The sequence below is a fragment of the Narcine bancroftii genome, chromosome 9 (genome assembly GCF_036971445.1).
Source record: "Narcine bancroftii isolate sNarBan1 chromosome 9, sNarBan1.hap1, whole genome shotgun sequence".
NCBI lineage: Eukaryota > Metazoa > Chordata > Chondrichthyes > Torpediniformes > Narcinidae > Narcine > Narcine bancroftii.
The window spans coordinates 32,237,120-32,381,298 of record NC_091477.1 but is presented as its reverse complement, the minus strand read 5'-3'; the positions used below and the strand labels follow the sequence as shown (position 1 = coordinate 32,381,298).

The 144,179-nt window shown below is 39.6% G+C and overlaps 4 protein-coding genes across 8 annotated transcripts; 1 reads left to right on the top strand and 3 right to left on the bottom strand.

Moving 5' to 3' along the window:
* Positions 1-37,795: 37,795 nt before the first annotated feature.
* Positions 37,796-40,245, bottom strand: adirf (adipogenesis regulatory factor). The gene is made up of 3 exons (XM_069897781.1): positions 40,167-40,245; positions 39,995-40,057; positions 37,796-37,996 (listed from the first exon to the last, which is right to left on the bottom strand). Exons 1-3 carry the CDS (start codon positions 40,243-40,245, stop codon positions 37,893-37,895), a joined length of 246 nt encoding a protein of 81 aa, XP_069753882.1. The 3' UTR covers positions 37,796-37,892.
* Positions 40,246-43,219: 2,974 nt separating this feature from the next.
* LOC138743388 (neurofilament medium polypeptide-like) lies at positions 43,220-83,099 on the bottom strand. Of its 5 annotated transcripts, none has more exons than XM_069898701.1 (7): positions 82,869-83,099; positions 73,674-73,811; positions 65,882-65,923; positions 64,283-64,366; positions 62,855-62,929; positions 60,558-60,662; positions 43,220-43,553 (listed from the first exon to the last, which is right to left on the bottom strand). In XM_069898701.1, the coding sequence occupies exons 1-7, from the start codon at positions 82,893-82,895 to the stop codon at positions 43,530-43,532; spliced, it is 495 nt and encodes a 164-aa protein (XP_069754802.1). In that variant the 5' UTR covers positions 82,896-83,099; the 3' UTR covers positions 43,220-43,529. The 5 variants fall into 5 exon arrangements, with proteins under 5 accessions (XP_069754802.1, XP_069754800.1, XP_069754803.1 ...); XM_069898699.1 differs by having other exon boundaries at positions 62,855-62,932; positions 82,869-83,096; XM_069898702.1 differs by lacking the exons at positions 73,674-73,811; positions 82,869-83,099 and adding exons at positions 68,986-69,115; positions 71,513-71,709 and having other exon boundaries at positions 62,855-62,932.
* Positions 83,100-83,543: 444 nt separating this feature from the next.
* On the bottom strand, positions 83,544-109,711 carry sncb (synuclein, beta). The gene is made up of 7 exons (XM_069899025.1): positions 109,679-109,711; positions 109,316-109,443; positions 108,792-108,821; positions 101,609-101,760; positions 87,564-87,668; positions 85,366-85,479; positions 83,544-83,552 (listed from the first exon to the last, which is right to left on the bottom strand). The coding sequence occupies exons 2-7, from the start codon at positions 109,434-109,436 to the stop codon at positions 83,544-83,546; spliced, it is 531 nt and encodes a 176-aa protein (XP_069755126.1). The 5' UTR covers positions 109,437-109,443; positions 109,679-109,711.
* Positions 109,712-119,133: 9,422 nt separating this feature from the next.
* On the top strand, positions 119,134-138,503 carry LOC138743532 (eukaryotic translation initiation factor 4E-1A-like). Its single transcript, XM_069899024.1, has 7 exons — positions 119,134-119,151; positions 129,201-129,295; positions 130,279-130,374; positions 133,373-133,436; positions 134,060-134,173; positions 135,257-135,396; positions 138,349-138,503. The coding sequence occupies exons 1-7, from the start codon at positions 119,134-119,136 to the stop codon at positions 138,461-138,463; spliced, it is 642 nt and encodes a 213-aa protein (XP_069755125.1). The 3' UTR covers positions 138,464-138,503.
* Positions 138,504-144,179: the final 5,676 nt, after the last annotated feature.

The window sequence follows — 144,179 nt, the reverse complement described above, 5'->3', positions numbered from 1 at the left end:
ATAACGTGGTTGAAGTTAGGATGCTTAACTCTCATGCATGCACCAACTGAACTCCAATGTGTGAACTCACTGTACATGTGGCTACAGAAGACTCGCACATGAATCAAGATGGTTGCTCCCAGCCTATGGAACCCGGGACGCCGATTAACAAGGTAAGTCCACAATTCAGCTAATTCTGATATACAATTGATCTTTCAGAATGAATTACGATTGTAAGTCAGGGAGTACCTGCATATACATTTTTCAACTGGTTTGGTCTGTTTCCATTCACTTTAAAATTGCCAATTGTCAGTCTACCATATCAGGTTGCAATCTTCAGCTGCTTCAGATGGTGTGGTTATCACAACACTCCAGCAACCTGGGTTTAAATCTGACCTCTGATATTTTTATGAACTTTTCACATTCTCCCTCTTACCATATGGCTTTTGCAGGATTCTCCAGTTTTTCAAAGCATCTCAAAGACAGGCAACTGAATGTATTACCGTATTTGATGGCATTGAAGACCCACTTTTTTCCCCAAAAAATTGGTTCAAATATATCCCCCAGGTCTTGTATGCAAAGTTGAAATTAGGGTGATAATGAGTAATGCCAACAGTGATCGTCGTCACTGCGTGGCTCAGTATCGGGGATGGAGGGATCCCCTGCTGTCCACCCGGTATTGCGGCCTGGCCCAGTAGGAGGGAGGAAGGGATTGTCTGCTGTGTGCCCACTAGTTCACCCCCTCCTTGGTATCAGGGAGGGAGGTATCCCTCGCTGTTCACCTGGTATGCCATCTGGTCCCAGTATCAGGGATGGATCCTTTGTGGTCCACCCAGTATTGGTACCTGACCCTGGTATCAAGGAGGGAGGAATCCCCTGCTGTCCACTCAACATTGCTGTGATGGCCGCTAAGCAGGTTGCTGGCTGCTCACCTTGCTTCAAGAAGTGCATGGAGGTGCTGTGGCTGTCCAGGAAGCAGGCCCACACAAGAGGTGCAGGAAGAATCCATTCGCCAGCACCCATGGGTTGCCGGTGCGTTCCCCGGCTCCTGGAGCTGGACAGCCTGCTGAGAAGCCGCACAGCAAAGTGATTGAGGACTGAATTAAAAACATTCTGCTTACCTGTAAATACACTAAAAATAATTTTCTTAATATTCCCTGCTAAAATGGGGGTGGGGTCTTGTATGCCATCAAATATGGTAGTTACAGTAATTAACTGTTAATGTAAGTGTTATATGTGGATTGTGGAGGAAAATGTGGCCTCCCTGCCAGCCTGGAATGTTATGGGTGGTCATGTGTCCTCCCTGTCTGAAACTTATTTGGAAGTCAGATCACCTGTCATTCAAGGTTGGACTCTGGCCACCCTTTAGTGCACACCTTGCTGTTGGCTAATTTAAATCACCTAGGATAATGGCTAGACACTCAGATCAGAACTGTATAAAATATCGATGCTTAGCAAATTCTTTCTCTCTGCCTTGTAGTCCAAAACGCAGACATTGCTCCATGCCAGGTCGCTACTGTGGACATCACTGGAAGTGTTGCAGGTAAGGTGTGCACTCCCCTGATGCTGAGCCATGGTACTGCGATAGGTTAGTAGTTGTAAAAAAACCGCACCTCCATGGGGGAACCAGGTGTGTGTGTGTGTGTGTGTGAAAGTCCCTGTTTGTCAAGTGTGTGAGAGCATTTAGAATATAGGTGGCCACTGGTAACAGAATCCAACCTAGGTCCGCTGTGAATGTTTACATCTTTGTTCAAGTTATATAGTAATCAAGTATCTTTTGAGATTCTTCCTGTTTATCTTCTGTACGTTAATTAAAGTTGAATGTGATTGCAACACTTGAGTCCAGACTCGTCTCTGTAAACCCGCTGAACCTGATACTCTTCGCAAAATGGCAATTGGCCACACTGCGAGCAGGGTTCAAAGAGTTTTGGCTGAATGGACATGGAGTACTAACCACGTGGGAGATTGTGCTAATGAGTGTATGTGTGGGTGTCCTGTCAGGTGCAGATGTTATGTACCTGCTCACCAATGGGGACACCAGGAGGTGACCCAGAGCTAGTGGGGTCAGAATATAAAATCCACGGATGGATCGTGGATTCAGGGTTCAGTCATTTAGTGGCATGGCTGGACAGTCACACCATGCTGGTCGACTGGATCAACAGATTGGACTCCCATGGAGAGGAGATAAAGCACTATCTGGTCTCCTTCATTGAGGAACTGGGGTTTCCTGAGGCCAGGGGAGTTGTGGGGGAGCCCTCTGGTTACTGATATCCCTATTTAGGCAACAGTAGGGTATCAAGTCTGATTTAAGTAATCAGGGAACCCAGAAAGATGAGGAGGTAGATTTCCTGCAACTTCACTGTTGTGATTTACAGGAGGCAGTGCAGACACCCAAGTGCCTAACCCAGAAATTAAAGTAATGGAGACAACTTCCAAGCTGATTGACATTCAGCAGCTTCAAGCAGCTTGCTGGTCTGGCTCGCAGTTTGACCCAGGAAAGTTCTGAGCCATTGTTCAGAAGGGGCAGGGAATCCACTCATGGTTGGGGGATGGGTATGTGTGGATGGATGGTGAGGACCATGAGGAAACTTGAGTCCTGTGACACTCGTCCTCCTCCATGCATGCCCAAGCCTTTGCAAGCCCAACCAGTGACCATGCGGTCCCAGAACTGCCATGAGGGCACCCCGCCGACCTTCCAAAATGGCGAGGTAGCTGACAATGGGGGAGGTCCTCAGATGGGCATACATATGGTCACTGTGAGATACTGGAGACCTGAGACTACTCCATTAAAGGGTTAACTGGGCTAAGAGACCAATACCACCAGTGACCAGGCAAATACCTAGCCATGCTGCTGAATGGCTGTAGGAAGAAGGGGTCTCCAATGTCTGCCTCTCTCATTGGGAAGCACCCTGGGTGGTCTGTCTGAATGATAGACAATTGGCAATGCCTTGAGTGCTGCCAGAAGGGGTCAATGATGACACCACCCAATAGGAACAGGTGGTCACTGCTGTCTGGGCCAGGTTCCCTGTCTTCCGTGAATGGGATCTTAACCATTGGCATGGGGTCATGGGTTGTTCGGGAATGGGCCCTGATTGTGGGTACCTATGGGGCACCTGCCAGCACCACATCCCAGGGAGCACAAAGGTGACTGGTGCCTTGGCAGGCTACTCAGTCACCACCATGTGCCCCGACCTTGGAGAGGTGGTCTTGCCCCTCATGGGGCTTGTGATTGGGAGAAATGTACAAGAGGCCATGACCTTCCTGAAAGGATCAGAGTATATGGAGCGTGGAGCACCCACTCAGGTTTACAGGGCTGAGGGGAGGTTTGGCGACATCACCCTGCCAGTGAAACACACAGACATATGCTCTCTGGAGAGAGCATTGCGGGGAGAAACCTATGGGGATTGAGCTTCCCGTAACTCTGACCTGGACCAAGCCATCTGGTCCACCCCCACTGGATGGTGGCCCCTGACTAATCTATCTTTTGAGCTTTCTCAAACTTCCATCCCAACAGGAGAAGACTACTCTTCAATCTGTTTCTCTTCTCTATGTGAGGGTCTATGAAATGCTCATAAAAACAGACTGCTGCGATGCCATCACTAATTCCAGTCCACACCATCCTGTTTAACCAGCAAAGAACAGTTGTCACATATTGTGCATGGAACATTCAAGCAGAAATGTGAAAGCTGTTGCCATGGAAACATAACCATTTGACATTCCACCACATCTTTTGTTATGCACATTCCGAGTGCAGCTTTCGTAATGGACCCTTTGGATTTTTTCCCCTCTTTTTAAATTCACCCTGAGCTGTGATGATGTCTTTAAGCACACTCAGGGAATTGGAGTTACAGTTCACTGGTTCAAAAGGCCCTTTCAGGTGGACCAAACACTCTTGTGTAAAGGCGTAGATTATACCACCTTGTGGCTAAATACTTACCTACCTGAATGCGCTGATAGTGCCTCCGAGGTGCTGATGCCAACTCTCTTCGGGGAGAGATAATCTCCGCTGACTCACCTGAATGTACAGCCCCGCTAAGCGGCTGTTTAGGGATGAACTAATAGCTCCATCAGCTCCTCTGTCCTGCTACCTGACAGCCCCCACCCTACTGGGGAGGGGAGGTCTGCGGGGGTTGTCAGGGCAGCTCGTGTGGGCTGTGACAGCCCGATGGCCACTCTGGCGCCTCACTGGGTGTTTTGATCTTCTGGGCTGCTCTTTGTGGCTCAAAATCTGGCATAGTAATGGTGGTCTTCCCTACCCATAATCCCCCATGCAGCTGGATCTGTTCTGGGAAACACAGCGGTTTCACCTGTGTGGGGGGGATTAAGGGTAGGGGAGATTAAGGGTAGGGGAGACGGCCATTGCTGTACTGCATATTTATGATGGGTGGCGCACCCTGGCTGTATGCCTGCTGGCCTGCTCCTTTCATCATCACATGATAGCACAACGATGGGCATCTGGGCTCTGTGCCTATGGAACACCAAGTGTGAAGCCAAGGGATGGGATGTGCAAACCAAGAAAGGGCTCTGGCACCTCATGGATGACTCTGCACTGTGTGCTTGCAGATGTTAGTGGAAAAAAGCACACATTTGCCATGCAAGCCGGAGAAACCGGGCATGTGAGTTAGTGACAAGACAAATTTCTTTCTCTTCCCTCCCCTCTGAACACTGAGGAGCAGCTCCTACAGCACCCTGCTCCATTGAAAACACACAAACCCTGTTTGGTTGGGGGTGGGAGAGCTGGTGAGGCATTGTCACTGAATTCGATTATGTGGCTTGTCCAGTAGGCACCTGTGTATATATTGATCCATTTGATTTGCATAGTTTTTATTTAATTTTTTTCTCTTTTCCTTAAACATACCCCTATTATGAATGTAAAGCTGTTTATGTCTTTGTAGTGATTGCAGAACAATGTGACTTCAGAGGGGTGGATTGTGGAGGAAAACGTGGCCTCCTTGCCTGTCTGGAATATTGTGGATTGCGGGTGGTTACATGTCGTCTCTGTCTGAAACTTGTTCGGAATTCACATCTTCTGTCAATCTAGGTTACACTTTGGCCACCCATCTTGCCGTTGGCTAACTGATGGTCATTATTGGCTAGATGCCCAGATCAGAACTGTATAAAACATTTTTTTTCAAAAAATTCATTTATAAATCATACAATCAAAACACAAGCCAATACATAATATTTTATTCCATATATAACTCCCACCCCTTCCAACCCCCATCTAAACTATCCCAAAAGAAGGAAAAAGAGATCATCAACTAACATAATACCCTTCAATTATTTGTCATGGTTTGGGACAACACCATCAATGTATGGGAAAGAAAATATTAATGATTAAATCACATACATTCCATATACAGGCTCCAAGTTTTAACAAAAATGGTATAATTATTTCATAAATCATTTTTTCCAAGGGAATGCAGGATCTCATTTCCACATGCCATCTTTGAATACTCAAATTAGTCTAATTTTTCCAAGTAATTCCAAAATATTTCCTAACTCCAGCTAAAGCCAATCTCAAAAAAGCAATTTGAAAATTTATCGAATTTTAACTCCATACTCAATTTTTTAATATAACCAAAAAAAAAAATCGTAGGGTCAAAAACTGTATAAAACATTGATGCACATTCTTTCTGCCTCGTGGTCCAAGCCCCGGATATTGCTCCGTGCCAGGTCGCTACTGTGGACGATGCTGGAAGTATCACGGGTAAAGTGTGCACTACACTGAAGTTGAGCCGTGATAGATTTGTACTTGCAGAGAGCTGCAACCCTGTTGAAGGGAACTGAGCGTGTGTGAAAGTCCTGTCTGTAAAGTATGTACTCAGTATGACATTCTTCCCTGTTTGTCTCCTGTGTGCTAATTAAAGTTGTGTGATTGGAACACTTGTGTCCAAACTGAACCTGATACTCTTTGAACACGACAGTAAGTGAGTGAAGCTGATGGGCATGTGAGAGAGAACAGGTTACAGGGAAACTCAGTGGAAGAAAGAGGCTGATGAAAATATTGCAAGCACTCATTGGCGTAAAAAGCTTCCTTCTGTGTCAAAAGAAAATCTGAAAAATACTTCAATTTGCTCGTTTTAGTAATGTTAATAAAAGGAAATCGGCTTCTGAAAACTATCACAAGTTATTTACTTTCACACTCTTTAAGATCGATTCATTATGCACACTTCCTCCCCTGCAGGATAAGCTGACTGAGTTCTCAAGATTCGCATTAACTCTTTGTATTATCTTCTCCTTTTCAGGAACCCTCTGCAATCATCTCCCCAAGACAACAAAATAATATAGATTACATTTGGCAACCTATGGAAAGACTAGTTTTTCTCCTAAGGACCTTCCAGAGAAAAATTGCGATTTCCAAAGGCATGTATAAATTGTTTTCTCCACACATAGTTCACTCAGCATATTTGATGCAAGGAAATTTGCCTGTAAATTTGAGAATGAAGTTTGGTACATAATGATCTCCCTAAATATTCTTTGTTGGAATCTTACAATCATAATGTATTCTTCTATTACGAGTGATGGGAGTTCCCCACATTTCCCTGTAGATATCTGGGTTCCAGCTATAGTGGGTGAACCAGCAGAAGCTGTCCCTGTGCTGTACCAGCGGATTCAACATGAGATTCAAATGTGGCAACACAAACATTTGCAGGTCTCCCAGCTGTCTGGCTGGGAAGCTTGCCAACTGAGATGGCACAGGTTTAAAGTTGACACAAGCACAACAACCCCCATCCATATGAGAGTTATCATCTGCTGGGAAAATATAAGAAGTTTCTTTTTCTTTTAAATGTATCTCAACATTTTAAATGTTAGTGTGTGAGTTTGTTTTTATTGCAGTGTTTTTGGGGGAAAAAAAAATCAGACAGCCCCAAATATCAAAGACCTCTGAAAACATTCAGTGCCAATTTAGTGTTAAGGTATTGATAGAAATAGTATCTAGTGGAAAGTCTACAAATCAGACATCATCAAAGTTATGAGTGTGCCTTATGATTTCAAGTTTTAGCTGCTAAGGAAAACTTCATTTCTCAACTACACACAATTTCCCTTTCTTTCCCCTTGTTCTTGTGCCTAATTTCAGTGCTAAGCATTCTTGTATCATTATCTGAGAAAATGACTACCCTATTTGTTTGTTGGGGATGAGAGAGTGAAACCCAATGTGACTGATACCCAACATCCTTTTTCTGGATCTGTGTCTCTCTTAACTTCCACACACAATAAGTTGTCTGGAATAAGAGATTTACTATGTTGGAAAGTGTACCACTTCTTCAGTGGATTTATTTAACAAATATAATTTTCTCTTTCAAATATTTTAATAATACATTTAGAAACCAATATTGGATGCAAAGTTTTGATTTGATTTTACAAAAACTGGATTTCAGATAATTGATTTCTTTAACAATAAAACATTGTGCACTTGATTGATTTTTATCTTGCTAAAGGAGCATGTGAATGTGTTATCAACTATTACCCATCATGCATGATTATAATTAATGAATATAATTGCCAAAAATATGCTTTATCTCTTGGAAGCTCAATGTGTAACATGCAGGGAGGCTTTGCCGCCATCTAGTGGAACAGCAGATATTTGCACCCCCATCATATTTCCAAACAATACTTTTTTCCCCAATTTTTTTGCAGCCAACGACAAATGACAGCCTGATGAATGACCTTGACCTCTGAGGTTCAGTTCTTCCCTGCCTGCACAATATTCTACCTGTTGATTCACATATGTGGGTGAAACAAGTCAGGAAAGAGCTAGTGGATGAAACAAAGAATCCGAATACAATCAGATTGTAGTTCTGGAGTTGGAGCCAACTATAATTTGTGATTAATTCTAATTGACCACCACACTTAAATGATGTTTGATTTAGAGTTTAAAAGATACTGAAACCAAAAAGCTTACATGAGTTAACAGAAAGGATTATGCAGTTAGATTTGATAAAACACAGGTTTTACTATTTTTCAAGGGTTATGCAAGTTGCAACATTGGAAACAATCCAGTCAAAACAAACTAATAGTTTAGCAGTCCACACAAGGAATAATTCTACCCATCCTTTTGCCCACATCTGCTCAACTTCACTCATTCACTCATGTCACTGTTACAGAGTTCTGTGTTGTGTATTGGCCTATGTGTTGTGTGGTTTTTGTGTTTAAAAAGTGACAGTTAGCCTTAGAGAAACAAGGTGAAGAAGGACTGCTGAGAGAGTGGGAGACGGACTGAGCATGTGCAGAAAATTATCTAAAAATTTCTGGACTTGGATGATAAACCACCACTGGGGTGCTGTGGAGTGGAAGGAGGCCTAGAGTCATGGTCTGAAGGACAGTTTAGAATGTTGGCATTTCAAAAAGGCAGCCAGAAGGATCCGGACCAAGCCATTGTTCCTATTCCTGCAAGCAACACAAGACTTCGAATTTTGTTTTCTCCCTCGCTCCCTCGCTCGGTCTCTCTCTCTCTCACATACACACACAAAGATCTTTTGGCTTCAGTTTACCAAACAAACTGAATTTTGTTTATGATCTTTGCTTTGGTTGAGATCGAAGTTTTGTGAGTCTTGTGTGTTTTGTGTCTAAGTTTTTCTGAGGGGTGGTTGGAAGTGTAGCTTAGACTTTAATTACATACGTTATATTTAGACAGGGGAATTTATTAGTTTTACACTGTTATAGAGATTTGCATAGTAACCAGTGGGCATTATTATAAAAGGGGGATTTGAATTAAAGTTTGAAGGTGAATTTTTTGTTAATAAAGTAATTGTTTATCTTTGCCCCTGTGTGATATGCCTCCTTTGTGGTTGCTGGTTTGATCTTGTTACATTACCTAGCAGTTTGGAATGTTGGGACAATTTCTGAAACAATCGATTAATACTTGGAAATGAATTTAGCAGTATAACAGCCCCTGCCTGATGATATATTTCATTCTAAGGTTCAATTCATTGTATGTCTATGCCATTTTACCTCTGCTGTTCTGCTACTCACTTCCCTGTAACTTATTTATCATCCCCTGTTTCTCTTACTGCCCTCGTAAAATGGGGAAATTTACAATAGCCACATATCCAGCAGCTAGCATGTATGTGAGATGTAGGAAAAACTGGAACATCCAGAAGAATCCTATGTTATAAAAAGGAGTGTGGTGGTATACCACTGAGCTACTGTGGGGGCAACCTCTGTGCCTGCAGAAGAGCATGGCGACAAGATGACACCTGGCCGGCTGTCAATCAGCTGATCTGAATAGATCAAGCCCCACTCGGTCGGGTGTCAAACACCCTCCGGCATATAAGCCTGAGCTGGCCCTTCGAAGACACTGAGTTTACAGCAGCTCTCCTCACACCCGGCTCTGTGGAAGGCTATGCCAAATAAAACCTGTTGTACAGTCTTTTGGTTTGGTGTGTTTGCTTCTGACTGACAGCGCACCATAAGGAGACAGCATGCAGAGAGACCTTGAGTTCCGAGTTTGTCATGGCTGCATACTTGCCTGTGTTGGGAGAGATGCCTGTCGCTGCTGAAGATGTGAGTAAAGCGATGCTTGGGATTGATGGTCAGCATGCCAAGGTGTGTTAAGGATAAGTATATGGGTGATGGATCTTGGACACTGGGAGGGCAGTGAGAGCATCAGGATCACCCGTGTGGCTGTGAGCCAATGAGAATGTCAGAGGGGTTTGGTTGGGTGATGTTTGGGGAGTTGAGGAATGCAATGTTATATCTGCACAAAATAAAGAAAATTGACTTCATGGTGTGCTAAAAGAAACAAAAGAGTGTATTCTTTATTTGTTTGTAAACAGATAAATCAGTGCCATTACCAGTGGTGACTCCGTGAGTTCACAGTACCTTCTAGTTTAAAATGGATAGTGATGAGAATAAACCCCTACAGGAGCCATTGAGGAGGTCAAACTGGAGATTTCCCCCCTTTGTATCATGGTTTACTCTCCTCAAGGCACTCTTCTCTGCCCTTAGTGTGACGAGTCAGAAGACGAAGTGCAGTTTACTTGTGTTGCGTCTTCCAGGGCAGATTGCTTGTGATCTGGAAGATGTCTTAGTGGATCTAAATGGTAAGACCGCCTTTCTGCTGTGTACCCTGAACTCACTTTGCAGGGCCTCATCACCCTGCCTACCCACATCATTGGTTCCTACATGGACCACAATATCATCCTTCCAAGTGAGAATGGCATCAACTCAATCTGAGAAATCTCAGACCCTGGCATCAAGATTTCTGATCTCTTCCATCGAACCTTGCTTATCTGTTTCCCTAATTATGGAATCACCTATCACTGCAGCTCACCTCTTCTCCTCCCCCCTTCCCTTCTTAGCCACAGGACCAGACTCTGTGCCAGAGACTTGACCACTGTGGCTTGTTCCTGGTAGTCTTCCCCCCCCCAACCCCCCAAACAGAATCCAAGATTATATACTTGTTATGGAGGGGGGTGGCCACAGGAATGCACTGCACTAACTGTCTGTTCCTTTTCCCTCTCCTGATTGTCACCCAGCCACCTGCCTCCTAGATGTGATAGCTCCCTGTAACTCCTGTCTATCACCCCCTCGGCCCATTAATGGTCTGGAGTTCATCCAACTCCAACTCCAATTCCCTAATTTGGTTTGTGAGGAGCTGCAGTTGGATGCATTTCCCACAGATGAAGTCATCAGAAATAGTGTTGGCTTCCATGGGAATCAACATTCTGTAAGTGGAGCATATCCCATTCTCTAAGAAAGAGAAAAAAGTTAGAAAGACCTGTTCTTCTCTCGCCTCACTTCCGGCACCTTCTCCTCAGCCTCCACTCACTGAAGCGTCACAACCCAAAGACTCAAATTCCCACTCCTACACTGAGCTACTCACACACTGGCCTCTCCCACAATGGCCGCTCTGCTGTGTGCATGGTTTGCTTTAATTTGCTCCTCCTATGTAGCTTTCATGCTCTGTGACTTGATCGGTCCACTGCTAATGTGCCGACACGTGGAAAACTGCTTGTTTTAAACACTTCTCCCCAACCTGGGTGTAGTTTTCTTTCTCTGAGACTTGATTATTTTGCTGCCAATGAAGTTGTGCCCTCTTGTCCGAGACTCCCCTAACATGGGAAATATCCTTGCCACACCTACTCTGTCCAGGTCTTTCAGCATTTGAAATTGATTTTTAAGATCCCTCCTCATCCTTCTGTACAGTCCAAGAGCTGACAATCATCCTCGTATGTTAACCCTTTCATTCTTCGTATCATTCTTGTAAATTTTTTCGTAACCCTCTCCAAAGCCAGCACGTCTTTTCTTAAATAAGGCGCCCAAAACTGTACATAGTACTCCAAGTGAGGTCTCATCAGTGTTTTATAGAATCTCAACATTACTTCTTTGCTCTAATATGGTATTGATCTAAAATGAATGCTAATATTGCATTTGCCTACTTCACCATCGACTCAACCTGGAAGTCAGCCTTTTAGAGTATCCTGCGCGAGGACTCCCAAGTCCCGTTGCACCTCATCTAAATAATAGTCTGCCTGTCTATTTCTTTTAGAAATATGCATGACCTTACACTTTCCAACACTGGATTTCATCTGCCCATTATCCTAATCTATCCAAGTCTCTCTGCAGTCTTCTGGTATCCTCAGCACTATCTGTCTTGCAGCTGATAAATTTCTAGGAAAGCACAGGGTTTTCATATACATCTTATGAACATATTTACGTCTGTCTCAACGTGGCACAAAAAGAACCTATTGGATTGTAGAATTGGCAGTAACATGTTTCATGTCATTGTCTCGCCTACTAAGAAGCCCTCCTCATCAGTGTTTCTCTTTCGATATACTTGGGTTATTTCCAACTCTGTAAAGTGGTCTTAGCCAGTGTGTCTCTGGATTCTTGTCACTTGTCTATTAGCTCTGTTAAATCATCTAATTCTGTCAAATAAATAAATCTTTCCACTGTCGGTAGTATATTGTTTTTTCAAAAAATATCCTCCTTTGATAGTTCATTTATCCATATTACTGTTTTCAAAAATTCACCTTCCACTTCTTTCAATGTCAATATCAAGGGTTAATTTTCCATATCTGAATTCTATAATAATGTTATTTTTCAACTTGCACTTTTGATTGTGTCATCATGTTGCAATCAAGGATTACCTCTCTGTATCCACACTGCTGACATTGCTGCATTGTTTCCTTGGGATTAAGAATTGCTAACAAAGGGACAAGGCCTCCGATCAATTTTTGCCCAAGAGGTCTGCCCAATTTAATTTGATTAGACTTGTTTACTTGCTCACAAAATTATACCTAATGCCTCTTTCTCGGTTTCTCAAGTATTATTTCCCCCACTGTTCGTAACTTTACATGATGCAAACAAAATTGTTGTTTTCATTATCCAACAAACATTACGTGACTGAGTGCAGTTTCCAAACCAGAAATCAAACTTTCCATCTCCATTTCATCTTGAAGTGTGCAAGAATCATGTCCTTGACTTTCCTTGCATAACTTTTCCAGATTTTGTCCTTTATCCTAGTTCCATTTTCTTTTATCCATTGTATCAGATCTGACACAAACCTAACATTGTATTGGATCATGCCAAAGTTCTGTAATGTTTTCAGGGATTTCTTGTTTTCACAATTATTTAAAGGTTTGTTGACAAGTTGCAGTTTACTTGCATCCATTTTTAACTCAAGATAAACTACTTGTTTGTGTAAAAACATCCTGTTTCTTTTGCATTCACGTAGCCACATAAATACTTTCAGAATCAGAATTTATTGTCTGAACAAGTCACAATATTTGTTGTTTTGCAGCAACATCACAGAGCAAACATTCATATAAACCACCTTACATCAATGAATAAAAATGGACAAAAAGTCAAAGTAAAGCAGTGTCTTTGGTTCATTGATTATTCAGGGATCAGATGGTAGTGAGGAAGAAGCTGACCTTATGCCATTGAGTGCTCATCTTTAGGCTCCTGTACCTTTTTCCTAATAGTAGCCGAGTGATCTGTGATTGGGGTCCTTAAGGATAGAGGCTGCTTTCTTCAGACACTGCCTCTTGTAGATGTGCTCAATGGAGTGAAGTCTGGTGCCTGTGATGTCACAGGCCGAGTTAACAACCCTCTGGATTTTTTTTATTGTCCTGAGCATTGGCACCTCCGTACCAGACAGTGATACAACCAGCCAGAATACTCTCCACGGTAGAACTGTAGAAGTTTTTGAGGGTCTTCGGTGACATACTGAATCTCCTCCTCCACCTCTCAAAGCATAGCCGCTGGCGAGCCGCCTTGGTGATTGTATCGACATGGAGGCTCCAGGACAGGCTATTGGAGATGTTGACATCTAGGAATTTTAAGTTCTTGACCCTCTCCACATCTGAGCTCTCGATGAGGACTGGATCATATTCTCCTGATTTCCATAATCATCTCCCTGTTTTTTCTAGCATTGTGGGTAAGGTTGTTGGCTTGACACCACTCAATGAGCTTCCAGCATCTGGCAATTTTTTTCATCAGTACATGTGCATACTTGTGTATTGAAGTTCAAGCTTAATAAGTTCATTTATTGTCATGTGTTTCAAGGTTTAGAAGAAAAGATTTCCATGCATGCAGTATGGCTTGTCAACCAATATATAATATAATAGTTAAAAAAGTAGTACAACATGCAGAGAGAGATCAATTAGTACGGAGCAAAGGCAATTTAATTTTATTAATGAGCTTAATTCAGGAGTCTGATAATCTGGTGGTGTGTGAATTCACATTCATGAATCTTCTTGAGAGGATGGCAAAGAGTTGGCTGAGTTGGGATGAGTGTTTTGATATGTTGGCTGTTTTTCAAAGGCAGTGGGAAGTGTTGATAGAGGGTAAATGGATTTGTATGATGGTTTGAACTGCGTTTTCTTGCAGTCTTGTGCAGAGCAATTCCTGCACCATGAAGTGATGAACCCTGACAGAATATTTCTAATGCTCCTTCTGTCAAAGTTATTGAGGGAACTCTTCCAATCTTAGGAAAGATTGCATCTGTTCTCAATTCTATCGATGATCACAACCATTCAGATTCCATAAATTCACCCCCAGTTAATAAAACATTGTTGTTTAATCCTTTCTCGAACTTTAAAACAAGATACTGGAATTTCTCCAGTTGTGAGGAAAGAAATTTGCTTCATTGTAGAATGACCCTTTGAGAGATTTCAAATTCTACCATACCTGTGCCCAGTCAGGAACCAGCAAGTCCTGGCCTTGCATGTGAAGATGTGCAGACTGGCCTTCCCTGAATGATCTTCCAGATTTGATGTGGGGGAGTGAGGTAGGTGGAGATGAATGGTGGAAGAAGCCAGACCAGTAAGATCATGCATAATTGCTATAATTATAGACTAATGATATCTGATTAAAAAAACTTGCATCTGAACAATAGACTTGAACCTAAACAATGCAAAGTCATTTAAAAGTGAATTTAAAATATTTTATTCAACATTGCTCATAGATTTATTGACTGAGCTCGTGGTTTTTCCACAATTATTCTTGTAAGACGTTACAGTTTCAAGGCTCTGGAAATATAATAAAAATAATGGGAAGATAGGATTGAGGTAAAACTGTCATTGTCTTTTTTGGTTGTCGATCAGATTGATTCCTTTTTATGGAGTCCACTTTGAATTAATCTGAAAGTGGAATGTTACATAATTATGACTATAATATATACCAGAAGAAAATTACAGATACAATAGGCAAAATTGTTCAATAGGCAAAATTGTTCAATAGGCAAAATTGTTCAATAGGCAAACTTGTTCAATAGGCAAACTTGTTCAATAGGCAAACTAGTTCAATAGGCAAACTTGTTCAATAGGCAAACTAGTTCAATAGGCAAACTAGTTCAATAGGCAAACTTGTTCAATAGGCAAACTAGTTCAATAGGCAAACTTGTTCAATAGGCAAACTAGTTGAATAGGCAAACTAGTTCAATAGGCAAACTTGTTCAATAGGCAAACTTGTTCAATAGGCAAACTAGTTCAAAAGGCAAACTAGTTCAATAGGCAAACTAGTTGAATAGGCAAACTTGTTCAATAGGCAAACTAGTTCAATAGGCAAACTTGTTCAATAGGCAAACTTGTTCAATAGGCAAACTAGTTCAATAGGCAAACTAGTTCAATAGGCAAACTAGTTGAATAGGCAAACTTGTTCAATAGGCAAACTAGTTCAATAGGAAAACTAGTTCAATAGGCAAACTAGTTCAATAGGCAAACTAGTTCAATAGGCAAACTTGTTCAATAGGCAAACTAGTTCAATAGGCAAACTAGTTCAATAGGCAAACTAGTTCAATAGGCAAACTAGTTCAATAGGCAAACTTGTTCAATAGGCAAACTTGTTCAATAGGCAAACTAGTTCAAAAGGCAAACTAGTTCAATAGGCAAACTAGTTGAATAGGCAAACTTGTTCAATAGGCAAACTAGTTCAATAGGCAAACTTGTTCAATAGGCAAACTTGTTCAATAGGCAAACTAGTTCAATAGGCAAACTAGTTCAATAGGCAAACTAGTTGAATAGGCAAACTTGTTCAATAGGCAAACTAGTTCAATAGGAAAACTAGTTCAATAGGCAAACTAGTTCAATAGGCAAACTAGTTCAATAGGCAAACTAGTTCAATAGGCAAACTTGTTCAATAGGCAAACTAGTTCAATAGGCAAACTAGTTCAATAGGCAAACTTGTTCAATAGGCAAACTAGTTCAATAGGCAAACTAGTTCAATAGGCAAACTAGTTCAATAGGCAAACTTGTTCAATAGGCAAACTTGTTCAATAGGCAAACTAGTTCAACAGGCAAACTAGTTCAACAGGCAAACTAGTTGAATAGGCAAACTTGTTCAATAGGCAAACTAGTTCAATAGGCAAACTAGTTCAATAGGCAAACTAGTTCAATAGGCAAACTAGTTCAATAGGCAAACTTGTTCAATAGGCAAACTAGTTCAATAGGCAAACTTGTTCAATAGGCAAACTTGTTCAATAGGCAAACTTGTTCAATAGGCAAACTAGTTCAATAGGCAAACTAGTTCAATAGGCAAACTAGTTCAATAGGCAAACTAGTTCAATAGGCAAACTAGTTAATTGCCTAAAAGTGTGGTATGCTGCCCAGTACAGATACTGCCATCTTGGCACAGACCTTCATTGTTGCAGGTTTTTAGAAAACATAGCTTTAAAAGGCCATTAAGCCCTGTACTGAGCAATGAGAGTCAAGACTGGCAGTAGGACTGGCATTGCATCTCTGCTGCCTGCTCTCCTGGGTCCATATCAGAGGCGGTACTGCAATTTCACCAGCTCTGGCAGCATTGCCATTTTGCAAACTTACTGACATTGATCAATATCTCCAACATATGACTTAAGAACAGGAGACTCAATCAGGTATGCTTGAATTTAATGCATCACAGGAGAGATTTGTCCCTACTTAAAAGAATTCTTGAAACCAGGGTTAATAAATGGATAAAGATACAACAGACACTTCAATACCTACTTTGAGAATGAAAGTGATTCCATATAACTGGAAACTCCATGATCCTGGCATAATTCTCTGAGAAATTTATTTCAGAATTTTTCACTAAGATTTACCTGAATCTGCAAAGATATACACTTGTTCAGCAAACATTATTTAAGAACTAGCAATATGCCTCTTGCCAAGCAATCTTCTTGTTAAATTGATCCTGTCAATGTTTAAATGTAAAGTCAAATGTGACATGAATCATCCAGAACAATTTTCTGCCACAGTACTAGGTAGTTTTATGTGGGTATGATTAGAAACACTTGTCAAGGTGTTGCAACTGGTTTGAGATTAAGAAGGAAAATATCAGTTCTGATTCCTATCTTTATTTTACCTATTAATTTGCACAATAATCAATATGTTTTTGGAATAAATGTTGGATTTAATGCTTGCCCTGGATGCATCAAAATAAACGATCAGAGTTGGAAATTAACAACAAAATGGATTGCAAATCCTAATAAGATAAATTGTCTTGGAATTTGACATGGTGGCTAAATCATTCCTTTATATTAGCCAAGAAGGTATTTTACTTGTAGTGTGAAGCACGATGCAAGATATTTGAATAGTCTGTCTTCATTTTGTAAATGATTAAATGAGGGAAGTCAGATAATTATGAAACATTTGGATGAGGCCTTTACAAACATTTTAATATTTCTGTTTAACAATGGACAGCATTTATTTGGACAATCAACAAATGGTTTAAATACTGAATGACACACAGCAAAAGATGTTGGTCAGCCTCACCTACCAGCATAGGGAAGTAGGAGTTGCAATTAATACCAGTTTTGATCTGAATTGTTCACTTTTATGATGGTAATAATAGTTTATTGTCTTGTACCTAAAGACATTGTACAAATGCACTGAAATTCTTGTGTAGAATAAATTAATTTACCACAAGAAAAAAATAATAAACATAACAATATAAATAAATATTCACATATGCAGTTAATGCAACAAAAATGTGATCTTGTAGTAGTGCAGACAGATTTTGGTTCTGGAGTCTTGTGATGAGTGGAGTACATGAAGTTCAAGAGCCTGATAACTGTAGGGCAAAAAATACTCTTCTTGAAATTAGAGGTGCTAGACTTCAGTTTTCTGGACCTTCTGTCTGAAGATGGTAGCAAGAAGAGAGTACCACCATTTTCTGTAGCCTTCTGTGTTCCTGGGCCTTTGAATTTCCAAATCAGTCTATGAAACAACCAGTCAGTATAATGCTGAATCTCCTCCGATTCCTTGGAAAGTAAAAGTGTGGGGGTGCAGTCTTCACAGTTCACTCAATGGGCTACCTCCAGAAGAGGCCCTCTTCCATGTGGATGCCAAGGAATTTGATGCTACTAACTCTCTCCACTGCCATCTCATCAGAGAAAACAGGAACATGGTTCCTTGGCATCCCCTAAATAAAGCTCATTGGTCTTGCTTATGTTGAGAGCAAGATTATTTTTGTGGTACCACACTGCACATTCTCAACCTCCATCTTTTATGCTCATTATTACCCATTATTCAGCTAACATTGGTCCTGCTGTCAGCAAATTTCTAGCTGAACATGCTTCACAATCAAGGGTATGGAGACAACAGAGCAGAAAACTAAGCATGGAGTCTTGAGATGCCCTTGCACTGGCATGGAGGAGTTCAGTGAGGAGAGGTAATGTTGTCAGTCTGCCCAGACTTCTGATGAGGAAGTCAAGAATCCCTCTGTTTAATAGTTTTGCTGGCATGATGGTGTTATATGCTAAGCTTTAGTCAATGATCACCAGCATGACTTAAGTATTCTTGTAGTCCAAGTAATCTAACGTGGAGCTGAGGGCAAGTGAGATGACAAATTAGAAAACTGTTTCATGTTTGTGGCTGAAATAAAGTGAAGTGTCTTGGAAAAGGACAATGAATGAAATATTGATCTAGAATTAAATTTTGCTTTACATTTCTGGTACATTAAAAAAAACCCACAATATTTATGGATACCACTTAGTGGCACTTAATAATATTTATGGAGTCCCCTTAAGTAGTGACCTCTCCTAGACACACAGCATCTCCTCACTTGTCAGGAAGATGCAACAACAACTACAGTTCCTTGGAAGACTTAGGCAGGCGAGGCTACCAGCCACCATCCTGTCACCTTTCTTCAGGAGCTCTATCGAGAGTGACCTGGCTGGTTGAATCAGTGTGGTACAGATGTTGTTGAGCAGGGATGGCCAAACCACAGTTCGCAGCCATAAACACACTTTGACATGAAAATGTGGCTCACTGAAGTATGTTGATAGTATTAGTGGATGTGGATTGCGCTCACATGATTGTGATATGGGCGGGAGTGTTGCGGGCAGTGAAATTAGCAGAATGTAGGTGTAATCCAGACGATCCACCCATTTGAGCTCCCAACACTCCAGTCTTCCACCTATTCAAGCACTTGATGCTCCAGCCTCCTGCTTATCTGTGCTCCTGACCCCCTAGCCTCCCACCCATCTAAGCTCCCGATACTGCAAACAACACAGGTCAAAAGTAGTACAGTATGTTTGTAAAAATTGACCCACAAAATTTGTCTATTGCACGTGTATATCCAGGATGTGTACTTTTTGATTATTGAAACTAATACAAATTAGCAGTTTAAAAACTGCATACATGAATAAATATTACTATGTACACATATTTCTCAAATATTTATATAGTTTTTTGTAACAAAATGTGTATGTGAGAGTAAAAACATGTACGTAATATATATTTTCATGGCTTGTGGCTCTCAAACATCTGAAGTTGATTGTGTGCGGCTCTTATGTTAAGCAAGTTTGGCTACTCCTGCTGCAGAGCATTGGATTGGATGACAATCCACAGGACCGTAAAAGTGGTACCTCAAAAATAATCTGGGTTTCAACATTAGCAAGACCAATGAGCTTTATGTAGGGGAGGGCAAGGGACCATGTTCTCATTGGCGATGATACAGAAGTATCAAGCCAGAAACACCAGGCTGAAAAGAACTTCTTCCCACAGACAGTGAGATTGCTGAATGATCGATGAAGTGCTAATACAGGTCAAACAATCTCTCTGAGAATCTATTTAAAAATATTTATTTATTTTTCTATATCTACTGCATATAAACCACTTGTAAGTATGTGTGCTAATGTCTATATGTGTTTGCATGAGGACTGAAGAACACTGTTTCGTCTAGTTGTACTTTACAATTGTATGATAGTAATAAACTTGAGCTGAGGCATTTAAGGCCAGGGATCTAGATCTCTACAAGAAGACCTGGTACAACTTGTGGAAGGTCATTTCTAAAGCGAAGTGGAAATTCCAGAGGAAGCTAGAAACAGATACCCACCAGTGCGATAGTACAGATTCTATCCAGTTATAACCCACGCGGTAATGGACAAGTCGAAAGAGAGAATGCCACAGTCTGGAAAGCGGTTATGCTTGCCCTTCAGTCCAAAGGTCTCCCCACCTCTCGCTGGCAGGATCTGCTCACTAGTGCCCTACACTCCATCCGCTCCCTCCTATCCACTGCGACCAATGCCACCCCACATGAAAGGATGTTCTCTTTCTCGAGGAAATCCGAGTCGGGTACAACCATACTGGCATGGCTCATGGTTTCCGGTCTAGTCCTTTTACAACACCATGTCTGGTACATTAAGAACGACCCCTTGGTTGACCAAGTGACTGCTCCATGCAAACCCGCATTATGCCGACATTGAGTACCCAGACGGATGGGAGAACACAGTCTCGTTAAGGGTCCTAGCCCAAGCAGGATCAGGCGCAGCAGTGCCTTTAACCCAACCTCCCCCTATTCTTTCTCCCCCAGGTCATGTGCTTGAACAGAGGGACCAGCACCACCCCACCAGCTTAGGCCAGACTGTCGACGATGCCATTGGGGAATTGAGCGAAGCAGTGGCCGCACTCTACGGGCCTGCCAGCGACACAACTCCAGCGACTCCAATCCCAGCGTCACAGCGGTCGCACTGGATGGTCAGGCCCCCTGACCGGTACAACCCCTAACCTCCATCCACCCTGGGGTTGGTTCTCAATGAAGGGGTGAATGTAATAGTACAGATTCGATCACCAATGTGTATATGTACATTTGTACAGATGATAGTGTAGGATGACTGTTATTGGCTGAGAGTGTAGCCACACCTACTGGCAGGTCTTAAAGGATTGCTCCTAGCTAGACCAGGTCATTCTGGACTGGTCAACCTACTTGTGATATGCTCCAGTCTTTTAGTTAATAAAAGCCTTAGTTTGGATCAACAAGTCTTTGGTTCTTTCAACATGCTCTACAACCAGATATGGCAGGAAGTGCAGGACATTACAGCCTACAAAGCCAGGGCGAACACCATGGCTGTGATGCTTCATTACCCAATGAGCTGAACACCTTCTCTGCCTGCTTTGAGAGGAAGATCCAAACAGTGCCTACTAGAATCCCTACAAAGGCTGAGGACCCTGTGATATCTGTCTCTGAGGACAATGCTGGAGCGTCATTCAAGAAAGTGAAGCCTTGCAAGACATAAGGTCCTTACGGTGCACCTGGCAGGATATTGAAAATCTGCGCCAACCAACTAGCCAGAGGGTTCATGGATATTTTCAACCTCTCATTGCTGCAGTCAGATGTTCCAACCTGTTTCAAAAAGGCATCAATATCCCAGTAGCCAAGAAAAGCATTGTGAACTGCCTCAACGACGATCTCCCAGAAGCACTAACTTCTACTGTGATGAAATGTTTTGGGAGGCTGGTCATAGTCAGAATTAACATGTACCTAAGCAAAGATCTGGACCTGTTGCCATTCTGCCATCGTCACAATGGCTCCACAGCAGACCTAATATCACTGGCTCTCAACTCAGCTCTGGAACACCTCTTTAAAAAAAAACAGTTCATAAGTATGGCTGCTCTTCATCGACTATAACTCAGCCTTCAAATCCATTATTCCCTCAGTGCTGGCCAAGAAGCTAAAAACACTGGGTCTCTATACCCCACTCTGCAACTGGATCCTTGACTTTCTCATTGGAAGACCACAATCAGTAGGAATCGGAAGTAACGTCTCCTCCTCACTGATTATCCACACAGGCGCACCCCAAGGATTAATTCTTAGCCCACTGCTATACTCATTATACACCCGTGACTGTGTGACCAGGCACAATCCCAATGCTATCTACAAGTTTGCCAATGACACCACAGTTGTTGGCAGAATCACAAACAACAATGACCAAGTGTACAAGCGGGAGATAGATCAGCTGTTGGAGTAATGTCGCATTAACAACCCTGTGTTCAATATTAGCAAAACCAAGGAGATGATTCTGGCAGGGAGTCAAAGGAACACAATCCAGTCCTCATTGAGGGCTCAGTGGTGGAGAGGGTAAAGAACTTCAAATTCATGGGTATGAATATCTCCGAGGATCTGTCCTGAAGCCTCCATGTTGATGCAATATGAAGAAGGCTTGCCAGCTGCTATATTTTGTGAGGTGATTGAGGAGATTCAGTGTGTCACCAAAGACTCTCTAAAACCTCTGCAGGTGTACTGTGGAGCGTATTTGGCTGGTTGCATCACTCTCTGGTATAGAGATGCCAACTCTCAGGACAAGAAAAACTCCAGAGGGTTGTTAACTTGACCTGCAACACCACATGAGGCGGTGTCTTTTTTTTAAAAAAGCTTCTTTCCTCAAAAATCCCCACCACCACACTCTGGTACCATTAGGGAAAAGGTACAGGAACCTAAAGACAAGCACTCAGTGGCACATGGGGAGATTCTTCCCTGCTGCCATCAGATTCCTGAATGATCAATTAACTAAAGACACTGCCTTACTTTGCATGCCCCACTATTTATCTATATATATATATATATTAGTGTTGTAGAATGGTTCATACTATGAATGTTTGCTCTATGATGCCTGCCGCAAAGCACTGAGTCTCGTGACTTGTTCATGACAATAAATTCTGATTCTGGACTTGAATGCCTCAATAAATCATCAGAAGGAGGGATCTACAAATGGATATGTGGCTGTTTGTAAATTCATTCTGATAATTTCTTGATCCAGTTTTAAGACCATTTCTAATTGCTCTCTGGGTAAAAGCATTCCTAATCTATAATTAGCACAGTTGAGTAGCTTTATTTTTGGAACTGGCACATGAATCGTGAATTGTCTACTAGGCAATCATTCTCAAGAAGCAGTCAAATAAAACATTTGAACCATATGTACTTACCACTAGGGGGCAGTACTACACAGTTTAAGTGCACAATTGTCCTTTAGATTCCCTTTGGTGCAATCATGATGACAAAAATATGTCTCCATTTTGATAATGGCATTGGAGGCCACATTGGGTTTTATTGTGAACAAAGACTTAATTGAATAACTGATCTTTTACAGTCATTTTTATTTGCATATTATTTTGAGAACACTTACAAAAACGAACTCATAAATCTCAAAGAGAATAGTAAATAGTGGAAAATTTACATCAAGAAAACACCAAGCTAGAGTTGGCTTGTGTCAAGCTTAATAGCCCTTGTGGTTGCTTGCCCACAGAACATACATCAGTATATGGTGAAGAATTGATAGTCTGTGAATTATGCTCACTGGCCTGCTGGGAGATGTGTATTGCTTCCATGGAAACAAAGATTGTGAGAACATATTTAAAGGCTGGCAAGGTATTGATTCAGATTTATCCTATTGTTTTACCAAAACTATGCCAAAATCTAAAATGACAGATATTTTAAAGGAAATTATAAGAGCATTCAAAGTAAACATTTTTAATGAAGTAACAATACTGTTCATGTGTGACAAAAAATATTTAAAACTGTAAACTTGTAAGTGGTTAAAAAGGTATCCAACATGTACTGACTTACATTTTTACAAGACAGCACAGTGACCAGTTGGAGGCCATGGTAAACCAATTTCTGCTCTGCATTGACATGCAAATGGCAATATATCTTGGGAAACTGTCAATTAAATTACTTTCTCAGTGCACTAAACCACACAGACTAACAGAAATAGCTTGGATTTGATCTTGATGGAAAATAACCTGGTGGTATTAGAATTATTTTTAAACAAGTGACTGTGACTCTGGTCATAAGTATATGAATTTTGACATGCTATCGATGTTACAAACTTGCCCTTAAAATTCCCAGAAATATTTCACTATTTATTCTAACTATCAATATTTTTATTTATTTTATTGACCATCCCTAACTGTCTAATTCAGAAGGTGGTGATGCTTTAGTCCTTCTGGTTCAGCCTTTTCCGGTAAAGTTGTTGGGGAAAAAATTTAGATCTGATGAAGAAATGATGATCTAGTTGCAGTGGATAGTATTCGTGGAAGAGACGGTTCGTTAGCAGCAGAATTAATGAATAATTAAGGTGATTGATGAGTGTCAATGATGCAGATTGATTTATCTTGGATAATGTTGAACTTCTTAAGAGTTGTTGCTGCATTCATCGTGGAAAGTGTGGTAGCCTCTACTTTGAGAACGAACCACTCGACAACTTCAAGCTCGAAAGAACTACTTTATATGGAGCAGCAAAACCATATACATACACACCGAGGCTTGTCTTCTTCCTTTGTTATTTTTCCTCTGCATACAGCATGGCCTTTAAGGCAGACAGGAAGTAAGGAAAAGAAACAGGAAATAAAACCCTCCCAGCCTTGCTTTAAAAACAGCTCACATTACAACACTTCTCTCCCCCCCCACCCCAGAACCAAATATAATGGTATCGTTAGCTTGCGTACTCCTAAGACATTGTTCAAGTGTTGCTGAGATGTTATATGAAAACATCAACAAAATGTGGCAGATTCCCATTCAGTCTACTAAAAAAAACCTGTCCAATTATTGTAGATTTGGAGATTTGCGGGTGCTCTGTGATTTGCACACTACCCCCAATGACTCAGAAGGCACTGCTGAGGAACTGGTGTCCACGTAGGAATGATCATCCTCTTCAGCGGACCCAGGCCCTTCTGCCAATGTCTCTCTGGCAAAGTTAATGGGGAACATTCTTCCACAGTGGTCATCTCACCATTGAAAACTTCATGGTCTTGATGTCTGTGGAAAGCACGTCTGTCAGTCAGTTTATCAATGCAGGAGACAGACCCACTCTGCTTAAGAATAATGCCGGGTTTCCATTCCTGATTGTTCCTCACATAGACATTGTCATCTGGTTTTAACAGTCTTTCTCACACATGTTGATAATGTCCTTCCTTCTGCTTTTCCTGCTTTCTCTCCACTCTTGCCTTCAAGTCTGGGTACAGCAGTCCTTCGTCCTATCAGCATCTCCACTGGACTATGTGCAGTTGTAGTCTGCAGCACAAGGCATTATTTAAACAAGAAACGTGAAACCTTGGTGCTCAGAGAGCCCCCTGTCAACCTCTTCAAGCCGTCCTTCACTGTCTCAACAGCCCACTCAGCCAAACCGTTTGAGGCTGGGTGGAAAGGTCTGTCCAAATATGACAAATGTCGCTCTGCTGCATGAACTCACTGAACAGCTCACCGGTAAACATTGGGCCATGATCAGTGACCAGAGCATCAGGCAACCCCTGGACTCCAAACATTTGCCTGAGTTTGCCTCTGGTTGAATGGGCTATAATGTTGCCCAAGATGTGAGCTTCTATCCATTTGGAATGCACATCCACCATTACTAGAAATATCTACCCATAGAAGGACCAGCAAAGTCCAAACGTAGCCGAGACCAGGGATGGACTGGCCATTCCCATGGGTACACAGGAGCTGCTGGAGGTATTTTCTGATTGATCTGACAACCCTAACCCTAACCCTGTTTCTCCAGATCCTGATCCATTCTTGGTCACCAGACGTTGGAGACACCCCTGGATGAGTCTCATGGACTTCGTCCACAATCTCTGAACAACCAGGGGGAGGCACAATGGCCCTCACCACCACCCCCCCCCCCCGAAAATGCAGCTATCCTGCAAACTCAATTCTGTCTTGCGTTTGGCACAGGCTTTAGTTCCTTCTCTTCCAAGATACTAGGCCATCCTTGTAAAAGTGAAGTCTTGACTTGAGTCAGAATTGGGTCCCTCTCTGTCCACTTCTTTATCTAAGTCACCTTTATGGTGGTCTGACAGACTTTCCAATGAAAACACCATCTCTGGACGCACAAAGGTAGTCTCAAGTCAAGGTAGATGACTCAGCTCATCGTTGGCTTTTGCATTATCCCCACCTGCTCTGTAAGCAAATGTGTACTGGTAGACCAACAATGTGGGAGTCCAATGCTGAATCCTAGCTGAGGCTAGCAGTGGGACACATCTGGTCTCACTGAACAGGCTTATCAGTGGTTTATGAACCGTAAAAAATGGGGAATGCACGTCCATAGAGATACTGATGAAACCGCTTGAAGCAAAAATGGCCAGACATTCTTTGTCTTGCTGTGAATATCCCTTCAAAGCAGCCATTAAGGTACGTGAAGGCTTCTCTGAATGGTCCTCCATTACATGTGAGAGAACTGCCCCTACTCCATAGGGCAAGGCATCACATGAAAGGGTGATCATAGTGAACCAACATCTTCACTGAGTGGAGGGATTCTTCCACATCCTTGAAAGCTTCCTCCTGCTCTTCACTCCACTGCCCCTTGGTGCTATTGTGCAACAGCTGCACAGTGGGGCCAAAGCCTTTGAGGTCAGGAAGAAACTTCACATAATAATTAACCATGCCCAAAAATGATCTGAGTTTCATGATGCCCTTTGGGCTTGGAGCTTCCTTAATAGCTCTCACTTTGTCCTCCACCAGGCAGAGCCCCTCAGCTGTGATATTCTCTCCCACATAGGTCACACTTGATGTCAGGAATGCACATTTGTCACATTTCAAGTGCAGACCTGCATCTGAGAGCCTCTTCAAAACCTGTTCCAAGTTTGCCAGATGCTTCACTCCATGGCCCTGAGATTAGAATATCATCCAGTTACACCACTATGTGCGGAATCCCCTGCAGCAAAGTGTCCATTGATTTTTTTGGAAAATGGTGGGGCTGAACACCACTCCAAACACCAGGCGATTGTATTTAAATAATCCCTTATGCATGCTAATTATGATGTATTCCTTTGAATCCTCGTTGAGCAGCTGCTGTTGGTAAGTGTGGCTCATATCCAGCTTTGTAAATAGCTTACCCCTTGACAGGGTCGCAAACAGGTCAATTGCCCGTGGCAATGGGTACTCCACCAGCTCAGAGACCTGATTCACCATAAGTTTATTGTCCCCACATATTCTCACCATTTTGTCTGCCTTCAAAAGTGGAACAATGGGAGCTACCCACCTTGAAAACTGGACAGACTCAATGATGTCCAATAGGTGTAAACATTTCATCTCCTCGACCTTGTCTTTCATGGTGTAGGACACCACCTGGGCTTAAAACAAAATGTAGTGTGGCCTCAAGGTCAACATTGAGTTTCACTATCACACCCTTCAATGTGCCCAGCTCATCTCTGAAAACGTCACTGTACCGCTGCAGAATGTCCTCTGCCATGTGTACATATTTAGTTTCATGCCAGTTGAGCCAGATTTTACGAAGCCAATCATGGCCCAAAAGACAGGGCCCACTACCTTTAGCTATCACCAGCCTGGCTTCCACCTTCTGACCCTCGGCTGAAATGTCTACATATAAACCCATAAATGAGATATTGGCTACCTCATATAGATCCTAAGTTTGAGCTTTGATGGTCTGACAGGTGGTAGGTTATCCTTCTGTAGGTCTCCTCACTAATGACTGAGTACCCTAATGTGGCCCCTGAATCAATCTTAAATTTAATATCATTTCCTTTGACAGTGACTGTGGCAAAATAAGGATGAGGTGGTTCCTCATCTGCCTCCATTCCAAACATATCATAAGCACATACTGTCTCTTTATCTGCTTCTTCTATGTAGTGTGTGGCTGCCAGAGCCCGTTGAGCTTTCCTCTGCCCAGCCTGCACCTCTTAGTAAAATGTCCTTTTTTTGCCCCAACCATACAGACAGTGTATTTGAATTTGCACAGTGCGTCCCTCCGCACCAAAAACATTCCACCCACTTTGCCTGTTTGCCAGTCTCCCTTATGACTTGGTACACTGCCGCTAACTGTGGACCACCTTCCACCCCCCGTTCCCCCCCCCCCCCCCCACCATATCCAGAAAGGACATATCCTTGGCATTATTATTAGCCATGTCCATGCCTTGGGCAATCTCTAGGACTTTCTTGAAAGTCAGCGGTGGGGTTTCCCCGAACAAGCGGTGTTGTATGACATCATTATGTTGTATCACTGAGCACGTCATTCAATACTGCCTCGAAATCACAATACTCTGATAGCTGCTGAAGCTCGACCACAAACTTGGCCACAGACTGACCTGGCTTCCTGAAAAGGCTGTGAAACTTCAACCGTTGGACTACCACAGAAGGCTTTGGATTGTGATGGTTCCCCATGAGCTTGACCAGTTCACCCCACTTTCCGCGATGTGCCTAAATTCCTTATCAACTGGTATGTTTTTGCCTCACTCACATTCAGGAGAATAGAGCACTTCTTAGCCTCCTCAGTAATTCCACTAACACAGAAAAAGTGTACCAACCCTTCTTCATACTCCAGCCAATCCTCATTTCCTTCCACAAATTCACCAATAATCCCAAATGTAGCCATCGAAATGCATAGCTCTTGTTCGAAACAAGTCAACACTTCCACAAAACCAGTTCACCTCATCGCCAAAAATATGTGGCAACTTCTACTTTGAGAAAGAACCTCTTGACAACTTCAAGCTCAAAAGAATGACTTTATCTGAAGCAGCAAGACCATATATTCACACACAGAGAAGCTCTTCTTCTGTTGTTTCTCCTCTGCATGGCCTTCAAGCTATTCACGAGGCAGACAGGAAGTAAAGAAGACAGACAGGAAGTAAACCTTCCCAGCCTCACTTTAAAGACAGCTCATATTACAACAGAAAGCATTCCATCAGGCTCCTGATTTGTTCACTGTTGATGGTGGAAAGGCCTCGGGTGGCTGGAGGTGAGTCATTCATTCACTGTAGAATGCATAGCCTCTGACCTGTGGATGTAACCATAATATATATATATATATGGCTGACCAAATTGAGTTTCTGGTCTCAGGTGATACCCAGGATGCTGACAGTGAGGGAAATTGATGGAGGAAATGTTTGATGGAGATGAGTTTTTCTGAGATGATAAGTTTAGGAATGATGGTTTGGAGTCTCTCACCATTAACAGAGGCAAATATATCTTTTGAGGTCTTAAAGAGGGCCCCTTGCAGTGACAGTTGATGTGCCTTAATTTCTATAACAGTTGATGTTTGGTGATCATGCCTATTATGTCTCTCAAGGTAGGAAATAGCAGTATAATAATTTCTCAAAATAGTAGGCACAATTAAAATCATAAACTGATGAATGACTAATGTGGTAAACAACTGTATATACGTTTTGGCTGTGTTACTACCTATTATAGTTTGTCTGGACATGCCCCTTGCTGACTGTGCCTGTAACTCCTCCCACAGACCCCTGAATAAAGGTGACTGCGCCACAGCTCCCCTCTCAATCCAAGGCAATCAACCAGCATGGACATGCCTCCATTCTGTTGTTAATAAAAGCCTATCAGTTTTTATATAACGTCTACTCTTTTGAAGTAATTGATGGTGTATCAACTAGTTACTGAGTTGGAAATTGGAAGGACTCTGCATTTCTCATGGATTTTCAGAGGACTGATTTGCCTGCTGTTGACATCTGAACTGCCATAAGGCTTTGAACCATAAACCATGAATGGGAAAAGCTCCACATTGTACTGTTAAAAATTAAAATGAGTGATTTTTAAAGAATCTCTCTTCATCAGATACTGAGCCAATGTATTTAGACAAAGATTTATGTACAACATCTGATGAAGTGACATTATTTACATTAAGACCCCTGGTATCTGACAACTATGGAGATTGGTAGATACCGGATAAGGGAATTTTCCATTTGCTTGAGATTGTGTGGTTGGCAAAATTATTGCGAGGCATGCCAATTTTACCCTAATGTATTTTTTCCCTGTTTATGTTCCGCATTTTTTGCCGGTTGCTTGAGTTCCAGATAACATTGTATTTAATAAATGGAAATTAAACAAAATCCGTTTTCACTCCTTTTGCCAATGAATATATTCCATTTCTGCCTTTGTACGTTGAAGTGAAAGATTTTGACTCAGAAGGTGATATTCAAATATTGTCAAGTAAATGTAACGGTAATGAGAATCTAAATTAATCTCCTAATTCCATATTTGGTATCATCATTGTAATGTTACACACTGACACATTAAGGATTGTAGGTGGCTTATTACCATACAGAGAATTGATAGCAATGTAGATTAATAAAAACACAATATTGAAACAAAAGTAGCCCGATTGTAGCCTGAACTGCACAGTTGCTGTTTCTAGAATGCTTTCATTTGGAAATTTTGAGTCTTCCCTTCATGAAGACTTTTACTGTTTTCTTTTCTGAAAGTTACACCTGCAGACCTATGCACCGTGTTGGTCATGGCCTTGATGGAAATGATTACATTCTTGTCACAGTTACTATGTGATTTTAAAAGATCCTCTGACGTTAAGAATGGATTCCATCCTGTTCTACCTGTTTATCTTTCAATGCAGATCAAGGAAGCAAGCCCGAATTATTTCAATTTGTGCACAAATTTATTTATTTTTAAATTTGAACATCCTGCACATTTATAGGCCTTTCCAGTCCACGACCCAATGTCGCCCAAATACCCCAATTCACTTTCAATCCCCGTATTTTTTTAAAGGTAGGAGGAAACCCATGCAGACAGCGCCTGATTAGAATCCAGGTAGCTGATGCTGTAATGCTGTTGCATAACACAGAAATCAGAAAATAACTTAAAAATCAGAAAAATAATGATGACTGTATTTAGAGTTCAGCATATGTCATTTACGCTAGACGCCATGTGATTCACACTGCATGTGAGTGTGCTAGTTTGTGCGGATCCCTTCAAGTCCCGCAGCACTCCTTGTATGTTCCTTCCTGCTGTTGAATGTATGTCTTTAAGAGGGGACATTCTCTGGAATGTTAAGCTTTGCATGGCCGAGGAGGATCAAATCGAGAAATGCACTTTTGATTAATGCCCTCAATTAGTTAGTTTAAAAACATCTGGCACTTTAATCTGGTACTTCAATGGTGAAATGAAAAAAAACTATAACAGTTCACTGTCACATTGGCCTCACACACTAAGCAGCCTCGCGCACATATTAATTCTAATGAAAATTTAATGCAAAATGTCTGGAGGCATTCACAATAAATATGGTGAGATTTAAAATGGGAGTGATTTCTGAGAAATGTTCTTCATTGGTTTGAGAATATTTATATATTTTTCTTATCTATTTTTCCTTTTTCCTCTTGATTTTTTTTGGTTGAGCAGCAATTCTTTGGGGTTCATAAACCATTTTGATGCTTGAGGCTTTTAAAAAATACTTAGCTAAAACATAGAGATGTGGTTGATTGGGAAATTAAGGTTCTTTTTATTCTTTCTTGGAAAAGTGATTTTTTTTTAAATATGAGAGAACAATACTGAGATTTATTCTACTGAAAGGGTGAATTATTCGCCAGAAGATTGAGCTACTGTAATTTCCCTGATGTCTGCCTTTTTATATTGATGTAAATATATCAGAAGGTCTATAATAGTTTCAAAAAGTTATAGTTTATAATACAAACATCAAGGTGTTTGTTAAAGCTAATTATACCTAATTAAATGTGGAGGAAGGAAAATCAGATATAGGAAACTTGCAGGTTAACTAATTTGAAAGATATTTTCAACATTGGTTCAATGGTGATTTGGTAAGTGATGACAGGACTAAGTATTGTGATGCTGTGGAATTATGTTGTCAAAAGCATATAACTTGTAATAATATCACCTTCAGATTGGTTTGATCAAGTAATATGAAAAAAATGTTTTAGTTGTGGTGCAGTCACTTTAAGAGCACAGCCATGATGGAAGAATGTGGTTCACACTTGATTACTGAAACTCTGGTTTGCAAATGTGTGCAATCACACAAAAGAATGTGATTTGTGTACATCTCTATATGATACTTACACCATGCATGCATAAAAATCATTCCTTGGTTAAACCAAATGAAACTAAAAGGTTTACCATCTGGCACTATATAAATGTTTTCGTGGAAGTTAGACTTTTTTAATTGCTGCATATTGCATATTCTATAATCAAGTATCATAGTTTTGCATCTTATCTTTAAGGACATCAATTACAATATTTGGGACGTCGCGTGTTCGGACGGGCGGGCGGGTGGTCAGCCAGGGTCTAGGTGAGAATTCGCCGTTGAGGTGTTGGGAGTTCCCGAGGGCTGGTGGCTGGGGCTTGGGTGAGAGTCCGCAGTCAGGGTGTCGGGAGCTCAGGTGGACAGGTGTCTGGGGTCAAAAAAAGTACACATGGTAGACACCAAATATTTTCAATCGCAAGACACACCAACCAACACTACCATTGTGAACACTGGCTTGTATGATTCCTGTCTCTGCCAACATATTTCCATGAGTCACACATTCTATGTCAAAGAGCTACGTGTGGCTTGAGAGCCGTGGTTTGGCCACTCCTGTGATATTGACTGCTTTAGTGATTTAGTGATTTAGTGATTTAGTGATTTAGTGATTGCCTTTGGAAGACTACACAAAAGAGTCTGGAAAAACAACCAACTGAAAAACCTCACAAAGATAAGCGTATACAGAGCCGTTGTCATACCCACACTCCTGTTCGGCTCCGAATCATGGGTCCTCTACCGGCACCACCTATGGCTCCTAGAACGCTTCCACCAGCGTTGTCTCCGCTCCATCCTCAACATCCATTGGAGCGCTCACACCCCTAACGTCGAGGTACTCGAGATGGCAGAGGTCGACAGCATCGAGTCCACGCTGCTGAAGATCCAGCTGCGCTGGATGGGTCACGTCTCCAGAATGGAGGACCATCGCCTTCCCAAGATCGTATTATATGGCGAGCTCTCCACTGGCCACCGTGACAGAGGTGCACCAAAGAAAAGGTACAAGGACTGCCTAAAGAAATCTCTTGGTGCCTGCCACATTGACCACCGCCAGTGGGCTGATAACGCCTCAAACCGTGCATCTTGGCGCCTCACAGTTTGGCGGGCAGCAGCCTCCTTTGAAGAAGACCGCAGAGCCCACCTCACTGACAAAAGGCAAAGGAGGAAAAACCCAACACCCAACCCCAACCAACCAATTTTCCCTTGCAACCGCTGCAATCGTGTCTGCCTGTCCCGCATCGGACTGGCCAGCCACAAACGAGCCTGCAGCTGACGTGGACTTTTTACCCCCTCCATAAATCTTCGTCCGCGAAGTCAAGCCAAAGAAAAAAAAAGTGATTAAAAAAAAAAATTATCAATATCATATCTACCTACAACTATCTCTCTGTATCTACCTACGTCTATCTGTCTATATTTACCTACATCTATCTCTATATTGTGTGTGGAGGAACTGTATTATTGTAGCATATGGCTTTCTACCAAGCCTCCTGTTTGGATAATCTCCTGGCATTCTTAGTCAATGTTAACATGTGGTAAGCTGCAGGAGAGATTTTTAAAAATGTATTTTGCAAAGGATACATGCACTCTATCTGCAATAATATCTGGAGGAAACCCTATTATGAGAAGCATAGCTTGATGTTTTTGTTCAAAATATGATCACATTTTATGTCATGTACCATTCAATAAAATTAATTTCAGCCTCATCTCATGGATGGTATTCTCATGGACTAAGTACTGTACATTACAGAATGTTACCTTTTTTAAAAAAATTCTCAAAGGATCATTAACTAAAGTATAAATTTATCCCTACTTTTTAGCTCCTTGGAGTCACACAGGAAACTGCAGATGCTGGAATCTGAAGCTAAACACAATCTGCTGGAGAACAGATTAAGCAACAGTAGTGTGAGTCAAAAACCGGTACTGTATTGAGATTGGATGCACACAGGCAGTAGAAAAGTCAGAGTGTACGAATAGGATGGGGTTGGATCTCCATATGGGATTGGTGAAGTAGGCAGAGCTAAAGGATAATGGACAGAGGCGGAGGATTGGCAGATGAAAGACAGAGCCAACCAGAAGCAAGGGGTCAGGTGGAGCAATACAAGTCATGCAGAGTAGAGTGGGTGATTAAAACACAAAAGTCACAAGTGCTGGAACTTCAATGTGAATGCTGGTATGAAGAAAGACCAAAAAGAAGTGAAGGGGAGAGGGTTCATGAACAGGAGAGATCAGAAGAATCCAGCAGGGAGAATTGGGTGGAAGGGAATGGAACCAAAGAGGAGGGGGAGATGAGAAGGAATGGATTGAGCAGGGATGGAGGGAAAGGGGACAAAAAAGAGGGTAAAAAAAGAAGAGCAGAAGGGGTATACAAGCTAAAGGTAGGGGATTCATTAACTGAAATTAGAAACATTCTACATTTATATCTTTTGAGTTGCGGACTGCCCGGGGGGAATATGAGATGTCTGGAAGTGGAGAAGGCTTAGGACATATAGGATGAAGTGGGAATGGGTGTTGGAATAGCATGCAACCTTGAGCTATGAGCTGTTTTCTTCTGTGCCCATTCTGCTCTTCATTTTGCCTACCCCTCTTCTCAGAATGACCAATAAGGATGGAGCATAGATGTTCCCAAATCAACGTGGAAAATCCCCCAACTATTGGGTGTAGTATTTTAAATGCTACCATTGAGAATTTAACTGTAATACTTCTGTTCATTATTCAAATACACCCAGATAGGGAGTATTTCAACCAGACAAATCACCTGGTCCTGATGATATGCATCCAAGGGTTCTGAAGGAAATGGCAGAAGTTATAGTTGATCCATTGGTGGTCATATACCAAAATTCCTTGGATTCTGGGCAGGTCCCCACAGACTGGAAGACAGCAAATGTCACAACACTTTTTAAGAAGGGATGTAGGCAGAAGACTGGAAATTATCGGCCAATTAGCTTGACGTCTGTAGTTTGAAAAATGCTTGAAGCCGTCATTAAAGATGAAATAGTGAAACTTTTGGAATGTAAGGGTTCAATCAGGCAGACGCAGCATGGTTTTAGAAAGGGAAGATCTTGTTTGACAAACTTGTTAGGATTCTTTGAGGATATAATGGGAGCGGTGGATAGAGGAGAACAGGTTGATGTAAATTTGGATTTCCAGAAAGCGTTTGATAAGGTGCCGCACAAGAGACTTCTCAGTAAGTTACAGGAAAGTGGAGTCCGGGGAAGTATATTGGCATGGATTGAAAATTGGTTGTCTGACAGGAGGCAGAGAGTCAGAATAAATGGGAGTTTTTCAGGTTAGCAGAGAGTGGTAAGTGGGGTGCCACAGGGGTCAGTGTTAGGCCCACAACTGTTGATCATTTACATTGATGACTTGGAGGAGGGGACAAAATGTGGTGTAGCCAAGTTTGCGGATGACACCAAATTGAGTGGAAGAGCAAATTGTAATGAGGATGTGGAGAGTCTGCAGAGGGATATAGTTAAGCTGGATGAGTGGCAGCAAAGGTCTGGCAGATGGAGTACAATGTTCGTAAGTGTGAGGTTATCCACTTTGGCAAGAAAAATAAAAGAGCTGAATATTATTTAAAGGGTGAAAAACTACAGCATGCTGTTGTGCAGAGGGACTTGGGGGTGCTTGTGCATGAATCGCAAAAAGTTAGGTTGCAGGTCAGCAGGTTATTAAGAAGGCAAATGGAATGTTGGCCTTCATCGCTAGAGGAATTGAACTCAGGAGTAGGGAGATAATGTTGCAACTGTATAAGGTACTGGTGAGACCGCACCTGGAGTACTGTGTCCAGTTCTGGACTCCATATTTGAGGAAGGATATACTGGCTTTGGAGACGGTCCAGAGGAGGTTTACTAGGTTGATCCCTGGGTTGAAGGGGTTGACTTATGATGAAAGATTAAATCATCTAGGATTGTATTCGCTCGAGTTCAGAAGAATGAGAGGAGATCTTATAGAAACATATAGGATTATGAAGGGTATGGATAGGATAGATGTAGGAAGGTTTTTTGAGCTGGCCGGGGAAACTGAAATGAGAGGACACAGTCTCAAGATTCGGGGGAGTAGATTTAGGACAGAGATGAGGAAAAATAGTTTTTCCCAGAGAGTGGTGAATGTTTGGAATTCTCTAACCAGGGAAGTGGTTGAGGCTGCCTCATTAAACATATTTAAAATTCGGTTAGATAAATTTTTACATGATAGAGGAATTAGGGGATATGGGGAGAAGGCAAGTAGGTGGAGTTAGGTCATAAATTAGATCAACCATGATCGTATTGAATGGCAGAGCAGGCTCGATGGGCCATTTTTGGCCTACTCCTGTTCCTACTTCCTATGTTCCTATGTAACTACTTCCCGCTGTCAGTAAGGTTGTGTGGTTGTCATGGAAATCACTTCCATAATTAATTGTTATCAATATGGGTAAATATGTTTTCAAACAATTGGTAATAACATTTAATGTCATCAGAACACAAAGATGTGTAAATTCTTTTATAATGTTGACTTTTTTTTCTAATTAATAATCTTATATGAGCCTTCAGTCTAAGAATGTGAGTTTTTTTTAATCTGCAGAATTTACACAAGGTTTTAAGATAAAGCTTAACAGTAAATTCACCCAGCAATTTATATTCAACCATGGAATACAAACAGAGCCCAAATTACTTTGTTGACAGAACCAAAATATATTTGATCATATCAGATTTAGCATTTTTATAAAATGAGTCATTTTGTATTCTGGTTCAGGTTTACCTGGTTTTTTTTTCTTCTATTGTTTCTTATTTGGAAGAGATGGATTGTTCTGAAGTGGATGAATTGATAATTGATTGTTGGTACCTTGGGGTTGGAAAATGATTGTACTCCCCAGACTCAGTCACTCCAGTATCTTAATTCCCTTGTCTTTTCATCATACTAACAAATAATACATGCAGCATTGAATATTATACATAAATGTGCATGAAATAATATACAAAGAAAAGCCTTTTGTTAATTGTACATCTATTTTATTAATCTTAAATGCAATATGAATGACATCACATATCTGATATATTCATCAAGCATCTTACAAAAATATTACTTAGGAGCGCACACAATATTTTTGATTATAAAACCTCATTAAAATATGGATCAATATCTCAAATATATTTATCTAATTTCTAAATTAAATTGTATTAAAGAAATAAGTGAAATATTAATCATCTTTGAAAAGTTCTAGAATGTAGATCTCTTCATTTCATCAAGGCTTCTATCAGTATCCCTTGTTTTGGTATTCAGGTTCCAATTGTTAAGGTTTTATATTTAGAGTTAGAAACTCCTCTGGTACGAGTTTAAATGCTTATAATGGTAAACTCGTGCCAAGATCCACAGCTCTTATAATAAGGTTAGTTGTTGATCGTCGGAGAGTGGATTATTGCCAAAGACTTCGTATTGTTTTGTGTATAATCCCTGTCTTTTAAATAGAGGTATATTTGAGGTGGACAGAAACTAATTTGGGATAAAATCAGGTGCAAGATTCAAATCTCCAATATATTTATATTTCAACAAGTAAGAATGTGATTGATTATGAGAAATATGCAAAGGTCTTTTTCAAGAATGGAATGAAGGTTGTTCAGCCTTAAAGGTTGAATAGGTTTTTCCGATCCCATTTCTCCTCACAGTTAAGTGAACATTTCCTAGCATGTTATTTTCATCATCAGGATACATTATTCAAAATGGGATAAAAATGAGATGTTGGATTACTTTTAAAAAAAAAGATAATGAAAGTTTTTTTAAAAACTTGCATTTTTCCTTTTTTTTTAACTTTATATTCTTCCCCAAATTGATTTTGCCACATCATAGTAAAATATTAAAATAGTAAAATCTTCGTCCGCGAAGCCAAACCAAAGAAGAAAAGAATATCAAGTGTCAAATATTGAAATGATAGCATTTCAATCTTACTGAGGGCTGATTACAACACCAATTTCTATTCGGGTATTTTTGGACAGAATTGAACTTCAATAATTGTCAATAATTGTCTTCAATAACTAAAAATGAATGGCTTCTCTTTATTTAATTAAATGCCTTTTTTTTCCCCCTGACATTACAACATTGTATCTATAACTGCCTGCTGAATTGATTGGAAGGATCCAACTAATTAAGAAATGTTTTTCCTTTATTACCCACATTAAAGATGTTTTATTTAAATTTGCAACAATTCAATGCTGTTTTATCACGCTTCTGTTATTTTGGCATTACTGCTTTTTTTCAAATATTTGGCTTTGTCCTAGTTTTTATTATTTCAGAACCTGAAATACTACCCTTATTTTGCTTTATTTACAATTCAGTATAATGATACTGAAAATAAACAAGTTGTCTTCACATTTTAACTGTTAAATGGTATGAGGCATCAGTTAGGGCTTCTATAGTTCCAAGTATTATATCTAATGCAATCAAATGTGCAAAATTGAAAGGTAATATCTGTTAATATTCTCATTTTTGCAAAAGGAAAATCCAGAGTTCATTTCTGAACAAGCCTCTGGCCAAGACATTTGATGCTGTCTTGTGCTTTGGAAGCAACAGAGTTGATAGCCGTTTGTGTTTGTTTTGATGCTTCTTCAGTTGCTGCAGACATACATGAAAATAAATGTAAGTGAGCAGTATTCAGTATCTCTTCACAATCACTATCAGATTCTCCTATATTGGGTTACACTTTTGAAATAGTTCAATGTTCTCCAGAAACCAGCTGAGCCAAAAAGGACAATCAGAATTGTTAGATTAAATTATGATAAATTCTAAATTCATTGGCCAGAACCATGTTGGCCACTGCAGTTTCAAAATTGGCCTGCTGCAGCTGTGGTAACAGCAGAGTTGCTGCTGGTGAGGTCTTGGTAGGACCAGAGAGTGAGACGAGTCTTCCTCTGCTGGGTCCTACTGACCAGCATTATGCCAGTGGCCCTATACAGTTTAAATCACCTGTAGAACCTTCTGTCATTTAAGAAAAGGTTGGATGTGTACATGCAGGTGAGGGGGTTGGAGGGTTATTGGCAGAGAGCGGGAGGTTTGAGCTAGTGGAGCTGTTCTAGTGAACTGGTGCGGACTCGAAAGCCCAACAAGGCCTGTTTCTGCTCCGTAAATGCTTATATGGTTATATGGTTAATAGGGCCGGGTTTTTTTTAGACCTAAGAAAACCCATGGACGTCCATACCAAAGATGGCGAAGTCCATGCTTGGCAGCTCAGTCCATGAGAGTTATGGTCTTCCAGACTTCTCCTCAGTGGGGTGATATTCTACCACACTAGTGCCCTGCACTGATTCTTTAAAAATATTACATCAAAAATTTGTGTATACATAATGGTTAAAATTATAACCAAGAATTCATAAATGAAAGAGTGTTCCAAGAAGTTTAGTGATGTGTTAGGGCTAACTTGAGCAGTTGTATCTCTCTCTACCCATTGGCCTGCATACTTAAAATTAAGACATTACTGATGTACATTTATTAAAATTAAAAATTAATCCCTGGATTATAATCAGAATGATAAATATTACTATTCTGTGAGGTATCTGAATTATTAAAATTAAGAGACCAGGGGGAATAATAAAAGCTCATTTTTGAGAAGTATTTATCAATAAGATAAACCATTCAATTAAATTAAAATTTTCTACAATCATGTAATGTTGAAATTTTTAAATGAGATCACAAAGTGCTAGAAGTATACCAAAAAAAGTAATATCTATAAAGAGAGAAAATGGTCCAGCTGTTGTCATGGCGATGATGGTGAAACTTATAGAATTGGAGATTCACTCAGCACAAAATTAAGCCTGTTATCTTATCGTATTGGTCAACTATCAAGTACCCATCTATTCTAATCCCATTTACTAAGTAGGTCTTGGTGCATAGCATTCTCATCTTAACAATTCAAATACTTAGGGAGATGCATTTTAAAAGTTATGAGAATACCTTCTTTCCCCACCATTCTACACCCACCCCTCCCCCCACCCTTCCACCTCACCACACCCCTCCAGGCAGGGCACTTCAGATTCTAACAACTAGGACTAGTAGATGATATTTAATGTTAATTGTGAAATGTATCATTTTTGCTTCCTGGTTTTCAGTCCATGAGAATCTTTTAATGTAATTGGCTGTTCAGTCAACTTAACTTTACAACCACTGAACTATCACTTGACAGAAACAGGTTATTATATGGTTATTACATCTTTGTAGAAAATCTACTTTTGTGACTAACCGCTAATTCTGACTTTAGATGGATGAACTTTGATCATATGAAATACCTTTGATGTTAAACAAGCAATCCATTGTTTTCTCTCAACTGCTACTTAACCATTTTTATCTGCTTAAGTTCTGCAATGAACAGATTTGAACAGATAATACTGGAGTGCATCAACATATTTGTTCACACTACATTGCAACAGAATCCTATGGTCAGTATTTTATAATCTTGCAGTATTGAGGTAGGATTTCTAACTACCTTTTTCCATGACATTCATTTTATATTCCATTGTTTGTGGAGGCGCAGTGTACTTCAAAAAAAAAAATCCCTGCTATGTGACACGTTGATACTTGTAATAGACTGATTGTCAAGTGGTGAAAAGCTCAAGTCACCTGTTTTAGTCATATCCTTGGATGATTCAGCCACCAGTTGAACTGCTTCTTGACCTGCCTGAGCTAAAATATGAGGAAAAAGTTTAACTATTAAAAAAGTAATGCTATTATACTTCTTTGATATGCCAAATTAACCCCCCCCCCCCCCCAATCTGCTGGCTCAGTCACTAACCTGTCGTATCTGCCATTCCCTTTGCAGCTGTCTGCGTTGTGCTTTTCAGCTCTTCAAATGATTTTTTAATTGCTGCCATGTTATGCTGCTCTATCCTGTTCAAAGCCATAAGTGAATTTGCAGCAACTTCTCATTGGGTTTAATAGTTTTGCTTTTCAGGCCCTCAGGCAGAAGCTTGATAAATAATGATTAATGAAGCAGAAAGCTTTTTTTTTAAAAAAAAAGAGATTAGTGGAGTATTCAATAAAGACAGCTTAGGCAAGTGTTTTTCTTTTATCTCCCTTTGCAAACTAGTCCATTTTTAAATGGAATTGCAGTCTTGGCATTTTAAAATACGAAAAATTTCACGCGATACAGCCCAGTGCCTGATTTTTAAAAAAATCATTTGATCTGTAAAGGACAGCAGCTAAACGTGATTGAGTTCAATTTCAATGGGTTAGGCTAGATGCAAATCTTTTTTGCTTGCAAAAATGGTAGGTTGTGGTTTAACTTTATTTAAAAAAAGGATTTTGCTTTGTTATTTCCTTCACTGGCATTTGACATCTCAATGCAGCATTAGAAATGAGATATTAGTACAAATGTCTGTTCTTGAATATTTGTATGAGAGGGTGGTCAGATATAATAACAGTAGAATTGTTACTTCAATTGATTCCTCATTGTTCTCCCTCATGCTGCATGAAAAATCTTGGCCCATCACATCTCTGCAGCAGCCATCTACACTAATCCCATTTTGCCTCCGATTTACCTCGACCACCCCCATCCACTTTCTCTCTTCACCACCCCCCTACCCCCACCCACTTTGATTGTCCACCTTCTCACCCACCTACATCAAGGGCAATTCACAGTAACAAATGAACCTAAAAACCAGCAGGTATGTAGCAGGAAATGCCCTGGGGAAGGTCCACAAATAATCTAAAACTACATGCAACTGTTCATTAAGCATACTCGTACATTAGTTCGGAGGTTGTCCTTTATGGGCCTCTTCCTGGACATAATGCTCATCTGCATCTGGTAGATGACTTCTACCTTTCAGTGGAAGAGGACTCGATGGTTCTGGAGAATGAGCTGAGCAGCTTCAGGACTAGTAAACCCAGATTTAGATTTTACCTTCTCACCTTAAACATTGACAGTGGTCAGAATGCTTGACATACATATGCTAAGGCATTAATCCGATTGCAGTGCATGGAGTTCTGCAGAGCCATGTTCCACTGCCACTGCTGAACGTCTGTTGCAGGTCAGATTGCTGGGATGCAGTGACACCCTTAAGTCTAAGTTTGCTTGGCAGCAAGCTGATGTTGTATGACTGACAGGTCGGTTCTTTTTCTGCTGTACCCAGACGATGGACAGATTCTGATTCTTCTGCAATGGAAGCTGAGGCATCTGTCATCATAAACTGCATTATGATGGGATCTCCAAGCATCCCCAGATTTAAAGATAATTGATAAAAAAAGTTATCCCTTCAATTTCAGGGAAACATTACAGAATTGAACAAATTCTAGTTCTATTGTAATTTACAGGTATTCTTACAAGCATACAGTAAAAACACAAAGAAATGCTGGAGGAACTCAGCCGGTCTCACAGAGGTAAAGATAAATTACTGATGTTTAGGGCTGAGCCCTTCTTCAGGGTTTAAACAAAGAACAGGAAGGCATCAGAATAAAGGCCAAAGACTGGCAGGGAGAGGAGTCCAGGCCAACAAAAAGGTATTAATTGGAAATGATAAGAGGAGAGGTGAGAATTGATTTTGGCTCCGTGAAAGGAGATACAGGGAAGAGAAAGAATGTTTTTTTTTGAACACAAAAGCTGCATAATCACCTGCTCAAGTTTTTTTTTTAAAAGGCAAACTCACCTTGGATTGTGTGGTGCTTTTGTGGAGGGGTAAATTGCGAGCCAGCTCCTGAAGCTGAAGGAAGCGGAGTGAAAAGTGCAGTTGTGCACCCCACAACTGTGACATCAAATATACGCGCCGGGAAGGGACAGCGGCCTATACTCAAAATGGCAACTGAAGAGCAGGTACGAGTACTAGTGGAGATCTGTGGAATCAGTCTTAGGACTCAGGCAGATCTTCTGCACAATGTAATTGGCATTTTTGATAATATGGGTTCTTTGAATTTGTGCTGTTGGGTCGCGGGCTGACAGTGTCTTCGTGACATCATCAGCCCTCCTGTTTGGAGCTGTATTCAGCAACAATCCTTTTACAGAGGAGGTGGAGCGACTTCACTCCACCTCTGACACTACCCCCATAGGCAGATGGAAGATGGAGTGAGTTCAACCAATCAATGCTCCTTCGGATCTTTTATAGAGGTAAGTGAAGCAATTTAAAGACAGAGAATCTCTGTCTTTCCAACCATTTTTTTCCACTATAAAAGGGTAGAGAGAGTGCTAACTGAAGGAAAGGCAAGGCAACAGGGATAAGGAGAAGGTGGGGGATGGGAGGGTTAACAAAGACTTAGAGAAATCAATATTAATACCATCGAGTTGGAGGGTGCTTAGATGGAAGATGAGATGTTCTTCCAATATGTGAGTGGTCTCAGTCTGGCAGTGCATGGGACCTGTCAGCAAGGGAATGGGATGAGGAATTGAAATGGTTGCTACTGGGAGATCCATTCCATTGAGGTGATCAGAGACTCTCCTCTCCCCTCATATCCAATTAACACCTTTTATTGCTCTGGACTCTCCCTTCACCCCACCACCCCACCCTAAGCCAGTTTTCAGTCTTCATTCTGATATCTTCCTGTTCTTGAAGAAGGGCTCAGGCCTGAAACATTGGTTAAATATCTTTATCTCCTATGGACGCTGCAAGTTCAGCTGAGTTTCCCCAGCATTTCTGTTTGTTTTTTACTACAATCACAGTGTCTGCAGACTTCCGTGTTTCACTTACAAGCATATAGACCTATCACGTTCAATTTGCTTGTCTTGTGACTCACCTGGACACTTTTATACTGCAATTCAGTATCATATTCTCTTCAGCTCCCTATTTGGTGGTTACAATTAAAGAATAGTCATGTAAATCAATGTATAAAAAGTATGAAATACTTAGTCACAAACAAGCATTGTACAGCAAGATAACTATTTAATTTGGTTCAAACTTGAAGTTAGAAATAAGATGTTTCTACTGAAACACAAGAAATCATACAGTTCACAAACAGCATTATCTCTCCAAATCCAAGGTCTCACTTCAGAGGGAGGAAGTTAATGAAGTGAGCCATAGCAAATAAAATTTTATAACAATGGTATGACTAACAAAGGATCCTTGAACACTGTACAACAAAAAAGTTAAGGAATCGTTGGATCAGTAGAAGACAATGAGAGAAACCTTTTTATTCCACTTTTTTCTCTTTGTCTTCTTGGTCATTCTGAACTTCATGCCTCTTCTTCATATTCCTCCTAAGAATTAAAAGAAGACATTTTATCCATTGTTAAAAATAATTCATGATTTAATTTCCCAGTAAGAATTTACTTTCAGTCAAAGACTGAGAGGCCATCCCATTTCAACTTCTCTCTTTTTTTAATTATATGTCATGGCTATAGATTCACCAGTGTTGACTCTTTCTTTATTAAGTGTTGGATGGAGCCACTCAACAAGTTCAAAAGAAATGCCATGAACAGGATCAAGCACTAAATTTACCCTTTTGTTTGGCCACACAAAAAACCTTGGCTCTGACAATTGACAGAGATAAAGGAAACTTCCTGCTGTTTGTTGCCCACAAAAATTTGTCTTCCTTTTATATGTTACAAATTCCCAATTTAAGTTTGAAGTTTAAATTTACTGTCAAGAGTATTTGACATAACAGACAACCCTGAGATTTTTTTTCAGTTATAGGTGGTGTAAACTGTACTAAAAAAAAATATGTATACAAAAGAGAGGAGTGCCAACAAATAAAAAAATGTAAACAAACTGCAAACACATTAAAAAAAATGTTCAGTAATCAGTAATCTCAGGGCTATATGTGATGTCTTGTATGTTCTCTGAAAATAAATTTGAACTTGAAATTGAAAGGGTCCTGAACCATGAAGTTGACCTACCATTTCTACCCACAGATGCCGAAGGACCAACTAAATTCCTTCAGCAGCTCCTTGTTTGCACAAAATTCCAGGATCTGCAGTTCTTTGCTTCTCTAAACCATACAGTCTAAACCAGGGGTGGCCAAACTTTTTTGGTTCTGGGCCACAAACAGAAAAATATTAGGAGTCATGGCCTAGACAATATTAAGTCCAGCAGTTTAAAACCAGTAACACTGCAAGATAAATAGTATTTTTAGACCAGAAAACACCTGTGCCATTGAAAATTAATTTTCTATCAAAATAGCTATATGACACTACTGAACTGTTGATATTACTGCTGGGCTCACATATTACAGTGGGCATTTCTGCACATGGTGCACTTTAATTTAAATGGATCCAGTAAAACTCTTGAGCTCTTATTCAAAAATAAGCAGTCCAAATCAAAAAGTGGGGCAGAAAATAAGAAAAGGAGAACAGATCAAGAAAGGGACAAGGCTGGCCCCAACATTCCTCCACAACTCTCAATGAATACAGTTCATGGCCCAAGTGTCCACCTAATGATTATGATGCAATGTGTAAATCAGTAGAGAGGCTATTAAACATAGGCTAAGTTAACAGATTCCTCGCAAATCAAATTTCCACTTGATTTCTGTGGAAAAAGTATTAATTTCCCACCATGTCTGAAATTTTCAGCACTTCTCTTGCTATTTTCTGTCTTTTCAGTTCCACAATGTTTAATCAATTTTTAAAAAATTAACTGAAGAGAACATTTTCATCGATGAGAAACATTTCAATAGTCAGTCTAGTAGTTGTTCAAAATGGCTGCAACATTTAGTGTTGTAACTGAAAAGTACATGCAAGTATTGTTAGAGACTATGTTCTAATGAGCCATATTATATCATTTTCAAAATTAACCTGGGCCACTTAAAAATGGGAAATGGCCGCAAATGACCCGGGGCCAGACTTTGACCACCCCTGGTCTAAACTGTTCTGCCCCGCAACAGACTCCTTCTGACACCAAAGGATTGAATATGTGACAGCAGGTTGAGCACAGGCATAATAAAGTATGAAATTCCACTAGTTCAGTTATAAGTTGTGACCTGTTTGCCAACACTAATATCAGAAACATAACCCTAATCTTTAATGCAGTGCACAGTTTGATTTCCTCTGGTTGCTTCTATCTTTCATGAACTCTCAACTTGCCGCTGCAATGTGCCGCATAATAAATACCACCATGCTGTGCCACACGAGTCAAGATCCTTTATTTCATTATTTATTTATGCCAACATTCTACGATTTTTTTTCAGCAAACTTCCTGTGTCGCATTCATTGTTATAAATTCTTATAATATTTTAGTAATTGTATATAGAAAACAACTTGTTTGAAACTCTGCTTGAAACATCTTTTTAAGTATGAAACACGAGAATGTTTGAAGGATGACAACTTTGTGCATAACAAGATCCCATTAAATCCTAAACTGTTTTATGAGTGAGAAACAGGTAACTTAGACACTGGCAAAACTATTTTACTGAGAATATTACCTTGTGATTAATTCTGATGTGCTATCGAGCAGAAAAGCAGACACAAAATATAAAGCCTGTTCAACAGGCTTTATTCCACACAAACTTCCACAGAGCTGGTTGTGAGAGTAGCTGTGCTGGCTCTGAGACTGACCTTGAGGGGCCGGATGTAGCTTGTATCCCGGAGGGTGATTGGCAGCCGACCAGGTGGAGCTTGGTCCATTCAGGTCGGCTGATTGACAGCTGGCCAGATGTTGCCTTGTCCTCCAGTGCTTTTCCTGCAGGTACACAGGTTTCCCCCTGCAGTCGGCTAGTGGCATATCACCACATTAATATAACCACTGGAGGAACACCTTATTTTCAACACAGGCACTTTCCAGCCAGGTGGCATTAACATCAACTTCTCTGCTTTCTGCTAACCTGGTCACCCTTTATTCCCCCCCTCCCCTTTCCAGTTTTTCCAGTTCTCCCCCTCCCCCCACCTAGCTATCCCTCCTCCCCCGATCGCTGCTGCTCCCTCCCTCCTTTCTCCTGCTTTTGCCCGCCTCCCCTTCTCCCCCCCCCCCCCACAAATCCATCCTTTTGTTCGGATGCCCGCAGACATTCTTCCATACCTTGATGAAGGACTCAAGCCCGAAGCGTCGGTAATTTATTTTTACCTTTGCCTCATACAGGTCACTGTTTGACCATCTGAGTTTCTCCAGCATTTTGTGTTTTTACTACAAATACTGTGTCTACAGATTTTTGTGATTTACAACGTAACTCGGGAAACTGGTTTAAACTTTCATATGAAACATAGCACAATGCACTGCATTTCTGAAAGGTCAGATTTATGTGTTCATGTCCTAGAGTGGGGGTTAAATCGACAGACCTTTGACTCGGAGGCATTCATAATAGCCCTAAGACTATGACACATTAACTAAAATGAGAGGATAGGTTGGAAGCCTCGATAAGGTATTGCAAAATAAATGGTGGATATATGATAAAGAATATTAGTATATTCACTGAAAGAATATATCCAGAATGTTAAAAAGTTTAGAATTTGCAAAATTCTGTCAGAAGTATAGAAATATAAAAGGCACAGTGGCAGAATTTGGTAGCAGGGACTTTAAAAAAAGCTGAAAGGGGATGAAATGTTTCTTTATTGCCTTGAATTTTCCTTACGGTATAATTAATAAGTTTGATATACATTTCCTGTGATGTGGATATAAATGTAGATGTTTGTTCTTTTGTTTTCTTGTCGATCCTTACAATTCACTGCTCCATTGGGGTTAGACAAAATGCTGAATGGCTTTTAAATTCAATTTATAATACAGCACAGTAACAGACCATTTTGGCCCATGAGCTTGTGCCGCCCAATTACACCCAGTTAACCTACAATCCCTGATGCATTTCGAATGGTGGGAGGAAATTGGAGCTCCCAGGGAAAATCCTCACGGATATGGGGAGAACATATCAACTCCTAACAGACAACATGTAATTCAAATCATAGTCCCATTCACTGGCGCTGTAGCAGTGTTGCACTGACTGCCATATCCACCGTGGGCCTTGTTTCAAGTAATTAGCACAGAGATTTAAATGCCAGCAATAAAATTGGAAGTTAAATGCCCCCATTGGTACAAATAGAAGAAGGAGTGCTTCTTCTTAATCAGGTGAGCCTGATGTCAGTAACTATTAGAAGGTGTTCTAAAAGATTGGATATATAATTATTTAGTTTGGCAGAAACTGATTGGGGATACTCATCATGACTTTGTGCATGATAAGTTATATTTGATCAATCTTATACTTGATGAAAGAAAGGCTGTGGATGGTGTCTACATGGACTTTAGTAAGGCCTTTGACAAGGTCCAACATGGGAGACTGGACACTAGGTATTTATGGTGAAGTAATGAACTGGATTTGCCAATGGCTGGACGGCAGAAGCCAGAGAGTAGTGGTGGATGATTGCTTCTCAGAATGGAGGTTTGTAATTAGTGGTGTGCCTCAGGGATCAGTGCTGGGACCATTGTTGTTTGTCATCTATATTAATGATCTGGATGATAATGTGGTAAATTGGATCAGCAGTTTTGAAGATGATACTAGGATTAGAGGTATTGTGGACAATGAAGAAGGTTTTCAAAGCTTGCAGAGGGATCTGGACCAACTGGAAAAATGGACTAAAAAAGAAAGATGGAACTTAATGCAGACAGGTGTGAGATGTTGCATTTTGGAAGGACAAATCAAGAAAGGTCATACATAGTAAATGGTAGGGCTTTGAAGAATGCAGTAGAACAGAGGTACCTGGAAATACAGATACATAATTCCCTGAAAGTAGCATCACAGGTGGATTGGGTTGTAAAGAGAGGTTTTGACATATTGGCCTTCAAAAATTAAAGAATTGAGTGTAGGATTTGGGATGTTATGGTGAAATTGTATCAGACATTCGTAAGGCCAAATTTGGAGTATTGCGTGCAGTTTTGGTCACCTAACTACAGAAAAGATATCAATAAGATCAAAAGAGTGCAGAGAAGATTTAATAGGATGTTGCCCAGACTTCAAGAACTTAGTTACAGGGAAAGGTTAAACAGGTTAGACTTTATTCCCTGGAGCATAGAAAAATGAGGGGAGATTTGATAGAGGTATTTAAAATTATGAGGGGGATAGACAGAATAAATGTAGATAGGCTTTTTTCACTGCGGGTAGATGAGATACAAACCAGAAGACATGGGTTCAGAGTGAAAGGGGAAAAGTTTAGGGGGAACATGAAGGGAAAATTTTTCTTTCAGAGAGTGGAATGAACTGCCAGCTGAGGTGAATGTGAGCTCAATTTTAACACTTAAGAAGAATTTGGACAGGTACATAGATGGGAGATTTATGGATGGCTATAGACTTGGTGCAGGTCTGTGGGACTAGGCAAAAAAAATGGTTCAGCACAGACCCCAAAGGGGTCTGTTTCTGTGCTGTAGTGTTCTATGGCTCTAAAGATCTTTAATTGACATGACAATAGGAATTAATCTGAAAATGAGATAAAGATAATTTGGTCAAGTCCTCCATTTCTCTCTGGTGATTTTTATATAAAAGACATGTTATAGTATCTCCAAGTATTCAATGCTGCAATAACATAACCACATTTTAACAAGCAGGTAACACAACTACAATGGCAGTTTTATCTTAAATTCCAATTTTGTTCATAACAAATTCTGAACTGTAGTTTAATGATTTAAAAAGTATACTGAGCATAATCCTGAAAGCAAAAGAGAGTGCAGTGATTGGAATCTAGATGAAACAGTAGAGACGTGGAAGAATCCAATGAGCCAGCACATCGGTGGAGGCAAAATGCGTAAACTAACATTTCGGTTTGAGATCCTGAATCAGGGTTTAGAGCCAAAACATTGACTTACCCCTTTCCCATCATTGATGCTGCTTGATCCACTGAGTTCTTCCTGAATTTATTTAATTTTTTCTCTGGGAACATAATTCTCCTCTGAAAATAGGTCAGCTGCAATTAAGAAGGCTGGTCTTCTTTTAGCGTTTGATTTTGGCTAATGTCTCTCATCAAAATGTTATTAATCTCCAATGTACTGAAAAGCATGGAGTGTACCACTGTAATTTAAAACTGCACACCATGATTATAGATACCAGAAAATATATTTTGCAATGAAAAGGAGATGGCATCCACAAAGAAGATTATTGGCTGTCAGAACTTGTTTAATAGCAATGACATTTTATACCAGCATTAGTAATTGCAGTGCATGAAGAATAGAAGACTGATACAAATGTTCATGCTATTACTCATTTATTCTGTTCTGATTGATCATATTATTCCAGGCTGTATTCTCCTTGTGTTCAAATGGAAATGTGTACATGAGGTATGGGAGGTTGGAGAGGAGTTTGGGGAGTAGCATTACTGGTCAGGGATAGTATCACAGCTATAGAAAGGGAGGACGCTGCAGAGGAAGTGTCCACTGAGTCAGTGTGGGTGGAAGTCAGAAATAGTAAGGGAGCTATCACTGTGCTGGGTGTAGTCTATAAGCCCCCAAATCGCCCTCGGGACATGGAGGAGCAGATAAGCAGGCAGATTTTGGAATGGTGCAGGAAATACAGGAGTAGAGAAGTCGTGTTGCAATTCCACAAATCTCTGGTAAGACCACACTTAGAGTATTGTGTTCATTTCTGATCACCTCATTATAGGAAGGATGTGAAAGCCATGGGGACGGTGCAGAGAAGACAATAGAGGTCTACAAGATTGAGAGGCATAAATAGGGTGGACAGCCAGCATGTGTTTCCAAGGGTAGGAATAGCAAACACCAGAGGACATGTGTATGAAGTGAAGGGAGGGAAGTTTAGGGGAGACATCAGGGGTAAGGTTTTTTTTAATGTAGAGAGTTGTGGGTGCCTGGAATCCCTAATCAGGGAGGCTGAAACATTACGGACATTTTAGAGAATCTTAGAAAGGCACATGGATGGAGGAAAAGTGGAGGGTTACAGGGTAAGGAAGATTTAGTACTTTTTTTAGGAATATATGGATCAGCATAACATTGAAAGCCAGAAGGCCAGTACTGTGCTGTAGTGATCTATGTTCTAAAGGTAAATCTAAATTCTATTTCCTTCCATTTCAAACCAGGGCTTGGTATTTCATTTGGAATTAACATTAATTTCATGCAGATATAGAATCAGATCAATTCCCCAACAATTAAACTCAGAGATATCTAAAGAAATATAGATTTAATCTGAGAAAAAGATAAGCACTTCACAGACCTGACGTGCCCTCCCCTTGCATAACCTCTGGTATATTATCCTCAGAAGAAGATGACTGAAGTAGTTGGATGTGCTAAAGTCCAAGGTACTACTGTATGTCTCAGACCGAACTCTGAAACAAATTATTCCATTAGCATTATTTAAAGCAGATGGGGAAATCTTCCTGGTACATTAACATTATTTTAGCCTCCAGTCCACATGGTTAAAAATAAAATTATTTGGTCATTTATTTCACTACTTTTGAGAGCTTATCGCAATCAAATTGGCTATGGCCTTTCCTATATTGCAAAAGATACTACAGTACTAATATATTTCATTAGCTGTGTGTGCTTTAGGAATTCCAGATGTGGATTATTTTATAGTAACACATGCATTTCCTTTCTCATTTCAAAACTGTTAAACAAGCTAAATCAGATTGGCTGAAAGAGTTTGCCTTGCATTATCTCATTCTCTGTTTTTTTTTGTCAACCAAATTGAAACAGCGAACCCCAAGACAGACATTTGGTCAACTGTTAAGCAAACTGCTGCATTGTCAGAACTTCTAAACAAGCACTACAACCTTCCTTGGTTGGTGGTGAGATGGTTTGAACACAGTAGTAGCCTCAATGCTGAATGTTGTGGCAGCTGTACTGGGGATGAGATTGTCATCCATTTATGTCTTGGATGCTTATTAGCCAAGATAAATAATACTTTTTCCTAAGGTCCATGCTAAACAACTGTATAATACAGACACCTGTGCAATCAAACACCTGTTTCTGGAGGTTTTCCACTAAATGAACGATGATATGTGGTCTGCCTGAACATTCATGAACTTCCACTACAACAGTAGTTCTCAACCTTTTTCTTCCCACTCAGATACCACTTTAAGTAATCCCTATGCCATAGATGCTCTGTTATTAGTAAGGGATTGCTTAAGGTGGTATGTGGGTGGAAAGAAAAAGTTTGAAAACCACTGTTTTAATTGCACCTAATTGACATGAAATGGGCCAATGACAATTTTTCTCAAGCAAAATATTTCAGTAACAATTGGGTCTAGATTCTCCCCTCCCCACTCACATATCACCTTAAGCAGTCCCTTACTTTTTTCTAACGGAATACATTTATTCATTTCTATATACCATTGTTGTATTTTCAAATTATCTTCCAATTTCCAGGTTGACATAATACATTTTTTTGCTACGGCTAGAGCTATCTTAACAAATCTTTTTTGTGCATCCTCCAAATCAATTCCAAATTCTTTGTTTTTTTGTGTTACTTAGGAGGAAGATCTCTGGATTCTTTGGTATATTGTTTTCTGTTATTTTATTTAATATCTGATTTAGATCTTCCCAAAATTTTTCTACTTTCTCACATGTCCAGATTGCATGAATTGTTGTTCCCATTTCTTTTTTACATCGAAAACATCTATCAGATACTGTTGGGTCCCATTTATTTAACTTTTGAGGTGTAATGTATAGCCTGTGTATCCAGTTATATTGTATCATACGTAACCTCGTATTTATTGTATTTCTCATTGTTCCAGAGCATAACTTCTCCCATGTTTCCTTTTTTATCTTTATATTTAAATCTTGTTCCCATTTTTATTTAGTTTTACCATTTGTTTCCTCATTCTCCTTTTCTTGCAGTTTAATATACATATTTGTTATAAATCTTTTGATTATCATTGTATCTGTAATCACATATTCAAAGTTACTTCCCTCTGGCAAACTCAAACTGCTTCCTAATTTATCCTTCAAGTTGGATCTCAATTGGTAATATGCCAGCGCTGTATCTTGAGTTATATTGTAACATATAGTTTAAGAAATAATATTGAAATATTCAAACAAATATGGGAGCCTTACATTAAACACAATAGCGAAAACCTACCGGCAACAATCACTACCTAAGTTAACGGAAGGAAAAGGAAATGAAAAGAATGGACTCAGTGGAATTTCTGGTGTATTTTTATTGAATGACAACATTGTCTGACTGGTTTGATGTATCCTAGATTTTGTACCTTAAATGGACGGGAGGGGGGAGGTAGGGAGGGTGGGATGGGAGGAGGGAGGGGGGGGAGAAAATGGCACTGTATATGTGTGAAAAGGAAAAAGTGTGTATCATGGTTAATGTGATTTATGGTGTGAAAAATAAAATTTTTTTAAAAAAAAGCAGTCCCTTACTAATGGCAGAGCATACAATGACCAAATGATATGGACTGGAATATTCCTTGTTCCTGGTAACATAGTGAGGAAATATACTGAAGTTGGTTCATCTGTCGCAAATGATTTTGAGGGAAAGGCCATAGTTTTAGGGACCTGCTGTCATTGCATACTCAAGAGCTGCAACCTGTGTTATTTTTAAAACAAACGTGAAGTTTTACAGCCAAAGGAATGGATGTAAAACAAATAAGTCATGCTGAAATCAAGAAAATAGAATGAGATGACCAGTTAGAAAATAGAATGAGATAACCAGTTAGAAAATAGAATGAGATGGCCAGTTAGAAAATAGAATGAGATAACCAGTTAGAAAATAGAATGAGATGACCAGTTAGAAAATAGAATGAGATGACCAGTTAGAAAATAGAATGAGATGGCCAGTTAGAAAATAGAATGGGATGACCAGTTAGAAAATAGAATGAGATGACCAGTTAGAAAATAGAATGAGCTGGCCAGTTAGAAAATAGAATGAGATGACCAGTTAGAAAATAGAATGAGATGACCAGTTAGAAAATAGAATGAGATGACCAGTTAGAAAATAGAATGAGATGACCAGTTAGAAAATAGAATGAGATGACCAGTTAGAAAATAGAATGAGATGACCAGTTAGAAAATAGAATGAGATGACCAGTTAGAAAATAGAATGAGATGACCAGTTAGAAAATAGAATGAGATGACCAGTTAGAAAATAGAATGAGATGACCAGTTAGAAAATAGAATGAGATGACCAGTTAGAAAATAGAATGAGATGACCAGTTAGAAAATAGAATGAGATGATCAGTTCTGCTTCTTGACAAATGAATTATGATTACAAATTTTTATCAATGAAATAATATTTTTAAAATAAAGATGAGCTAAGAAAATAATCAAAGAATTTGAATTATTGAAAGTCATGTTGGCATGAATAATTTAACATGCAGAAATTATAATTATTGAAGATACAAAATTATTCCCAATGATTGACTCAAACAGACAAGTGATTTTTCTGACAAGTATAAACTACAACTAAATGGATAAATTTATGGATCAAATTTCATGATGCACAGCCTGCTTGAAAATCAATGTTGTTGATTTAATTTGAAAAGAAGCATCATATGAGAAAAATACTATTAGTGGTTTCAGCAGACCTTGATAGGAATGTTCAAACCCCAATGCATCATTGATGTTTTGCATTTCAGAAAAATATCATTCACTTTTTACATTGATTTTACTGTCATGATGCAAATTTGCAGGGAGCCGCTAATAAAACATGTCATTGTCCTTCAGAGAATCCTAAGGAGCTTTTGAAACCCCTGTTATCCAGAATTCAAGCAACCAGCAAAAAAAAGCACAAAGGTAAAAAGGTAATAAATATGGTAGTTTAAAATTGGTGTATCTCACCATTAGTTCACCAATCAATGCAACACACAATCTCAAGAAACAGAAAATTCACTCATCCAGCATCCTATCAATCCCCATAATCACTGGATGCCAGAGGTTTTACTGTATCCATTTTTGCAGTGCAAGCTTCTCAATTAATTTTAGTGCTGTAATAACTTTCAATGTTTTCTTTCCTTGTAGAATTACATCTTCAATTAATGGATGCTCTCTTATCTGGAGTTCCAATCACATAATTCACAGATAGAATTGTTTTGTCCTAAAATATACTGGAAAATTGGAGGTTTTTTTTAAATCAATTGACGAGATGGAATTATAATCCTCACTTACACATAAGTACTTATTGCAAAAACAAAGTGCACTATTTGCCAAAGGCCTGAAGTTATCTCAAAGAACATATTGTAATACCTGTATTCCCTTTACTGATGGTGCAATTAAGATCCTTATAGGAAATTAGTAAATAGGTGAATTCTTTTTGACACAGTCTTGATAGACATTTTTAAAAAAGACAATCAAGCAATTTCTAAGACCAAGACAAAATAGTTATGTAGGTAATGTACGACCCTACTGCGAGATCAATTTATGTAAATATCCTGAAAATTTCCTTCCTAACCTGAAATTCACCATGCAATTGTCACAATTAGCTTTAGACATTGTTTGGCCAATTTTTATTCCAATGTTCTAGCATTCATATGTAATCTCTAAAATACTTTATATGTAAGATGAACTGTCAATTCCGAAGACAGATATTTCTAGACCTCGACTGCCATCTGGAAGCCACAGCTATGGCGCCCACCATCCTTTATGTCTCTGGCTCTCCTCCACTCAGGCATCTGCTGGCAATTAGGCCTCAGGTGACTTTGTCTTGAGCCCCCCCACCCCCTCTAGAATGTCTGGTTTTTACCACTTTCCAAATGACAGACATTTTAAAACTATTAAAATTAAGGGCTGAAAGTGAGGTGTTATTCCTCAAGTTTATCTTGCGCTTCATTGAAACAGTTTGAGAGGCCAAAGACAGAGGTCAAAAGGGGACTACGTTGCAAGATTAAAATAAATGGGAACTCATGGATGATGCTGTTACTGAAGGAAGGTCTCCTACAAACCAGTTACTCAATCAGCTTATCTAACAACAGTGAGACAAAATCATTAGCTTTGATTGCTGCATTCTAAAATTGAGCATGTACGAATAAATTGCTGTTTCACCTGGAAGATCTTACAAAATTAAATCAGTTGTTTCTCTTCCCATATTAGCCATTAATTAGTATTTCAAACAATCATGTATTTATTTCAGGTTTTTTTTCTACCAGTTGCAGTGACCTCATAGCTCCATCATTTTTATTCTTTCTTGTATGTACATATTCATCCCTTCTAAGTACACTTCCTTAGATCGGCTGCTATTAACAAGTTTTCTCCACAGTCTCTTCAGTGGGATCACCAGATTTTTCAGATTCTCTTGGCCTCCGTTCCATCACCAACATTCATTTTCTTCTCTCCACCCCTTGTCTATTTTTAACAATTACTTATTCACGTGTAAGGTCATTGACCTGAAACATCAGCTCTGTTCCTTTCTCCAAAGATGTTTCCTGAGCATTTACTGTGTTATCTGATTTTATTTCCTATATCCTGTATCTGGATTTTTTTTTTGCTTTACTCATTTTAAAAAAAGCTTGCTTTCCCAATTCTACCATCTAGAAAACCCCATGGAAATGAATGGTTCTTAGATGACACACAAGACCTGTTCTGTGTGTTGATACTCTACATGCAGCCCGATATTGGAGCATTGTGATCCATTGGGAGACTTTTGTCATCCAATAAGAATGGGACTGACAATAGGCCCGGGATATACTTTAATTAATTCCAGCATTTCCTGTCAGAAATCGTGACCATAGTCTAAAGGATTTGCCCCTGCTTATTCAATTAACAGCATCCTCTTGAAATAGTTAGCGAGCTTTATAACGTTCTGGCATTTATAAAGGTTTTCATCTCAGCTATTTTACCACATGCTGCCTTGTTTTGAGCTGACAGAAAGTTCTTTGTTAGCCTCTTTTTTTAGCAGATTTTAATTTGCAAAGTTAATTTTTTTTTCAGTGGTAGAGTTAAAGCTATTGGAAAGCTTAATCAAAGAGGGAATTTTTTCCTTGATATATTAATTCATGAGAGAGCATTGCAATCATTTATTTCTATTCCAAATTATTATTGAGCTATTGTTGAGTTAATCCAGTCTCTTTGCCGAAGATATTGCTACAGCATTATTAGATGAAGAATTTCAGATTTGAATGCAACAATGTGGACTGTTTGATGTTGGGGAAAATTTGGAAATGATTTCAAGATTTCATTTACCATCATGTGCACAAAATACACATTTTTTTTTCCTTTGGTCCCTTTGGAGTTATTGAGTGTCTGTGGATCCAGCCACCTCCTTTGATACCACCTCCTGTGCCCCGCTAAGCTCCATAGCCTTATGGCCTCCTGTCAGACCCAAGGTTGAGACATCCAAGTCACACCTCCTTGGTTCCTTGATCCATATGCTCGATATGATAAGGAAGCTATCAAGAGCCCAAAGCCCTTTGGCAGCCCTGCTTTCTAGTCCTGGTACCTGGTCACCAGCAGCCTGAGGCCAGTTGTGAGGCTTCTGGCTGATGAGCCCTGAGATGCATCGTAGTTTGCTCCTGTGGTTTTCTACCCTTTAGGGTCCATTCCAGATTGTCTCTTCCTTGGCGGGAGAATGTGATTCTGCTCAGGTGCCCCACAGCAATCCACTGCTTCCTTGGTGTCCTCCTCTTTTGAAATCTGATCTGCTGATTGTGGGTGCTACCATCTTGGATTTGAACTTCCATGGATCCTCTTTGTAAAAAGTGCCCCAGGCCCAATTCTACAGTGAATTTAAACTTGCATGGCCAGAACAATTGAGCGGCGTGCTGAATGACCATCACCCACTTCTTCGTATTTTCTGGGTCTGTACCATTGGCAGTGTTGCCATTACCGCAGCACTGCCATCTTGATTACTGAACTTTATAAGATGGTGAACGGGGAGATGAGAGTTTAGGCTGTGACCCCAGATGCCCACTGACCTCCTCTCTCCATGAATGTTGCCTGACCTGCTGAGTTCTTCCTGCTTTTCATTGTTTACTCAATATTTCAGCATGTGCAGTTCTTCAGTTTCTCCAGACAATATAACAGTGGTTTGCAAACTTTTTCTTTCCACTCACATACCACTTTAAGTAATCCCTGACTAATCACAGAGCATCTACTTCATCCTGGCTTATGTCAAGCTTCTTCACCTGACCTGTTCTGTTTGCTATTGTATGCTTGATTCAGTTTAGTTTCTGCTCACGATTTACCCTTAGAATGTTGGTTATGACATATATAATGCTATTGAATGTCAAGGGAAAGTGATTATACAATCTCTTTTTGAATGCACAAATATAACATGGCCATATATTAGACCTACCCTGAATGTTATCTAAGTCACATTTTATCCAAGAATAGATGACTTAAATTTTTTGAACAGAATTGAATAATGTGTTATCAGAGAACCTCTAATTTCTGATATAATGATGGAATGAAAGCCACTAATGGGGTGGTTGAAAATCGTTGGAATTGGTAAACTACTCTGATCAAGTCTTGGAGCAATATCTTTCATGAGGTGAAGCAGATTCTTTGTTCTGTGTGATTCTTTCATAACCAATGTCAACTACAGATAGCACCCTCAATCTTGGTAAGTGGGCAAAGAGTTCAAATCCTCTTCCAGACATTTGGACAGAAAATCTCTGCTGACATTCAGGATCTCAGAAGGCTGCGAAAAGTGGCCAACATAGTTAAGTTCCGACCTCCAACTTCTATCACATCAATGTGAGTTTGCTGCCTCAAGAAGGCAGTCAAAATGATACAGGACCCTCATCACACTGGTCACACCTTTTTGGTGCTACCTTTGGGAAGAAGGTGCAGACGTCTGAAGACCAACAACTCTAGGATTAAGAACCTTTTTTTTCCTACTGTCTATTGGGCTCTTGAACCCTCCACTTAATAACTACTCAAGGAGAAAAAAAACTTGTCTGCACTATTACACTGTTTCATTTGCTGAATGTTTTTTCTTGCTTCAAGTATAACTGCATATTTATTATCTATATTTTTAATATTTATTGTTTCTTTCCATTCTCAGTTATTAAGTGCCTATTATTGAAGTTGCATTTTTAACCAAATTATCTGTTTGCCTGGAGCAATTGTAATTGTGTGTATGACAATAAACTCAGGATCAGGATAATTCCAATGATAAAGTGCTGCATTGTACTCCGATGTGAATGACAATGACTGGGCTGACTGGCAGGATGTTTCTGTCATATGGTTTTAAAAAATAACTTGCCTTGCTATTCTATTTTGATGGCACAATGGCACAGCAGCAGGGCTGGTAGAGGTACTGTCTCACAGTGTTGACCTCTGGTGGAAGCAGTGGGAAGTGTGCATGTTCTCCTTGTGTCTTGGGGTGCTCTGGGTTTCTCCATATTCCAAACGTGCAATCTGATAGATTAATTGGCCATTGTAAATTGTACCTGGTGTATAACTGCGGAAGAAATTTCATGCAGAAAGGTTGACACTGACTTTAAAGTAGTTGGCAAACAGCCTGTTTTAATACAGTGTCTGGATTTGAATATTTGTGATCAGTGAGACATATTATTTGGAAGTTGAGCTGGAGCCTTAACTGTAGTCAAGGATACTAACAGTGGTCAATTAGATAGTTTTATTACAATTAGACAAAACTAAGGTTTTAATAAAATATTGTAATAAAAGTCAAGATATATTTTGCTACAGTTCCATGATGTAATCCGAATTTCTCTAGAAACTTGTATGTCTCTCTGCATAAATATACACATGCTTGTGGAGGTAGACTACAGAGTCAGATAGTAGTGGAGACCTTCTACTTCCTCTCCACAATATATCAAATGAAATGATACTTGAAATGTCCAAGAGGTTAATTTCATTGACAATAACTGAGTAGCAAATTCTGGGAGGCTTAATTGGAATATGGGGAGAATAAAAGGAGATGTGTGTAAATGGCTGCTTCATAGCCAAGCAGGTATTAACGGGCTTAAGTCCCTATTTGTACATTGTACTACTTTCCGACTAAAGTTTAGGCTTGAGACAGGTATTTCCTTTCCTTGGACGAGAAGGTGATTTATGATAAATCACAATCACTGGTGATTTTAAAAAAAATTTTAGATTAATTTGACTTAATTCAGATCTCTTACCCTGGTGGAATTTAAAATTCACGTCTTTTGATCATTGGTCCAGAAACCTTACTGCTGAGTTTACTGTAAGCAATTAATAGCCAGATAACAAGATTTTTTCTCTAATGGAGAAATTTGAGGTGTTGAAATCAGATAACCTCAGTTTTTTTTCTAGAAAATAAGATTTTTTTAAAAAAAGGAGCTGACCAATTAATATCATAATTGCTGGAATAATGTAAAAGTGGTGAATCTATCATACTGACTTCATTGCACTTTGAAATGATCCAATCCTTTCAATGTTCAATCACACAAAAACAGGAAACCAGAATTTATATTGTTAGTTAACCTAAACAGAAGATACACTGGGAAATCTTACAGATACTTAAGAGAGAAATCCTGTCTGTTTTTGTCTATATTTATTGTATTTTTAATTCAATTAAGTATTTAGTATGTAGTTGATTTTCTTGTAGTTTTGTCATTTACCTGTTGTTTTGTCAAGTACCTGTTCTGCCGCAGCAAGAAAAAAAATTCATTGGATGTGTGCAATGTAAACTCATTATATATGTGAATTAATTTTAGAAATTGTATCAATTGATAATTATAAAAGGATTAGCATCAGCCCTGTATAACCTGTATGTTCCATGCAAATGACATGCATTATCTATCAAATACTTGGTAGGTTAATTGGGTGTAATTGGCCAGCATGGGTTTCATGGGCCAGATGCTTTATCATTAAAATTAAAACGCAAAAATACACCAAGGAACTCATCTAACGATCAATTTGAAACATGTAAAACAAATGTGTAATGTAATTGAATTTCTTCTGTTATTTCTATTAATGTTGCTTCCAGTATTAACCATATTTCAGCACTGATCATCAAAGGGATTCATCATGCACATGGTACAGTGTTTTGAAAAAATTCATGAAGCCAAAGTACCTTTGCCAGTGACACAGTCATTATAACTGGTTTTAGACTAGTATCATTGAGTAATCATGAACCACTCAATCCTTCACATTTTAATTCAGCTGGATAAAGATGTAATACTCAGATTCAATGTCAGAATAAAATTACTTCATAAGAAGTTTTCCATCATTTACCTTCAGATTTTCTCAACCTATATGGAATCAACAACATTTTGTCTGATGGTTAAATATTTTCATCACAACTGCATTATATAATGATGTCAGGATTTATCCTATTTATTTCACCACAAACAGTGAAACATTGATCAAAGGCTTCAATTTTAGTTTAATCAAAACAGTAATTTTACTAACATTTCAAATCTGTCATGCGAAACTAATCATTTTATTTTATTTTTTTCTTTCTTTACCTGTGGTTCCTCTTCATATGCTTCAGGTTCAATTTCACCTTCTGGTTCCACTGTATTTTCCTCTAAGATTTCTTTAACAGCTTCTTCCCCCAATTCTTCAGACTGCTACAAGATGAAAAAAATATAAATCTTCATTCATGTTTATCCATTGACTAATGGGAAGATGCAATTTTAACACTGCAGACGAGAAGAATACCATCCATGTGTACTTTCAGGAGGCAGTTCATAAAGATCGAGATGTGAGTGTTGATAGTGAGTAATTGAATAAAGGTAAGGAAGTCATGTAACGGCTGAATAAAACTTTGATTCAGCCATTCTTGGAGTATTGTGTACAAAATTAGTCACTCCGTAATAGGATGAATGTGGAAGCTTTGAAAAGTGTTCGAGAGAGATTTCCAGGAAGTTGCCTGGATTAGAAGGTATGAGCTATCAGGAGAATTTGGACAAACTTTGGTTGTTTAGCCTTGAGCATCAAAGACTGAAAACCTGATAGAAGTTAATAAAATTATAAGAGGCATTGTTAAATGACAGTTAGAATAATTTTCCTGGGATAAGGGACATGCATTTAAGGTGAGGGGTGGAGGTTGAGCTTAAAGGAGAAGTTATTGAATGGCAGAGCAGGTTTGATGGGCTAATTGGCTTACTCCTATTCCTCATTCATATGTTCTGATATTCCCCTTTTATTCTTCTCATCTCACATGTGGAAACCCTTACTGGGCATTTGATAAACTTGTGCTTATTTTTGGTATTGGTAATTTTCACTTAAACTCTTTCCTTTTTAGAAACTTTAAATAAATTCTGAAATTATCCACTGATCTGAGCTTGTTTTTATTTTGTCATTTAAAAAAAAATTATGTAAAGAACCTGTTCAGTAAAGTAAGAAATTCGGTGCACATATACATTGTATATGGTAATAAACTCATTATATATGTTAATCAGTTGGGGGGGAGGGTGCAGGTGAGCTCTGGGCCTGATTTCCCGCTCACCAGAGAAAGGGAACATGCCTCTCCTTTTTCGGCGTAGTGATCACCATATGGCCATTCTCTGGCTTACCAGGCAGGAAGTTACTGCAAATGGCATCCCCTACATTACTGGTTTGTAGCAGCACCTTCTCGCCATTGTACCCCATTTTCAATGAGTTTGCTACATCATGGTGTGACCGAGTGTCCGGCCTTATAACTGGATGGGTAGGCTGGGCTCATTAGCCTTGGTTGGCAGCCAGCCTAAGATGAGGAAAACTCTGATTTCAAACCCAGGCAGAAGGGGATCATTTGCCTTGTCAGGGCATCCATCGAAGACACTCTGACATAACACCTATGACCCGAGGACCTGGCTGTCACCGTCCAGTATGCTAAGCTGTGGCAGATAAACCCTGGGTGTAAAGGGTGCTGCTAGCATTGTGCGCACTGCATTCCACTGAAAAAACATCTACTGTTCAGGCTTGAAGGACATGACCATGTCTATAATCCTTCCTAAATCTTCATTTACAAGAGTGATATTAAATGATTATTATAAATAGATTAGCATCACCCCTTCATAAACTGTGTGTTTCATGCAGGGTACATGCATTCCCCATCAAATACTTGGTAGGTTAATTGGACAATACTGATTTCATGGGCCAGAAGGGCCATCTATTGTACTTGATCATTAAGAATAAAATTTTAAAATACACCGAAGAACTCATCTAGTGATCAATTTGAAACATGTACATGTAAAACAAATGTGCTAACTAATTAAATTTCTTCCGTTATTTCTATAAATATTGCTTGCAGTATTAACAGTATTCCAGCACTGATTATAAACTTGATACATCATGCACATGGTGGTGATTTTGAAAAACTTTATGAAGTAAAAACACCACTTACCGGTGACAGTAACATTATGCTGTAACTGGTTGAACATAATTATTAGTGAATAATCATGAATCGACATGAACTGTTCAATGATTCACATTTTAATTCAGATGGGTAAAGACACAATACTCAGATTAAACGCTCAGCATAAATTTATTCCAAAGGAATTTTATACAATTTATCTGATGATTCTGGTTTCTCAAATAGCTTGCATTTCATCTTATGAAACAACATCTTTTCTGAACAATAACTTTCAATTGGCTGATGGTTAAATGTTTTCACTGCAGCTGTATTATGTAATGACATCAGGTTTTACCTCACTTGTTTCACCTCAAAAAGTGAAACACTACCCAAAGGCTTCAATTTTGGTTGCCTGATACAGTAATGTCATCAACATTTCACATCTGTCATATGCAAATAAATATTTGATTTGATTTTTTTCACCTCTTCATAAGCTTCAGGTTTGATTTTTCCTTCTGCTTCCACTTCTTCAACAGCTTCTTCCCCAAATTCTTCAGTCTGCTAAGAGTGGGGGGAACAAAAGATAAATCTTCATTCACAAGTTTATCCACTGATGAATTCTCAGATACAATTAAAATGGCCATTTTAACACTGCACACAAGGAGGATACCATCCACATGTACTTTCAAAAGGCAGTTTATAAAGATCGAGATGTGAGTGTTGATTCATTGATAAAGGGTAGGAAATCATGTAGCAGCTGTATAAAACTTTGATTTGGCCCTATGGATTATGTGCAAACCTGATTGCTCCCTTACAGGATGAATGTGGAGACTTTGAAAACTCTTCAAGAGTGATTAACCAAGATGCTGTCTTGATGAGTGGGTATGAGTTTTCAGGTGCATTTGGACAAACTTGGGCTATTACTCTGGGTGGTGGAACCACTGTATTACTGTTTATACATGGACAGCTGGCACACCCTTGCTGTTTGTACCTGTTTGTGCATTTGATACTACTGATGCCTATTTTTGGTATTGGTACTTTTAACTTAACTCTTTTTAGAAACATTGCATAACTTCTGAATTGGTCCACTGATCTGAACTCATTGTTTTGAAATTTTTAAAAAAATATAAAGTATCCGTTTGACTGCAGCAAGTAAGGATTTTGGTGCATATGCACATGTATATTGAACAATGTATTTAGCAATAAACTCAATACGTATGTGAATAAATTTTACTATTTTATAATCTGTGTTTATTATGCAAGTTACATGTATTGTCTATCAAGTGAGTGTAATTGGGCAGCACTGTGCTTTATCATTAAAATGTAAAAATACACCAAAGAACTCATCTAGTGATCAATTTGAAACATGTACACGTAAAACAAACATGCTATGTAATTCTCTTCAATTATTCCTATTAATGTTCCTTCCTGTATTCACAGCATTCTAGCCCTGATCGTCAACGGGATTCAATAATGCACAAGGTACAGTTTTTGAAAAAAGTTATGAAGCAAAAGTACCTTTCCCAGTGACAATATCACTACAACTGGTTTTAGACTAGTATCATTGAATACAGGTAATCATGAATTGCTATGAACTGCTCAACCATTCAGCTGGGTAAAGACACAATACTCAAATTCAACATTCAGCATGATGGAAAATTCTTTAGTCAGTTCTTTTATGCTATGATTTAGATTTTCTCAACATTTTCAATTCACGTTATGAGATCAACTACATTTTGTCTGAGCAATCACTTTCAATGAGCTGATTGTTAAATGTTTTTACCCTATTTGTTTAACCTAAAAAAAATGAAACACTGCCTAAAGGTTTCAATTTTGGTTGTCTCAATATAGTAATTTCGCCAACATATCACATCTATCACATGTAACTAAATATTTGACTTTTTTTAAAACCTGTGGTTCGTCTTCATAAGATTCAGGTTCGATTTTGCTGCCTTGTTCCACTTCTTCAACAGCTTCTTCCCCAAATTCTTCAGACTGTTAAAAGTGGGGTGGGGGAAACACATGTTCAGTCATAAGTTTATCCATTGACGAATGGAAGATACAATTAAAATGGCCACATGTACTTCCAGAAGGCAGTTCATAAAGCTCCTATCTGTATTCATTAAATAATGATAAGAAGTCATGCAACAGCTGTATAAAACTTTGATTAGAGGCCATACATGGAGCATTGTGTTTGTGCACAAAATTGATCACTCCATTAAAGGATCAATGGGGAGGCTTTGAAAGCATTCGAAAGAAATTTACCAGGATGCTGCCTGGTTTAACAACAGGAGAATTTGGACAAAATTGGGTTGTTTATCTTGGGCATCAAAGGCTGAGGGAAGACCTGATGGGTTAATAAAATTATGAAAGGCATTGATAAATTACACAGTCAGAATAATTTTCCTGGGATAAAAATGTCAAATACAAAGGGCATACATATAAGGTGAGGGAATGCAGGTGGAGGTGGAGTTGAAAGGAGAGGTCACTGAATGGTAGAGCAGGTTTGATGGGCCTGGTGGCTACTCCTATCCCTCGTTCATATGCTCACCTCTAATTCTTCTGATCTCGCGTGAAACTCACACTGTACATTTGATATAACTTAGGCCTATTTTTGGTTGTGGTAAATTTAATTTAAATTCTTTCCTTTTTTTGAAACTTTGTATAACTTCTGAAATCACTCATTGATCTGAGCTTATTGTTTTGTCATTTTTTTAAATATAGAGCACCTGTTCAGCTGCAGTAAGAAAGAATTTTGGTGCATATATATATTGTATTATAACATATACATGACAATAAATTCATTATGAATGTGATCAATTTTTCAAGAGTGGTAACAAGATTAGTATAACCCCTGCATAATCTGTGTTTTTCATGCAAGTTAGATGGATTATCTATCAAATACTTGGAAGGCTAATTGAGTGCAATTGGGTGGCACAGGCTTCATGTCAAACAAATGAGTTATTTAATTGAACTTCTTCAGTTATTTCTATTAATATTGCTTCTAATAATAACAATATTCCATCACTGATCATCAATGGGATTCATCTTGCACATGGTACAGTTTTTGATAAATTTTATGAAGCAAAATTCTTCTTACCAGTGACAATTACACAAGTATCATTGAATAATCATGAATCAATAAGAACTGTTCAATGATTCACATTTTAATTTAGCTGGGCAACAATATAATACTCAGATTTAACACTGAGCATAAAATTACCTCAAACGTTTTCCATTATTTATCTTATGATTCAGATTTTCTCAACATGTTTGCAATTCATGTTATGACATCAACAACATTTTGTCTGAACAATCACTTTCAATGAGCTGATGGCTAAATGTTTTCACCACAGCTGTATTATGTAATGACAGCAGGATTTATCCCATTTGTTTAACCACAAAGAGTGAAATGCTGCCCAAAGGCTTCAATTTTGATTGCCTCAATACAATAATTTCACCAACATTCTTATCTGTCATGTGGAACTAAACATATAATTTTTTTAAGACCTGAGGTTCCTCTTCATATTCTTCCCCCGATTCTTCAGACTGCTACAAGATGAAAAAACAAAATAAATCTTCACTCATGCTTTTATCCATTAACTAATGGGAAGATAACATTAAAATGGTCGCTTCAACACTGCACACCAGGATACCAGATATTTTCAGAAGGCACTTTATAAAGATCTTGATGTGAGTGTTGATGGGAGTAATTGATTAATTGAATAAGGGTAAGAGAGTCATGTAGCAGCTACATAAACTTTTATTAGGCCATACTTGGAGTATTGTGTGCAAAACTGGTCGCTCCATTACAGGATGAATGCAGAGGCTTTGAAAAGTGTTTAGGAGAGATTTGCCAGGATGCTGCCTGGATTAGAGTGAATGAGCTATCAGACAATTTGTACAAACTTGGGTTATTCATTTGGGCATCGGAGGCTGAGGGATGACCTGATAGAAGTTAATAAAATTTGAGAGGCATTGATAAATTAGAATCATTTACCTAGTGTAAAGAAATGTCAAATACTAAAGTGGTGGAGGTGGAGTTTAAACAAGATGACCTGGGCTTTTATTTAAATATTACACAGAGTGATCACAAGTTAACAAGATTACAAGATATAGGAGATGAAGTAGTCCCGTTGGCCCTTCAAATCTGCTCTGCTGTTCTATCATGAGCTGATCTATCCTCCCACTGAGCCCCACACCCCAGCCTCCTCCCCTTAACTGTCAATGCCCTGAGAAATCAAATACCTCTCAAACTTTGCATAAATATACCCAATGACCTCGCTTCCGCAGCTGCCTGTGGCAACAAATTCCAGAGTCATGTCCCTCTGACTAAAGAATTTTTTCTGCATCTCTATTTTGAATTGACACCCTTTTATTGGGAAGTTGGCCTAGACTCCCCTACCATGGGAAACAATCTTACCACATCTACTCTGTTCAGGCTTTTCAGTATTTGAAATGCCTCTGTGACGCCCCTCTCATCAATGAGTACAGTCCAAGAGCTGACAAATGCTCCTCATATTCTAACTCTTTTCTTCCTCATTATTCTCGTAAATCTTCTCTGAACCTTCTCCAATGCCAGCATGTCTTTTCCTAAAAAATTCCCCAAAACTGTATACAGTACTCAGAGGTCTCACCAGTGACCTATAGAGTCATCACTGCTCTTATATGCTATTCCTTGAGAAATGAATACCAAAATTGCATTGGGCTTCTTCACCACTGACTCAACTTGGAGGGTAATCTTTATGGTATACTGCACCTCTGAATTTTGAATTTTCTCCCCATTTAAATGTCGGCCTGTCTATTTCTTCAAAGTGTATGAACGTTCACTTTCCAACATTGTATTTCATTTGCCACCTCTTTGCCCGTTCTCCTAATCTATCCAAGTCTCTCTGTATCCTCAGTACCATCTGTCCTACAACCTATTTTGGTATCATCTGCAAATTTAGCCACAAAAGCTATCTATTCCTTAATCTAAAGAATTTGTATACAACGTAAAAAGAAGTAGTCCCAACACCGACCCCTGTGGAACACCACAGGTAACTGGTAGCCAACTATAATAGAATTCCTTTATTCCCACTCTCTGTTTCCTGTCAAGCAGCCAATGCTCTGCTCATGGTAGTATCCTTCCAGTAATTCCATGGGCTCTCATCTTGTTCAGAAACCTTATGTGTGGCATCTTTTCAAAGGTCTTTTGAAAGTCCAAATACACAACATCCAATGCATCTCCCCTGTCTTTTCTATTAATGATCTATTCAAAAAATTGAAATAGATTTGTCAGGGCCTATCATTTCCCGCACCTCTAGGTATTCTATAAACTCATCTTTGATAATTGACTCCAACCACTGATGTCAGCCTAATAGGTCTATAATTTCCTTTTTTTTTGCTGCCTCACTCCCTTCTTAAACAGCAGAGTGACATTTACAATACTCCAGTCCACCTGGAAGATCATTACCAATGCTTCCATAATCTCTACAGCCACATCCTTCAGAACCGGAGGGTGCATTCCATCCAGACCAGGAAACTTATCTACCCTTAGACCATTTGGCTTCCAAAGAACCTTTGCTCTCATGATTTTGACTGTCTCTGTTCCCAAAGACCCTTGAAAGTCCAGTATGATACTGATGTCTTCCACAGTGAAGAGCGATCTAAAATATTCATTCAATGCCTTTGCCATCTTATTTCCCATTACAATTTTTCTGGCATTGTTTACTATTGGTCCTATGTCTATCTTTTTCTATCTTTAGTCCCTAGTATAGTGAAAATTAGCGATCTGTAAAGACAAGTTTCTTCTGCCTAAATCCATCCTCTTGCCTCCAAAAAAGGTGTAAAGGAGGACTGGCTAGTCCAGCTTGCTCCACGTTCCCACCTGCCCAGCCACTCCACCTCCTCTGCAAAGGGATTGCTGCTGAATGTATCTCCAAAGGGGATGGCTGATGACTTGGCGATGAAGCTGTCAGCTCACGGCCAAAGAGCATGAATTTTAAAGAACCAATATGGTCAAAAAAGGTGATTACATTGCGCAGAAGATCTGCTCGAGTTCTAAGACTTCTTGCACAGATCTCCACTAGTGCTCATACCTGCTCTTCAGTCAACATTTTGAGTATAGACCACTTTCCCTTCCCAATGCGTATGTTTGACGTCACAGTGGCAGGCTGCACTACTTGCCCTGCCTCCTTCAGCTTCGGAATCTGGCTCACGATTCACCCCTGTCAGACTTTAGCCTCTCCTTTTCGGTTGTCAGCATAAAAGGTAAATTTGCCTTTTTGTTATTAAAAAAAAAACTTCAGCAGGTGATTACAAGGGTTTTGAGCATAAAAACCCCTTTTTATTTTTCATAAATGTAAAGAAGCTTTTAATATCCTCTTAGAAGTTAATTACTATCCTCCTACCATTAATCACTACCCTCCTACCATTAATCACTACCCTCCTACCATTAATCATCCTTCAAATCTCCTTCTTCATTGTCCTCTCTAAATTTTTTAAAGCTTCTCAGTCCTCTATCGTCCCCACTATTTTTTGTTTCCTGTATGCCCACACTTTTGCCTTTACTTTGTGGCTGACGAGGGTAGTTAAAGCCAATTGTCTCAATTTTTCTTCCCCAAATTTCTTACTTTTTGGTATGTACTTCCCTCATTTCTTGCAGGAACTCCAGCCATTGCTGATCTGCTATTTTCTCCATTAGTGTGTTTTTCCAGTTGACTTTGGCTAGTTCCTCATGCCACTGTCAATTCCTTTACTCCACTGAAATATCGACACATCAGACTTTAGCCTCTACTTTTCAAATTTAAAATTGAACTCAATCATATTGTAATCACTCCCTCCTAAGGGTTCCTTTACTTTAAGCTCTGTAATCACCCTGGTTCATTACACAGCCTCCAATCCAAAACAGCCAATTCCAATACTCGCTGGAATTCAGATTTAATTCAATTTGATATAATTTTTGGCACAGATATTATGGATTGAAGGGTCTCTTCCCATGTGGTGCTGTTCAATGATTAAAGTATAAATAATGCAAGAACACTGTAAATAATTACCGCTTTTCCTTTTAAGAAAAGCATATGATCTCATTTCTTTCTGAGAACAGACATGGGTTTTGAAGGACAGGTCCTCTGAGAGGCTCAGCACACCCCTGGCATAACCCTGAGTTTTTTGTCAAGCTTTTGCACATGGGGTTTGATCCAACAGCCTTCTACGAACTAACACTAAGCATAACATACGCTTTATTTTATACATTAATAAAATATTAATAAAATTCAACACTTTTTAAACCTTTTTTTCAATTTCTTAAAGTTGTCTACATTTGATGGAAAAAAATGTGTTGGAAAATTTATAAGGAAGCTCAATACTCAAAGGGTCAATGCAGCTTTGCTTCTCTTAAACTTAAATTGACGTGAAAGAGAAACAATTTGAAGTGATTAAGAAGAGCAGATGGTGCTAATCATTTGCTGCACATTTGTCATCCTTGTTTTCTTTGGAACTGTGGATTACAATCCAGCTCTTGTAGCAAGGCTACTCAGAGAATTGTATTAAGCATTTAAGGCAAAATCTTTTGGTCATCTTTATCAAGTTAAAAGTGAGACTGGTCTCTGATATGAAGTTTATTTAATTGAGCTGGGTGAGCACTGAATGGTTATATTCTCTGAGGCATATCCACCACTAACTTGAGGAGATTATTCACTAGGGAACCAAGAGCATAAAGGCCACAGTAATAGCTTTTAAACATTAAATACAAAAATACTTTCATTGCAACTTAATGTTAAAGAAAGTTTATCTTACTTCATAATTCAGCTGATTGGGTACCTAGAGTGAATAGCCCAGAAATGTGGATGCATAGGACTATTTTTCAGCTCTATGCATATAAAAATCAAATCTTTTTCCCTGGAGTAGAATGTGATTACAATAATTTGCAGGTTGATTATTACCACTCCTCAAATTGCTCTTGTGGTGATACCATGCTTCCTGAATCACAATGATACCTGATTGCAAAGTTCTTTGAGGTATTGGCATGGAAATTGCATCACACAATTCTTGAGTCTTTCTCAAGGACTGTCAGAACAAAAGGGTTCATATAGTACTGCATAAAGCAAAGTGATTCTTAAACAGATCGCAGCCCTGTTCCATAAAACTAAGTCAGGTAAGTTCCCTTTAAGTAAGTTCCACCACTTACCCATTGACAACGAGTCTTAGTTAATCTCGTGAAGTTAGAAAATCTTGAGTTGTTTTTTTCTGGAGTATCTGAGGATAAAAGCAGATCATTCCCTCCCCAGCCCCATCTACTGATCTCCTGATCAATTCAATACTTACCAAAATTCAGGTGAAGACAGGGCAGTGTTCATGATCCTTCTTGGCCTGATGCAACAGACCTCCTAAATTCCTAATCTACTACCCGTAAACTGACAGACTGCTCATCCCTGGGACTTCAAACTCTGCCTTATTCCTGGATTTAGCTGTTACTTTTCTTTGCTTATTCCACAATGAGGCTCTATCTTAAAAAAAAGTGGGAAAGACCATAAAATAATTCCATTGTCTTAGGCCTCAGGCACCATGAATATTAAAGCAGCAGGGCCCACGACCAAATCACGACACATTAATGAATGTTTAAGAATTTCTGAATTGAAAATTATTCAACCTGCAGATGATAAATTAATAATTTTCCTTATCCATGCAGATATTTGGGAATTAACACTGTTCTTTTTATTTCAAATAAACAATTAAATGAGGGACCTTCATATGAAAAGACATCAACGTAAAGCAATAATTTTCTTTACCAGGATAGCATCTGACTTGCTAAATATTTCTAATATTTATTACCATTATTATTACTATTAGAAAGGAGTCTTTGATCAGGAAATCCTATGTTACAAAAATTGAAACATCAGATTTTAAGTGAAGAATTAAAACACTACATTCTCATAACTTTCTCTTTACAATCAAAAATATGAAAAACAGGATAAATAGATAAAGTCAATTAATATTTATGCTTCAGTCAGTGCAATAAATATATTGATTCATGAAAGATTACTGAGAAGCTTAGTAAATATATACAGTGTGTGTTGTTCACGGGTTGTGTGTCCGTTTCAAAAGGAAGCTGAACTGGATGAGCATTGTACACTATTGATGATAGTTCAGGCAGCATACCTATTTCGATGTAATGATATTAGTTCTAACTCCACAGTTGACTGGCAACTTAATCATAACTTCCATGCATCCATTAATTTTGTCCTATATTGCTTCAAATTACTCTATACCACAGAAAAGGGAGGCGCAGTGGAGGGTAGATGTGAGGGGTGCTGGACAAAGTGACGACTCTCTGTCTGCCTTATGGTCGACACAAGTTAAAGAATTCTGAATGTAGCATTATGTGACAATAATGGAACCTTTACCTTTTATCACCAAGGAAATGAACAATGACACAGCACTAGCAAGAATTGGCTCCAAGGGAATTGGAAGCTTTACTGAAACAGAGGAAAAAGAAATGATATCCTGTATCTCGTAGGAGGTGATAGAGTGAATGTTAGAAATCAAACCCCAAGATATTCAGAAGATCTAATGCCCCATAGTCTCACACATGTGGAGAAGGTTGATAATTCATTTTTCAAATCTGATTATGAATTTGAGATACCTGGGACGATACTCACTGGAATTCAGAAGAATAAGAGGGGGTCATATAGGCACATAACATTAAGAAAGGGAGAGATAAGAGGAGTTCTTTCTACTGGTCAGTGAGACAAGACCAAGGGATCATTAGCCAAACATTTAGGAGAGTAGATTTCGGACAAAGATGAGGAAGAACTGCTTTCCCCAGAGAGTAGTGTATCTGTGGAATTCTCTGCCCAAGATAGCAGTAGAGGCTGCCTCATTATGTATACTTAAGGCACAGTTAGATAGATTTTTAGCATGGTAGGGGAATTGAGTGTAAAGAGAAAAAGCAGATGAGTGGAGTTGCGTCTAGATCAGTCATGATCTTATTAAATGAAGGAGAATGTGTCATGGGGCCAGATGGCCTACCCCTGTTCGTATTTCTTATATGATATCAGATATTGCTCAAATCTCCATGAACCCTCAATCATTTATTCATAATTCCTATCATTTGGGATGAATATATAATGTTCATAAATTTCACACATATCGTTCATCTTGCACACATTGTCATCTGGTCAAACATTTCAGCCACACCACCTAAACATATCACAAGATTCCCTCCTCTTTTGATGGACATGATAAAGATCAAATGGTTCCCTAGAAGAATTCAGTACCTTCCTCCTTCTAGTTATCCAAGAAATATGGTTTATTTGAAATTAAAGAATTGTAAATCTTTGGCTTGTGGACTACCCAGGAGGTATAGGAGGAGCTGTTCCTCCAGTTTGCTCAGGCAGTGGAGGGATCCAAGGACAGACAAGTTGGTGTGGGCTTGAGGAGGAAAGTTAAAATGACTTGCAACTGGAGCTGAACACAGAGTGCTTGGCAAGCTGATAGATTGTGCTTGGTCTAGCCAAAGTAAATGAAGCCACTTTGAGAGCACCAAATGCAATAGGATTAGGACAAGGTACATGTGAATCTCTACCTAACCTGAAAGAGCTTTCTTGACCCCTGTATGAATTTGATGCAGGAGGTATGGGGACATGTGTTGCATCTTCAATGGCTGTACCTGGAGAAAAGAGGCATAGGTGGGAGTAAGAGGCCTTTTTACACAGAAAGCACACTTAACTGGCGTGTGAATGACCCGTTGTTAAAGGCAGTTCGAGTGACTCACACTGAACCAAGAAATGCCAGGTTGGTGCCACCTTTTACATAAGCAAGCTGGCATCCCAGAGCATAGGGAGGCAGGACCTGTAGCATTACAACATTGGCAAGCCCTAACCCTTTTAGACAGAAGCCGTTGTGGAATGCATTGACTGATACTACCTACCTTGGCAGTTAATTTCTGTCTTTTAACGGCTGTGTAAAAGAGTTAAAAGAGATTGGTTCCTGTTTTTTTTAAAAAAAACAAAGAGATGAAGAGGAAAAGGTATGGTGCAATCATATTGGCTGGTTAAAATAATAAAGAATGATTTGCTGGATGCAGTGTGTGGTGGGATGAAAGATAAGGACCAAGAATCTCACTTTTGTTTAGAGGAAGATGGGTAAGAGCAGACATCTAGTGAATCGAGGACATGCAACTGAGGGCTCCATCAAGCACAGTAGATGGAAAGCTAATTTCCAATAAAAAGAGGATTTCTCAGATGTCCTGGAGTGGACAGCTTAATCTCAAGAATAAATGCAATGGAGAAAGAGAAACTGAAAGGGATGGCATACTTACAAGAGGCATGGTTAAGGGAGATGTGATCAGCCGTGGGACCAGTCTGCTACACGTCATTGTTGCCAGCAAGGCCATTTGTTGCTGTCCTTGCCCAGGTGATGATTTCTGACATGGTGATGAGGCTTTCTTACGCTGTTCCTTGTTGGAAGTGGGAATATTTATCAATTCATACACTGTGTTCAGTTAAAGTCACGTCAGCAAGATTTGTACAATAATTAAATAAGAGCAGATGACATCTGTGCCATACAAGTGCCAAGCCAATTGCCATCTAAAAGAAGAGAGGCTGACTGCTTCTCCTTCCTTTCAATGGCTTTATCAATGCTGAATTCCCAGAACACCAGAAAACAGAAACATTATTAATCCAGGATCAGAAATACTGTGCTACAAGACCACACTAGAAACTGGGACCATGACTCACCTCTCAATTTTCCAATCATTTTTCAACATGCTTACAAAACATAAATTGGGAATCTGATGGAATTCTGTGGAACAGATACCCCCTGACCTACTTCATGTTTTGAACATTTTCTGTTTTTAAATAAAACAGAATTCTAACAAATATCTGATGCGTGCAAGATCAGGAAATGAAAAAGGTCTGATTTGAGCTAACTGCTCTTTAGCAACTCCCTGTAGATTCATGATATTTGAAATAACTTTAAAAGACATCAAACACTTGTGGAATTGTAGCTAGAAGGGGTGGGGGGGGGGTGGGAAACACAGTAACAAACCTATAAGAACCTTAAATCAGCTACTAGTTGTGGAACATGTCAGCATTGTCTTGAGCTCCAAAATGGCCCAAGCTAATGTCACATCAGCATTCTGTGCTGACTGATACCATGATTTTTATGATCTACATCGTGCTGGAAGACAATAGTTGAATGGACATCAACTTTCTCATCAATATTGGTATTGGTGCAATTCAGCTCCTAAATATATGCCAGTGCTGGAGATAACATCATGCCTCCTAAAAAAAAACCGAACAGATTTTACCAAGACATATTTCGCTTGGAAATATTTTCATTTAATTAAGATATATGCAATTTTTAGAATTCCCACTGCAACAAGAGAAGAACTTTGGCTGTAATCATGTTCTTCTTAGATGTCATAGCAAGTTAAAAATTTGTTAGTATTTCTTTGGAGAGCTACTTCTTTTGTTCCCCAGTATTAATCTTGTTTGCAGTTGGCTAATTTGGTATATTTTAAGTAAAACATCGAAAATGAAGTTATACACCTAATATTTGAAATGTCATAGGTTTATTAACATACAAAACACATTTCAGTTGTGATATTTTACCCTTCAATGGCGAAAAGATTTCATCATATTGTCTTCTTTGGCTTGGCTTCGCGGACGAAGATTTATGGAAGGGGTAAAAAGTCCACGTCAGCTGCAGACTCGTTTGTGGCTGACAAGTCCGATGCGGGACAGGCAGACACGATTGCAGCGGTTGCAGGGGAAAATTGGTTGGTTGGGGATGGGTGTTGGGTTTTTCCTCCTTTGCCTTTTGTCAGTGAGGTAGGCTCTGCGGTCTTCTTCAAAGGAGGTTGCTGCCCGTCAAACTGTGAGGCGCCAAGATGCACAGTTTGAGGCGTTATCAGCCCACTGGCGGTGGTCAATGTGGCAGGCACCAAGAGATTTCTTTAGGCAGTCCTTGTACCTTTTCTTTGGTGCACCTCTGTCACGGTGGCCAGTGGAGAGCTCGCCATATAACACGATCTTGGGAAGGCGATGGTCCTCCATTCTGGAGACGTGACCCATCCAGCGCAGCTGGATCTTCAGCTTATTGTATAATTGTATAATTGTTTCATATAACATACCTGTATGAGGAGAGATTGGAGAAGCTAGGTGTGTTTTCCCTGGAACAGAAGTAGTTAAGACAGGGTATGATTGAAGTATAACAATTATGATGGCTATCGATGGAGTGAACTGAAGGAAACTCCCCTTATCAGAGATTGACAAAACCAGAGGGCATATAGTTAAAGTAAGGGAGTTGGGATTTAGAGGGGATATAATGGAGATCTCTTCGTCCAGAGAGTGTCTAGTTGCTGAAATGCATTGCCTGAGAGACAGAGAATGGCTGAAGCTGGTAACTGACAGCATTTAAGAAGTGTCTCATGATCACCTGAATTGCTTAGGGATAGAGAGCTTGGGACCAAGGGCTGGGAGTGGGATTAATAGGAAAGGGTGCCCTTTGTCAGAGTGAATGAGTTGGATCAAATGGCTTGTGTCCATACAACAATTCATTAAATATTTACAAGTAGGGAATGTCATTAATTATCATAAAGTAATGGCTAACACTTACAATGTATTTTTTTTTCTGGATTATATACCTGTATTCACATAAATACTGCCATTTAAATATGAATAATAAAACCAGTGATAGTTCCCCATATAAATACATTTCCATAGTCCAGGTACATGTGCTCATTTTAAAATTGCCTCTGCTTTTCACAGAATATTATCATTCCAAAATTATTTGTTATTCTTTCTTGAAGTAAACCAAGCAAACTTTTGAATCTGTTGCAGATGGTGCAAATACAGTTATTTTTCATTTACTTTGCAGCATTAATGCTCGCAGCTATAAACAAACATCCCATAAATTCAATCCAGGTGCGTTGGAAAGACAAAAAAGACTTGGAAAGTTAGGCCAATACAAATTATAATCAAATTAGATATTTCATTAATCAGGAATTATGCATAGGAGTTCTAAGAGATTTAATCAGTCAAGAATATCGTTTGTTGATCTGGAAGTGAGTATGTTCTCTTGGAAATTCTCTTTTGACTTTTTTTTTGCCGTTTTACCTCTGTGAATCTTTCTTTTTCAGATCCAAGTAATAAAGAGAGTTTGATTGACTGGAAATTTGAATCAAATATCAAATGATCTCATGTCATTACAGCGTCACAATTTTCAATGGAGTGGCCATGATGTAAAACAAATGCTGAGGATGGAGTTACCCTGAATCTTCTGGAAGTAGTAATGCTGTTATTGTTGCTCCAGCCAGTGAGTAAATTGGAAATAGGAACTGTAACTTTTAAACAATTGTTTATGTATCGTTTCTTCTCTGGTATTCATGTTGTAGAATACTGTTTAACATTCATAGGATAAAAGGTTAAAATATTCAATTTCTCATAGTTTTTGTCCTGAGTATAGTTTTGTAGTAGTAAAGTTTTTTTTGCAGTTGTCTTAATCTTTAATGCCTAGATATTCTAATACATCTGTTAAAACAGTACCTACATATTAGTCATTGTTTGATTTCATCAAACTCCAGCCAGGTCTTTGTTCACAACTGAGAGGTGATCCACATTTTCACAGATGAAATCCTCCTGCTTAGTCTTCCTTTCCAGAGGCAGGGCAGTTGAATTTCCATGCATATGTTTTGCCGTGGTTTCAAATATGTGATTTAGTAAGGGGTTTTAATCATACCTAATTGACTTGTCACAGTTTTGTAACTCCAAAGGAAATGGGCCATGACAACTTTTCTCAAACAAAATATTTCAGTAACAATTGGGACTCGAGCAGTGATTTTCAACCTTTTTTTTCCCCACTTACCTACCACCTTAAGCAATCCTTACTAATCACAGAGCACCTATGGCATAGGAATTACTTAAGATAGTAGGTGAGTGGAAAGAAAAAAGTTAGAAGACCACTGTTTTAGAGGTTTTCAGAACAGTGAGCAAAGAAATCCACCTTCATTGGCTTTTTACAATACTCATGATTTTCATTAGGGCCTCAACGCACAAGATTTTCATCTTAAACTAATTCATTCTGACTTCTGTGATGAATCATTTGTTCTGCCTCAACTTTGGGTCTAAATTTAACCCAAGAAGCAAGGATTATTTTGACCTGGAACCCAGGTCGAAGCCACCATCTGTCAATCTAAAAATCCAGTATAATTAGAAATATCATTCAGCTTGTAAAATAACAATGTCATATTGTTAACATGTCAACATGCTCTATTACATAAAATACAGAAAGTATTCTCATGTTATATGTTCATAAGAATGCTGTCAATTACTTTGACATTTTAATACATTTTTTAACATTTTAATACATTTTTTAAAACATTTTAATACATTTTTTAAAGAATTAATTTACTGCCTATTCAATATTTCTCTTTATTCTAACGGAGACAGTCACAGGAACAGTGTTGAAAAGGCAACAATCTGACCAGCATTTTCATTAAAATTGGTATCTTACTTTTGATTTAGCTGTTATATGCCTCAAAACTACAGTTAATATCAATGGATATATCTTAATTGTAATTGAATTCAAAATAAGCTTTTAGATTTATTCCTAATATGTTATAATATCTATAACTACAAAAGCAAGAGAACTGCAATCTCTTTTCATTATCCAATAGATTGTGAAAATAAGTCCAGATAATAAATGACCCATTATACTTCTATATGTAAGTATAATACTGTAATTCGCTTTATTACATTGCAACGGTTCAGAGATTTTTTACGTTATGTTATACTTATGGACATAAATTGATCAGATATCTTACAAAGTACACAGCTGAGCACTTAATTTTGTTGCTGTATTAAGTAGGCAATTTTGCCTCATGATGGATTAGTCTGAACTCTGGTAGAATTTTAGAATAATTAGTAACATTTTCCTTCTATACAAGAGAAGAGTTTTTAAAAGGGTGGGATATATCCATTTTACAGTGAAGTCCATCTCCAGCACAATACTCACTGTTGGCATTTTTGTAAATACCGGATCTCATATTTTGCACATATTGTTTATTGCATAAATGACTGGCTTCCAAAATCAAGCCTCATGGGATTGGGGGAAAAGTATTGATGTGGATTGAGAACTGGCTGGCAGGTAGAAGACAGAGAGTTGGGATAAATGGCTCGTTTTCTGAGTGGCAGGCGGTGACCAGTGGGGTGCCACAGGGATCTGTACTGGGACCCCAGCTGTTCACAATTTACATTAATGATCTGGATGAGTGGATTGGATGTAATATCTCCAAATTTGCAGATGACACTAAGCTAGGAGGGGTTGTGTTCACGGAAGAGGGGGTCAGGAACTCCAGTGTGATTTGGATAAATTGAGGGACTGGGCAGATACATGGCAAATGCACTACAATGTGGATAAATGTGATGTTATCCACTTTGGTAATACAAACCGGAGGGCAGATTACTATTTGAATGGCAATAGATTAAGAGATGGGGAAGTGCAGAGAGACCTAGGGGTACTTGTACACCAGTCTCTGAAGGCGAGCATGCAGGTACAGCAGGCGGTTAAAAAGGCAAATGGTGTGTTGGCCTTCATATCAAGAGGGTTTGAGTATAGGAACAAGGATACCTTACTGCAGCTGTACAGGGCCTTGGTGAGACCACACAAGGAGTATTGTGTGCAGTTTTGGTCACCTTATCTAAGGAAGGATGTTCTTGCAATGGAGGGAGTGCAGAGGCGATTCACCAGGTGTGTGTGTGTGTGTGTGTGTGTGTGTGTGTGTGGGGAGAGTGAGCACAAGTGTGGGCAGTAAAAAACATTACTCTCAAAAAGTGAGGGCAAAGTTGCCTGGGATGAGTGGTATAGGTTCCCAACGCAATACACAGAAGTGCTGGAGAAACTCAGATCACACAGCACCCATAGGAAATAAAAGATAGATAGACATTAATTTAAAAAAAAACTTTTTTCCCCTCACTCCAACTCCCTACTTTAACCCATAGACAAACAACCTCTATAATTTATGCTGATGGCAACCCGAGCAACAACTTATCATTCATCCCTAATCCCCTCTGCAAGTTAAAAATAGAATTTTAGAAATTAACTTTTTTTTTTCTGTCTCCTATTCTGATAAAAGCTGCTTCATCTGCTTTCTCCTTTCACAGACAATGCCTGACCTGCAAAATATTTCCAACAATTTCTTTTTCTATTTCAGAGTTACAAAATCCACATGGTTCTATTTTCATTTCCGTGTTGAGACTTGGGTTGATTGACTGTAAAATATTCTTCACATTTTATGGTAACTCTTTGAGCCCAAGGATGTTTTAATTATGGAGCAAAGACAGGTTAATTGAAGAAATAAAGATTCTCATTAGCAAGTAGCATTTTCTGTTTGCTTGTGAGTAAAGATTTCCTTTCAGTTGTTCAAATTTATAATTTTCACTCTATCCATCAAAACCATTGAAGTCATTTTCCCCTAGAGATGCTGGACTTCCCTGAACTATAAAAGGTTGATGCTTTGTTTGGCATAAAACATTATATTATTAGGGTGAATGCTGCAATATCCTCCTTTAATCACCAACTTCTAATTTGATATTTTTAACCATTTTTTTCAGTACATAACTGACCTGATCAGTGACCTGATCAAAAAGAGGTCATTTATCTGGTGGCAATTTTAAAGATCAAATTGAAGAAGTTCATTTGGTGCCTATCTGGATATTGCTAAAGAACTGATAAAATCTTATTCCAGGTTTCAAAAGAATCTTGCCAAAATACTAAAATATTTGAAACCCTATTAGCTATTATAGTTTGCTGTTTGTATTTACAAAAAAACAAATAAAAATATATGATAATATCAATGATCAATTGATGGCTTCAATAGCCACAATTTTGCATGATCGGTCTATTTGAACAGAATAATAAAATAACTTCAGGGAAATCAACAGCTGTTAGTCTGTGGACAAAATACCTCCCACTTTGTTTATGATTGTCAGTCTGCCACTTTTTTTGGTGGCTTCTTTCTTTATTTCTCACTGTTTGCAACTGAGACAAGTATATACATGGTGTTCAGTGATGGAGGATAAACCTTCAGAAATTCCCCATCATTTACAGTTGGAGAATATTGATTTAACAGCTATAAGTGATGGTTTCTGGAGACATCCAATGATAGTGGATCCCTTCTGAAATAAGGAGACCAAAATGTGCAACATTACTCCAGGTGAGACCTCGCTAGTTTCCATACAATTAGGAGAAAATGATAGAAGGTAAGCAAGTCAGTTTTACCTACATTCATCCCTTGAGATCTTTCTCAACCCACAATCTTCATTATCTATACCAACATCACTCACCTCCACCCACTAGTGTCACCTTCTGACCATCTGATATGCCTAAATTTTAACTTCTCTATTTACTCCCAGTTCTAACCCTTCTTACAAATTTCCTAGTCACCTCCCTATCCACACTAGTCAAGATAGCAAACACCCTCCCAGCCATTCCTTATTCACCCAGGTCTTACTGGATGTGAAGGAAACCTTGTAATAATGATTATTCTCAGGCACTACTGATAGTTTAGTCTGAAAAAAAATCTTCACTCAACAGTTTTGCTCAACAATTGTCCCCCATGCTCCTTCAGTGCTCCTATGTGTTCACATTTTCAAGACCATTGTATAACATTTATTCCACTTCCACGTAACTGACAATCATATTTCCTCTTCATCTCTAAGAAACCCTCCCTTACCTTAAAAAATACTTTTGATTTGCCTGGTTGTGTTTTTATGTATCATTTCGTGATTATACTATATTGACTGGGAATTATATTTGTGTCGAGGATACAGTCGGAGAATAATGATTTAACAGCTGCAGAGAGATTCATATTGGGCAAGGGTCTGGCAGATGGGGAACAATACTGATACATGTAAGGAACTTTGTAAGGAAAAATAATAAATCAAACTACTATTTAAATGGTGAAAAGTTGCAGCATGGGGTTGTGCAGAGAGACCCAAAAGTGATTGTAAATGAATTGCAGAAGGTTAGTTTGCAGATGCAGCATATAATCAAGAAGATGATTAGGATGTTGGTCTTCATTGGTAGAGGGACTGAGTTTAAGAGCAGGGAGTTTCTGCTGAAACTGTACAGGACACTTTGTGAAATTCTGGTCTTCTTTCCTGAGAAAGGATCTATTGGATTTGGAGGCACTGGAAAATAGGAAAAGAGATTGAGCACAATACTTATTGGAGCCAAGAAGAATGATGGTGGAATCTTATAGAGATATATAAAATTATAAAAGGAATGGACAAGAGAGAAATAGGGAGTTTGTTTCCACTTGCTTCAGTTCTAGTTTCCACTGAGACTAGAACTAGAATCATAGCCTCAAGGGGGGGAGGGGTGGTGTGCGCAGGTTTGGCAGATTTAAGATAGAGGTGAGGAGGATTTGCTTCTCCTTGAGAGTAATGAATTAGTGAAGTTTCTGGCCTACCGCAGCAGTACAAACTACCTCATTAAATGTAATTAAGACACAGATAGATTTTGGAACTGTAGGGGAATTAAGGATTATGAGGAATAGGTAATAATGAAGCTGAACCCACAGCCACATCAGCGATGATCTTCTTGAATGGTGGAGCAGGCTTGATGGGCCAGAAAGCTTATTCCTACTCCAAGTTCTTATATTCTCTTCTAATTCTTATAATTTCACTTGTGAACTCACACTGTGCATTTGATATTACTTATTCCAATCTTTGGTATGGTACTTTTAACTTGAACTCTTTCCTTTTTAGAAACTTTGTATAACTTCTGAAATGATCCATTATTCTGAGCTTCACAAGATTGAACATCTGAAATCAGTCTTCACTGGAGGAGCAAGGGGGAAACTATACCTTTGGAGAAGTGATCTATTGGATCAAGGCTCCAACAAATGAATAAATGAGATTAATCACACCAACCCTACATTGAGCAAAATAGTCTACATATCTTCCCACATTGGGACTCTATTTGTATTGCAAGATAGTTGATAGTGACACCTTGTGGGTGAGTTGTGCTTAAGCAATGCACTGGATCATGTTTAATCCAGCCATCTTCCTCCTTCCTATTTTAGTACAGGTACCTCTGAGGACATTAAAAACATTTTTTTTAAACTTGACACTTAGAGCACATGTAAATGCAAGAAATTAACCAAAAACTTCTAAGCTAAAATGTAGAAGTTTGAGAAGAGATTTGATAGAAGAATATGAGATCCTGAAGGGTCTTGATAAGTAGATGTTTCTTCTTGTGGGACAATCTTGAACTTAAAGTAAGAGCTTATGCATTTAATGGGGGAAGGAAAGGTGATATTTTTGTAGGGCTATAATTCTTTATATTCTCAAAAGACAGTAGTATATTAATATTTTAAGGCAGAGAGAGATAGCTATTCGATAGGTAAAGGGATGAAAGGTTACTAAGAATAGATGGAGATTAGGTCAGTCATTATTAAATGACACTATAAGCTTGAGGAAATGAATAGCCTACTTCTGCTCTTATTTACCTCTTCATATCTTGAATGTGCTGGCATATCTTCATAATCATTGACTAAAGATCAGTATTCTTCCATCCATTATTTCTTGCTTCCTTCAGTTTGATCAGAACACTAGTATTAAAAGAATTCCAACAAGAGCTCTTCCATCCATTATTTCTTGCTTCCTTCAGTTTGATCAGAACACTAGTATTAAAAGAACTCCAACAAGAGCTCTTCCATCCATTATTTCTTGCTTCCTTCAGTTTGATCAGAACACTAGTATTAAAAGAACTCCAACAAGAGTTCCATGAACAATGAAGAACCCTCACGGCCTTCGATGATTCTATGCTCCCAGTTTCTGAGGCTGATAAGAACAGAACCTTGAAAATCACCTGGTCCAGATTGTGTACCTGGCTGTGTCATTAAAACCTGTGCAAACCAACTGGCTAGAGTTTTTATAGACATTTTAACCTCTCACTACAATGGTCAGAGGTCCCCACCTGTTTCAAAATGACATCCATTATTCTGGTGCCAAAGGAGAGCAACATAACCTGCATCAACAACTATGGTTCTTAAGTCGACCATGATAAAGTATTTTGAGAGGTTGGTTACGGAGCAGATTAATTCCTATCTCTGAAGAACCTGGACCTGCTTCATCACAACTAGACAATGGCGAACATCATCTTGCTGGCCCAGCACTTTGTGTTAGATCACCTTGATCACAAAAACACATACAGTATCATTGACTAGAGCTTGGCATTCAACACCATCGTATCATTAAATTTCAGGACCAAACTAATAGATCTGGGACTCTGTCCCTCTACAACTGGATCCTCATTAACTTCCTAATTGACAAACTCCAAACAGTCTCTTTCTCTCTGGCTTGGCTTCGAAGATTTATGGAGGGGTAAATGTCCACGTCAGCTGCAGGCTCGTTTGTGGCTGACAAGTCCGATGTGGGACAGGCAGACACGGTTGCAGCAGTTGCAGGGGAAAATTGGTTGGTTGGGGTTGGGTGTTGGGTTTTTCCTCCTTTGTCTTTTGTCAGTGAGGTGGGCTCTGGGGTCTTCTTCAAAGGAGGTTGCTGCCCGCCGAACTGTGAGGCGCCAAGATGCACGGTTTGAGGTGATATCAGCCCACTGGCGCTGGTCAATGTGGCAGGCACCAAGAGATTTCTTTAGGCAGTCCTTGTACCTCTTCTTTGGTGCACCTCTGTCACGGTGGCCAATGGAGAGCTCGCCATATAACGCGATCTTGGGAAGGCGATGGTCCTCCATTCTGGAGACGTGACCTACCCAGCGCAGTTGGATCTTCAGCAGCATGGATTCGATGCTGTCAGCCTCTGCCATTTCGAGTACTTCGATGTTAGGGATGAAGTCGCTCCAATGAATGTTGAGGATGGAGCGGAGACAATAAACAGTACAGAGAGGAAATATCACGTCCTCCTCACTAACAACCATGACAGGAGCACATCAAGGCTACATTCTTAGTCCCCTGCTTATTTTCTGTACAACCTCTTCTCACAGTTACCTTTGGAAAGAAGATACAGAAGCCCGAGGTCCAGTATCTGTAGATTCAAGAACAATTTCTCTGCAACAGTTAATAGGCTCTAAACTACTGCAACATCACAAACTACTCCAACACAACAAAGAAGACTGTCTGCACTGTTGCCAAATCACTTCTTTTTTACACAAAGATAATTGTGATTATTTATTATACAACATAGAACATTACAGGACAGTACAGGCCATTCAGCCCATGATGTTATGCTGAGATATATGTTCCAATCTAAAATTTTAAAAAGTAACCCTCCAAACCTCATAACCCTCTATTTTTCTTTCATCCGTGTGCCTTCCTTGGCATCTCTTAAATGCCCCCATTGTTCCAGTTTCCACCACCACCCCTAGCAAGGTATTCCAGGCACCTACAACTCTCTGTGTTAAAAAAATACCTTGACGTCTCTGTCAAAACTTTTCTCCCTTCACTTTGTACAAATGTCCTCTGGTGGTTGCTACTCTTGTCCTTGGAAAAAAAGGTGCTGGCTGTCCACCTTATCTATGCCCCTCAAAATCCTATAGACCTTTATTGTCATCATTCATTCTTCAACACTTCAAAGAGAAAAGCCCTAGCTCTGCTAAACTTGCCTAATAAGACTTATTTTTCAACATCCTGGTAAATCTCTACACACTAATAACTCTCACCAGAGAGCCTCTTCTTGCTGAGGCCTAATGACTAATCTTACACCAAAATTACTTAAATTATACTTTGGAGTGAGCCAAACTGAAGAAAGGTGCTTGGTGAAAGCAAATCTGGAATGCTTTCAGCTGGGACGTGCAATTAGATCACATGAATGGCATCATGAAGAAAGCCTCTACTTTCTCAGGAGTTTGTGGAGGAGCTAGTGGAGTTGTTCAAGTGAACCGGTACGGACTTGAAGGGCCGACATGGCCTGTTTCCGTGCTGTAAATGGTTATATGGTTATATGAGGTAACCAGAAATGAACTCAATATTCTAAGTGTGATCTTACCCGAGATTTGAGGAGCTGCAACATGACTTCTCCACTCTTGAATTCAATCTCCCGACTAATGAAGCCTTGCATCCCATAAGCCTCCTTAACTATCCTACCAACCTGCGTGGCAACCTTGAGAGATGAATGGATTTGGATCACAAGGTTCCTCTGTTCTTCCACATTGTTAAATATCTGATCATTAACCCTATTCACAGACTTCAGGGTTGACCTGCCAAAATGCATCACCTTCCAAAATGGAACACCTATCATTTTTGTATATTTTTACCATCTTTTTAATTCAATTAAAGATTTTGAATAAAGTTGTTTTTTCTTGTGGCTTTGTCAGTTTTATTGAAAGGTTCCTGTTCAGCTGCAGCAAGTAAGATTTTTGGTGAATATATGCATTGTATTGAACAATGTATATGATAATGTGAATTATGTGATTATATGAATCAATTTTACAAGAGTAGTATAATTAGATTATTTCAAAAGGATTAAAATCAGTCTTCCATAATATGTGTTTCATGCAAATTACATACATCACCTTTATCATACTTGGTAGGTTAATTGGGTGTAATTGGATGGGTTTCATAGGCCAGAAGGGTCTTTTTTTATGCTTTATCATCGAAATTAAAATTTAAAAATGTGCCAAGGGACTCAGCTAGTGATCAATTTGAAACAAGTACATGTAAAAAAAATGGTTTTGTTATCGAATTTCTACTGAGGACCTCCATCAGCCAGCTCCCCACCATGACTACCAGCCCCCCCACATCTCCATCGGGCACACAAAACTCAAAACGGTCAACCAGTTTACCTATCTCGGCTGCACCATTTCATCAGATGCAAGGATCGACAATGAGATAGACAACAGACTCGCCAAGGCAAATAGCGCCTTTGGAAGACTACACAAAAGAGTCTGGAAAAACAACCAACTGAAAAACCTCACAAAGATAAGCGTATACAGAGCCGTTGTCATACCCACACTCCTGTTCGGCTCCGAATCATGGGTCCTCTACCGGCATCACCTATGGCTCCTAGAACACTTCCACCAGCGTTGTCTCCGCTCCATCCTCAACATCCATTGGAGCGCTTTCATTCCTAACATCGACGTACTCGAGATGGCAGAGGTCGACAGCATCGAGTCCACGCTGCTGAAGATCCAGCTGCACTGGGTGGGTCACGTCTCCAGAATGGAGGACCATCGCCTTCCCAAGATCGTGTTATATGGCGAGCTCTCCACTGGCCACCGTGACAGAGGTGCACCAAAGAAAAGGTACAAGGACTGCCTAAAGAAATCTCTTGGTGCCTGCCACATTGACCACCGCCAGTGGGCTGATATCGCCTCAAACCGTGCATCTTGGCGCCTCACAGTTTGGCGGGCAGCAACCTCCTTTGAAGAAGACCGCAGAGCCCACCTCACTGACAAAAGGCAAAGGAGGAAAAACCCAACACCCAACCCCAACCAACCAATTTTCCCCTGCAGCCTCTGCAACCGTGTCTGCCTGTCCTGCATCGGACTTGTCAGCCACAAACGAGCCTGCAGCTGACGTGGACATTTACCCCCTCCATAAATCTTCGTCCGCGAAGCCAAGCCAAAGAACTTCCAGTATTAACCGTATCCAACACTGGTAATCAACGGGATGCATCATACATATGGTGGAGTTTTTGGAAAGTGTTCTGAAGTAAAAGTTCCTCTTATCAGTGACAATAACATTATAACTAGTTTTACATGAGTATCATTGAGTAATCATGAGTTGATATGAACTGCTCAGTGATCACAATTTAAATTGGTTGGGTAACAATACCACATTCAGATTCAATGTTCAGCGTAAAATTACTTCATAAGGAATTTTCCATCATTTATCTTATGATTCAGATTTTCTCAATATGTTTGCAATTCATGTTATGAGATCAACAACATTTGGTCCAAACAATTATTTCAATAAGCTGATAGTTAACTGTTTTCATTTAAACTCTATTATGTAATTACAACAGGTTTTACCCTGTTTGTTTAACCTCAAATAGTGAAAAGTCAAAGTCTTCAATTTTGGTCGTCTCAACAGAGTTCAGTATAATGTAATGACATCAGGTTTTACTCTATTTGTTTAACTACAAATAATGAAATGTTGCCCAAACACTTCAATTTTGGTCATCTCAGTAATTTCTCCAACAATTCACATCTGTCATAGGTAACTAAATATTTGATTTTGTTTTACCTTTGGTTTCTTTCTATTTGCTTCAGGTTTGGTTTCATACTCTGATTCCACTGTACTTTCCTCTAAAATTTCTTCAACTTCATCTTCCTCAAATTCTTCAGACTGCTGTCAGGGGATTAAACATAAATATTTATTCATACATTAATACATTGACTAATGGGAAGATCCAATTAAAATTGCCTCTTGAACACTGCATACCAGGAGGATACCACTAGTTTCAAAAGGCAGTTCATAAAGATCGAGATGTGAATGTTGATTCATTGAATAAGGGTAAGCAGACATGTGGCAGCTGTATAAAACTTTGATTGGGGCATACTTGGAGTATTGTGTTCAAAACTGGCTGCTTCATTATGGGATGAATGTGGAGGCTTTGGAAAGTGTTTAAGAGAGGTTTGTCTGGATTAGAGATATGAGCTATCAGGAGAATTTGAACAAACTTTGATTGTTTACTGTGAAGCATGGGAGGCTGAGGGAAGTCTTGGCAGAAATTAATAAAATTATGAGAGGCATTGATAACTTAGACAGTCAGAATAATTTTCCTGGGGTAAAAATGTCAAATACTAAAGGATGTGCATTCAAGGGGAGGGGGTGGAGGTGGAATTTAAAGGAGATGCGTGGGTAATTTTTTTTTATACACAGAGAGAGGTGCCTAGAACAGGCTGCTGGGATAGTGGTGGAAGCAGGCACAATATTAGCATTTAAGAGACCTCCAGATAGACATTCTAACATGCAGGGAGGGAGAGATAAGGATCATGAGTAGGCAAAAAGAGATTTAGTTGAATTTGGTATCCTGTTTGGAACAGATATGGGGCAATATTGTTCAATGATTAAAGTATAAATAATGGCACAAATACTGGAAGTAATAACTGGTTTTTTTTTGTTTAAGTAAGTGTCACATCTCATTTCCTTCTGAGAGAGCAGGCATGGGCTCTGGTTGCATCTTCATCTGAAGGGCAGATCCTCTGAGAGGCTCAGCACACCCCTAGTGTAACCCTGAGGGGCTTTGATCCAACAGCCTTCTTCATACTAATACGACCATAACATGCTGCTATATTCATCACATTAATAAAAAGTTAATGAAATTCAACTCACTTTTTTTATATTAATTGCTTAATTCTTATTTAATTTTTTAAAAGTTTTGCCTACTTGATGAAAACTAAGAACACAGAAATGCTGGAGGAACTCAGCAGGTCTCATAGTGTTCATAGGAGGTAAAGATGTGTTACCGACATTTCAGGCTTGAGCCGTTCCTTAAGATATGAAAAAAAAGGCAGGTCTCTGTATTAAAACACTGGTAAAAGGGAAAGAATGGGAGGGAGAGGAATACATACCAACAGACAAAAGGCATTGGATATGATGAGGACAGGAGAGTTGAATATTGAGAACTGACTGGCTCTGTGAAATGATACAGAAGGAAAATGAAAGAGCCAGGTGCCTTTTACACAGCCACTTCATTCTGGGATATTTGTGGCCTTTTTTACACTATGCCTTCTGTGTAAAAAGCACCAACATGGAATTGGTGGGTAGTGGCGATCATTCCATTCTCAGCTTTTTTTTCCGGCAGCAGCCGTTTGTGTAAAAAGGGTGATCTGGCATACTGGGACCATGATGGGAAAAGATGTGTATATGTTCCTTTTTTTCTTAACTGTATTTATTGGTAAGCATTTAAAACTTGGACAAAACATGCAAGTGGGCCAACAGGAAAAATCTTTTTTAATAATGATACTGCTGTCCTGCTCTCTCCCAGTAGCCCGCTGTCCCGCACTTTGTTGCTGTGGGCCGCTTATGGAGAGAGGTGAGGGCAAACACAAAGTGTGGCTGGGTCAAGCACCAACCCGGCAAGATATCAATTCTAGTACATCACTGACTTGACACTAGGTCTGCCAGATTAAGTTGCAATTATAAGGTAAATATAAAAGGCAGAGTCGATCTGGCAAACAGCGAGTAGTTCACTAGGGAATGCCTGACCAGTAGGCATTTGGGGTTTATCCCATCTCAGATGGGATCGGATAGACATCTCGGATGTCCCATAAATGCAGGTCTGAAATGAGCTGTAGATGAAAGGCTGGAGGTGGAGATGTGATGAGCTGGTGATGAAATAGTAATGCATCCTCTACTAGATTCACTGTTATGTTAGGTGGGTGAAGCTGGGAGGAGAATAAGAGATGATATAATTCTTAAGTACACAATTCATGGTTTTGACAGGACAGAAGTGGGGTGGCTTTCAAAATAGGACTTGATCATTCATGAATAAGATACAAAGTATGTCTCAAAGGGTGTGGAATCTGGAACTCTGCAGTTAATGAATGTAGACAATGACAGACCTTCAGATGTTAAGGGAGAGGAGATTAGTGTTAAGGAGTGGCATTGTGATAAAAGACCAGCCCCTATACTGATCCCACCGCCCTGCTCTCAGCTGTCACCAGGTATTGGTGCCGGGCGGGGGGTGGGGGGGGGTGGGGGGGAGCATTCATGGACATTGAACCCCCAACCAAGGTCTTGTGTCCGCCCACAACCACACACGGTGACACATGCACCTGCAGGCCAAGCCTTTAGCACAAAAATTTTTTCATGAAAATATATTTTTAATATTAAAATTTACCTGTTCTCTAAATAAATTTAAATGAAATAGGAAAGGAAAATGATGTCAGAAGGAAAGTTGCATTGTAATGTGGGCAACGTGCATGTGCATGTGCCACATATAACAGGGGCAGTGGGAGTGCAACCGCAGCAGCGCCCAGCAGCCGGTAGGCACCACCAGCACCACCCTACTGCTGAGTGAGTTTTAAAGCAGAAGAGTGTGCCCTCATCTGGTTACGCATTAGCCCCCAATAACACTCGCTCTGGTGCAGACCCTGCAGGTGTCTCTAGTCACCTTGTGCTGTAAGCAAGCTGGTCTGTAAGTTTGTCCTCAGTTTGAACAGTCTGAAGGCCCACAATGTTATCTTTCATTATTTGTCACCCCAATGATAGACAGCGGTGATTAGTAAGGGATTACTTAAGGTGGTATGTAAGTGGTCATACCTAATTGACTCGTTATGTACATGGTTTCATAAATCCAAAGGAAATGGGCAAATGACAATTTTTCTCAAGCAAAATATTTCAATAAAAATTGGTCTAGAGCAGAGGTTCTTAATCTTTTATCCCAGCTGACATACCACTTTAAGTAATCCCTTACTAATCAAAGAGCACCAGTGGCATAGGGATTACTTAAGGTGGTACGTGAGTGCCAAGAAAAAGTTTGAAATCCACTGCTATAGATCAATACTTGCCATGGATTTCCCTACACTCCTTTATAAATTGTATGCATATGTTTTATTAAATTGAGTGTGTTTTATTCCTGCTACAATTTTCCCACGCTCTTCTATTAATTGTTGTGTGTTAATTAAAGTAAAGTTTGAGCCACACAGCGACACTGATTACTGTTGGTGTAACTCACCATTATCACCCTAATTTCAACTTCCTATATAAGAGTGGGGGTATTTTTGAGCAATTCTTTGGGGAAAAAGTAAGTCTAACATGCCGTCAAATACAGTATGTTATACGTGACACTAGACGCTGTTGTGTTACGCATCCCACCTCTTTTGCTTCCGGAATCCTGGTTTTCTGTGTAAAATGACATACAGGCCCGGCATTATGCCAGCTTTGTTTGGTTCAGTGTAAACGATCAAAGCTGGCTTAATGCCGGGTCTTCTTTAAGGCAATATTGCAGGATTTCTGTGCATAAGAGAGTGACAGAGGGTAAGATAGGGAGGGCTAATGGAAGCCAGATGGCATTAACCTGGACTTTTTCCAGTTTCAGTTAGTTCCCCCCTCCCATCTTTCCCTCTGTCTCCTTTCCTTTAGCTCTGTCTCTCTGTCCCTTCCCTTTTCCATCTGTTTCCTTTCACAAATCCAAAAACACCCCACTCCTCCTCAATCAATTCTCACCATTCTTCTCTCCTCTCCCCTTAATATATCCAATTTACACCCTTTGTCTGGTGGCCTGTACTCCTCCTTCTGTCATTCTTCCCTTTTTACCACTCTGTGGTAAATACACACCTGTGTGTATTTTACTCACATTTTGAGGAAGGGCTCGGGCTTGATACATAAGCAATATGTCTTTATCTATGGATGCTGGAAGTCCTGCTGAGTCACTCCAGCATTTCTTGTTTTTACTACAATCACAGCATCTGGAGACTTGCATTGTTTCACTCCATACTTTGATGAAAAAAATGTTTGTGTTGGAAAAATTATCAGGAAGCTCAATACTCAAAGGGTCAATGCAGCTTTGTTTCTCTGGAACTGAAGTTGACGTGAAAGAGAAACAATTTGAAGTGATTAACAGGAGCAGATGGTGCTAATCATTTGTGGCACATTTGTCATCCGTGTTTTCTTTGGAATCATTTCCAAAGGCCTTGTAACAGAACTATTCAGAGAATTCTATTAAGCATTTATGGCAAAACCTTTTGGCCATCTTTATCAAGTTAAATGTGAGACTGGTCTCCAATATGAAGCTAATTTAATTGAGCTGGTTGAGTACTGAATGGTTTTATTCTCTGAGGCACATCCACCACTAACTTGAGGAAATTTTTCTCCAGGGCATGAAGGCCACAGTAATAGGTTTTAAATCATTAAATGTACTTTCATTACAACCTAATGTTAAGGAAAGTGTATCTTACCTCACAATGCAGCTGTTGCTGATTGAGTATAGCCCAGAGCTCTCCACTGGCCACCATGACAGAGATGCACCAAAGAAGAGGTACAAGGACTGCCTAAAGAAATCTCTTGGTGCCTGCCACATTGACCACCACCAGTGGGCTGATATCGCCTCAAACCGTGCATCTTGGCGCCTCACAGTTCGGCGGGCAGCAACCTCCTTTGAAGAAGACCGCAGAGCCCACCTCACTGACAAAAGGCAAAGGAGGAAAAACCCAACACCCAACCCCAACCCACCAATTTTCCCCTGCAACCGCTGCAACCGTGTCTGCCTGTCCCGCATCGGACTTGTCAGCCACAAACGAGCCTGCAGCTGACGTGGACATTACCCCTCCATAAATCTTCGTCCGCGAAGCCAAGCCAAAGAAGAAGATAGCCCAGAAATGTTTTTCAGCTCTATGCATCTAAAAAAATCAATAATTTTTCCCTGCAGTGGATTGTAATTATAATAATTTGCAGGTTGATTATACCATTCTGCAAGTTGTACTTGTGGTGATACCATGTTTTCTGAACTGATAATTGTTCAATCTACATTTGACCAATCAATAATTTTGCAAATCCTTACATATATATGGGAATTAACACTGCTCTTTTTAATCAAATAAACAAATAGATAAGGGATCTCTAGCGAGATGTATGAAATCTTAAAAAAAAACCATCAACCTAAAGCAATAACTCTTGTTTCTTTACTAGTGTGGCACCTGACCTACAAAATATTTCTCATATTTATTCTTTTTATTTCACTTCTCATAGCAGTCAAAGCAGTCTTTTTATCAGGAAATTCCAGAGTTGACTGACAACCTGCTTCAGCTTGGGCCTGAATTTGGTGTGGACCTATATCATAACTTTGTTGCATCAGTAAAGTTTGTCTTCTGCTTAAAAATTCCCTTTACCACAGAATAGGGAGGCACAGTGGGGGGTGAACACCAAGGAAATGAACAATGACTCAGCATTAGTTAAAATAGACTCCAAGATCACTGGAAGCTTTAATTAAAACAATGGCAGAGAATAGAGGATAAAGAAGTGATATCCTGGATCCTATGGGAGGAGATAGTGTTAGGAGTCAAGCCCATAGATATTCACTAGACCCAATCCCCCATAGTCTCACACATGCAGTAAAGGTTGGTTATTTCATTTTCAAATCTGATATTATGAATTTGACATGCCTGGGACAATACTTGCTGGAACTCAGAGAAATGAAAGGGGAACATGTAACATTAAGAAAGGCTTAGATAAGGAAAGTTCTTTCCGCTGGCCAGTGAAAAAAGACCTGGGGAACATAGCTTGAAGATTCAGGAAAGTAAATTTCAAACACAGATGAGGAAGTACTGCTTTCCCCAGAGAGTAGTGTATCTGTGGAATTCTCTGCCCAAGATAGCAGTAAAGATTCCTCATTACCTATACGTAAGACACAGTTAGATAGATTTTTAACATGGTAGGGGAATTAAGAGTTAAATGAAGTTTGATAAAGGACCTTGTGATCAAGTGGGCCATTTGTTCTATGGTTGCACAGGTGATGATTTGTATTTTAAAAAAAATATAAACACATTTTGAATTCCCACTGCAACAATAGAAGAACCTTGGCTGTAATTATGTTCTTCTTAGGTGTCATAGCAAATTAATAATTTCTTAATATTTCTTTGCAGAGCTACTTTTTTCTTCCCCAGTATTAATCTTGCTTGCAGTTGGCTGTTTCAGTATATTTTAAAGTGAAGCATCTAAATTGAAGTTATATACCTGATATTTTGAAATGCCATGGGTTTATTATCAGTATAAAACCCATTTTAGTTGTGATATTTTACCCTTAAAATGGGAAATAATTTCATCATGTTGCATATGCTTTCAGATAACATATGATAATAGATTGGAGAGGCTAGGTCAATTTTTCCTGGAACAGAAGAGGTCAAGACAGGACATGGTTGAAGTATTACAATTATGTGGGCTATTAATGGGGTGGACTTCAGGAAACTCCCCATATCAGAGATTGACAAAACCAGAAGACATCTAATTAGGGTATGATCCTCAGGATTTAGAAAGGAGAGCATTAAGGAGTTGGAATTCATTGCATGAAAGAATTGTGAAGCTGTAACTGATAGCATTTAAGAAGTGTCTAATGAATTGGTTTGGGACTAAGTGGTGGGTGTGAGATTAATATGGAAGGGTGCCCTCTGGTCAGAGTGAATGAGTGTAGTCAATTAACTTGTGATTCTGATAATGATTCAAGAAGGAAGCCTCAATTATTATGTTAATGAAATATTATTTTCTTGGACCAGACACCTGTACTGACTTAAATACTGCTATTTAAATATGAGGCACAAACCCATGATAGTTTCCTATATAAATACATGGTGCAGGTACATGTGCTAATTTTTAAATTGCCTCTGTTTTTCACAGAATATTATCATTCCAAAATTATTTGTTATTCTTTCTTGAAGTAAAAGAAGCAAACTTTAGAATCTGTTGCAGGTGGTGCAAATACGGTTATTTTTAATTTACTTTTTCAGCATTAATGCTCGCAGCTATAAACAAACATCCCATAAATTCAATCCAGGTGCGTTGAAAGGACAAAAAGACTTAGGCCAATAAAAATTGTATTCAAATTCAATATTTCATTAACCAGGAATTAAGGCCAGGAGTTCTGAGACATTTATTCAGACCAAAATATATTTTGTTATTCTGGAAGTGAACATGTTATTTTGGAAATTCTCTTTTTGACGGCATTAGTTTATTTATTTGCTTTTTGCCTTTGAGAAATTTTCATTTTTGGATCCAAACTATAGAGTTCGACTGATTGTGAAATTGGAATCAAATATCAAATGATCTTATCCTATTACCAGTGTCACAAATTTTCATTGAAGTGGCAATGATGGAAAACAAAGGCTGGAACCTTCTGAAGGTAGTAATGGTCCAGTAGTGATAAATTAGAAAGAGGATTTGTAACTTTTAACAACTGTTTATGTCTCTTTTTTTTTAAATGCTGTAGAATAGTGTCTACATTCTTGTAAATTAAACTGACTTCAGAGGATCAAAGGTTAAAATATTCAATTTTTTTGGTATTGTTCTGAGTATGGTTATTGTAGTAGTGAAGTATTGTTGCAATTGTCTTCTTAATCACTAGGTATTCTAATACACCCAAGGATGCATGCTTAGCTCATTGTTCTACTCATTATACATCCATGACTGTGTGGCCAGGCACAATTCCAGTCCTATCTATAGGTTTGCCGAAGACACCACCATTAACGACAGAATCACAAACGGCAATGAGGAAGTGTACAGGAGGGAGATAGATTAGTTCATTTAATGGTGTAACAATAATAACCTTGCGCTCAAAACCAAAGAGGTAATTTTGGACTTCAGGAGGAAGTCAGGGAAATACGAAGGCTCAGTAGTGGAGAGGGTCAAGAACATCAAAATCCTGGGTATCATAATCTTTCCACGTTGATGCAATCACAAAGAAGGCTCACCAATGGCTATACTTTGTGAGGTGCCTGAGGAGATTTGGTATGTCACCGAAGACACTCGAAAAATTCTACCGGAGAGCATTTGGCTGGTTGCATCACTGCTTGGTATGAAGGCACCAACTCTCAGGACAAGAATAAACTCCAGAGGGTTGTTAACTTGTCCTGCGACATCACAGGCACCAGGCTTCACTCCATCGAGGGCATCTACATGAGGTGGTGTCTTAAAAGAGAGGCCTCTATCCTCAAAGATCCAAACCAACCAGGCCATGCCCTCTTCACTCTGCTTACATGAGGAAAAAGGCACAGGAGCCTAAATACAAACACTCAGCGGCACAAGGACAGCTTCTTCCCCGCTGTCATCAGATTCCTGAATAATCAGTGAACCAAAGACACTGCCTTACTTTTCATGCTCTATTATTTTTATTTTATAGTACTGTTGTAAGATGGTTATAATATGAATGTTTGCACTCCGATGCTGCTGCAAAAGACCGAATTTCAACTTGTTCATGTCAATAAATTCTGATTCTGAAATGGTATCTACATATTGCTCATTGTTCCATTGCATCAAACTCCAGCCAAGGCTTTGATGACAACAGACAGGTGATGCACATTGTCACAGATGACATTCTGCTGCCTTTCCTCCTATCCAGAGATAGGGCAATTGAATTTCCATGCATATTTTTTTGCCATGGTTTCAAATATGTGACAAACATGATGCAGTTTACTCTATGAGTTATCTTTTAGATGTTTTTAAAACTGTGTGCAAAGAAATCCAACATTATAGGCTTTTTACAATACTCATGATTTTTTAAGGGTCTCAGTGCATGAGCTTGTAAAGTAATGTTATCTAATGCTGATTCATTCTGACTTCTGTCATGAATCATTTGTTCTGGCTCAGCTTTCCTTTATTTAAAGTCTGAATCTAACCCAACATACAAGGACGAATTTGTCTGGAACTTAGTATGAAGTCTCCACCTGTCAATCTAAAAGTCCAGTAAGAATTAGAAAAATAATTCAACGTAAATGAACAATGTCAAAATAAAGATACACTATTATATAATATACAGAAAGTGTTCTCATGTTATATGTTCATAACAATGCTGTCAATTAACCATATAACCATATAATCATTTACGGAGCGGAAACAGGCCATGTCGGCCTTTCTACTTTGACATTTCAATACATTTTTTTTTAAAAAGAGAATTTTCTGGCTATCTAGAGTTCATGTTTATTCTAATGGAAGCAGTAACTGTTCGGAACAGTGTTGAAATTGCAGCCATCTATCTGATCAGCATTTTCATTCAAATTGGCATCCTACTCTTTGTTTTGATTTAGCTGTTATATTGCCTTTATCCATGAGGTGTAACAACGTCTATAACTACAAAGGCAAGAGAATTGTGATTTTTTTTTTCATCATCCAATAGAATAAGAAAACAAGTCTGGATAAAAATTGACCCATTATATTTCTTTATGGCGACATACTGTAACTCATTTGATTACATTCTGAGGGTTCAGAGATTCTTCACATTGTGTTATACTTCTGGACATAAATTGATCAGAAATCACACAAAGTGAGCAACAAGATACTTAATTTTGTTGCTATATTAAGTATGCAATTTTGCTTCATAATGCATAAATCTGAGCTCTGCTAGATAAGAATTTTAGAATAATTAGTAACATTTTACCATTACACAAAAGGGCCGATGAGAGCAGTGGGTGGGGTGGGGGGAATGGGGTGAAGTCTATTTATAGCACAATACTTCCTGTTGGCATTTTTTATTCATACTGAATTTCATATTTTGCACATATTATTTTCATGTACGATTACACAATTAGATCACAATTGACCAACCTTAAAAATGAATAAATGGTTATGGTATGTAATGAATCCATCCCATTTATTGTGCTGTCAGAGCCACATTAAACTGCGGTTGGCTGACTGTAATCAGCACCTTTGTACTGCTCATTCACTCCACAAAGTAGCTGGAGATCCAAAATCATAACAGCGTTGGACTACTTAAAAGCAACCTTCACTTTTTCAAGGAGAGGAGTATTGCAGATATAAAATTGGGTGAGATTACTTCTTCAGCATAAAATCATTAATCATATTTTGAGGAATGATTGAGTAGTCTCAAGAAGAAGGCCTGAAGGTTTTTTTACAGTGCAGGTTGTGGAAAGGTGTCACAGAAGATCAATCGTTGGAGAAAATAATTTGAGCTGAAGACGATCAAAAGGAGAAATTATAGTTCTCATTGCTTGTAATGTTGCTTCAGAAAGTATGTAATGATCTGAAACTAAGTTGTCAACTTCATGAGTTCATATTCAATTTACACACCTTTCTATTCTCATCTGCTACTCATTTCTTGAAATTCTCTCATATTCTTGCTTGTCATACTTACTTGCCACTCAAAAGGAGGCAATTTGGTCCAATACAGCAACATGGTTAATGTAGTGGTCAGCGCAATGCTATCAATGTGGCAGAGATCTGGGGTTGAATCCAGCCCTGTCTATAATGAGTTTGATGTTTCTCTCTGTGGGCTTCATCCTGGTGCTCTGGTTTCCTCCCACCATTCCAAAATGTATGGGGTTTGTTGGTTAATTGGGTGTATTTGGATGGCAAGGACTCATAGGCCAGAAGGAACTGTGATTGCGCTGTATCTGCATTAAAATAAAACTTTATGCCTGCTCCTAAAGCAGTTCCAAGTGTTTAATTCCCCCTACATCATAACCCCCCTGCCCACATGTCCCTGTGTTATCTATTCACTTTCTTACATGCCAATTAATTCCACTCTGATTCTTCGGCCACCAGTACCACATGCAAACACAAGTCCATCTGCACACACTGGAAGGGTGATTTACAGTGGTCAGTAATTTATTTTGGGAAGTGGGAGGAAATCAGACCAACCAGAGAAAACCAGTACACTCATTGGGAGAACATTGGAGTAGAATGTGTTAACTCTCCACCAACATGGCGAGAGTTCAAGGGGCAGCAACACTCACTGCCATGATACTGTGCTGCTCGTAGCTATTTGCCGACAACTTCTATCTATCAGCAAGTACTTAATTTTGCATCCTACTGTGCAAACTCGCATCCACAATTCCTAACATGCAGACATTTGCATCTCTTCTGCTGAGTCAGTTTGTGGTCTTCACATGTTGTTAGCGAAACAAATTTTTGCCAAATATTTCCAAGGCAATGCAGTATATAACCAGAGATGGAACAAATAAATGAGGAAGGACATGCGGGAAGAGGCAGTGACAAGAGGAATATTCCAAGGGGTATCTGCACACCTTGCTTCACATTTCCTCATTCTCAATACTTCTTTTAACCTATGAATCTGGAGGGCATATGTACATACATCTTATTTACTCTCCTTCTGTCACCATGGTCTTTTGTCCTCCTTCATTTTAGAGGCTCAAAAAGTGGCTTCTCCAATTATAGAAGGGAGGTCGAAGTCAACAAATATAAAGCACTGGCCAGATGTATTTCAGAACAAGAATAACAGTAGGACTGCATGGTCTGTAATATTTAAGGCAAAATGCAAGAAGAGGACCTCTGTTAGTCTACTAAAAAAGTTGGGTCATAACTAGCTCTGCTCAAAGCAGAGTCACTTAACAAAAGAGATCTGAGTTGTACCTGTACTTTACATGCTTGGGACTTGTGAGCTTAGATGGCTGCCATGTGACTGAATTTTTAACTGTTTTTCTATTCTGCATGCTATAGCACTAAATAAATAATGGTAAAGAGAATCTTGTAAACTCTAATATTTTAGACAAGAATATGAGAACATTGCAGTCAGAAATAGTACATTAAATGAATACATTGCCTGGCATATAATACTCAAAAGTAACATGGATAATGTTAAATCATTATTGTAGACTGATTTATTTCATATTTTTTCAGTTGTCTATTTTTTCAGTTGTCTATTTTTTCAGTTGTCTATTTGTGGATAGCTATGCACATAGAAACCTTACCAACTATGTATCATGCACTCCAAACAGATCCTTCACTTCAACTTGTCCATGCCAACCAAGCTGGCATTCTGGGCTAGTTTCATTTCCCTATATATGGTCCATATACTTTTAAGCCCTTCTTATCTATATGTCTGTTTAAATGTCTTTTGAACATTGTAATTTCACCCAATTCTATAGCTTCATCTGGTAGACTACCTTCTGAGTGAAAGAAGTTGCTCCTCTGATCCTTCCTAAGTCTCTTTTCTCTCATTTTAAATCCATGCTTCCGGTTCAAGAATCATCTTCCTTTGAAGATAGTCTGTGAGCATCTACTTTATCTATGTTCCTCAAACATTCCAGATCAATCAACATATTGGTGAATCTCCTTGTATCTGACAAAGGGTTCAGGCCCAAAACATTGCTTTCCCTTAACTTCAGATCGATGCTGGTTGACCGCCTGAGTTTCTCGGGCACATTTATGTGCACACCATTGCCACACCAACACGTCTGTCCATGGCCTTATGTACTGTCATACAGAGGCCATCCATAAATTGGAGCAACAACAACTAATATTCTGGCTGGGTACTCTCCAACCAGATGGCATTAACATCGACTTCTCTGGATTCTGCTAGACCACTCCCCATGCTCCCTCTCTTTCCTATCCCTCTCCTTCCTTCCAGGTCCCAATCCCCTTCCCTTCCTTCTCCCATCAGAGAGATACCCTCTGCCCTCTCCCTCTATTATGACTTGGGCCTTTTCTCTTCTGACCTCTCCCCTGTGTTCACCTATTTGTGTCGTAACTGTTAGCCTGCACTCCTCTGCCTTCCCCTTCCTCCCTCCTCTCCTCTCCTTCTCCTCCATCTCCCCACCTTTTATTCAAGCATCTGCCCATTTTTCTTCTTATTCTTGACAAAGGGCCAAGGCTCAAAACCTTTATATCCTGTAGATCCTGTGTGACTTGCTGAGTTTCTCCAGTAAATTTCTGTATTGTAGTGAATCTCCTCTGCACCCTTTCCAACTTATTGATAACTGTCCTATAATTAGGTGACCTGCACAGAGTACTCCAAGAGTAAGCTCACCAATACCTTGTACTGCTGTACCATGAGGTCTAAACATTTATACTCAGTGTCCTGCCCAATAAAAGCTAGACTGCCAAATGCCTTCCATCCTATATATCTGATTCACCACTTTCAGAGCACTATGCACTTCATTCTGTAACACTTCCCAAGGCCATTTACCATGCAAGTCCTGATTTGACTTACCATTTGTCAGAGTCCATTCCATTTGCCACTCCTTGGCCAAGCTTCCCAACTAATGTCTATCCCATTATAAATTTAGATATCATTCCTCATTGTTCACTACACCACCAATTTTGGTATGATCTGTGGATTTATTAATTAAATTAACTACATTGCCATCCGAATTGTTAATAGAGATGACAAACAACCAATGGATCCAGTATTGGCTCCTCTGGCATACCACTGGTCACAGAGCCTTCAATCAGCAAAGCAACCTTATTGCCCTTTGTCTCCTTCTCCAAAGCCATTTTTAATCCAGTGAGTCAGTTTTTCTTGGATCCCAAACCCTTTAAGCTTCCAGTTTAAGTTCCCATGCAGAATCTTGCTAAAGACCTTGTTGAAGTCCAAATGAACAATATCCACCATCATGTCCTCAGTCATCCTTTGAATTATTAATACGCTTTTGAGAATTAGGAGATTGTACTTTTACTTATTCTCCACAATAAGTTATTAGCAAGAGTATATTACAAACCCTAATTATGGATATTATCATCAAAATGAATATGAGGTTTTCAGTTTTCTCAGTCATCACTGGAAGCTGGATGTTCAATTTTATTTTAAGCAGATGTGAAGCATATAATTAATTGTTTTGATCTATAATTACAGCTGCAGAGGGCGGGTGATGAAAGCTGACCTTTATTTCAGATGGGAAATCATTCTTTTTCATCAGACCAGTGGCTTCTTCATTGTTTCCACCTCCACCCACTGTCTTCAGAGCCATAGATGAGACCCCTGTGAATACTGCGCCACCCACCAAAGAAGCTTGATCCTTTGTCTTCTCAGCCACTAAAAAGCAAGCATGAAAATATATTCAGAAATATATATTCAGAAAGAACATTTCCTATTTCAGTTCCTATTTTTTCTGATTAATTTGTAATGAATTGCTCAAACTGTTTATCTTTGAAGGACCTTCTCTTTTATCCAATTGTTCAACATTTAATTTCAAGATAAATTCAGTTTGGAATAGAGAAAAATCTAACTATTGATAAATGGTGAAGAGTTTAAATGAGCTGCTAATCTTTACATGGCCATGCAACATTAATTTTGCTTGAGAAATTGAAAGACTCACCATTAAAGACCAACTAGTATGAGTGCATAGAAAGCAGGAGCAAGGGTAGACCCTTTAGCCCTCTGCATCTGCTCCACCACTCAAAACTATCATGGTTGATTATCCATCCTAAAACCATATTCCCACTCTCCCAATACCCTTCATGCAAATTTTAGAATAAGGTCTTTATTTCAAGACTTTTTTTGTTCTGCTCTTCATTTGAAGAATTTTATCAATTCAATATCATGGACCATTGAAGCAGGTCACTGTTTCAACCTTCAAATTTGTCAGAAACACCATGAGTTGATGAGAATATCTCAACAAGATGGTCAACATCTTTTTCTGTTCAGTTGTAGTTTGAGTAGACCAATGTGGCAAATATGAATACCAGAATTTGACACTTCTTCAAGAAAGGTTGCTCAGTCCTGAAAGGTGCTAAACATGTTCCTTGATGAAGAGTTCCAAGATGAAACATGCCCATTCTTTATCTCCCACTGATGCCACTTGACCTGCTGAATTCCTCCAGTGGATTGTTTTTCTGCTCCAGATTCCAATATCTGGAGATTCCACTTAACATGGTTGTTGTCACTTATTTAAATTATAATCAGATTTTATTTCTTCTAAAATTAATATTTTAATTGCATACATTTGATTCTCTTTTCCTCTTAGTTATTCTGACCAGGAGCTATTTGGTCAAATTGGCAAGCATATGGAACAGTCTTAATAATACAGTTGATGCCACACATTGAGCACCTATAGTGGAGATTCAGTTTGTTGGCAGGTAGGACTCCTTCACCAGTATTTTTGAAAAAGATTGTCAATCATTTTCAGACTCATTGTTGCTGTTTTAATACTGAGTGCAATATGGTGGGAAGTATGGTTTAATCTTTTTCCAGGTATTGTAATTTTCATAAATTGTAATGTTTCAGACTGTAGGATTGTAAGTAGAACTCCTATGTTCAAATCTTGTTTCCATCAGTGGAGCATAACAATAGAAAGAAGAAGGAAAGACTTCAAAAAATGGAACCCATTCGGAAGGGGAAAGGGAAGAGAGAGCAGCTCAACAGGAGGCCTTACCCAGCAAGTACATTTAAAGAACATTTCTCCAAGGTGCATCTCAACAAAGAGTCATTAGTTTGGTCAGACAATTTAATAAAAAGATCCTGGTAGAGATATGGTGTGTAGTGATTTTAGGGCTACTGGCAGACTGTATTCAGAGATTGTAAGGGTCACTTATCACTTGTTTTCTTGCTTCAGGCTCTTTCAAAGCTAGAGCTAGAAACGTCAGTTATATATCACAGTTTGTAGCACCCTACAGTATTACTGAAGGTCATAGATGTCTTATATGCAAGACAAATCACTCCTTCTGCTTTGTCAAAAAGGAACTTGCAGCATGTTCATGCTACTTAACAAGAACCATAAACTTATTGAAAGAGCCAAGACAAACATTCAGATATAATTCATAACCACATGCCTGGAGTATGCAACTGGTCTATGACTATACTCAACACATGTGTGTGTGTGTGTGTGTGTGTGTGTGTGTGTGTGTGTGTGTGTGTGTGTGTGTGTGTGTGTGTGTGTGTGTGTGTGTGTGTGTGTGTGTGTGTGTGTCTGTGGGGGGGGTATGTGGGTGTGTGTGTGTGTGGGGGGGGGGGAAAGGGGGAAGCTCCCTGTAGAGGTCACTTATTAATTGTTCCATGAAGGGCTCAGAGGCTGAAGGAACCACAGAGGCTGCACCTGGTTGTCAACTTGCAGTCGAAGGCTCTTCAGGTTGCTGGAGGCTGGCTCATGGGAACCAGGCATTAAAACCAGAATTCAAGTGGGTCCTGAGAGCATAAAGGGCTCTCAAAAGGCCTTGGGCACTGAAGCTTCCCAACGTAACATAGATCTGGACCTGGAGCTCAAGTGGCCAATGGTACAAACAGGAGTCTTGTGCAGCTGCAGAGGCTGTAGGAGTGCCGGAAGCAAATCCACGGACACTCAGTGACACTGAAGGATCTCTTTTTTGCTTTTCTTTCTTGTTAGGTGCACTGGACAATGCTCAAGGCAACACTTTGTTAGTCTTACAGTAGACAAAAGTTGAAGTATATCATGTGTATTACATTTTTATGTATTATTAAGTGACAATAAAAGGAACCTTGAACATCATCATGTTTGTTACAACCTTAATTTGGAGCAACAATGCCAAAGTGACTATGGATATCCTTTCACCATCCAGAATCAAATGAATGCATCAGAGCACAATATACCATTTACACACACCACAGTTCCACTTGCAAACTAATCAAGCAGAATGCTGGCATCCTCAAATGATACTAGTGTTGATTGAATGAAGAGCCTTGCATGTGGAAGGGTAGATCTCCTGTTGTATTTCGCAAAAGTGGTCAATCAAGTGAGCTCAAACTTTCCTAACGATAAAGCAGGTTTAATAAAGTAAAATGGGAAGAGGAGTTAATGACACAAAAAGACTTGGAGGTAAGATATGGAAGCCCCAGATAAATCAAAAGATTCACAACCTTCTGAGGTTGTTTAAGACCAGTGATCAAGACCTCTACAGGAAGTCCGGGTATCACCTATAGAAGGCTATCTCAGCAGCAAAGAGGCAATCCTGAAGGAAGCTGGAGACAGACACTTGCCAGCTATGGCAGCGATTGCAGACTATCACATCCTACAAAGTGAGGCAGGACACCATGCTTCACTATCCAATGAGCTAAATATCTTTTATGCTCACTATGAAAAGAAGAATTTAATGGTATCAATGAGAATCCCTGCAGAAGCTAAAGTCCCTATGAAATCTATCTCTGAGGCCAATATCAGAACACCCTTCAAGAGGGCGAACCCTCGCAACATGTCAGGCCCTCATGGCATACCTGGCAGGGTACTCAAAATCTGTGCCAATCAACAAGACAGAGTGTTCATGAACATTTTCAGTCTCTCATTGCTGCACTTGGAAATTACCACCTTCTTCAAAAGGGCGTCAATCATTCCAGTGTCCAAGAAGAGCAGAGTGAGCTCCCTCAATGATCATCACCCAGTAACACTCACATCTATTGTGATAAAATGCTTTGAGAGGCTGGTCATGGCCAGAATTTACTTGTACCCAAGTAAAGATCTGGACCCCTGCAATTTGCCTATCGCCACAGTCGCTCTACAGCAAATGAAATATCATTGGTTCTCTACTCAGCTGTAGTTACCCAAACAATAGCAACACATACATCAGGCTACTCTTTATCAAATACTCAGCTTTCAGCACCATTATACTCTCAGTACTGGTCAACAAGCTACAAAACCTGGGTCTCTGCATCTCCATCTGCAACTGGATCCTTGACTTCCTCATCGGAAGAAGGTCAGTATAAATTGGAAACAATGTCTCCTCGTCACTGATGATCAACACAGGATTGGTGCCTAGCCCAATGTTCTACTCTCTATATACCCATGACTGGGTGGCTTGGCACAATTCAAATGGCTTCTATAAATTTGCCGATGAAACCAGGGTCGGCAGCAGAATCACAGATACCAATGAAAAAGCATACAGGAGGGAGTTGAGTGGTGTCATAGCAACAACCTTGTACTCAACATTAGCAAAACTATGGAGCTGATTGTGGACTTTGTGGGAGGGAAATCAGGAGAACGCAAACTACTCCTCATCAAGGGATCAGCAATGCTAAGAACTTAAAAATTCCTGGATGTCAACATCTCTGAGGATCTGTCCTGGGGTATCCATGGAGATGCAAACATGAAGAATGTTCACCAGTGACTATACTTCATGAGGAGTTTGAGGAGATTTGCCATGTCACCAAAGACTCTCAAAAACTTCTACAGTGTACCACTGGAGAGCATTCTGACTGGTTGCATTACTCTCTGGTATAGAAGTGGCAATGCCCAGGATGGGGATAGAGAGATGTGAAATTGGCCAGCACCATCATGGTCTTCAATCTTTACTCCATCAAGAACCTCTACAAGAAAGCAGCCTCTAACCTCAAGGACCTTCACCACCCATACAATTTCCTCTTCACACTGCTACCATCAGGAGTGAGGTACAGGAGCCTGACGAGCAGCCAGTGGCACAAAAACAGCTTCTTGCCCTCTGCCATCGGATTTCTAAATGGATAATGAGCCATAGACACTACTCACTTTCTCTTTTACTCATTTATTTTTTAAAAAAATGTAATTTATAGCAATATTTGCATCTGTAATGCTGCCACAAATCAACATATTTGGTGACATGTTCATGACAGTAAATTCTGCTTTTGAGCATTCTGAGCAATGGCATCAGTGCGGTCTGCAGCCATTTTATTGACAGCTCTAATGAAGTTCTGAAATCCCTCCTCCAAACATATCAAAGGTGCAATTTCTGCCAATTTGTGGATTGAGCTCATTGAAATATATCTTCCTTTGAAAGAAAGAGGGAAACATATTAAAGAATGTGATACATGGATGATAATGATAAAGTACCAGACAGTCTGTGAAGGTATGATATTCACAAACAATGCTTGAAGTGAATATTTGAGGATGGACGTGTCAAATTATATTTACATTCCTGCCTGAGATTGTTGATAGTAAATGAAAGGGCACAAACATTGAACAAGACTTGTGGTGCGTTTGGAAAGATATGCATTTGACTGAGTAACTTTGACCCTGCTTGTATGATCATTCCATTCCATGTACCCCCAAGACCAATAGCTCCCTTATCCTATTATGTACATGGAATGAAAATAAGTACCCTATTGCTGGAGGATATCGCTCCTCCTCTCTTGCACATCTACCAAAACCTCCTAAAAATCCAAATGCTCATTCTAGCCAAACACATTCTGCTATACACTGTAAAGTCCTCTGGAATGAATTCTACTAATAATTCCCAACATAATTTATCACCCCTTTAAGAGGTACATTTGGTTTAAATCCGCTTTATCTCCAGCATGTTCATTGCAAAACTGAAACCCATGTTAAAACAAAGCCAATCAACAATATTATTTGTTTTGTCTAATCCAAACTCTGCCATAGGAGAACAGCAGTGTCATCAAAGATCCTCCCCACCCAGCACAAACTCTGTTCTCACTGCTGCCATCAGGAAAGAGGTCTAGGTGCCACAAGATTCACACCATCAGATTCAGGAACAGCTGAATACCCCTCCACCATCAGACTCCTCAATGACAAACTCAATCAGAGACTCATTTAAGGACTCTTACTTGTGCACTTTATTGATTTTCTTTTTGTTCTCTCTGTATTGCAGTCAGGGTTTTTTTTAACATTCATCATCTGTTTACCATTCCTTGTTTGTTTATCGTTCTTTCCCTGTTTACATGCTTACACGTGTACAGTTTATTTTTTGCACTACCAATTCTGTCGTGCCCACAGGGAAAAGGAATCTCAGGGTTGTATGTGATGTCATGTATGTACTCTGACAGTAAATCTGAAATCTCAGAAAACATAACAGATAACAAAGAGATCTGAACTGTGTTGCATGAGGGTCTCATTATTCAGTGTTAACCAATTTAACCCCCAGAGTTTCATGCACTATTCATTACGTTCAGTTGAGTAATGAAATAAATAGGTTGACAATTTGGAATCTTTTGCCTCATTATCTATGAATGTTTTTCCTTTATAGTTATTTTAGTTTGCAATTACACTTTTATGTTCAGTACTCTGCAACAGTAAAGCTGCAGAAACCAATCTAACCCACTGGTGCATTCTCCCTCTCTCCAAGAGGAAGAAATAAAATTCCAGACAACTATAATTCTGGCATGCATCCCCAAATTACAACTTGATAATAAAGTGTACTGAAAACATTCTAAATGTAACATTATTGTTACTTGCATTTTTTTCATTTTCACGTGTTTTCAGCACGAGTTCAACAAAAGCATCCATCACACTTCCATATAATTGGACCTGTAATTCAACCTATACATCCAGAACTGAGAGTGAAAATGCTGAGAATATACTGTATAAATCTCTTACTTCTATAATCATTTGAATACAAGCTGATGGAACTGCAGTCTTATTGACAGACCTTTCATAAACTTGGTATTAGTCGAATTCAAGCTGCTCCCTCCCCAAGTGACAGCCTGAAAATGATTCTGGTGTTGTTTCAACAATCTTCATTAACCCTTTGGACTTCAGATATTTTTAACCTTTCAAAATATACACTCCGGAATGGGTCCATGGGTAAAGTATAGTAGGAACTCCAGTATGAACCAGCTGGTGGTTGGGTATAAAGCCCGTTCCTGAAAAGCTGGGGATGGAGTATATATGTTTGCTGATTGTCCCTGAAAACAGGGACACGGAGTCTAAAGGGTTATGGTATTACTTTGTACATTTTATAAAATCAAGTCTTTAACTTAGTTAAAAGAAATATTAATATAAATTACTGTGAACCTTAGCATTTAAAAAAAAATTCGCTTGTTCCAAAAACTAAGTGACCAAGACATTTATCTGGAAGACCACCTCTATGTGGAATGTTTTGCCTCACAGCAGTGAAATTTAGTCGCGCATCTAAACTTCAGCAAACAGAGGGCATGTTATTCAGCACCAGGTACATTGTAAACGTTATGCTTTCCTGCTACCAGGTGATTACTGGTATTACTCCAAATCATGTCGATAGATTACTAACGTTAAGAATCTACTCAGTACAGAAACCAAACCAATCTACAGTTCTGGAAGTAAACGATATTATATAAAAAATGTTTTCAATACGTTGATTTATCCAAATACAAAAGGTTACATTTAGATTACTCTATTCTTTATCAGTTAAATTTTCTGGTGAATTTACCTGAAACGACGCCTTCTTTTGTTTTGGACCCTGAAAACAAATTAAATATAATTTCATTATTTCTTCGTGTACTTTATCGAAACCATCATTTTTGCAACTGATTGTTTAATCATTAATATTAATTGTTTTGTGTCTCAATTCCTTTTGATACGTTTAAGGACAGTTGCAAATAGTGAATAAGCGATATCCTGGGGGTTGGAGGGGAGCATCTATTTTCCATGTTTAAAGAGACTGCCCCTATGTCAAGTTCATCAGCTCAGGGGAAATAGTATTTCTGAGCCCGAATTAGATCTCAGCAAATAACGAGAACCGCGCTGGACATTCTCTCGACAACGAATAAACAATGTATTTGTTTAGCATCCATCGGTCTTTAGAATATTCATTAACATTCGCGGTAGCGCATTAAATATATCCGAACTGTGGAAGTCACTTCTTAGTGACTGTCGAAGGGAATGTTTCACGACTGCCTGACATTCATTGCACGCTGGCTGGTTGGAAGATGACAGTGGCTATTCGATACATACCAACGTAAAGCACCCCCTCTCGAGTTTTCTCCGCCGCCTCTGCTACTCCGCACATGGTCTTCTCAGCCGCAGCAGCCACTCCTTCCTTCGCTTTGGACAATCCTTTATTGAAAACATTCATTCTGGTCCTGGATCAGCGAAGCAATATAGAATAAACATCAACCTAATCTGATTGATTCAGCCCCAATAGGCGTCCACAGACAAATGAGGCAAACATCAGTGATAATAATGGATTGGACCTGTTTGATTAAAATACTACGAAGAAGGAAGAGGGAGTTGGGGGGGGGGGGGGGGCGGGGAGGATGCTTGCAGATTAATCTAAGAGAGCGATCATCCCGACAGATGATGATCCCACCAACTAACCTGTCAGCCCAGTGCTCCCGTACTCCTGTCTGTATCTGCTCCGTCTAAAGCTCTCGACCTCCTCTTCCGTATTTATTGCTCTTTGGAAAGGCGTGTGATTTCATCAAAGTGCAGTGTAACCACACACACACACACACACACACACACCCACACACCCCCCCCCACACACACACACCCACACACACACAAACACAAACACACACACCCACACACATACACCCCCCACACACACACACCCACACACACACAAACACACCCCCACACATACACCCCCCCACACACACAAACACACACACACACACACAAACACACACCCACACACACACCCACACACCCCCCCCACACACACACACCCACACACACACAAACACAAACACACACACCCACACACACACAAACACAAACACACACACCCACACACATACACCCCACACATACACCCCCCCACACACACAAACACACACACACACACACAAACACACACCCACACACACACCCACACACATACATCCCCCCACACACACAAACACACACACCCATACACACAAACACACACAAACACACACCCTTTCGAGGAATGTAATTCCTCGAAGACGAGTTCATTGTTTTCAGCAACCAACCTCACGCCAGTGCCGTTTCCACGACTTCGGTCTCTCCCTTGTGTGGAAAGGGGCTGTGGTGTCACATTGGGTTCCAGAGCAATCTTCACCTTTCTTTTCCAAACATATTTGAACTGTTTCCTCCTTCCACCCCAACACCAACAACGACAATTCCAGCACAAATAATTGATTCTGAAGTAGGCAAAATATTGATTGGTAAAGGGAATAAAAGTAAAAACCCAAAGCTGGAGAAATTAAGCGGGTCAAACTGTGTCCTTTAGCAAAGATTAATGTTACTTATTACAGTACTGTACTCTATTGTCTTACACACTTTTTGAATAAACTTACTTCCCATTACCTTTTTTTTACCAACGTTTTGGACTTGACTTGCTTGATCTGCAGACTTTCGTGCTAACGATTATACACAATGTTCCGATGCCCTCCTAATTAAAAAAAAAACTGTCGTTGGAATGTGATTAAATCAGAAAATGCTGGAAGTGATCAATCCATCTGACTTGATCTGTGGCAAGAGGTCGTTCATCATGCAATGGAACTTGGGGAACTTTAATCTCATATTTTGCAACTTGATGGTGAATCACATATATTGAATAGTAAAGCAGCCCCTTGGTCCTGTCATGTGCCAATCTAAACTCAGCCCACAAAGTGCTCATGCTATCGTTGCTCTGGAAGGGATGACTTAAGGTGGTATGCAAGTGGAAAGAAAAAGTTTGAAAACCCCTATTTTAAACCCATGTCCTCTGATATTGATACTTACATCCTGGGGAACTACTTTGACACCTCTCCTCTCTGTGTTTGTCCTATTTTGTACCCCTGTACCAGTTCACTCCTCAACCTTCAATGCTCCAGAGAACTGCACACATTACTCAAAATTCCATTCAACTGCAAAATAACATCCAACTTTTTATGCCTTGACAGATGAAGATAAGCATCCCACTATACATAACATTTTCCTTCATCCTCTTTCCAAGGATAATTCATGGCCTGTTTTTGCTCTCCTAATTTTTGTAGTTCCTTCTTTGTATTCCTTAAAAGCCCTGTATGATTTCAGCTACCTAAAACTTAGATACGTTTCCCTTTCCTTTTTGACTAAATATACAATAGACATTGTCCTCTAAGTTTCATGAATCATCCCATTCTTATTTTTCCCCTTCACAGAAACATGCCGGTCCTGGACATCCGGCTGGTATTTGCCACACAATGTGCTGCATCAACAGGCTATAGTTTTTGTAATTGCATACACTTTCTGTGGTACCATATTCCTAAATCAATGGACAATCTTTTGGAATGCTTTGTAAAGTTTCACATTAAGCTTTCAAATTAACCCCAATTGCTCATTCATCCTATGGATTTGTCATTTAACAATCTCCTCATAGGTACCTTGCCCTTTAAGTCTAGTTTAATATTCATTTGGTTTTGCAGATAGTGTGCCCACAAGTTCTAAGTGCAGATAGTTGACCTAGATTTTTCAGTTGAAATGATTGCACAGTATTCTAGCTCCTCAGAGAATGAAGCAATTCAGACTGCCTGCTGCAAAACTTAGACAATATCCAGACATAGGCTGAAAAGGGGCAAATAACATTCTCATCAGACAAATGCAAGACAATGATCATATCTCCAGGCCCATGCAAAGCAGGCAATTTCAAACTGCTCGTTAAGTATTTTTGGAACCAAGGATGCAGCACTAAATTTTTAGGTGCCAAAGCTCACCAAAAACGGCGACAAGGAGGTGCGAGGTGCCCGGGCAGCTCCATAATGTTCCGGGAGAGCAGTGCTCCAGTCAGTTCTGGCAGCACTGAACCCCAGCGTATGATTTATGTATAGGTATATACATGTGGTGTACATGATGTACTTACAAGTAAGAGAACAGAATAAAAGAACTAGAATAATTTATAAAAAAGGTAATGGGAAGCAATTTTATTCAAAAAGTATGCAAGACAATAGAGCACAGTACTGTAACAAGAAACGGTAAATACAATAGTACATTCATATTCAGAATTTCAGATCAGAAATGGTCATCACTTTTTCACATTCAGAAATGCTTTACATCCTTTTCTATGGACAAATTCATCAATTACACCAGAAAAAAATCAAGCAACTTTGCCTTGTCACTGTTGATCTTCAAATTACTAATCCATTCAAATGTTCTTGCACCATTGCTCAGAAGCTCAACAATACACAAAATCTTTCCATTACGGCTATCACCAATTTGTTCAGAAAAACCACAGAAAGCGAGCACCCTCTCTGACAAAAATAGGATGACATCAAGAATGTGATGAAGATTTTTATTCCAGTTATAACTTTCAGCCTTGTGCTGGTCAACAATATAATTGTCAATTGAAGTTGAAGCACTGGTAATTGCTGCATTACTCACTTCTTTCCGTGCAATATAGTTTTCCTTGTGTAAGTTCAAATTTTCATGACTTGGAATGTGATCCTTTAATTTTCTCCACCCTTTCTCAATACTCCATCTTGGATGACTGGTTAATACACTCACATTAGAAGAGACATCCCCCATGGTAAACAAAAAACAAGGTGCACACATAGGCATATCTAGGGTATGGCAGGTAGGACACGTGCCCTGGCACCACTTGAAGTGGGGGGGGGGGGGCGGTGGGGGAAACAGGACTACACTGTCCTCGCCTCGCCTGCCCAATATCGAACTCTCGAACCCAACAAAGAATCTCCATCTGACAAAAGAATTTTGAGATATGCGCAACTGAAGTTCTTTAATTACACCTTTTGCTTTCTGATGGAAATCAAGCCAGTGTCAGACAAGTTGAACTGATTTGTAAATGGACGATTCAAAGAGATTCACAAAGCTTATCAACTCATATCATTATAAAACGAATTCTCACCATGAATAGATCAACAAGCACCAGATAAAACAAAGAGCTGTGTGGCAGGGATCCTCTGTGATTGTGCAGCTCTTCACGTGCTTTGTGAAGCACATTTATTTGTTCATATTTGTAAATAAAATTGTCGTCATATTCATCTATTTTATAACATAAAATGTTCTTAAATTTGGCATGCGAATGGCTGAATATGTGACAATTCTTAAAAGGCTATTAGATTAATGGCAGACTGTCTCAAAAGGCAGTGCCTGGGGTGATAATGAAAGCCTATTGCCTGCTAGACTTGATTCATTGCTGCTACTCAAAAGTGAAATATTAAAGAAATGGACAGATCAGACCTGTTGTGAACAGAATTTGCCTGACTTTAGTTAATTAAAGTTGTAAGTTAAGGGTGCTGTGGCAATGTTCAATTCATATTAACTTAATTTATATCATATAGTTTAAAATGTTTTTTTTGACAAGTCTTCTTTCTTCTTTGGCTTGACTTCGCAGACGAAGATTTATGGAGGGGTAAATGTCCACGTCAGCTGCAGGCTCGTTTGTGGCTGACAAGTCCGATGCGGGACAGGCAGACACGGTTGCAGCGGTTGCAGGGGAAAATTGGTTGGTTGGGGTTGGGTGTTGGGTTTTTCCTCCTTTGTCTTTTGTCAGTGAGGTGGGCTCTGCGGTCTTCTTCAAAGGAGGTTGCTGCCCGCCGAACTGTGAGGCGCCAAGATGCACGGTTTGAGGCGATATCAACCAAATAGCTTGGTCAGATTGGCTATGAAATTAATCAGTCAACACTGATTTATATTACCACTCCCAGCAACTTGGAGCAAGATTCATCACCAACTGCAGAGTCTGCCATGAAAAGAAAAGAATATGTATGGGGTTGACGAATTACCTTAAAAAAGTCTGTTAGTTTGTTCAGGTGCAAAACTTGAATCATGAACCTACTTTTAAGCATGTCTTCCTTGAGAATAACAACTCCTGGAAATGTAAATAGTTTTAAATAACGTAGTATAAACACAATGCTGAAGAAACTCAGCAGGTCAAACAACGTTATTTACATAGCAAAGATAAGATACAAGACCAACCTTTCAAGCTTGAGGTGTTCATCAAGGTGACCATCAAATAACGTAATTAGTTTTTGGACATACTTTTACCCAATGTTTTAAGTACAACGGTTTTTTTGGTCAGCTTGAAATACAGGGTTAGTGACAAAACTTAGCCATTACAAATGGAGAGATGGCAACCATTGTATATGGTTGGCAAGAAGCATCTTGGGAAAAGTCAAATGCCTGTGAAGTTCTCATAATTAAATTGTTGTGCCAAATGCCTATGTCACTGAGGTTTACAGACAGATTTTGGGATGAACTGGTTGGTGGTGACTGTTCATACAGACAATGTCAAAACACAAACTTGATGTGGGAGTAGTGCATACCTTGCCTTTGGCCAATTTAAATCCCTTTGTATTTGGCCTTAGGCCATTGCCCTTTGTAATTGGCTTAACCTTGATGGTACCAAGCCACTGGTCTCTTGAAAATGACCTGGGCTGGGTCCAACCTCTCAATGCAGCCTTTTAGTACTATAAAGGGCACAGGATATACTTGAATTGCCCTCTTTGCCATCTTGGGACCACCCTGCTTCACTCCAGGCTTAGAAACATGGAATGGCACTGGAGAAATTGTTGGCAAGATGTGCACTGTTAAAGGGTTGGGAACATTTAATTAGTGTCCCGAGTACTAGTAGCATAAAGCCTTGTCTGCACTGGGTCAAGGGCTGGCTGGTATTGTATTGGTTTTTCTTGATTCTTGTATATACCCATTTTGTTGTGTGTGTGTGTGTGTGTGTGTTTATGTGCGCACGTGTGTATTTCATCTTCACTGCGATTTTCCCACGTTCATCAATAAATTGTACACTTAATTGCAGGTGTGATTTTCCCACACTCGCTATAAATTGTGCACATATGTGTAAGTAAGTTTTAACAGGGTGGGGGGAGGGAGCATTTTCAGTGTTTGCCATAGGTTCTATTTTCCTTCGATATGTCACTGGGCACACAGCTAGTCTCATTTATATTTCTCTTCATTTGTCAGTGTAACTGTAAAAAGGCGAGTTGGAAATGAGTGATTAACCTAATCTTTGTAAACATCAGTTGGTACTTCAAAGTCCTGAATTTTTGAAATGATCCGGTGTCAATTCTATTCCTCTTATCAATAAGTCCAATGCCGATTTGTGAGCCGGAGGCTTTTCCACCTGTGGATCCTTTTTCATTATTATCAGCATCAGCTTAATTTGGCAATTGTGGTTCCACTATTTGCTCTATCAGTTTATCGTCAGTTTCTTTGGGAGTATCTGTAGCTGGTTCTGGTCCAAAAGCCTAGTTATCAAGATCAACGTGGCCATTCTCTGATTCACATTGATGGTGATGTCTAGCTAGGAAGTCGGTAATTGATTTGGACTTTTTGACCGCTTCTTCTTGCAATTTTGCACACTTTATCTTTGTTGCATCATTTTCATTTTTTTTTCATTGTGAAAATCTTCTGGGTCAGTAATTTTGCTTCCACCCACTGACCAATAGATTGTATAATATTGGTAGCAATATTTCAATATTAACCAATAAAACAAGAATCAATGTAATTGTGTCATTTTTGTTGTTCCTTTACTTGTTTAACATTGGTTAAAATTAAAATATTGCTAGGAATATTGTAAATGTATTGGTCAGTAGGTGGTAGCAAAATTACTGACTGAGAAGATTTTCACAAACTTATGAAATATATTAGCATAAAAAAGTACTTTGCATTAACAGTTAACAAAAATAAAAACAAGAGTGTATAAAATGCAAAAGACAGCACTAAACCACAAAGCTAATAATGAGACATATAAAACATAATAATGTATCTATTATCAACAAGCATTGAAACCACTCACAGGCCCGATGACTCAAAGTGACCGCATTTATCTGCTGTCAAAGCCAAGTTTCTTGAAATGTAATAAAGAGATATATGTGTGTGAGTGCTACACAGGCTCAATGTAGATATCCATTGATTAACCAGTTACACAACACAACAAATATATGAGCACACAGAAACTGATGGGGGAAGACAGGCTCTGTCATGCTACCACTTGATAGCAAGGAAGACATGATCACTTGTTCTGTCATGATGTACATGTACGTCGAGCGTTGTGGCGGGCATGAGAAGAGTGGGAAAAGATATATTTTTATTTATGTGTGTGGCCACCACAAAATACATCTAATAAATTTGGAACATAAGTTGGTTTCAGTTATCAGCATTTATTTATCTATATTTTATCTGTATTTATCTTCTATGAATTGATCCTTGACTCTCTTTACAGTATCAATATTCTTTACCAAGTAAAAGGGTCCCCCCTTTTCCTTTACCAGGGAATAGGTCCCCTCAAAATCGGTAATGACGATACCGGATGACCAGCTTTCGGGTTAGGATGGAGGAGCAATTAAAGGAGACATCAGAGGTAGTTTTTTTTACACAGGCCTGGAACACATTGCTGGGTTAGTGGTGATGACTGGTACCATCAAGACATTTAAAAGACTCTTATATAGGTTCATGAATGTAAGAAAATGGCGGTAGTAAGAACGTGAGGGAGGAAAGGGTTAGACTGATGTGGACTAGCTTTTCAGTGTTCTTCCTGGATGACTGCAATTTAGTGCCTAATGCATCATAGTGCCTAATGGATCAAGCCCGAGATCCTGCTGGGTCTAAGTTCTGTAACTCTCTACCAACAATGTTTTATATATTTCCTTATGTGAGAGTTATATATGTGGCCCATTGAGTCTATATTGACTCTCAGAGCAATTACATCAATTCCATTGCTCTGCATGTTTGCCCATAGTCCATTCACTCACTCATGGCCATATAGAACATCCTGATTCTCCTACCTACACATTTGGAGCAATTTACGGTGGCCAAATAACCTAGGAACCATGAAAATCTGTAGACATGGTTGAAGTAAAAACACAAAATTCTGAAGAAGCTCAGTAGGGCAAATTGTGTCCTTTATGTACCAAAGGTAAAAATATATAACCGACATTTTGGGCTTAAGCTCTTCATCAAGGAATGGGAGAATGATGGCAGGCATCCAAAAAAAATGGGGGTGGCAGAAAGGAGCGAGGGGACAGCGGCAATGAGGGGGTAGAGGGATGGCTGGGTGGGTAAAGGGGAAGGGAGGGGAGAACTGGAAAGACAGGAAAGGGGAGGAGAAAGAAAAGGCAAACAAAATTATCAGAAAGCTACGAACTAAAAGGAGTTTGAGATAGCAGCAGTGGAGAGGGTAAAGAACAAATTCCTGGGTCCCTACATCTCTGAAGATCTATTCTGTTGATGCAATCATGAAGAAGGCACGCCAGCAGCTATATTCCATGAGGTGTGTGAGGAGATTTGGTATGTCACCTAAAAGTTGCAAACTTCTACAGGTGTACTGTGGAGAGCATTCAGACTGGTTGCACCACTGTTTGCCCATAGGACAGAAAAGGCTACAGAGGGCTGGGAACTTGTCATGTAGTATCACAGGCATCAGACCCCACTCCATCAAGGAAATCTACAAAAGGTGATGTCATGAGAAAGCAACCACTATCCTCAAGGACCCTCGCCACACACTGCTACCATCAGGAAGGAAGTAGATGCGCCTGAAGATGAACACCTAACATTTCAAAAACAACTTCTTCCCATCCACCATCGGATTTCAGGACAATGAACCACAGATACTACCTCACTTCTTTTTTTCTCTTTATTGCACGAATTGTTTATTTATTGAATTTACTGAAAGGTAATTTATAACCATTTTGCACCTGTAATGCACAATACTGCTGCCACAAAACAACACATTTCACAACACATGTTCATGACAATAAACCTGATCCTGATTGTGAGAGCTGTGAACTTCGCTGTTGGTGGAGAGTTACAGAACTTAGAACAGGATCTGGGGCTTGATCCATTAGGCACTATGTTGCATTGAGTGTAGTTGAAATGACAGTCATCTTGGAAGAACACTGAATAATACAGTACAGTCCCTTCAACCCATGATGTTGTTCTGATCAATATAAAGCTACTCCACATCAGTCTAACCCTTTCTTCCCTCACATTTCTTACATTCATGTGCCTATATAAGAATCTTTTAAATATCTTGATGGTACCAGTCATCACCACCACCTGTGATGGCATGTATGTACTCCGACAATAAATCTGAAATGACTTGGAGGCAGACATTAAAGGTAATTCGAGGGTTGGAAGCTCAGTTCACAGATCCTGCTTGGTCGCCCGAATTTGTTCAATATTTGTATTTTTCCCTATTAACACGTGGTAGAAATGGATCTCCAAGCTATCGCCAAGTGATCGGTAGTGTGTGCATGCATTTCTGTCTGGCTTGGTCGGGGATGCATGTTCTCTGAATATGTATCCGCCACACCGAGTTAAGGAAATGATGCTACATGAACAAAACTGATGTTCAATTACCGCTGCTTGTTAAAGGATGTACATTCTTCTAATGTACATCAGCATGGCACATGGCAATCAGCGTGAATAACATCATACTGTACATTTAAACATTGGTCATACAATTGAAGTAAAATCGGTTATGAACGCAGCGTGCACGATTAAATCAAATTTTGTATTTGGAAGAAAATGGTTAACCTTTATTGTCTGAACTCTTGCTCAGCCCCCTTTTAACAGCTCATGTCGTTGCAATTTCTTGACAGTTTGGAAAGAATTTGTGTGAGCTAACTTCAAAAAGATGTTTTAAAAATACATTGCAAAACAACGAGAAAACTCCACTTCGGACTTGGATTTCCCCTAAAACGCGGAAATAAAATAAAACTTCTGAATATTTACCGTGACTTATTTATTGTGCAGTTTGAGGTTTGTATCGGTCCAAATAACCAATCTGGTTGGCACAGGATCTCGAACAACGATCAATTAACTCCTTAAATGGAGATTGATTAGATGGTTTGGACGCTTCATACCTCAGTATGGCGGTAGCACAGCCGGTAAGTGAGTTTGGGAATGGAGAAAAGAAATAAAAATTGCAAGTCGGTGGGCGTGAGATGGAAAAAAAACAGCTTGGAATTTTATAAAGAGCTGAGAAAGTGGTTGACGTAGCTTTCTTTATTTAATTTGTTGGACCATGTTGCATTCTGGCTGGAGATAAGCACATTGGAGAAATAGTTTCTCGTTAGAAAATGTAACTTTCTAGCGCAGTTTTTGATATTTGCTCTTTCACAGAGATTTTTTAATGAAGACGTTTGGTCGTGGGTTGAATCAGCTGCCTGTTTTGCCCTGCACCTGAGCCCGACGCGAACTGGATATTTGAATGCAACATTTCATGTTGTAAAGTAGCTCGAAATGCGTTTTAATTTTCGCGTAAAGTTCAGCCGAATTCAAAATGTGATCGCAAAGTACTTTTTTTATATAATCCCTTTCTTTGGAAAGGCGAGATGGTATGAATCTGCAAGGCAATGGTTCGAGTAAAGAAAGTCCCATTCTTGTCTTCCGACCTCGTGATTTGTGTTGAGGCTGCGGGACTGGATTTGTGTTGCAAATACCGCCTTGTTTGAATTTGCGAAGAGTGGTGGTGGTGGGGGGGGTTGAAAGAAATGAAAGATTTAAATAATTTCAGGGAAGGCCATATCAGCGGGAAGACTAAATTAATTCAGTCACGTCCAAATAAATGCATACGCATTTATATCCCGTAGAACTGTTTTTTTTTCTGTCAATTTAAATTCATGGCATTTTATTATTTCGTGAACATAATAGTTTGTGGATTGTGTCTCAAATTCTAAGTTGTTTCCTGTTTAGAACACTACAGCAATGTTGTGCCAACCCATATATTCCCCCAAAAACAAAATTAAGCCCACCCTATCCATAACCCTCTTTTTTTCTTCATCCATGGACCTTAAATGTCCTCAATGTTTCACCCTCCATCACCATCACTGCAAGGCATTCCAAGCACCCACAAGTGTTCATGTGCTGTCTCTCCTAAACTTCCCTCCCTTCACTTTGTACATGTGTTTGCCATTCTTCCCCTGGGAAACTGGCACTGGCTGCCAACCTTATCTCTGCCTCTCATAGGCCTCTAAGTCGCCTCTCATTCTTCTACGTCCCTTCTCTACTAAACTTTCCTCACAAAATTGGTTTTCCAATCCAGGTAAATCTCTTCTGCACCCTCTCCATGGCTTCCACATCCTTCCTATAATGAGGTGACCAGAACTGAACACAATATTCCAAGTGTGGTCTCACTAGAGATTTGTGCAGTCACAAGATGACCTCTTTGCTCCTGAACCCAAATACTCTTATTAATGAAGCCCAGCATCTTATAGGCCTTCTTGCCTATCCTATCAAGCTGTGTGGCGACCTTGAGGGATGTATGGATTTGCGCCCCAGGGTCACTCTGTTCAGCCACAGTCTTAAGTAATCGACCATTAACCCTGTTACTCCATCTTATGGTTAGTCCTGCCAAAATGCATCACCTCAAATTTGTCTGGCTTGAAATCCATCTGCCATCTCTGCATCCTGTCTCTATTCTCTTGCAAACTTCAACAACGTTCAGCTCCATCCACAACTCCTCCAACCTTTGTGCCATCACAAACTTATTGACCCATCATTTATTTATTTATAAAATCACAAAGAGCAGGAGTCCCAGAAGAGATCCCTGAGATACTCCAGTAGTCGATGAACTCCAGGAAGAATAACTTTCCATCTACGACCGCTCTCTGTTTTCTACATGTAAGCCAATTTATAAAAAAAAAAAAAAATCTGTACAGTGAAGGTTTCATGACTTTCTGGATGAGTCTCTCGTGGAGGACCTTGTTAATTACCTTGCAATAATCCATGTAGACCACATGTACTTCCCTACTCTCATCAATTTCTTTTGTTGCTGCCTCAAAATAACTCAATTAGGCTTCATAGGCATGACCCTTCTTTCATAAAGACATGCTGACTATCCTTCAGTAGACTACATCTCAAGATGCTCATAGATCCTATCCTTAAGAATCCTCTCCTATAGTTTGCACCCCACAGACATTAGACTCCCCACTCTATGATTCCCAGGATTCTACCTATTACCATTTTTAAACAAGGGACTACATTTGCCATTTTCCAATCCTCCGTCTCTTCACCTGTGGCCAAAGAAGATTCGAAGATCATTGCTACTATCTCTTACAGCAATCTGGGGTATATTGCATCCGGCAATGGGGACTTGTCAATCTTGTTTTTAAGAAGATCCAACACTTCCTTTTCCTTAATCTCCACATTGTCCAGCACATGGGCCTGTTCCATTTTCAACCTCATCCAGATCAAGGTCCTTTATTTTTTTTTTTGAGTGAACACTGAAGCAAAGTATTCATTTAGGACCTCACCAACCGCATATTTCAACTCCTTTAGCCGCCACACCCTCCTTCTTATCCTTTTCTTCTTCACACATGTATAGAACGCCTTGGGGATTTTTCTTAATCCTACATGCCAAGGATTCTCATGCCCCCTTCAAGCTCTCCGAAGTCCTTTCTTAATATCCTTCCTGGCAACTAGGTATTTTTCATGAGCATTTCCTGCATCCTATATAGGTGCTTCTTTCTTCCCCCTCAATAGGTGCTTCTTTCTTCCCCCTCAATAGGTGCTTCTTTCTTCCCCCTCAATAGGTGCTTCTTTCTTCCCCCTCAATAGGTGCTTCTTTCTTCCCCCTCAATAGGTGCTTCTTTCTTCCCCCTCAATAGGTGCTTCTTTCTTCCCCCTCAATAGGTGCTTCTTTCTTCCCCCTCAATAGGTGCTTCTTTCTTCCCCCTCAATAGGTGCTTCTTTCTTCCCCCTCAATAGGTGCTTCTTTCTTCCCCCTCAATAGGTGCTTCTTTCTTCCCCCTCAATAGGTGCTTCTTTCTTCCCCCTCAATAGGTGCTTCTTTCTTCCCCCTCAATAGGTGCTTCTTTCTTCCCCCTCAATAGGTGCTTCTTTCTTCCCCCTCAATAGGTGCTTCTTTCTTCCCCCTCAATAGGTGCTTCTTTCTTCCCCCTCAATAGGTGCTTCTTTCTTCCCCCTCAATAGGTGCTTCTTTCTTCCCCCTCAATAGGTGCTTCTTTCTTCCCCCTCAATAGGTGCTTCTTTCTTCCCCCTCAATAGGTGCTTCTTTCTTCCCCCTCAATAGGTGCTTCTTTCTTCCCCCTCAATAGGTGCTTCTTTCTTCCCCCTCAATAGGTGCTTCTTTCTTCCCCCTCAATAGGTGCTTCTTTCTTCCCCCTCAATAGGTGCTTCTTTCTTCCCCCTCAATAGGTGCTTCTTTCTTCCCCCTCAATAGGTGCTTCTTTCTTCCCCCTCAATAGGTGCTTCTTTCTTCCCCCTCAATAGGTGCTTCTTTCTTCCCCCTCAATAGGTGCTTCTTTCTTCCCCCTCAATAGGTGCTTCTTTCTTCCCCCTCAATAGGTGCTTCTTTCTTCCCCCTCAATAGGTGCTTCTTTCTTCCCCCTCAATAGGTGCTTCTTTCTTCCCCCTCAATAGGTGCTTCTTTCTTCCCCCTCAATAGGTGCTTCTTTCTTCCCCCTCAATAGGTGCTTCTTTCTTCCCCCTCAATAGGTGCTTCTTTCTTCCCCCTCAATAGGTGCTTCATTCTTCCCCCTCAATAGGTGCTTCATTCTTCCCCCTCAATAGGTGCTTCATTCTTCCCCCTCAATAGGTGCTTCATTCTTCCCCCTCAATAGGTGCTTCATTCTTCCCCCTCAATAGGTGCTTCATTCTTCCCCCTCAATAGGTGCTTCATTCTTCCCCCTCAATAGGTGCTTCATTCTTCCCCCTCAATAGGTGCTTCATTCTTCCCCCTCAATAGGTGCTTCATTCTTCCCCCTCAATAGGTGCTTCATTCTTCCCCCTCAATAGGTGCTTCATTCTTCCCCCTCAATAGGTGCTTCATTCTTCCCCCTCAATAGGTGCTTCATTCTTCCCCCTCAATAGGTGCTTCATTCTTCCCCCTCAATAGGTGCTTCATTCTTCCCCCTCAATAGGTGCTTCATTCTTCCCCCTCAATAGGTGCTTCATTCTTCCCCCTCAATAGGTGCTTCATTCTTCCCCCTCAATAGGTGCTTCATTCTTCCCCCTCAATAGGTGCTTCATTCTTCCCCCTCAATAGGTGCTTCATTCTTCCCCCTCAATAGGTGCTTCATTCTTCCCCCTCAATAGGTGCTTCATTCTTCCCCCTCAATAGGTGCTTCATTCTTCCCCCTCAATAGGTGCTTCATTCTTCCCCCTCAATAGGTGCTTCATTCTTCCCCCTCAATAGGTGCTTCATTCTTCCCCCTCAATAGGTGCTTCATTCTTCCCCCTCAATAGGTGCTTCATTCTTCCCCCTCAATAGGTGCTTCATTCTTCCCCCTCAATAGGTGCTTCATTCTTCCCCCTCAATAGGTGCTTCATTCTTCCCCCTCAATAGGTGCTTCATTCTTCCCCCTCAATAGGTGCTTCATTCTTCCCCCTCAATAGGTGCTTCATTCTTCCCCCTCAATAGGTGCTTCATTCTTCCCCCTCAATAGGTGCTTCATTCTTCCCCCTCAATAGGTGCTTCATTCTTCCCCCTCAATAGGTGCTTCATTCTTCCCCCTCAATAGGTGCTTCATTCTTCCCCCTCAATAGGTGCTTCATTCTTCCCCCTCAATAGGTGCTTCATTCTTCCCCCTCAATAGGTGCTTCATTCTTCCCCCTCAATAGGTGCTTCATTCTTCCCCCTCAATAGGTGCTTCATTCTTCCCCCTCAATAGGTGCTTCATTCTTCCCCCTCAATAGGTGCTTCATTCTTCCCCCTCAATAGGTGCTTCATTCTTCCCCCTCAATAGGTGCTTCATTCTTCCCCCTCAATAGGTGCTTCATTCTTCCCCCTCAATAGGTGCTTCATTCTTCCCCCTCAATAGGTGCTTCATTCTTCCCCCTCAATAGGTGCTTCATTCTTCCCCCTCAATAGGTGCTTCATTCTTCCCCCTCAATAGGTGCTTCATTCTTCCCCCTCAATAGGTGCTTCATTCTTCCCCCTCAATAGGTGCTTCATTCTTCCCCCTCAATAGGTGCTTCATTCTTCCCCCTCAATAGGTGCTTCATTCTTCCCCCTCAATAGGTGCTTCATTCTTCCCCCTCAATAGGTGCTTCATTCTTCCCCCTCAATAGGTGCTTCATTCTTCCCCCTCAATAGGTGCTTCATTCTTCCCCCTCAATAGGTGCTTCATTCTTCCCCCTCAATAGGTGCTTCATTCTTCCCCCTCAATAGGTGCTTCATTCTTCCCCCTCAATAGGTGCTTCATTCTTCCCCCTCAATAGGTGCTTCATTCTTCCCCCTCAATAGGTGCTTCATTCTTCCCCCTCAATAGGTGCTTCATTCTTCCCCCTCAATAGGTGCTTCATTCTTCCCCCTCAATAGGTGCTTCATTCTTCCCCCTCAATAGGTGCTTCATTCTTCCCCCTCAATAGGTGCTTCATTCTTCCCCCTCAATAGGTGCTTCATTCTTCCCCCTCAATAGGTGCTTCATTCTTCCCCCTCAATAGGTGCTTCATTCTTCCCCCTCAATAGGTGCTTCATTCTTCCCCCTCAATAGGTGCTTCATTCTTCCCCCTCAATAGGTGCTTCATTCTTCCCCCTCAATAGGTGCTTCATTCTTCCCCCTCAATAGGTGCTTCATTCTTCCCCCTCAATAGGTGCTTCATTCTTCCCCCTCAATAGGTGCTTCATTCTTCCCCCTCAATAGGTGCTTCATTCTTCCCCCTCAATAGGTGCTTCATTCTTCCCCCTCAATAGGTGCTTCATTCTTCCCCCTCAATAGGTGCTTCATTCTTCCCCCTCAATAGGTGCTTCATTCTTCCCCCTCAATAGGTGCTTCATTCTTCCCCCTCAATAGGTGCTTCATTCTTCCCCCTCAATAGGTGCTTCATTCTTCCCCCTCAATAGGTGCTTCATTCTTCCCCCTCAATAGGTGCTTCATTCTTCCCCCTCAATAGGTGCTTCATTCTTCCCCCTCAATAGGTGCTTCATTCTTCCCCCTCAATAGGTGCTTCATTCTTCCCCCTCAATAGGTGCTTCATTCTTCCCCCTCAATAGGTGCTTCATTCTTCCCCCTCAATAGGTGCTTCATTCTTCCCCCTCAATAGGTGCTTCATTCTTCCCCCTCAATAGGTGCTTCATTCTTCCCCCTCAATAGGTGCTTCTTTCTTCCCCCTCAATAGGTGCTTCTTTCTTCCCCCTCAATAGGTGCTTCTTTCTTCCCCCTCAATAGGTGCTTCTTTCTTCCCCCTCAATAGGTGCTTCTTTCTTCCCCCTCAATAGGTGCTTCTTTCTTCCCCCTCAATAGGTGCTTCTTTCTTCCCCCTCAATAGGTGCTTCTTTCTTCCCCCTCAATAGGTGCTTCTTTCTTCCCCCTCAATAGGTGCTTCTTTCTTCCCCCTCAATAGGTGCTTCTTTCTTCCCCCTCAATAGGTGCTTCTTTCTTCCCCCTCAATAGGTGCTTCTTTCTTCCCCCTCAATAGGTGCTTCTTTCTTCCCCCTCAATAGGTGCTTCTTTCTTCCCCCTCAATAGGTGCTTCTTTCTTCCCCCTCAATAGGTGCTTCTTTCTTCCCCCTCAATAGGTGCTTCTTTCTTCCCCCTCAATAGGTGCTTCTTTCTTCCCCCTCAATAGGTGCTTCTTTCTTCCCCCTCAATAGGTGCTTCTTTCTTCCCCCTCAATAGGTGCTTCTTTCTTCCCCCTCAATAGGTGCTTCTTTCTTCCCCCTCAATAGGTGCTTCTTTCTTCCCCCTCAATAGGTGCTTCTTTCTTCCCCCTCAATAGGTGCTTCTTTCTTCCCCCTCAATAGGTGCTTCTTTCTTCCCCCTCAATAGGTGCTTCTTTCTTCCCCCTCAATAGGTGCTTCTTTCTTCCCCCTCAATAGGTGCTTCTTTCTTCCCCCTCAATAGGTGCTTCTTTCTTCCCCCTCAATAGGTGCTTCTTTCTTCCCCCTCAATAGGTGCTTCTTTCTTCCCCCTCAATAGGTGCTTCTTTCTTCCCCCTCAATAGGTGCTTCTTTCTTCCCCCTCAATAGGTGCTTCTTTCTTCCCCCTCAATAGGTGCTTCTTTCTTCCCCCTCAATAGGTGCTTCTTTCTTCCCCCTCAATAGGTGCTTCTTTCTTCCCCCTCAATAGGTGCTTCTTTCTTCCCCCTCAATAGGTGCTTCTTTCTTCCCCCTCAATAGGTGCTTCTTTCTTCCCCCTCAATAGGTGCTTCTTTCTTCCCCCTCAATAGGTGCTTCTTTCTTCCCCCTCAATAGGTGCTTCTTTCTTCCCCCTCAATAGGTGCTTCTTTCTTCCCCCTCAATAGGTGCTTCTTTCTTCCCCCTCAATAGGTGCTTCTTTCTTCCCCCTCAATAGGTGCTTCTTTCTTCCCCCTCAATAGGTGCTTCTTTCTTCCCCCTCAATAGGTGCTTCTTTCTTCCCCCTCAATAGGTGCTTCTTTCTTCCCCCTCAATAGGTGCTTCTTTCTTCCCCCTCAATAGGTGCTTCTTTCTTCCCCCTCAATAGGTGCTTCTTTCTTCCCCCTCAATAGGTGCTTCTTTCTTCCCCCTCAATAGGTGCTTCTTTCTTCCCCCTCAATAGGTGCTTCTTTCTTCCCCCTCAATAGGTGCTTCTTTCTTCCCCCTCAATAGGTGCTTCTTTCTTCCCCCTCAATAGGTGCTTCTTTCTTCCCCCTCAATAGGTGCTTCTTTCTTCCCCCTCAATAGGTGCTTCTTTCTTCCCCCTCAATAGGTGCTTCTTTCTTCCCCCTCAATAGGTGCTTCTTTCTTCCCCCTCAATAGGTGCTTCTTTCTTCCCCCTCAATAGGTGCTTCTTTCTTCCCCCTCAATAGGTGCTTCTTTCTTCCCCCTCAATAGGTGCTTCTTTCTTCCCCCTCAATAGGTGCTTCTTTCTTCCCCCTCAATAGGTGCTTCTTTCTTCCCCCTCAATAGGTGCTTCTTTCTTCCCCCTCAATAGGTGCTTCTTTCTTCCCCCTCAATAGGTGCTTCTTTCTTCCCCCTCAATAGGTGCTTCTTTCTTCCCCCTCAATAGGTGCTTCTTTCTTCCCCCTCAATAGGTGCTTCTTTCTTCCCCCTCAATAGGTGCTTCTTTCTTCCCCCTCAATAGGTGCTTCTTTCTTCCCCCTCAATAGGTGCTTCTTTCTTCCCCCTCAATAGGTGCTTCTTTCTTCCCCCTCAATAGGTGCTTCTTTCTTCCCCCTCAATAGGTGCTTCTTTCTTCCCCCTCAATAGGTGCTTCTTTCTTCCCCCTCAATAGGTGCTTCTTTCTTCCCCCTCAATAGTCAGCCATAGTTCCCTTTTTTTCTACCATCTTTTTGTCCCAGTGGGGCAAATCTATCCTGAACCTAGCACAAGTGGTCCCTCAACTTTCTCCACATTACTTGTTTTCACCCTTGAAAATGTTTCCAATTTACTCTTGCTAGTTCCTGCCTCATCCATTCACAATGAGCCCTTCACCACTCAAACACTTTTCTATTTTGTCTGTTTTATCCTTTTACCATAGCTACACTGAAGCTTAGGGAGTTGTGGTCACTCTCACCAAAGTGCTCCACCACAAAGAGGTCTGCCACCTGTCCAGGTTCATTCCACAGACCAGATCCAGTGTGGCCTCTCCTCTTGTTGGCCAGTCCAAATACTGTGTCAGGAATCCTTCTTGAACATGCCTGACAAATTCAGCTCCATCCATCCATCTTTCAGTCAGGAGGTACAAGTCAATATTAGGGAAGTTGAAATCACCCATAACTTCAACCCTGTATTTCCTGCACTATTCCAAGATCTGACTGCTTATCTGCTCCTCTGTCCCGAGGGCTATTTGGGGCCCTTTGATTACTTGCAGCACAGTGATAGCTCGCTTCTTACTTCAACCCACACTGACTCAGTGGACAATCCCTCTGTAGCATCCTCACTTTCTATAGCTGTGATGCTATTCCTGACTAGCGATGCTACTCCTTCCCTTTTCTACCCCCAATCCTATTTTTTTAAAACCCCTAAACTCCGGTATCTGCATCAGCCAATCATGCCCAACCTCCAGCCAAGCTTCTGTAATAGCCACATCATAGTTCCAGGTACCGATACATGCTCTAAGTTCATCCCTTTTATTCCTAATACTCCTAGTGTTGAAATAGACACATTACAACCCCCCTAACTGGCTACATTTGTGTTTTGTCCCCTGCCTGTCCTTCACTGACTCAGAACGCTTAGCTTCATGCTTTTGTCCTTCTACCCTAATCTCTGCAAATGCATTCTGATTCCCACCCCCCTGCCAAACAAGTTTAAACCCACCTTAACAGCTCCAGCAAACCTTGGTGGTACTGACCCTAATTTTAGTCTTTAAAAAGTGATGAGATTGCTTCTGGAAAAAGCACACCCAGTTATGATAGCTAAGTATTCATATATTGTGTAGGAATGACAATAAGAGTTGGGATAGTGAGTGACTTGGTAGTGGTTGTATTCCTATGTCAACTGCTTTGTTCTCAATTGGCAATGGAGTCTCGATCAATAGCTGCACAATATTTTGTAGAGGAACTATTATTGGAGGCTAGTGATAGATGAAAATAAAGTAATAGTTGATTGAGTAGGTTGCTTTATCCTAGATAGTATCGTGTTTCTAAATGCTGTAGGGTTACACTCATCTTGGTGGATGGAAAGTGCTGTACCCCTGACCCATGCGTTTAGGTGGTGGAAGAGTTTTGGGGAGTTATATTATAAGTGTCTTGCCACAAGATGCACAGTTTCCAACCTGTTATTTTTGCATCAATATTTGTACTTTTCATCTCATTAAATTTACATATAATGATGCCTCCTTTCCCCCCATCCCCACTCCATACTTCTGGTGATGGTGGTTCCAGACTAGGTGGTCTTGATAATGGTCTATGTCCAATCGTTCTGTGGTGTTTTTTTTTAACTTCTCTGGCAGTTTTTTTTGGTCAGGTATTACAGAATTTTAATTTAATACAGATTTTCTGACAAATTATCAATTTTGTTTTTGCAAGATTGAGGTGCAAATTATATGATAAATGTACTTAAATTTTTAAGGTTCACATGAAAATTCAAGATTCAAAAAAACCAAAGTCTCCGAGGAAGGAGCAACTCTCTCTTCAGCCCCATTTGAAACATCCTTTACAGAACAGGTAATATATTTCCAGTTATGATTGTTGTCAACTTGAATGTTAATCAAATGGAGGGAAATGAAGTTTACCACTTTATAAAACAAAAAACTTTTATAGTTAAGTTTGTTTCACTTCTGAAATGTGGATATATGTTTGTTATTGTTCCATGATTGCAAGCTAGATAGGCCTTCAAAAGTAAACTTAAATAAAGTATTATCCACCTAATAGCCTTGGAAGAAATGCATGAGATTTTCCCCCTTCCCTCCCCCTGGATCAGTTCCGCAGTGATTAGCAACACTTGTATTTTGCATGATTTTCTATTTCATTGACGCTTCTTGGCATCTTTTTTTAAAAAAAACTGCACAAATTATGATGCTTTAATTTATTTTTGAGTATCCCAATTAACATTTTTTTAAAAAAGCAAGCTGTTATGATAATTGGGTGCATCAAAACTGAATCACTTGAATTAACTTCTTTTGGACCTTCTGTATTGTTGTTCTACCATGACAGATAATGACATTCATCTCTGGAATTGTATTCTGAATGTGGCCATGCTCCATGAACAACTCTAAACTAGAGAATACTTGTCATTTTATGTTGCCAGCAGATGAATTGTGTGCATTTAATTTTGGGAGAGAAATTATCTGGGCCAAATGTTGTCAACTTGGAATCAAGTTTTTTTATGATCGTAATTCTGTCGTTAAAGCAAATTATATGATATGATTATATCTCCATACAGATGCTACCAATTTTCTGATCTCTTTTGAGCAGGGATTTTTCAATTGAACCAACAGTCATGCCCATTTAATGTAGCTTTCTTGTTCACATTGTTTAATACTCCTGTATTTTGTTGGAATGTTGATTGCATTGTTGTTAGTGGTACTGCAAGATGACATTTTGTTTGCAGTTGAAATATTTTGACATAATTTATTCTGAAGTATTGATTAGTGATACATTTGGAGTTTTCAATTTCTGCATATTTTGTTTACTTGTTCCAAATACAGGTGGACCCTCTGGTTTTTTAAAAATGATAAAAGCAAACCCTGGCAGGCAAATCTTCGTCTTGTTACTAAATTTGACACTGTGGAGGATTTTTGGGCGTATGTATTCCATTTTATATATCGAACAATGTTTGCAAAATGAAAAATACTTGCATACATTTTGAGCTATTTGGCAGCTTTTAACATGTGGATGAAACTTGTCTTTTCGTGATGATTGATTAATTAGTTGAAGCAGCTTGTTGGCTAATAAAGATTCTGGTATCCAGAATTCAAGCAACCGGCGGAAAAAAATAGATGAAAATAAATAAAACTTAAAATAAGTAAGTAAGATTAAAAAAATACATGTTTAAAATTGGAATGCCTCACTCTTGGTTTGCCAATCCACCACTTGTGTGCCAGGCAACACCTGCAACCAGGTCCTGCCAAATGACCAACTTAAACAAAAAGATTCCATTTTGCAGCACATTGGGCAACATGGTTGGTGTAGTGGTTAGTGCAACACCTTTACAGTGCCAGTGATTGGGACCAAGGTTCGAATCCAGAGCTGCCTATAATGAGTTTGTACATTCTCCTGGGGGCTCAGGTTTCCTCCCACAGTTCAAAACCTACCAGAGATGTAGGTCAGTTAGGTGTAAATTGGGCAGCACAGACTTGTGGGCCAAAAAAGCCTGTTAACATGCTGTTTGTCTATTTTAAAATTAAAAAGTGAGGAAAAACAAGAAGGCAGGTGTAAATGTGAAGATGGAGATATGAAAGAGACTGGAAAAATGAAATTCTTGCAGTGCTTAGGGAGGAAAATTAAGCAGTTTTATGAAGTCTGATACCGACGATGTCACAGATGGACTATCTTGACCAGGCTCTTTTTGTATAGTTTAATTTGAAAAGGTCGGTAGGGGGTTGCATATCAGAAATGGAAAGGAGTTCCTTGAGAAGATGAATATAGAGGCACAGTATTCTTTTTCAAATGACTGGCTTGGTGGATTCAAGATTATAAAAGTTCCATATATTGGCTTTGTTTGGTGAACAGAAATCAGCAGATTATAAGGTAGCAGATAAACTTGAGAAGGGCATTGTAAGACTAAGTCTCAAACAACTGGAAAATACACTTATCTGGCATCTACCAATAGGTGCCAGATACCAGAGGTTTACTGTAATACAACATCTGATGGACTTGTTTCTGAGAAGTTTCAAACAAAAGGTGTGGACATTGCAGGAGTAGGTCAAGAGAAACAAATGCCTTGGTACTTGCCTGAGGATTGCTGTAATTTCAATTGTGGCCCTGAAGGGACCCATCTATGTCACCTGAAATAAATCCTTGATTAATAATTTGCAATGAATATAAACCATATGAATTTTAAGTCAGCTTGGATTGGGTTTTAAATTCATTTGAAATTGAGTTTTTGTTTGTAGCCTAGTCTGTGAGAACTGTAGTAACATTTGATATTGGGATATCAAATTTGGCATAATTTTCTTTCTCTATTGGTTTTTCATGAGTAAAGGCAAACATAATACTAGAAGAGACTGGAGCAGAAGTAGGTTGTTCGACCCATCAAGTCTGCTCTTCCTTTTCAACATGAACTATTCTATTCTCCCACTTAGGTCTACTATCCTGCTTTCTCTCTCTAACATTTGATGCCCTGACTATTCAGATATCTATCAATCTCAGCCTTAAACGCACTCAACGACTTGGCTTCCACTGCTGCCAACAGGCAAATTCCAGAGGTTCACCACTCTTTGGCTAAATAAATTTCTTCACATCTGTTTTATGTTGCTACCCTTCAATCCTGAAATTATGCCCTCTTGTCCTAGACTCCCCTACCATGGGAAACAACTACATTGACTCTGTCCCGGTCTTTCAACATTTGAAATGCTTCTATTTGGTCCCCCCTTTATTCTTCTGAACTCCAAGAGGCAAAAACATTCCTCATGTACTAATCCATTCATTATGTATCTATTCTGAATCATCTCCAGCGCTAGTACATCCTTTAATAAGGAGCCTAAAACTCTACACTGAACTTCGTGAAATCTCACCTCTACCTTGTAAAATCTCAACATCACATCTCTCCTCCTGTATCCTATTCCTCAAAATCTGACTGCTTAACATTGCATTTGCTTCCCCCCTCCGCCCCCCCCCCCCCCAACCCCAACCACTGACTCAAACTGGAGGTGAGCATTTAGGGTATCCTGCATGAGAACTCCCAAATCCCTTTCCACCTCTGAATTTTGTCCCCATCCAAATAATAGTCTGCCCTTTTATTCCTTCGACCAAAGTGCATGACCATATGCTTTCCAGCATTGCATTTAATTTGCTGCTTCTTTGCCCATTCTCCTAATCCAGGTCCCTCTGCTTCCTCATTACGTACCTATCTTTATCTTCTGCCAACTTGGCGACAAAACCATTCATTCCGCAATCTAAATCATTTACAACACAAAAAAGTGGCCACTGATCATGGCACTTTATTAATTTCCAAGAGTTGTTGTCATGCATCTTTGAAAGAATAAATTAGTAATGATTTAATTACAGAGGGATGTGACTATATAATGGAGATGGTTGTGATCCTTTTCAGTAAGAAAATAGTGTGTGTGTGGAGCTGCTGAATATTGGTTTGTATTGACAACATCGGTATTGGAATATTTGCATTCCAGAGTACACAAGTTCTAGCACGATAGTGGTTGATAATTTAACTGGCCTATATTTATGAAGACTATTTTTTCTAATTATGATCACTAATTTTAGGCTGTCAGTTACACAAATCAAATCTGCTGATTGACTTTCTCCTGATCACATTGTGGTGGTGATCTTTGTCAATTATCCTTTTTAAATATTAATTTTTTTCTGCAATGTTTGCTACTTGATAGCTTTCTTCCCCTTTTTCTATTATCTTTTCATGTTATCTAGTTGATTTTCTATATTGACTCTTCCCTTTTCTCAAATTACTTCTGCTCAGTTCAGGTTCATTTGGTAAGGACAATTAACTGTGATCCTAATAATTCTTTGTTTACTTATTTATTTATTCTTGCAGGGCATTCTTATGAGGTGAATGTTCAAGTGGAGTTTGTTTCATCCCTGAAATGACTTCTTTCTTTGTTTCATTAGATTGTACAATCATATTCAACTTGCGAGTAGGCTGATGTCGGGTTGTGACTATTCTCTCTTTAAGGTCAGCAAACTTTAATATTGCTTGAATAAAGCCTGGTACTGGTTCCAAAGGAAAAGGCATAGACTTTGTATACATTATGTATCGTGTCTACACTCTAGTCACATTTGTCAAGAATGTAGATCAAGTGAACTGTTGGGGAAATGAGCATGAATGTTTTGTAATTGGGAGAGAAAATTCATAACATTCATTCATGAATTCAATAGCAAACAAAACAATTTTATCCCAACATCTTAAAAATTTATTGGGGAGAATTGTTTTGTTCATTGTAATGTGCATTAAGAAAGTAAAAAGTTTGTTTTGCAATGCAAGTCAATCTATGCTTGTACAGTGAGTCATGCTATATTAAAACAAAGTGCAAGAAATAAACTCCTTGATTCAGGAGATTCACATTTTCAAACTTGTGCCTCTTTTGCCTGAAAAAGGAAAAGTGTATGATTGGATGTGATGAGAGTCCTTTAATGTGTTGGCAACTTTTCCGATCTAGCAGGAGGTATTTACAAATGAGTGATGACCGAAGAGGTGTTCCAAATCTGAAAAGTTGCTTAATTCCAAAGATTTTACTATTTTATCTTTAAAAGTAGCCCCATTAAGTTGTTTTCAATCAATTGTGTACTCTTCTGTAGGATGGTATTGAACCCATGTGGGAGGACAGCAGAAACAAGCTTGGTGGAAGATGGTTAATTGCTCTGTCAAAGCAGCAAAGGATGCTGGAACTAGATAAATTCTGGCTTGAAACAGTGAGTTCTATCTATCTGATCATTTTTGGACAGGTTGCCTCCAAGTGACCTTTACCTCTCCAAGCTATTATTTAGATTGTCTTTTTCAATATTTTTATTAACATTGAAATTTCACATCCAACAATAGAGTACATAAGGATATATGTTAAAAGTTGTATCACTTCATCCAAGGTACCCCACATTTTAATCAAAAAAAGCTTGTATTGATATTATTTTAAAAAAAGGAAAATCTAAACCCACTTTCAAGAAAGCAGCTCTTTGGCCAAAAGAGAAGGCAGAATTCTTATCAGTGAGAAATTACCTCATTAATCAACAGTTCTACCTTCATAACAAATCAAAGATTATAAAGGTAATTCGAAAAGGTACCCAGTTTTTGAAAATTTGAAATTGAGCATTAAACTTCTCTAAATTTAAACGTGACGTCATGTAGCCATTGAGCATAATTAGGTGGGGTAATGTCCCTCCATCTAAGAAATACTGCCCATCGAACCATAAGAAATAAAAGCTAATGCAGTTCAGATGCCATGAAAGTTTTATGTCACTCTCTCCAACAATACCAAATAAAACAGTTAAGGGACTAGGTTTAAAATTAACTTTCAAAAGTGCAGAGAAAGTTTGAAATACTTCAATCCAATATTTCTTTACTCTGACATGTCCAGAACATGAATTAATGAAGCAACACCATTATTTATATTGTCATGTCTAATTTCTTTTAAAAATGAGAGAATCCCTGATTAAATTCCATTTATTTTGCTCTTGCATCATGTGATGAGTTGATCTTCACTTAAAAAATATTGGTTGAAACTTCTTGAAATTTGGAGATTATCATTTGTGCAATTTATTGCATTTGCAGTGGGGTGGGCGTGTGGAGGTTTGATCATAATGCTGTTTTGTGGGAGATATGTATTCAAATTAATTGTTGCTTCCTACTAGTAGTTGGTTTAATTAGTTGTAAAGTACTTTGTGATATTTCAAATCTATGTGAATTGTATCAAATTGAGAATATATACTGTATACAGTAGTTGAACTGATAGTCCACTATCTGCAGACAATGGACTATAATGATTTTTAATATTTTGTTAGTTATTGTGCCTTATTGGAGAAGCTTTTGATGAATATAGCAAAGACGTTTGTGGTGGTGTAATTAATGTTCGTGCTAAAGGAGATAAAATAGCAATTTGGACCAGTGACACTGAAAACCAAGAAGCAGTTTTGCACATAGGGTAAGTTGGTGCTTTTGAGTTTTAAGTCATTGACAATTTCCTTAAAATCTGAGCAGTTTGTTCAACTATTTGCCTTTATGTCAGTTGGCTGAATCACAACTGTCATTTAGTTCTTTCCCATATTATGAAGTTTATGCTATTAATTTTTGAGTTTACATCAAACATTAATTGAACATTGCTTCAAGATGTTGCAGATAACCACTTCACTTGCCTCTCTATTGCAAAGTAGATTATAATTTTAAATGATTAGTTTTATTTTGGATAAACTTTATATTGAGTTTGCTAAGAAAATATCAAATTAAGGATATTTAACAATTCATGATACACAACACACTAATCAAGGGTTCTGACAAAGACCCTTTCCAAAGATGCTCTCTGGTGTGCTGAGACTTATCAACAATTTATTTTTTTTATTTTTAACATTCATTTATTGGGCAAAATGCCCTTCTCCTTGCTCTATTAGTTTGCATCAAGTTTGAGATCTATTTTGATTTCTAAAAGTTGAGAGAGAAAAAAGTAAAATATGTTCAATATACCTGTATTTTTAATTATAGAGTTATAAAAGATCCAAAAATTTTTTTGGGGGAGAGGGGAAGGAGGAAGAACAACTATCAATTATTCATGATTTTCTTTCTATTTTTTGTTTCCATTGTAATCTCTTGTGTTCAATACCAGAATAAAACTTACTTACCACCTCTCAAATGATTCTTCTTTTTTTTTTCAGGTTCCACATGCCACATTTGTCCAATTTCTTTCTTATTCCATGTGATTTCTGAAAGATTTTAACCTTTTATTTCTAAAAGGAATGGGGTGGTGGGTGGGGGAGGGTGGCAATTATAACTCCTGGAATTTATTTTTTGTGAACAACAGCTATTTCTTTCCCGTTCTATCTTGTTAATCTTCGAAGAATGTAAAAATTGCTTGTAACTTCCATTCTTACCTCTGGTGTGACCAGAATTTGTGTTCCAGGAACTGAGTGTTGTACCACCGGATACATCACTAACAATGCCTGCCGTTCTCCCTTCCACCATCCTGCTCTGTGGTTGTAGGAATTGATCAAGCTAAATATTTAATTAAAAAAAAACTCAAGTATTTTAAGCACCCTGAAACATTTCAAATGCACATGGGCCTGATAAACTACTCATTTACCAACCTCGATAGTAACAGACAATAAATATTTGGAAGTAAAACATAAAAATCTGCAGACACTGTCATTGAAGTAAAAATGTTATGCTAGAGAAACTCAGCAGGTCAAACAGTGTACTTTGTATAGCAAAGATAAAGATGCAGAACCAACATTTCAGGACTGAGCACTTTATCTTTCTTTTGAAAATATTTTAAAGTTTAATATATAAGCATAAATGCAAAATTGACAATTACATAATTGTATAAAGTAAGCATGCAAGAAAAAAGCCAATGAAAAAAGGTAGATAAAACTACATCAATAACTGTTTGTAATACCTCAGAAATTTAATTGAAATAATCTATGCAACCATGTTAAATCCTTTTGTTGAACTAACTTGAATAAAACAAAGGGGAAAAAAAAACTCCAATCTAACCCTACTAATCAAGCCTACTTTTTGAATTAATAAAAGAAAAAACAATAATGTAGAACCACTGACGACCCTCAGAGAACAGACAATAAACAACTAGAACATACAATAATTGCTCATTCTTCCAATTATATAAAAATGTAAGAATGGGCCCTACAATTTCACAAATTGAAACTCTATCTTTGGTATTAATTTTCTCTAAACATAAATAGGATATTATGTCATATAACCACTCTGAGGAGGGGGCAAATCATCTTCCCATTTCAATAAAATTGCTCATCTGCTTATCAACGTGGTAAAAGCTAAAACTTTTCAAGGTATCAATGCAAAATGTGGGCAGGTTCCTGAACAAAATGATTGGGGGAGGAGCAAAGTCCCACAAGTAGGAGGTAACAGGTGGATAAGGGAGGGAGTGGGGTGGCTTGTGACGGGAGAGGAAAGGGGATGGAGAACTAAAGGAAAAAAAAGATGAGGATAGTGAACAGAGAACAGGGGAGTAGGCTAGCAGAAACAGGAGGTCTGTTGATGCCATCTGGTTGGAGAGTGGCCAGATCGAATATTGGATGTTACCTTGACAATTTATGGATGGCCTTGGTTTGACAGTTATGAGGCCATGGATGGACATGTCTGCATGAGAGTGGGGTGCAGAATTGAAAGGGTTGGCCACTGGGAGATCCTTGTCATTTGATGCAGACAGGAAGCTGCTCAGTGAAGCAATCTCTCAGATATAGAGAAGGTCACAACTGGAGCACCAAATGTAGTAGATAACTCCTGCAGATTCATGTGAAGTGTTGCTTCACTTGGAAGGACTGTTTGGGGGGGCCTGAACGGTGATGAGGGAGGAGGTGTGGGTACACATGGCACTTCCTGAAGCCGCAGGGGTGATTAATGGGAAGGGATGAGGGAGTCATGGAGGGATCGGTCCCTACAGAAGGAGGGGAAGATGTGTCTGGTGTTGGGATCATGTTTAGGTGACGGAAATTATGGAGGATAATTTGTTGGACGCAGAGGCTGGGAGGATGCTAGGTGAGGATGAGGGGGTATCCTGCTTTGCTGTGTCGTGAAAGCAGGCCAAGATAATATTTTACAAAATTCTATGCAGTATAAGCCAAAACATCCCAAGATGCTACAGGTGCATTGACCATGAAAGTTTAACTCGAGTTAACATAAAAGACAAGGTTGGATGATTCTAAGCTTTGTTCAGAGGTGACGGTAATAGCTTAGTGTGAAATTCCTTAACTTAGTGCCAAGGTGATTGAAAGAATAGTTGCTCATCGCAGAGCAAGTTATTCAAAATGCAATTTAATTAGCTTAACATTTCAATGCAATATTTTCAATCATATTTTAATTATAATTTGCAAAGAACTAAATGTTTTACACCTGTTTTTCTTTTGCACAGAAAAACCTACAAGGAAAGGCTTGGCCTTCCTGTTAATGCTGTAATTGGTTACCAAGCACATGGAGATACAGCTACGAAGAGTGCATTTGGAGTTAAAAGTAAATTCATTGTTTAAGCACTCTATTGTCAAACTATAGAATTGTATAAATTAATTTTGGGAGCTATAATGTTATCAGATTTTCCCAAATTAAACCTAAAACCATGGCTATATTTTGCTTTAATGTTGGCAATTGGTTTGCATTCAAATGTATAATACATGTCATTTTGGGCTAAATATGAATGTATACAAGTTTTTTAATTATGAAATTTTGAATTTTCTTTTGTATAGTTGATATCAGACCAATAAACAGACATTATACTCCTGATGAAATATTTTCTTTGCAAACAGCTCATTTTCAAGCCCTAGTTGAGTAATTTGATCTACTGATCTGCTGTTTCTCTAATGTTGTGAAGGTAATGGCAGACAATATTTTCCTTCAAGCTCCAGTATGACATACATGACTTGTTCATTTTGCATACATTGTTTGCTGCAATTTAAAAAAAAATAAACATGGATTTAAATCATTGTATAGTATTTAAATTGCCACTTTTCAAATGTGTAAACATTGGTGGTGAAATAAAGCATTATTTCTGATCTTTGCTTCCTTGGGTTAATTTTAAACTAATTTTAAGGATATCTTTGGCTTGGCTTCGCGGACGAAGATTTATGGAGGGGGTAAGAAGTCCACGTCAGCTGCAGGCTCGTTTGTGGCTGACAAGTCCGATGCGGGACAGGCAGACACGGTTGCAGTGGCTGCAGGGGAAAATTGGTGGGTTGGGTGTTGGGTTTTTCCTCCTTTGGCTTGTCAGTGAGGTGGGCTCTGCGGTCTTCTTCAAAGGAGGTTGCTGCCCGCCAAACTGTGAGGCGCCAAGATGCACGGTTTAAGGCGATATCAGCCCACTGGCGGTGGTCAATGTGGCAGGCACCAAGAGATTTCTTTAGGCAGTCCTTGTACCTTTTCTTTGGTGCACCTCTGTCACGGTGGCCAGTGGAGAGCTCGCAATTTTAAGGATATGATTACATTGCATTAGGCATAGAGAAGATTCAGCAGGATGTTGCTTTGGATGGAGTGTTCCAGGCAGAGTTTCTACTCGTTGCTGGTACAAAACAACTCTACTCAAGAAAATACATGTGAACAAACAGCAATACAAAAAAAAAATCCAATAATGAGTGTCTCGGCTAAAATGAGATTCAAAGGCTGGGTTTGTTTTTCTTGGAAAGGAGTAGGGGTGGGAGGGGATGAAATCTAAGAGGTACCAAATTGAAAGCATAGAATTGTTGGTAGGAATAGATGGCTACATGATGGCTACTGAAAGGTTGAAAAGTCTTTTTTACAATTCTTACTTTAATTATGTGGCTCCAGAGCAGATGCAATTTCTTTGACTCACCACCAGGCTATGGCCTTTTCTCACTGCTACCATCAGGAAAGAGGCCTGAAGACAAATGCCCAACAGTACAAAAAAACATTTGCCTTTCAAGCACCAAAGCCTGGTGAACTTTATAAATTCTGTGCTGAGTTTAAGAATTGCTTGCAACCAGTGAACTTGGAGGAATGATAAGTGAGATTGGACTGTGAACCAAATAACTTTTCTGAATTTACACACACATTACATACATGAGCAGTTAGAATTAGAAGGGGTGTGTTAGGTTAGTTAAGTCAATAGTGATAAGTTAAAGTGTGATTCTGTTTTCATGTTTAAAGAAAATTAAAAGCAACTTTTGTTTAAGTAACCATTTGTCTTGGTGAATATCTATTGCTGTTGGGTTTTGGGGTCTTCTGGGCTTGTAACTAACTAGTTCATTGAATGCATGTGTTTCATTCCTGTCGCCATTTTCCCACGCTCGTCTTCTGTAAATTGTGTGTGTGTGTACTTTATCCCTGTTGCTATCTTCACAAATTGTAGGAACATTAACATCAACAAATTGTAAAATATGAAGGAATTAAATTGAAGCCAACCAAGAGGAAACATTTTAAAGGAATTAAAATATGAATAGAAACAGGATAGGCCATTCAGCCTGGTGTACCATTCCTTATTGAAGAACATCATGGTTGTTACTTCGGTGCCACTTTCCTACACTGTGAATTTTCTCTGTTATCCAAATATCTTTTGATCTGTCTTGTGTACTTTGTGACAATTCTTCCACAAACATTTTGTATAGAGAATTTTAAAGGTTCTCTCCCCTTTGGGAGAAGAAAGTTTTTCTTATCTCTAACCTGAATAGTTTGTTTCAAAACTTAGTCTTGGATGCAAACATGTCAGCATGGGGAAACATAATGCTTGCACCTGATGTTTGTCCTGTCAGGCCATGTTAAGAAAAAATTCAATGAGATCATCCTATCTCCTTCTTCTAATCTTTAGACAGCAGTTTCAGTTTGCTTAATCTCCCTTCAAAACAAATGTCCTCTCCTCCTCCTGTCTGGAACCAATCTTCCAGAATTCAAGTAACCCGCAAACCAAAGCAATAGGCAAAAAAACCCAAAGAAATAATAAATAAATATGAAAATAAATAAGAGTTTAACATTGTAAAAGTAAACGTTCTCTGAAGCAAGCCGCAATCCCTTGGTGAAGATGAGAGCAAACATTCAGTCAATGGGTTGTGCCCTGCATGGAGCAGCTATTTGAATAAAGTTGTATTTCAATAAAATGGTGGCAACCAGGATGAAGAGCTGGCTGATGCCACTCGCCACTGGGACAATGCTCCCAAAGTGTCTCCGTATCCCTGCATAGTAAGAGTCTTTGTTAGTGTATATTATTAAGTATATTAGTTGGGGTTTATCTATAAAATTGAGGGATGGGGTGGTTATTTATGATGGCGGCACAGTTAACACAGCAGTTAGTGCCAGAGAGCAGGGTTTGAATTTACATTTTATATGTTATGGGAATTAATTGAATAAAATGAACTTTAGGTAATTAAGGACTACAATATTGATTTTATTCAAATTAACTTACATTTTGCACTGTCTTTTAAACTGTTTATTCTTAATGCAGTGTATTAGTTCAGAATTGTAAGAGTTGTTAGGTCTGCTTTGTTCATGAATGAGTGAGACAAACACCAGACTGAGTCGAAATCAGGGTTTTTTGTTCTTTATTACCGGATTGTAACACTTGCAACTAACCATGTTAGTCGGAGAATGCATTCTGCCGTTATCAGCAAAATGGTGATTTTTTATACCCTTGGATACATGCTTAGAACATCATCATATCATTACTTGTCCAATGACTAAAACTGTTGCTATCCTTTCCCTGCTAGCTTCCTGCCTCTCAATCCATCAATGTCTCTCTTATTTTGTAAGTACAAGGATGCATTCACATCTTGTTACAGCCCTGTACAGGGTAACTCCTTACACATTCCCATCTCATGATGTTTTACCTTACAGAGTGAATCTCAAGCAATTGTAAATTCACATATCCGGCATCTAAAAATTCCCCATTGTACATTGTTCCTACAGAAAACATCATGTTTATATTGTTAAACCAAAAAGTCTGCAGATGCTGGGGTTGAATTCAATACAGAAACATCCTGGAGAAATGCAGCAGGTCCTGCAACATTGATAGAAAGTAAAGGATAATTAATGTCTTGGGCCTGGGCCCTTCATTAGGTACAAGCAAAAATAATCAAGCACAAGGAGAAACTCAGCAGGTCATGCAGCACCTATAGGATGTAGAGGGTAAGGCAATGTTTCAAGTCTCGGCAAAGTGATGTTTTAGCCTATGCATTAAAATCCTCTTGCTATAAAGACCATCACACTGTTTGCCTTCTGAATTTTGTTGCTCCACTTGGATGTTAATTGTGATTTTTGTGTAGGAGGACACCTCTTCTTCACTGAACAACGATTCACCAGTCATTTATCAACCCATTATCAATCATGAACATTCAATCATTCACAATTAAAAAAGTATTTTTCTGTTTTCTTCATTGAGATAGGTGACTGACTGCACATTTTCCATATCATAACTCCCTTGTATTTGTTTATTCTCTGATCCTGTCTTTTTCCCCTAGTGTATCCACTTCTTTCTTCTTTGGCTTGGCTTCGCGGACGAAGATTTATGGAGGGGGTAAAAAAGTCCACGTCAGCTGCAGGCTCGTTTGTGGCTGACCAGTCCGATGCGGGACAGGCAGACACGATTGCAGCGGTTGCAAGGGAAAATTGGTTGGTTGGGGTTGGGTGTTGGGTTTTTCCTCCTTTGCCTTTTGTCAGTGAGGTGGGCTCTGCGGTCTTCTTCAAAGGAGGCTGCTGCCCGCCAAACTGTGAGGCGCCAAGATGCACGGTTTGAGGCGTTATCAGCCCACTGGCGGTGGTCAATGTGGCAGGCACCAAGAGATTTCTTTAGGCAGTCCTTGTACCTTTTCTTTGGTGCACCTCTGTCACGGTGGCCAGTGGAGAGCTCGCCATATAATACGATCTTGGGAAGGCGATGGTCCTCCATTCTGGAGACGTGACCCATCCAGCGCAGCTGGATCTTCAGCAGCGTGGACTCGATGCTGTCGACCTCTGCCATCTCGAGTACCTCGACGTTAGGGGTGTGAGCGCTCCAATGGATGTTGAGGATGGAGCGGAGACAACGCTGGTGGAAGCGTTCTAGGAGCCGTAGGTGGTGCCGGTAGAGGACCCATGATTCGGAGCCGAACAGGAGTGTGGGTATGACAACGGCTCTGTATACGCTTATCTTTGTGAGGTTTTTCAGTTGGTTGTTTTTCCAAACTCTTTTGTGTAGTCTTCCAAAGGCGCTATTTGCCTTGGCGAGTCTGTTGTCTATCTCATTGTCGATCCTTGCATCTGATGAAATGGTGCAGCCGAGATAGGTAAACTGGTTGACCGTTTTGAGTTTTGTGTGCCCGATGGAGATGTGGGGGGGCTGGTAGTCATGGTGGGGAGCTGGCTGATGGAGGACCTCAGTGTATCCACTATCTCCACAGCAAACTGCTCTTTTTACTGCAATCATAGTATCTCTCGTCTTTCCTGTTTAAACTCTGTGCTGCTGATTTAAAACATCACGTGCTCATCATTTTCATTATCAGGTCTACTCTCACCATTTATATTTCACCCATCTCTTCTAAAAGTTGCACATCCAGGAATATTAGATTTTCAGCCTTGGTCACCTTGTCACCAGAGGTCTGTATGGACGATTAAATGGTACCCATTTACTTCTGATTGTCTAATTGATTCATGCTGTGGTTGAATTCAGGTAAAGAAGTTTTCTACTTCCATTATACTTTCTCCAGTATCACATTTCAATTGCTGTCTAACTTTTCATTAACAGTGTATCAAGGTCAACTGCACCTTCAAGTATTGTCACCTGGAAATTTATCCTCTGCATCAATGATCAAAATCCTTAACATGTGGCAAGCAACACGTTTGGTGTTTAGGTGACCAGCTGCGATTGTAACACGCACATGGTCGGAGCAGCCTACACCAAGATGGCTCCAGGCATCTTCCCCTTCTCCTCAAAGAAAGCGCCCGCACACGTGAAGTATGAATAGTTGCCAGTCAGCCCAGTGGCAGGAACAGGGAATGCCTTTAAAATGTTCAGAGAGCAAACAATGAAGGAGTGAGTTGTGGAACGAACCTGTCGACTGCTGGTCTCGTTATTCGTTCCATAGTGATAATGCTACATTGGTGGCCCCGATGATCCAAAAGGTATTTTGGACCCAAAATCATGGCTACAGCAGCAGTGAACGCCATTGTGTTAAAATTTCCTACCTTTTGGACGCTGCAGCTCAGCACCTTCAGATTCCAGCCCGGCTAATGCACCTAGACTGTCCAGGCAACATTACCCCATCAGCTTTT

Bases quoted from the DNA above. Each gene is read 5' to 3' on its own strand.
- adirf (XM_069897781.1), bottom strand. From the start codon at position 40,245: ATGGCAGCAATTAAAAAATCATTTGAAGAGCTGAAAAGCACAACGCAG. The intron at 40,058-40,166 runs GTTAGTGACTGA...CTCATATTTTAG, and splicing joins GGGAATGGCAGATACGACAG to CTCAGGCAGGTCAAGAAGCA. The intron at 37,997-39,994 runs GTGACTTGAGCT...GTATGTCTGCAG, and splicing joins CAAGGATATGACTAAAACAG to CAACTGAAGAAGCATCAAAA.
- LOC138743388 (XM_069898699.1), bottom strand. From the start codon at position 82,895: ATGCCAGCACATTCAAGATATGAAGAG. The intron at 65,924-73,673 runs GTAAGTATGCCA...TTCATCTTGTAG, and splicing joins CTCCCTTAACCATGCCTCTT to CAGTCTGAAGAATCGGGGGA. The intron at 60,663-62,854 runs GTGAAAAAAATC...TTCATCTTGTAG, and splicing joins AACCTGAAGCTTATGAAGAG to CAGTCTGAAGAATTGGGGGA.
- sncb (XM_069899025.1), bottom strand. From the start codon at position 109,436: ATGAATGTTTTCAATAAAGGATTGTCCAAAGCGAAGGAAGGAGTGGCT. The intron at 108,822-109,315 runs GTATGTATCGAA...ATTTGTTTTCAG, and splicing joins AGAGGGGGTGCTTTACGTTG to GGTCCAAAACAAAAGAAGGC. The intron at 87,669-101,608 runs GTCAGCTTTCAT...ATCCCCTGACAG, and splicing joins ATTTCCCATCTGAAATAAAG to CAGTCTGAAGAATTTGAGGA.
- LOC138743532 (XM_069899024.1), top strand. The intron at 134,174-135,256 runs GTGAGTTCTATC...ATATTTTGTTAG, and splicing joins ATAAATTCTGGCTTGAAACA to TTATTGTGCCTTATTGGAGA. The intron at 135,397-138,348 runs GTAAGTTGGTGC...TCTTTTGCACAG, and splicing joins GAAGCAGTTTTGCACATAGG to AAAAACCTACAAGGAAAGGC.